The following is a 144,179-nucleotide window of genomic DNA, read 5'->3' as shown; positions in this document are numbered from 1 at the left end:
GTAGAGAAAGCTTTTGACAACGTTAACTGGAATACTCTCTTTCAAATTCTGAAGGTGGCAGGGGTAAAATACAAGGAGCGAAAGGCTATTTACAATTTGTACAGAAACAAGATGGCAGTTATAAGAATCGAGGGGCATGAAAGGAAGCAGTAGTTGGGAAAGGAGTGAGACAGGGTTGTAGCCTCTCCCCGATGTTATTCAATCTGTATATTGAGCAAGCAGTAAAGGAAACAAAAGAAAAATTCGGAGTAGGTATTAAATTTCATGGAGAAAAAGTAAAAACTTTGAGGTTCGCCGATGACATTGTAATTCTGTCAGAGACAGCAAAGGACTTGGAAGAGCAGTTGAACGGAATGGACAGTGTCTGGAAAGGAGGATATAAGATGAACATCAACAAAAGCAAAACGAGGATAATGGAATGTAGTCAAATTAAATCGGGTGATGCTGAGGGGATTAGATTAGGAAATGAGACACTTAAAGTAGTAAAGGAGTTTTGTTATTTAGTGAGTAAAATAACTGATCATGGTCGAATTAGAGAGGATATAAAATGTAGACTGGCAATGGCAAGGAAATCGTTTCTGAAGAAGAGAAATTTGTTAACATCGAGTATAGATTTAAGTGTCAGGAAGTCGTTTCTGAAAGTATTTGTATGGAGTGTAGCCATGTATGGAAGTGAAACATGGACGATAACCAGTTTGGACAAGAAGAGAATAGAAGCTTTCGAAATGTGGTGCTACAGAAGAATGCTGAAGATAAGGTGGGTAGATCACGTAACTAATGAGGAGGTATTGAATAGGATTGGGAGAAGAGAAGTTTGTGGCACAACTTGACTAGAAGAAGGGATCGGTTGGTAGGACATGTTTTGAGGCATCAAGGGATCACAAATTTAGCATTGGAGGGCAGCGTGGAGGGTAAAAATCGTAGAGGGAGACCAAGAGGTCAATACACTAAGCAGATTCAGAAGGATGTAGGTTGCAGTAGGTACTGGGAGATGAAGAAGCTTGCACAGGATAGAGTAGCATGGAGAGCTGCATCAAATCAGTCTCAGGACTGAAGACCACAACAACAACAACTTTAAGACATCCAGATGGAGAGCGCCCAACCATTCTAAAGAATTAAATTTAGTGTTTTTGGCGTCTCCGCTGCATTTTTATTTCTATGGTATGACGATTTGCGATAAGAGCCCTGCAAAGCTATGTAGTTGCGTAAGCAACACGTCGTATCCATGCAGAACAACGCGTTAGAAAGTTGTCTATGTATCTGGTTCGTGTGTAAGTTCGTAGCGTTTTTGTTTTTCATGTTGGTATTCCGGTTGCTACAGGTTTATTTATCGACTGTCGTTTTTTATTTGTAGTTCCCTGTTGCTATTTGGGGTTACGTATTGTTGCTTTGTCATTTGGATATACTGAGTGAAGCTGTGGACGTTAGAAAATGGATGCCAAGTGGTGAAATCAGAACATTTCCGAAATATTCTTTTGTTCGAGATCAATAGAAAGTTGAGAGAAGCGGAGGAAGCCAGAAACATTTGCGCCATATATGAATATAATGCCACTGGACAGAGCACGGCAAGAAAATGGTTTTCTCTTCTTATGGAGCATCGTTTTGACATTAGTGACTCTCCCCGTTCAGGAAGACCTTAGGCTTTTGGATAAGATTGCTTAAATGCATTAAGTCACAATGATCCACGTCACTGTACTTAGAACTGGCCAATGTCATGAACTGTGATCTTTACACCATCGTGCGACATTTGCATGCAACAGGAAAATTTCAAAAATCAGGTGTATGGGTACCGCATGCTCTAAGTCAAAATCACAAAATCAACGGGTGGCCCTATGTGCATGGCTGCTTGCTCGTCACTGATTAGCTCGTGAACGACAGTGACTGGTCCTATCCTGTACCACTATTGGTGACGAGAAATGGTGTCTTTATGCTAACATGAAGGAAACAAAGAAATGGTTGAGCCCAAGAAAAGCAGCAACTCCCCGTAGAAAGACCTTCGCACATCCACAAAAGACAATGTCACGTATCTGGTGGAACATCGATAATGTGATGTGTTACAAATTACTTCCCCGAGGTGTAACCATCACTACTAAAATTTATTGTCAACAACTGCCAATCTTGCAGACGCAGTCCAAGAAGAACGACCAGGAAGACTGCATGAAGGGATGCTGCTCCACGAAAACGATTGCCACCATACTGGTAGACTGACAAACAACACTATAAAGGAGTTAGCTTGGGAAGCCATCCCCCATCCACCTCATTCACCTGCTCTTGCGCCCTCTGATATTCACCTTTTCCACTTTCTATCGGACAGTCTTCAAGGAACTTCCTTCCCGAATGAAAAAGCACTCCGAACGTGGCTCGACGAGTCCTTCACCCCAAAACCGAGTGATTTCTACAGTTGCCGAACCGAAAGTTTACCGCAGAGTTGACAGACTCTTGTTTATAGTGATGGAGAATATATTATTGAAGAATAAGGTCTCTGTTACGTGTATGTGTTGTGTTTATTAAACTTATGGAAGAACGCTGCGAACTTATCCAACTACCCAATAATCCGTTCAAAAGTTCCGAGACTGACTTTATTCCTGGTACATACGGGGCGTCAGAACTGTAACTACGGTGACAGCTTGAACTGACAACTGTAAACTACAGACGTGAGCAGACAACCTCAAGTAGTAGACGTGCGGCCCTAGTGTGTCAACGTTGTCGTGTTTCAAATTGCAGCGGAGCAACGAAGTGATTGTCTCTAAATCAAATGTTCAAGACATTACATTTTTGCTAGTTGGATACCTGCAGTTGTTCTGTAAACTGTTCATGATCGAAAATACTGCTACAACTGCATTAATTTTTGTTACTGACGTTTTTTGCGCAACCAGAACTGAGATCCGGAAATCGGATTATGTAAAGAGTCACAGTAATAAAAGTTAATACAATTGTAGAAATATTTTCAATCATGGACAGTTCAAGACGTTGCCCAGAATGTTATGAGAAGAAAAAAATTTGTGCAAAGTTCTTTGTGCACACCTTGACGCCTGAGCAAAAACAACGACGCATGGACACCTGCCACGATTTGACCGAAATGAAGAACGCGGAGAATTCTGTTCTAGAAAAAAATCACTGTGGGTGATGAGACTTAGTGTTTTTAATACGAACCTCGCACAAAACGACAAAGTGCAGAAGGTGTTCCCATGGCTCGCCAAGACAGAAGAAGGTGCGAATACGAATCGCAACTTGAACAACATTCCAAAGAAGGACTTTTCTGACAGTTTGGCTCAAATGGCTCTGAGCACTATGCGACTTAACTTCTAAGGTCATCAGTCGCCTAGAACTTAGAACTAATTAAACCTAACTAACCTAAGGACATCACACACATCCATGCCCGAGGCAGGATTCGAACCTGCGACCGCAGCGGTCGCGCGGTTCCAGACTGTAGCGCCTTTAACCGCTTGGCCACCACGGCCGGCTTCTGACAGTTTCACAATGTTGTATGAACGTTCTGCGCGTTGTACTCAAGAGGGGGAATGTGGTATCGTCCAAAGTCGGCAACGCGCATCTGTGCCACAGACATTAACAATGTCGCTTCAGTCTGGAACCGCGTGACCGCTACGGTCGGAGGTTCGAATACTGCCTCGGGCATGGATGTGTATGATGTCGTTAGGTTAGTTAGGTTTAAGTAGTTCTAAGTTCTAGGGGACTGATGATCACAGATGTTAAGTCCCATAGTGCTCAGAGCCATTTGCCATTAGCGATGTCCCGCTCCAATCCTCGACGACGAATGGGAGGTGCTCATCAAGACTCCCTCTCACTCAGCACCATAGCGCCATTGCATGGAGATCGTTGTACGACTAGACCCGAGGATGGTCTCACTCTGTTCCAGTTCATGACCTTCGATGAAGCAGTCAGCATCATCTACTTAGGACACCAGTAATTTGGAAATTTTTGGTGAGGCACCATAGCGCCATTGCATGGAGATCGTTGTACGACTAGACCCGAGGATGGTCTCACTCTGTTCCAGTTCATGACCTTCGATGAAGCAGTCAGCATCATCTACTTAGGACACCAGTAATTTGGAAATTTTTGGTGAGTTCTATGGGACGAAACTGCTGAGGTCATCGGTCCCTAGGCTTACACACTTCTTAATCTATCTCAAAGTAACTTACACTAAGGACAACACATACACCCATGCCCAAGGGAGTACTCGAACCTCCGACGGTGGGAGCCGCGCGTGCCGTGGCAAGGCGCCCAAGACCGCACGGCTACCCCGCGCGCTCAGTGCTCTTCGATCCTGAACTTTTGAGAATGTTGAACATGTATTTCAAGAGAAGAATTTGTACCAGTGTGCATCAAGTGATGCTCTACTGTTCAAAGACAGTCCTGCGGAAATGGATTTTGTGAAATCTTTTTATCATTCTTGTAATAAAGTTAACTGACGTTACACATACACTCCTGGAAATGGAAAAAAGAACAAATTGACACCGGTGTGTCAGACCCACCATACTTGCTCCGGACACTGCGAGAGGGCTGTACAAGCAATGATCACACGCACGGCACAGCGGACACACCAGGAACCGCGGTGTTGGCCGTCGAATGGCGCTAGCTGCGCAGCATTTGTGCACCGCCGCCGTCAGTGTCAGCCAGTTTGCCGTGACATACGGAGCTCCATCGCAGTCTTTAACACTGGTAGCATGCCGCGACAGCGTGGACGTGAACCGTATGTGCAGTTGACGGACTTTGAGCGAGGGCGTATAGTGGGCATGCGGGAGGCCGGGTGGACGTACCGCCGAATTGCTCAACACGTGGGGCGTGAGGTCTCCACAGTACATCGATGTTGTCGCCAGTGGTCGGCGGAAGGTGCACGTGCCCGTCGACCTGGGACCGGACCGCAGCGACGCACGGATGCACGCCAAGACCGTAGGATCCTACGCAGTGCCGTAGGGGACCGCACCGCCACTTCCCAGCAAATTAGGGACACTGTTGCTCCTGGGGTATCGGCGAGGACCATTCGCAACCGTCTCCATGAAGCTGGGCTACGGTCCCGCACACCGTTAGGCCGTCTTCCGCTCACGCCCCAACATCGTGCAGCCTGCCTCCAGTGGTGTCGCGACAGGCGTGAATGGAGAGACGTGTCGTCTTCAGCGATCAGAGTCGCTTCTGCCTTGGTGCCAATGATGGTCGTATGCGTGTTTGGCGCCGTGCAGGTGAGCGCCACAATCAGGACTGCATACGACCGAGGCACACAGGGCCAACACCCGGCAACATGGTGTGGGGAGCGATCTCCTACACTGGCCGTACACCACTGGTGATCGTCGAGGGGACACTGAATAGTGCACGGTACATCCAAACCGTCATCGAACCCATCGCTCTTCCATTCCTAGACCGGCAAGGGAGCTTGCTGTTCCAACAGGACAATGCACGTCCGCATGTATCCCGTGCCACCCAACGTGCTCTAGAAGGTGTAAGTCAACTACCCTGGCCAGCAAGATCTCCGGATCTGTCCCCCATTGAGCATGTTTGGGACTGGATGAAGCGTCGTCTCACGCGGTCTGCACGTCCAGCACGAACGCTGGTCCAACTGAGGCGCCAGGTGGAAATGGCATGGCAAGCCGTTCCACAGGACTACATCCAGCATCTCTACGATCGTCTCCATGGGAGAATAGCAGCCTGTATTGCTGCGAAAGGTGGATATACACTGTACTAGTGCCGACATTGTGCATGCTCTGTTGCCTGTGTCTATGTGCCTGTGGTTCTGTCAGTGTGATCATGTGATGTATCTGACCCCAGGAATGTGTCAATAAAGTTTCCCCTTCCTGGGACAATGAATTCACGGTGTTCTTATTTCAATTTCCAGGAGTGTATATTGTTACCGATCAGCCATCTCGCGCAGCAGTCAAAGAACCCACAGTTACGACCGGACGATTGTACTTCCGTCAAGTCATAATAGGGAGAAAATGTAGAACACTTGAATCCTGTTTTATTAATCCAGTCTTGAAACCTTTTGGACAGATTGGGTAGATCTGAATTCCATCAGCACTGACTAAAACTAGTCTTACAACAAAAATAAATTTCAACTGAGACGGCAGAATAAATGATAAATTTTAAGTATCACCACAGTCGATGAATATCTCGCGAGGAATATGTCGCCAAGAGCGATTTGAAAGATTGAGAAAGAAGAAGAAGGAGAAGAAGTAATAGAAAATGTATTTATCAGGTCCGTCTTGATCACACATACTTTTACACTTCCCTGTTACCGTTTCCGGCTACTGCCATCTTCAGATCTGTTACAAACAAAAACGGTGGTGTAACCAACTAAGTTCAATGAGATGGAGCAAAATTTGTAACAGGCCTGGTGATACATAAGAAAAATAAAATATATTTACATGATTAACAGCCATGCATACCAGTCATATACACCATTAAATATTCGGAGGAGGTATCAACGTCGAATTATACAGGGTGATTCAAAAAGAATACCACAACTTTAAAAATGTGTATTTAATGAAAGAAACATAATATAACCTTCTGTTATACATCATTACAAAGAGTATTTAAAAAGGTTTTTTTTTCACTCAAAAACAAGTTCAGAGATGTTCAATATGGCCCCCTCCATACACACGAGCAATATCAACCTGATACTCCAACTCGTTCCACACTCTCTGTAGCATATAAGGCGTAACAGTTTGGATAGCTGCTGTTATTTCTCGTTTCAAATCATCAATGGTGGCTGGGAGAGGTGGCCGAAACACCATATCCTTAACATACCCCCATAAGAAAAAATCGCAGGGGGTAAGATCAGGGCTTCTTGGAGGCCAATGATGAAGTGCTCTGTCACGGGCTGCCTGGCGGCCGATCCATCGCCTCGGGTAGTTGACGTTCAGGTAGTTACGGACAGATAAGAGCCAATGTGGTGGCGCTCCATCCTGCTGAAATATGAATTGTTGTGCTTCTTGTTCGAGCTGAGGGAACAGCCAATTCTCTAACATATCCAGATACTGTAGTCCAGTTACAGTAGCACCTTCGAAGAAAAAGGGACCAAAAACGTTATTGGCTGAAATGGCAGAGAAAACGTTCACCTTAGGCGAGTCACGTTCATACTGAGTTGTTTCCCGCGGATTCTCAGTGCCCCATATACAGACATTGTGACGGTTGACTTTCCCGTTAGTGTGGAAAGTTGCTTCATCACTAAACACAATCTTTGAAACGAAAGATTCATCTGTTTCCATTTGAGCAAGGATAAAATCACAGAAATCGATTCTTTTAATCTTATCAGCTGCAGACAGTGCTTGAACCAATTTCAGACGATAAGGTTTCATAACTAACCTTTTTTGTAGGACTCTCCATACCGCTGATTGTGGAATTTGCAGCTCTCTGCTAGCTCTGCGAGTCGATTTTCCTGGGCTGCGAACAAATGCTTGCTGGATGCGTGCTACATTTTCATCACTCGTTCTCGGCCGTCCAGAACTTTTCCCTTTGCACAAACACCCATTCTCTGTAAACTGTTTATACCAACGTTTAATACACCACCTATCAGGAGGTTTAACACCATACTTCGTTCGAAATGCACGCTGAACAACTGTCGTCGATTCACTTCTGCCGTACTCAATAACACAAAAAGCTTTCTGTTGAGCGGTCGCCATCTTAGCATCAACTGACGCTGACGCCTAGTCAACAGCGCCTCAAGCGAACAAATGTACAACTAAATGAAACTTTATAGCTCCCTTAATTCGCCGACAGATAGTGCTTAGCTCTGCCTTTTGTCGTTGCAGAGTTTTAAATTCCTAAAGTTGTGGTATTCTTTTTGAATCACCCTGTATATGTAGGTTCATAGTAAGCGCTTGTGATGACCTGGATATGTCTGGTATTTATACAAATAACTGAGGCCAGCAGAGGGCACTATAGCTAAGCTACATGACTATCCAGTGTTGGAAATTTAATAGTTAAAATACAGTATGCGTAGCCATTAATTAGAATTACTTCACATGGCAAAATGAGTTTCAGACAATAAAACATGCACTGACATATAATATGTGGAATTATGTCCATACTTAAAATCCACATAAAACACAGAGATAGTAATAATGGGAATCTCCTAGCGAGGCAAAGTAAAACAAACAATTGTGTAAAAGCCAGTATAAAAAGTTTAAAAATAAAATCACATTTATAAATCGAAACCTTCGAGCATGACAGAACAATTAACTATATCCATTAGCGTAAGGTAATTAACAAAACAGTGACTTTTAATTAAAAAGTCGATAATAAATTCGCAGTGCGATCTCAATGGCGCCGCCTCGTGGCTTCTCTACATGAAGTGCTTTTGTTTTCCTGCGGCGGAACTTGTGGAGGGAGGCTCAATCTCCGCGCCGCCAGGCTACGAGATCCCCGTTATTACTATTTGCACCTTTTGTGTGGATTTTAAGTATGGATCTAATTCCACATATTGTACGCCAGTATATGTTATACTATCAGACGTAATTTTTCCATATGAATTATCTTTAATTAATGACTATGCATACTGCATTTTAACTGTTAAATTTGCGATACCAGTTACTCATGTAGCCTAGCTATAGTGGCCACTGCTGGCCTCAGTCATTTAATACCAGAAACATCCAGGTCATCACCAGCACTTACCATGTATCTACATGTATAATTTGACATTGATACCTATATCAGAATATTTTTGGTATGTACGGTTGGTATGCATGGCTGTTGATCATGTAAATATTTTTCATTTCTCTTATGTATCACCAGGCCTGTTACAGATTTTGCTTCAGTAATTGATCTTAGTTTGTTACGCTACTGATTTTGGTTCTAATAAAGCTGAAGATGGCAATAGCTGAAACCGGTAATAGTGAAACGTAAAAATTTGTGTGACCTTTCAAATAAAGTCCCACAATGTGATCACGAACTTTGTCTTCAGTTGATGAAGTAATAGAAGGTCGGTACCGCACATAAAACTGCCTTCTAAAATTGTTGATCAATGTATTGCTTGTACACTACTGGCCATTAAAATTGCTACCCCACGAAGATGTGCTACAGACGCGAAATTTAACCTACAGGAAGGAGATGCTGTGATATGCAAATGATTAGCTTTTCAGAGCATTCACACAAGTTTGGCGCCGGTGGCGACACCTACTACGTGCTGACATGAGGAAATTTTCCAACCGATTTCTCTTACACAAACAGCAGTTGACGGACGTTGACTGGTGAAACGTTGTAGTGATGCCTCGTTTAAGGAGGAGAAAGACGTACCATCACGTTTCCGACTTTGATAAAGGTCGGATTGTATCCTATCGCGATTTCGGTTTATCGTATCGTGACATTGCTGCTCGCTTTGGTCGAGATCCAATGACTGTTAGCAGAATATGGAATCGGTGGGTTCAGGAGGGTAATACGAAACGCCGTAGTGGATCCCAACAGCTTCCTATCACTAGCAGTCGAGATGACAGGCATATTATCCGCATGGCTGTAACGGACCGTGCAGCCACGTCTCGATCCCTGAGTCAACAGATGGGTACGTTTGCAAGACAACAACCAATTGCACGAACAGTTCGATGACGTTTGCAGCAGCATAGACTATCATGTGGAAGACGATGGCTGCGGTTACCCTTGACGCTGAATCACAGACAGGAGCGCCTGCGATGGTGTATTCAACGACGACCCTTGGTGCACGAATGGCAAATCGTCATTTTTTCGGATCAATCCAGGTTCTGTTTACAGCATCATGATGGTCGCATCCGTGTTTGGCGACATCGCGGTGAACTCACATTGGAAGCGTGTATTCGTCATCACCATACTGGCGTATCACCCGCCGAGATGGCATGGGGTGCCGTTGGTTACAGGTCTCGGTCACCTCTTGTTCGCATTGACGGCACTTTGAACAGTGGACGTTACATTTCAGATGTGTTACGACCCGTGGCTCTACCCTTCATTCAATCCCTGCGAAACCCTACATTTCAGCAGGATAATGCACGGCCACATGTTTCAGGTCCTATACGGGCCTTTCTGGATACAGAAATTGTTCGACTGCTGCCCTGGCCAGTGCATTCTCCAGATCTCTCACCAACTGAAAGCGTCTGGTCAATGGTGGCCGAGCAACTGGTTCGTCACAATACGCCAGTCACTACTCTTGACGAACTGTGGCATCGTGTTGACGCTGCATGAGCAGCTGTACCTGTACAAGCCATCCAAGCTCTGTTTGACTCAATGCCCAGGCGTATCAAGGCCGTTATTACGGCCGGAGGTGGTTGTTCTGGATACTGATTTCTCAGGATCTATACACCCAAACTGCGTGAAAATGTAATCACATGTCAGTTCTAGTGTTTTATATTTGTCCAATGAATACCCGTTTATGATCTGCATTTCTTCTTGGTGTAGCAATATTAATGGGCAGTAGTGTATTAGAGAAATTCGGTGGCTTTTCAGTAATAATGATTGCTGGCAGTATTCCGTGCGTGAGGCACATAGCAGAACGCAACGCCGACCTCGAAATCTGGCAGTGGCCCACGGTGGCCCGTGGCTTCCTCCGGGCCTGGGACAGGTGGCGGTGGGTGTCGCCGCTACAGCTGACAGAGCCGTCACGGCGTGGCTAACAATAGGCGCCGGCACGCCCCCCCCCCCCCCCCCCCCCCCCATCGCTGCTGACGCCGCGCAAACACGGGGTGCGTGGGCAGGTGCGAGTCACAGATAGCCGGCTGGCGCAGCCTTCGCACCGACCCACATTCCCAGCAGCACAATGCGCCGCCGGGGATCGTGGGCGCGTGAGGTCTGCGTCTGTGTCGTGTTCTCGCGGATCCTGCGGTCGTACCGGCTAAAAGCCTCGGCCGCTCCGTAAATGGACCCGGCGAGCGTGGTCGACCGAGAGGCTGTGGCCATCAACAAGCCTGCTACCTAACACGGACGGCGCAGCTGGAGTTGTATGCAGATGTGTCTGAGAAGTAGGACGGAGTCCATTCTGTGAACTACGGATGGAAGGCAGCAAAGCGTACAATATTTAATATACACTCGTGTCCTAAAATAAAGCAACAAACCGCTATTTCCTCGTGAAAGAATAACACAATTAAATTCAAGATAAAATATTAGTATTGACTACTATTTCTCACACCACACGATTCTTGTGATCCGAGATTGCTAAGCTTACAGCGGAAGTCCCTGTGCTTTTGATGAAGAAACGACAATTTCGTCAACAGAGACAGCAAAGGACTTGGAAGAGCAGTTCAACGGAATGGACAGTGTCTTGAAAAGGGGATATAAGATGAACATCAACAAAAGCAAAACGAGGATATTGGAATGTAGTCGAATTAAGTCGGGTGATGCTGAGGGAATTAGATTAGGAAATGAAACAGTTAAAGTAATAAAGGAGTTTTGCTATTTGGGGAGCAAAATAACTGGCGATGGTCGAAGTAGAGAGGATATAAAATGTAGACTGGCAATGGCAAGGAAAGCGTTACTGAAGAAGAAAAATTTGTTTACATCGAGTATGGATTTAAATGTCTGGAAGTCGTTCTTGAAAGTATTTGTATGGAGTGTAGCCATGTATGGAAGTGAAACGTGGACGATAAATAGCTTAGACAAGAAGAGAATAGAAGCTTTCGAAATGTGGTGCTACAGAAGAATGCTGAAGATTAGATGGGTAGATCACATAACTAATGAGGAGGTATTGAATAGAATTGGGGAGAAGAGGAGTTTGTGGCACAACTTGACTAGAAGAAGGGACCGGTTGGTAGGACATGTTCTGAGGCATCGAGGGATCACAAATTTAGCACCGGAGGGCAGCGTGGTGGGTAAAAATCGTAGAGGAGACGAAGAGATGAATACACTAAACGGATTCAGAAGGATGCAGGTTGCAGTAAGTACTGGGAGATGAAGAAGCTTGCACAGGATAGAGTAGCATGGAGAGCTGCATCAAACCAGTCTCAGGACTGAAGACCACAACAACAACAACTTCGTATTGCAATTGATAAACATCGGTGGTATTTCAGACGACGTACGACATGGAGTACGACTACCATAGTCCTGTCTCTTTCGAGTACATTGACAATTTTCCATTCTTCTATTTCAGAGTAACAAATTTTATGTAGCTATTTGAGATGGATGAGTATGAGACACGTTGATCACAGAGCATTTAGAGATCTTACACGCCTGCATTGACAAGAAGGTACCAGCAGCTTCTTTAAAATCGAAGGAAAGTTGTAAGCATTGATATTACGTGCAATGGGTTCATAGCTTTAACTGACTCAACCATCTTTCGTAAATCTTGCGGAAAAAAGGCTTTGTTTACATTTTTTCGTTTCACTATAACTGCAAAATCTCTGTCGCAGCTGAAACATATATGTCCACTCACGTAAAATTTGTGTTTTCTCTTCAAACCATCGCACGCTAAATGGAGCATAACCTGTTGCACTGCACTAGGAAATCCATTGCGAAGCGTTGCTTGACACAAAAACGATGCGGTGTCTAGTAATGAATGTTTCAAACATTTATTCTATGATTTGACACTTGGAACAAGTCTAGCGATGCGCGAGAGAGTACCAACAACACAGCAGCACGGAAAATGAGTTTTATGAAAAAATTAAACTTAGGGTTTTGATTCACACTGTTCAATTATCACTTTCTACTGGACCTTGTGCCACATAAATTAAGGAAGCTGACTGTGATGAGAAAAGCAATTACTTTTTCTGAGAGTTTATTGGCTGCTCTAAGATACCTCGTCAGCATCGAAGTCTGTCAAAGTAACAATTCTTTTGGCTTGTAAACATCCTCACTGTCAGCACAAATACTCATCGAGGATTTAACACTTCTTTTTCGGCATTATTGTGAACGCAGAGCTTTGACTTTCTTTTTAATTTTCTTCATTTTTATCAGGTGGCTGCACTCTTTTTACGTACAGAATATTTTATTTAAGAGGACCTTGACGTCATGGTCTGTAGTTTTTACTAGTGTTTTGAAATTTATTAACTCAAAAACTTTATAGTTATTGGAATAAAACTAATTAGCTAATTAGTATTTTGTGATATCTATAAGAAAAATATTAAAAACTGGGAAATACATAGTGGAGCGAATGTTGATTTTTATCTACGTACGGTATTACATGTAATGTTTATTTTAGGTATACTGTGCTACAACGCTACTGAAAATAAAAGGATAAACAAATTTTATTCTTTTAATTATTAACTTGCTGAAACGGTAAACGAGGAATATTTACCAGTCTGTTGCTTTGTGTATTTAAAACAATGTTTTTTAGAGTTCAATTTCTTCTTCTAATAATTTAAGAACATATGAAAATATTTAATACATTGTTGAATAATATGGTTCACTGCGTAGACAAGCACTTTATTATTATTCAAGCAAAATTTTGTTTTTGTAGCTTTAATATTGGATGAGATAGTGTTACCTAAGTACACAAAAACGTTAATTACGGGAAATTGAAAGTAAATATTTTCATATCATTTTCTACTTATAATCGTATTGATTATGAGAGTCTTTTTCATCTTATTTAGTTTTCTTTCCTTTCTTTCTTATTCTGGCCCCCCTTGTCATGCTTGTTTTCACCTTCCGTGAAACATTGCCTGTCCACTTGTAGCAGTGCTCATTGTTTTCAATCTACTTGTTACTCCGTCATGGAAACATATTGTGACGTCCTTCGCACCAATATGAGAAATTGACATACCAACAAAAACCGTTTCTTAAAAGAGTTCCCAAATGCAACTATTAAAGCTTTCATTTGGATTCTGTGTTTAGCCATGTAAACATTTTTCCACCAGTTTAGAATCTGAAAGATTTTTATGTATTGCTGTTGGCTTTAGTTTTGCCCCAACAGCTTCCGGCATGGGGTGCAAATGTGTATGTTTTTGTCCATTTGCTTCACACCTGTTATACTTGCTCCATGAAATGTTTCCTTTTCCGCAGAGGCCATAGTGTAGATGCTCATCTGTGGATAAACGGTCAAAAAAAGTTGCTCAGTTGCTTTTCTCGTCACACCGACATTTCCGCTGTTTCTCTTGATGGTTGGATCGTAATATTCAGTGAGGTTTTCTATTTCTGATTTGGTGAGGCTGCCTTATCCACTAGCTGATTTGCCATTAGAGAGATTTTTCACCTGTCATGCCCCTGCAGAGTTTCCGAAATCTTGCGCTCATTCTCTTCTGCACATGTTCCCTACATCCTATTTTTTAGTTCAGTTTCACTATATGGTTTCGTAGCCACAATACTATTGAAACCTTTAGAGTCATCTTCACCAGAGTGCTGAATTTATCGCACACCACATCTGACAATTATACTACTAAAAGTAGACTACCCCCCTTGCTTTCCATACCACCATTAAAACTTTCAAAAATTTTGTCACATTTGTGTTCATTTACCTTATTGGCACAAACTTGGTAATATTTTGTCAGACATTCATAGTCCAGCACCATGCCTGTACCTACAGAGGTAATTGTGACAACTCCATTCAGCGATGTATGAATGACCTCTCTTCTGCCAGGAACCGTCAAATTCAACAACAATATCAGTGGATTGATGAAGATATAGAGCTTCTTTCACTGCCGTCTGCATTTATGCTTTACTAATTTCTGTTATGGAGTTATATAAACGTTTATAATACCTCCCAAATTTGACAGGTGGTGGTAGGAGATCCATCATGGCACAGAATATCTGGCCTGCTTTTCTTGATGGTGTTAGGGCAGCAACCAGAAGCAAATTTACTTTCAGTTCCTTTATTCAAAGTGTACCGTTACCGGTTTAGAATTGTTGTGCTTCATCCTCAGGCGGTTTACACGCATTCTTTATGACATGTGGTGTGTTTTTTACAGATTAATTGTCCTAAAATATAAATAATACATAATTATAAACACGCCACACACAGATGGTTGCGTTACAGATTTTCGTTGCATGTGACTTACGTGAAACGTCGGTTTGGGGTGTTTCTTTTCTTTCCTTCCATACACCTCATGGCATAAGGAAAGCGAATATTCACTTCACTATATTTTGTGGATGTTACAGGTGATGTCATTGTACATTTCGTTATTTTACAACCTGACATTCCACGAAAATTTTGCAGGATAGGTCTCATCTCTTACCTGTATCCTCACTAAACGTAAGGAATTTTTCACCATTACCGTATTTACATTTGTCAAATGAAAAAAAAAAGAAACTATTCTGAACGCTGGAACTTAATAATTAAAATTTGATCGTTTTTTCACTATTTACAACACCAACATCTTGTTCATTTTCAGTAATGATGTTTCAGTTCGCATTTTGAAGCCCTACGCTTCACATCACTGTGACGTAAGAATTTCATCATGTTAGCGATTTCCAACAACACGCTTGTGTTTATTACAATAAAATTTACGGCTTATATTAAACTTCTTCGTTTTTGAAATTTTACGATGTAAAAAAGGTTGAAACACGCAGTCATAATAAGAAGTTTACAATACGAACGCACGCGAAAAGCATCAGTAAACTCAATCTAATTGTAAATTGTATCGACAGAAAGATCGATTGCAATAAATATCACTGCTCATAGTATACAGTCGATATGTTCTTCGAGGATATTACACAACCGTGTTGCTGTGGTAACAGCGGCACAGAAATTAAATAACGAGTCATTAGACAAGGTTCCATGTTGACATTAGTGTGACAGCTAGGCAATACGCTCCGCGTCTCCTCTAGAAAAGCATTTAAACACGAAAATGTTGAAGTACTATAGATATAGCGTACATGTTTGGAATCAGGGAGAATCACAGAACTTTATTAAATAAAGAACTCCATTTTTTGGCCCTCGTGGCGTCCAGGACCCCTTAATCCACCCTCGAGAGCCGAGGATAGAAATGGATGTCGAGTTGTCCTGGATGTATGTGATGTAGAACATGAGTCCGTTTTGTATACTACGGATTATGCCAACGAAGTACATAATGTATACCGTACAAAACAGTCTAGGTCACAGTTAAATAAGAGTTTTTAACGGTTTCAGCAGAATTTAGCCATCTTCACATTTATCACTAAATGGTTCGCCCGAAGTGTAACTAATTGTTCACTTCCAAAGAGCTAGACTAGTGCAACTTATATATGGAGGCAAATAACGAGTACACTTCAAATGTATCACCTACGAAGACATTTGATATACACTTATACACCTGAGACAAGGACAGTTACATCACAAACTTTTATATATCATGTAGCTATATGTTTTGCCTTTTATTGTAAGACGTTAGACTCCTTTTATCTACAATGTGCAACAAAATTAATGGATCACTTTTTCGAAATCCCTCATTACGACGCATAGGTTTGAAATTTGGCTCAAATGTGCCTCCACACTTCCTATGTAATGGTGCAAAAGCTTGGCGGCCTGCGACGTTACCCTCAGGTTCGACGTCGCTTCAAACAGCAAGGTATTGTCACATGCAGATAAAGGCCACAGTTCTTAAGTTCGTGTGAGCTGTAAGATAGGTTAATGACATCACATTGGTTCCAAATTTCATTACAATTCTGTGAGCGCCACCGTTGGCGTTTTCCACAATGGGGAGGTCGTCACGTCCCTTCTTACCAGCATTTCACCTGTTATTTCGACGCCTGTGCGATGGAGGTCAGAACCACGACGTCACGTGGTTTTGTTATGGGTGACCGAGGAAAACATTTCAGACACGCCGCAGCTCAGAATCGACACGGAAAAGCGTCAAGGGGTGTCATGGAGGCCGTTAGTGAGACCATCTTTTCCCCGGGGCGTTGATTCCCACACATTTCGCGGTTGAAAACGACGGTTCGCAGTGCGGCCAGCAACAGGACGACGTTCACAACGTTTGCGAGTGGTCAGCCCCTGGGCTTTTCAACCCTACTCTAAAGACATCGCGGGGCTGCAACCCCATTGAATGTGACCTGACCCCTTTCGACTGTAGTTCGACCGCAAATTTTCCCCTGGTATACAAGACATGACTACTAAGAACCGTTCAATACAATTCGACGAAACCAAAGGAGATCAAAGGCTACAAAGAGTGTTTAAGCCTTTTCAGACCTGTAATGTCTTATATAGTTCCTTTCACCTCACTGCAGATTGTGCCCATAAAATGAAATGTTAGTCAAAGTCCAGCCTTGAATGTCCTGTATCTCTTCCGTTAGCAGCGCATTATTTGCTCTGAATCTATTCTCGCAGGCAGTCAACATCGCTGCCGGGAACGGATGTGAACGTACACAGTAATCATACAGCCCGTTTATGACGCCGAGGTACACGATTACCATCGCGAACTAATGACTGTGATTGTGTTTGCTCGCAAACAGCGAGACTTTGATGAAGCTGCTCCACTTTGTAATGGCATCATTAAAGCGAACGCTTTCATGGTTCCTCGTTTAATTTTAGTAAAGTTTTTCGGCTTCTCTCGCTGGACATATGCAATACATGTTCTGTGAGACCAGGCGTGTAAATGGCAGGCGTCAGTGCTGCGAATTGCGCCTGAAGCATTTGCTTCTGATCTCAATGTAAATTGGTTAAGTGTTTTTGTTTTACTGAACCTTTACTAACAGTTGAAACACATGAAGAACTACCACTAATTTGACATTTGCTCATACATCGTTGTATGCATATACTTCAGACGAATGCTGTTCTTTAAGCAAAGCCTCAGGCTTTGACATCGAAGGGTTGCTGAACTCCAAATCTCATTCAGTGTTCAAGCAAACTTTCACAACGTGCCCCTGCCGTTCAACATGGAAAATCATCGCAACTAATACAATAATTGTATCTCCAAATAATCATGTACGTGTCCGTGACCATCGTCACTAGTCAATATAGCTGCCACTCTTGATCACTATATCTATTTTTTTAATTATACATCTTAACGCGTTCGGACACAACCATCCTCATAACCTGTCAGATGACAAACAGAACAAACGACAAGTAGTAACTCTACAAGTATTACTGTAGTTCATGTATTCATGTACGGTATATAACGAAAACATACATTTAAAATATCGGTATATTGTCTCTTATTAGCTCAAAATTACACTTGTACCATAGACTAGGGCGCTTCAGTGAGGCAGTCTACCTTTAAAAAAATCTACGGCCGGTATCTGGCGCTAATTCAAATTAACTACAGATTTATTCTAGTATCAAACATGCAGCCTTTTCATAAAAATAACCCATAAAAGTAATAAAATAGACGAGTGTGAAATATTCTCAATTATGTGAAAGCTATTGTGCAAACCCTATTCTTTCTTTTTTTTTTTTTAAATAGGACATTAAACTTGAATACTCTATTATTTGGGAGCAGTAAACCATGGGGCGAGGAAGGTGAGTGAGGGGTGGCTGGTGTAAACACTTAATAAGTTTCAAAGACATATATTAACAGCATAGCTCAGCAAATCTTTGTACATGAACAAAATTAAAACACAAGGAACGAGATAGTTACTCAGTCCAAAAAATGCACATTAACTTAATACCTGAAATAGAAAGCAACATGGTAAAATACCTGCCCCTCAAAGAAATGTAGCTTTATAACAACAACAAGAGCCAAGGGCACAAAACAGTTGTCAGTCCTACCACTAATGACTATATAAGCTGGAAGGAATGAAAAGAAAAATAAAACAGCGGTACTCTAGCTCAGTACACAAATCCAAAATAAGTTAACTAGAGCCGACACAAAATAGCCCCAAACTTATACAAACTTGGCTAATCAACAAGACAGAATAGTAAACAGATAATCAGATCATACAGAACCACGCTACTCAGTGTTGGCAAAGGAATCAAGTAAGTCGGACGAGTAATTACAAAAAAAAAAAAAAAAAAAAAAAAATGGTTCAAATGGCTCTCAGCACTATGGGACTTAACTTCTGAGGTCATCTGGCCCCTAGAACTTAGAACTACTTAAACCTAACTAACCTAAGGACATCACACACATCTATGCCCCAGGCAGGATTCGAACCTGTGACCGTAGCGGTCGCGCGGTTCCAGACTGTAGCGCCTAGAACCGCTCGGCCACCACGGCCGGCTTCAAAACAAGGCCCGTAATTTATATATCAGAAAGATGAATAAGTTAAGCACAGTTGACAACTTAAGGTATAGCCTCAGGGTCTAGTTTGCCTAGAACGTTGGTTTTACAAACAAGATGACGACGCGGTCACATACCCACAAAAATTTCACCGAGGATGGACACTGCACAAGGTACCGCAGTCGTCAGGTTTTGCTTCGTAAACATCTTTCCTAGTGCAGAATAATGACCATAGGATAACCAGACACTCACGTGATGTCAAAAAAATAAAAAAGTTAATTACGAATACTGTACTTTCACGTTAAAAATTGGCTTTTTTATTGCAACTTTCGATATTTAAAACTTCCTGGCAGATTAAAACTGTGTGCCCGACCGAGACTCGAACTCGGGACCATTGCCTTTCGCGGGCAAGTGTTCTACCATCTGAGCTACCGAAACACGACTCACGGCCGGTCCTCACAGCTTTACTTCTGCCAGTACCTCGTCTCCTACCTTCCAAACTTTACAGAAGCTCTCCTGCGAACCATGCAGGGGAAGTTCGGCCGCCGTATTGCAAGTCCTTTTTAGTTGACGCCACTTCGGAGACTTGCGAGTGAAAAGAGTTGTTGATCGCACATGACAGAAATAATGAACAAGAAGCACTCGTAAACAGTAGTCTGCTAATGTTTTGGGCTACTTAAAATGGCGGCTGCCCTCCCCCTCGCCCACCTTGGCTTCAAAACAACGTGCAGCGTAAGTTTGTGGTATCACCTCTCTTCTTTTTTTTTTCCTCCTTGCGATTCTGAGAAGTTAGTTACCTTTGGATCAGTGTATGAAGCATTCAGAAAGTATTCTTTGACTTCCAGTTGTGGCGGCCGATCAACTCACAGCCCGCCTTGCTGAGAGTGTTGGGGCAGGAGTTTGAAGAAGGCACGAGTTATTTTCTGCCGTACTGGAGGCAGATCGTGTGTTAGAGGCTGATGCTGCTGATTGTTGTTTTGCTGTACGGTGATGTCGTGGGTGATATATATCTCGGCTGTGTGCAACATCACATTCGGATTTCAATTTTGCTATTCATTCCCAGCGTACGTAACTATTTTCTTGATTCGCATTTACTGTAACTTCAATCTGTTGGAAGCGTATGTCACATGTGGAGATTCGGTCTTTGTGAGGAGGATATGTTTCGAGGCTCGCTGCAGAATCTGTTTGCTATTAATTCATCCGAATGATAGTACAGTCAGTTTTGTCACACTCCCTATCAATGGACCTTTGTCAATGATTTGCGACTTGTAAGGAGTATACTTTGATTTGTTTACGTGTTGGAACTCTGTGTGCTATGTGTTTTCTGAGGGGGGTTATATTACAAACAGCAATGTGACTGAAATAATCTTATAATCTCTGGAAGCCAGTTTATGGTATTACATTCGAATATACTTTCAACTCATTTCCCTTTCTTCTCATTTTCCTGATTAAACGGTTTACGCCGACTTACACTCAGCGGTCGGAATAAGATAACTTAATGTGAAACTTACCATCTGTTTTCAGCAAATAGTAAAATGTTTAGGGTTTTCTTACTATAGTTAGTGGGAAAAAGAGTAGTAATCGTTACGTATACTATATCTTAAATTTTTCTGCATGCTGTTCAACAGAAGAGCCAATTGTTGGTATTGGCACAGTTGATAGAGACGCAGTGCTTTGTTCTGTCGGAAATGTGCTTATTTGATGCCCTGTAAGTGTGAGTTATTGGAACAGACTGGGTGCACATACCCACTGCACTGCACCGCACGGCGTTATAAGGCAAATATGTGTGCATCTGCACTATGCTGCCACCTACAGGGCATTCTGCACGCTGTTTGTAGTACGCTTACCAACTTACACAGGATAAAGGAGCGTAATTTCGATTTGTTATTACAAATTTAAGGTTTTCATTTGACTCACCCTCGTACTTTACGCGTCATCGTGGCTGGTGACCGATTTAGTGCGATTGTTCATGTTCACTTAAATTCGATTTCATTTCCCTATGTTCACTGTAAATCGTTACGCAGAGAAGTAAGTATTCGCTGTCTACATAATTTTCTGAAAACACTTTTCGGACAGACTGCGTTATAAAATGATTCATGGGCCATAAGGTCGTATTTAATGGGGCATATTTCTTAATTAAGGGCATATCCGAACTTACTTTCATAGCTAATCGTTATTTAAAACGTAGCAGGAATCTTACAGTGGATGTATTTTTAAAATGAAATAATTCAATACATGATATAATACAATAAATATTGAGGAAGGTTTCGTCAGTGGTTTCTAGTAAGAATTTTCGGCATTGCATTTATGTAACAAAAGTCTTAACAAAGACATAGAAAAATATTCACACACACTCTCAAACAGCCTACGTTGTTATTATTAAGTATGAACAAAAATAATATCGCAGATTTTAAACAACGTACTGTCGAAAATACTGAGGAGCTAATGAAATACTGTGAAATCACTGTGTTCACTTACCAATACGTCGTCCAAACTATTTAATGAAGCGAAAGTCAATCAGCTTTAATGCCAAATAGCGTTAATGAAGTTAAAATGACATTAATTAAAATTACTATTTCATGTCAATGAATAATTGATTCAGTCACTGTTTTAGTATTTTAAACAAATATAATTTTATCACGATAGGAAAAATAGTCATTAAAACTCTGAAATCACTCACAACAGTTTAATATGAAAACATCAGTGTTGTTGTGCGAACGCGTTCTCGTAATTTTAATGGTGGACTGTCACCTTCTGCTCTCTCGCAGCGTCTCCATTATAATTTTGTGGCTGATACTGCATGGCACTGAACTGCTTCCTCTGATACAACGCAGAACGACACACAACTCAGTTCAGTGACAAATACTTACACTTACAACATATATACACTTAACATACACAAAATTTATGTTTTGGCTGGGAAAAGTCCTAAACGATGGACGATGTCCCAGGAATAAATTAATGTGGTTCCAGTCCCCTAGCTCCGACTACGGCTTTCGGGGGCGTCCCTTGTTTGTAATACGAATGCTGGAACTAGTAAACCCCTCCGTTGTATTCCCAGTTGGGATCCTCCGCCTACCTCAGTATCATCTTGCCTGATAACTGGTTGAATAGAATCGCGATCCATTTATGGTCCGGGTCTCGAGCTGCTCGCCCAACACCTTGGAATGGAGAATGAAAAGAATTTAAAAAATGACTTCCTCCATACACAAACATTGCGAGTTAGGATTCCCTCTGTCCCACTCCTGGCTTGCTGGAATATTTGGGGTTGGGTTGTTTGGGGAAGGAGACCAGACAGCGAGGTCATCGGTCTCATCGGATTAGGGAAGGAAGTCGGCCGTGCCCTTTCAAAGGAACCATCCCGGCATTTGCCTGGAGCGATTTAGGGAAATCACGGAAAACCTAAATCAGGATGGCCGGACGCGGGATTGAACCGTCGTCCTCCGGAATGCGAGTCCAGTGTCTAACCACTGCGCCACCTCGCTCGGTGGGAATATTTGGCTGACACCACTTGTCACTGACTGAGAGTTTGGCTGCTCAACGACAATCGTCTTTCGTCTACTATTATAGCTCTCTTTCCAGTATTAACAAAATATTTACAAACAAAAACGGTCTTTCGTGCCATACATTCTACTATCTGCATATATTTTTTAAAATCCTTAACAGTATAACACAATGAAATGACTGAATGGCATTATTGGCCGGTGGAGCCCGTCTGTGGTCGTTCGGTCAACTGTCTCTTCGATGTCACTTCGGGGACTTCCCGGTCTTTGTGATGATGGTGAGAGGAAATGATTACGAGATCAAAAGTACCCAGTCCCAGTCTGAAGAAAATCTTCAAAAAATGGTTCAAATGGCTCTGAGCACTATGGGACTCAACTGCTGTGGTCATAAGTCCCCTAGAACTTAGAACTACTTAAACCTAACTAACCTAAGGACAGCACACAACACCCAGCCATCACGAGGTAGAGAAAATCCCTGACCCCGCCGGGAATCGAACCCGGGAACCCGGGCGTGGGAAGCGAGAACGCTACCGCACTACCACGAGATGCGAAAATCTTCACCCGGCCAGGAATCGAATCTGGATCCCGCGAACTAGAGGCAGCACCGCTGACCTCCAAATCGTTTGCTGCGAACTAACAAATTAACAGTAAATGCATCACTGAAAAAGAAAAAAAAAATTACAGTTTCACGCAGACAGAACGAAAATCGAAACATCTCCACGCGCCACTGACTTGCGACTTTGGCTGTATTTTTTATAATACAGGTTCGTTAGAATTAAACTTTCTCTACTTGAGGCAGTGTAAACGGAAAACAATTTACCGTATGGGTACGAAACTCCACAGCAATGATGTTGACATTGTGCACTGCGTCGTTAGTGGTGTTAGTGTCATGACTTGTCGTTAGGCGTCGGTACTGGTACGGTGGCATAGGGTTGAAACACAAACATCATTGTGCGTTACAGTTGCAGACAGTCAACGTGGACCTGTACTAGATGAGCAGGGCCTTACTCGTAAATTTGTTTCATCGAAACAACAGCAATAGTACTACTGCTCTTCTCTTATTCCGCCTCAGTTACACTATGTCGGCGATTAGTGCGCAAACACGGTCTCCACGGTCTCCACGTAGACGTACACCACAATTACTTTAGCACGCAAACATGTTGGGTTACACTTGTCTGATATGAGACGTTCCCGGGGGGCGGAGGTGGGAGGGGGGGGGGTACTGGGGGCCGAACTGCACAATAACCATGAATTCGGTGTGAGGCGACGATGGGGCGGGTGGACGGACTGCTGTGGCCTGTTGTGGGGTTGGGAACCGCTAAGGGCTACGGCGGGACGAAGCCTCTCCGTCGTTTCTAGGTCCCCGGTACAATACACACACACACACAATACACACTACTGCTCTTCCAGAATGCCGACGCGTTACAGGAATACAGAGACGTCCTCTCTGTGCAAGCGGATGAAGAATATAGAATATGATGCGGTAGTTCGAATTAATTGGTGATTTGGAATTGCTCCTGGGAAAAGTCGACGGCCAATTACGCCACATACTGCTGAAGAAGCTGCTGTTGGCATGGTTCAGAATAGTGGACGCTTTGTGCTATATTCAAGCAATGCACCATCTGTGTCACAACTGCGGAACATTCCATGGGCCACCTTTCGAAAAATTGCTTAGAAAAATTGTGAAATGCTATCTATAGCGCTGTTCCAAGCTGTCGTGTATGCAGATGGTTATTTCTCTTTGCATGTCCTCACAAATGTTTCTGCAACGTTTCACTGTCCTGCGATCATTCCATTTTCACGTGGACACTCTCAAGTAGCGATATTTCGATTATAACCTGTAGATTGACGCATAGTGTCTATACAGAGATGCTTCAAAGGAAGTTATACAAGCGACGTTCAATAAGTAATGCAACGCAACTTTTTTTCTGAAAGCTGGATGGTTTTATGCAGGGATTCAGTACACCATATTATTCCCCACTCTTTTGCCCAAAAGATCATTATCTCCATTCAGTGCTACAGCCTTACGCCGTGTTCTTAGGAGGGTCTGTATTCCCGCATTGTACCACTCTTCTGATCGGTGTTGGAGCCAATGTCTTGCTGCATCAATAACCTCCCCATCATCCACGTACTACTTCCCGTGGAGTGCGCCCTTCATTGGGCCAAACAGATGGAAGTCTGAAGCTGCGAGATCCGGGATGTAGGGTGGATCAGGAAGAACAGTCCAACAAAGTTTTGTGAGATCCTCTCGGGTGCGCAGACTTGTCCGAGACCTTGTGTTGTCATGGAGAAGGAAAAGTTCGTCTGCATTTTTGTTCGAACACGCTGAGGATGTTTCTTCAGTTTTCTGTGAGTAGCAGAGTACACTTCAGAGCTGTTCGTTGCACCGTGAGGGAGAACATCAAACTGAATAACACCTTCGGAGTCCTATAAAACCGTCGCCATGCCTGCACCAGCTGAGGTGAAGAGGTGGTGTACCGCCACTCCATGGATTGCCATTTTGTTTCCGGTTCGAAGTGATGAACGCATGTTTGACCACCTGCGATCACGCTCGCCAAAATATTGTCACGATCAGCCTCGTAAAGCGCATGCAGTTCCGCACAGATGGTACTTCGTTGCTTCTTATAGTCTTCCGTCGGCGGCGAGAAATACAGCGGGAACACATATTTGAGTACCCCCAATGGTGAACGAGTGTATCAGCACTACGAACACCGTTTGAGCAACGAGGTGTTTGATTGTGACCAGTCGATCACCTCAAAAGAGAGTGTCCGCACGTTTCAATATTGCTGGAGTCGCAGCTGTGTGCGGCCGGCCGGTACGTGGGAGGTGGGACAGATTTGCGCTGCCTTGTTGCGACGATGACAGACGCCTCGGCCAATGACTCACCGTGCTTTTTTCACTGCCAGGTCTTTGTAAACATTCTGCAAGCGTCTATGAATGTCTGCTATCCTCTGGTTATCGCCAAAAGAAACTCAATGAGAGCTCTCTGCTTGGAACGCACCTCCATCGCAAAAGCCATTTTGAAGGCTACTTGCCGGCCTGGGTAGCCGAGCTGTTCTAGGCGCTACAGTCTGGAACCGCGTGACCGCTGCTGTCGCAGGTTCGAATCCTGCCTCGGGCACGGATGTTTGTGATGTCCTTACGTTAGTTAGGTTTAAGTAGTTCTAAGTTCTAGGGGGCTCATGGCCTCAGAAGTTAAGTTCCATAGCGCTCAGAGCCATTTGAACCATTTATTTTAAGGCTACGTATAGCGCCGCCACCTATCGGAACCTCATGAAACACTAGAGGTTGAAGCAGGAATATTCCACGATGTTCCGCAACAAATTTAGCTTTTTTTTTTGACCGTAATTGGCGGAGAAAAAAATATTTTACAGTACTTACTGAACACCCTTCATATAACATGAGAGCACTCGGAAGAGTAATGCATTCGAATTCTTTGTTTGTGAATTCTTCAGACTTTAAGTAATACAAACGTTAATATCATTCCGCATTTTCATTCTTCATGTCTAGACATTGAAAGGCGTCTGCCGGTAGAGAGCTCCCAATAGCAGCGCGTAATATGATGGTGCGTAACTATATCGTTGTGTAAGCAAGTCTCCAATTCGAAAAGTTCGTCCACGCATGCAGCACCCTCTCCTTACAGATGACAATGACAGACGACAGACGAGCGGTGCCACATCAGCAACAGTCCGACGCCTTGGGTTCACTTTCATCGATCATCCTCCATACAGACCCGACATGACCCCGTCCGATTTTCATCTGTTTCCAAAACTCGAGGTCTTCACTGCGTTACTGATAAAGTGGTGCAAGCAGAGGTGAAGCTGAGGCTCCGTCAACAAACATTTTGCAGTGACGGTATGAACAAACTGGTCTCTCGTTGACAGAAATGCGTTCCTCGCCAGGTAACAATGCAAGTAAGTAGGAAGAATAAATGTGTAGAGCGTTAATAACGTTTGTTTTATTTTAAAAGCTTTAAGAATTTTCACATAAGAAATTCGGAGGCATTAATTTTCAGCACCCCCTCGTAGATTGAGAAAGAAGCGTAATAAAAAGAAACTGGATGTGAGAGCCTCAAATTAACTTTTTCGTTACAAAGTACTTCGGATAATGCCACGATAAGCTTCTGTCAGCGGTCGACACGTGGCACCTGGCTTCTGTACGCTGCCAGGAGAATTTAGTAGGTGGGGTGTTGCTGAGCATATTGTCGGACAGGCGGTGTGTGATAAACAGGGAGGCTGTAATTTCAGACGGGAGGTGTTTGTGTACCGAGCGTCTAGTCGCCAGCCAGCCAGCAGCGATGCCACGCCCACCACCCCCGAGGAGCGGCGGGGCGGTGGCGGTGGCAGCGGCAGCGGCCAGGTCGATACATCGATTGCGGCGGCCTTGAACCGGGGGCGGGCCGGCTGCCAGTTGCCGGGCCTCTGCCGCCTCCCGGGCCGGCGCGGGCCCGGCCGGCCGCTTCCGAGAAACAGCGAAACAGCGCCGCCTCCGATCACTGCGCGGCCGCCCCGCTGCGCCCCCGTGCCCCCAGCCCCCTGCCGTCCCCAGGTCACGGTTTCCTTCTCCAGAGAGGCAGCGCCACACGCTCCTTCCTGGTCGTGGGAGGAGAGCCACTGCAAACGGCGCGTAATTGTTACAATCACACGAGCAGCTGTTATGAAGTTGCAGGGGTAAATACGAGAGATATCCAATAAGCAAAGTAAAAAAATTTTTTATCGGCCAGTTTCGGTTGAAACATGCGGAATTCGTTGTGGGACATCGTGGAATATTCCCTCTTCGGTACCGGTAGGGAATGGCGCTATACGTAACTTTCGAAATGGCATCTGTAACGGGGGTGCTGCGCTCCTAGCAGAGAGCTGACATTGAGTTCCTTTCGGCGGAAAACCAGAACTTGGCAAATATTCATAGGCGCTTGTAGAATGTCTATTGAGAGCTGACAGTGAACAAAAGCACGGCGAGTCGATGGGCGAGGTGTCTGTCATCGTCGCAACAAGGTCGCGCAAACCTGTCAGATCCCCTGCGTGCCAGCCGGCCACACATTGTGACTCCAGCAATGCTGGAACGTGCGGACACTCTCATTCGAGTTGATCGTCAGATCACAATGAAACACCTCGCTGCTCAACTGGACGTCTCTGCTGGTTGTGCTGACACACCTGTCCACTAATTGGAGCACTCAAAGATGGGTTTCTCGCATCCTAACTAAGACCATAAAGAGTAACGAAGGACCATCTGTGCGGAATTGCTTGCGCGTTACGAAGCTGATCGTGATAATTTTATGTCGGACAACGTCAGAGCCAATGAAACATGGGTTCATTACTTCGAACCAGGAACAAAACTTCAATCCACGGACTGGCGCCACAACATTCAAAAGGGCTTTTACAGCCGCTTAAATCACGGCGACATTTTGAGGCTCTGAACGGGGTATTCTGTTCGATGTCCTCCTCATGGTGCAACGAACAACTCTGAAGTGTATTGTGCTACCATCAGGAAATTTGAGAAACGACTTCAGCGTGTTCGTCGTCACAAAAATGCAAACGATCTTCTCCTCCGCTATGACTACAAAAATGGCTCTGAGCACTATGGGACTTAACATCTATGGTCATCAGTCCCCTAGAACTTAGAACTACTTAAACCTAACTAACCTAAGGACATCACACAACACCCAACCATCACGAGGCAGAGAAAATCCCTGACCCCGCTGGGAATCGAACCCGGGAACCCGGGCGTGGGAAGCGAGAACGCTACCGCACGACCACGAGATGCGGGCCGCTATGACTACGCAAGGCCTCATATAAGCCTGCGCGCCCGAGAGGAACTCACAACACTTTATTGGGCTGTTCTTCCTCATCCACCCTACTGCTCGGATCTTGCACCTTCCGACTTTCATCTGTTTGGCTGAATGAATGGTTCACTCAGCGGGAAGCAGTACGTGGACGTTGGGAAGGCTATTGATGCAGCATGGCGTTGGCTCCAACGCTGACCATTATAATGATACACCGCAGGAATACAGGCCCTCCCAGAAAAATTACATAAGGCCATCGCACTGAACGGAGATTTTGTTGCAAAATAGAATTTTGTAGCCCTAAGAGTGTGGAGTAATATTGTGTATTGGAATCCTGAATAAAACAAACCTGTTGTCAGAAAAAAAGAAATATATTGCCTTACTTACTAAACGCCCTCATACTTCTGTCAAACCCCGAGCTGACAGGCCCTGGTCGATAGCAGAGCTATGTCGTTATACACATCTATAGCCCCAGGCGCAGGTCCAGGGTTCGGTTTTGATGCAGTCACTATACTCTGTTCCCCCTATCCCCCCTATCCCTCCTCCCTCCCCCCCTTCCCAGACACCCCTCGAAATGTGAGTGACCGACAATCCTACTTTCTAACGCTCTGCAGATGTCTATGATTTTAATAATAACAAAAATAAAATATATTAAGCGAGCTGATAAGTAATGCCTCCTAATGTTTTATGTGAAAGCTCTTAAGGCTTTTTAACTAAAACAAACGTTGGATCTGCCCGAGATCCCGAGAAAATTCTGGTCCTATGTGAAATCGTTAACCGGATCTAAGGGTTCCATCCAGTCACTCGTTGACCAGTCTCGTATGGCAGAAGAAGATAGCAAAACGAAGTCCGAAGTTTTAAACATCACGTTTAAGGAATCTTTCAAACAGGAGAGTCGTACAAACATACCACCAAACAGATTCTCGTATTGGAGACATAGTAATAAGCATCCCTAGCATGCAGAAACAACTGAAAGAGCTGGAAACAATTAAGTCGCCAGATCCGGATGGAACCCCATTTCGGTTTTACAAAGACTACCCTTCGACACTGGCTCTTTACTTAGCTTGCATGCATAGCGAACCTCTCGCCCAACACAAAGTTCCAAGCGACTGGAAAGAAAGCGCAGGTGATTCCAGTGTACAGATAGGGTAAAAGAACGAACCCGCAAAATTAGAGACCAACGGCCTCAACATCGGTCTGCTGCAGAATTGTTGAAGGTACTCCGTGTTCGAATATAATAAAATTCCATGAGACCGAGAAGCTTATGTCCACGAATCAGCACGATTTCACCAAGTACAGCTCGTGCGAAACTTAGCTTGCCCTTTTCTCTCATGATATCCTGCGAACCATTTTGAAGGGAGCAGGCAGATTCCATATTTCTAAATTTCTGGAAAGAATTTTACACGGTACCACACTGCAGACGGTTAACGCAGTTAGAGCATAAGGAATAGGTTCCCAGTGGCTCGAAAACTTCTTAAGAATTAGAATGGAGTATGTTGTCCTCGACGGCGAGTGTTCATGAGAGACAAGGATATCGTCAGGAGTGCCCCAGTGAAGTATGATAGAACCGCCATTATTTTCTATGTACGTGAATGATCTGCTGGACAGGTTGGCCAGCAGCCTGCGGTTGTTAGCTGATGATGATTTGGTATACGGAAAGGTGTCGAAACTGAATGGCTGTAGGAGGATGTAAGACGACTTAAACAAAATTTCTAGTTAGTGTAATGAGTGGTAGCTAGCTCTAAATGTAGAAAAATATAAATTAATGCGGATGAGTAGGAGAAACAAATCCGCAATGTTTGGATACAGCATTAGTAGTCTCCTGCTTGACACAGTCACGTCATTTAATTATCTGGGAGTACCGTTGCAAAGCAATATGAAAGGGGTGGAGCATGCGATGACTGTGGTAGGGAAGAATGCTCCAATTCGATTTGTAGGGGGAATTTTGTGGATGTGTGGTTCATCTATACAGCAGACCGCTTCTAGGACGCTTTTCTTGAGTATTCCTCGATTGTTTGGGATCCGCACCAGGTCGGATTAAAGGAAGACACCGAAACAATGCAGTGGCGGGGAGCTAGATTTGTTACCAGTAGGTTCAAACGACACACAGACATTACGGAACTGCTTCGAGACTTCAAATTGGAATACCTGGAGGGAAGGGACTTTCTTTTCGAGGAACACTAATGAGAAAACACCGAGGACCGGCATTTGAAACTGACTACAATACGATTCTACCGCAGCCAACATACATTTCACCTAAGTACCACGAAGATACGAGAAATTAGCGCTCATACGGAAGTGTATAGACGGTCGTTTATTTCCATCTGCAAGTGGAATAGGAAAGGAAATGACTAGTAGTGATACTAGTACCCTCCGCCGAGCACCGTACGGTGGCCTGAGTGTGTATGTAGATGCTGTTAAAATTCTACACCTTCATTCTCCATGTCCACATATTTGTAGCCTTCTGTCGCTAGGCAGCTTCGAATTGTGGCATGTAATATCGCGGTGTGCAACGTTACTATGGCGGTGCGTGAGAAACAGCGCACTGTAATCAAGTTTCGAATTCGAAGAGTTCGTCAACATATGCAGAACCTCTCCTTCAGCCTTGCAATGCCAGACCATACATGTGCCCTGCCACATCGGCAACAATCCGACGCCTTCTGTTCATTACCGTCGATCGTCCTCGATACGGTCCCGACTTGACCCATCTAAAAGAACACTTTCGAGGACTTCACTTTGATGGTGATGAAGTGATGAGAGTAAAGCTGACGTTTTGACTGCGTCAAAAAGGTATAACATTCTACAGTTACTGTATCAACAAACTGGTCTCTCACTGGGAGAAAAGTGCACGTGACCAGAGTGACTCTCTTGAGAAACAAATAATGTAGATATGAAGAATGGAGGTGTAGAATGTTGGTTGGTTGGTTTGGGAAAGGAGACCAGACAGCGAGGTCATCGGTCTCATCGGATTAGGGAAGGACTGGGAAGGAAGTCGGCCGTATCCTTTGAAAGGAACCATCCCGGCATTTGCCTGGAGCGATTTAGGGAAATCACGGAAAACCTAAACAGGATGGCCGGACGCGGGATTGAACCGTCGTCCTCCCGAATGCGAGTCCAGTGTCTAACCACTGCGCCACCTCGCTCGGTTGTAGAATGTTAATGACGTTTGTTTTATTTTAAAACTTTAAGGGTTTTCGCATAAAAAATTCAGAGGCATTACTTTTCATCAAGTGCACTACAATAATAATAAATTGTTTAATTATGGTAAAATACGTAAAATAGTATAATGTAATCTCAATAATTTGTTTACGTCAGTGACTAGCACATTGCTTCAACATAACTTCCAAGAAACTCCAATTCAGAAAAAAACCTGTTAAAAGCATACGCTGTATAATCTGAGAAACATACTATTTGATCAAAGGTGTCAGAACACCTATTTGTGCGCATTAATATTGGGCTTGTCGACCTTTTGCCTGAACTCTGCTTGGGATACTTTCAATGAGGTGTTTGGATGTCTGTGGAGGAATGGCAACCTGTTCTTCCTCAAGAATCGAAAGCACAGAGGGTAGTAGTGTGGCGCGCTGGGATCTGGAGGGAAGTTAACGTTCTAAGTCACCCCAGAGGTATTCCACTGGGTTGAGGTCAGTACTCTGGGCAGGCCAGTTCGCTTCAAGAATCTTACTGTCCACAAACCGTTGCCCCATAGATGCTGTTTTCTGAGAGAATGCATTGTCTTGTTCATACGATCAATCATCGACTCTGAACAATAACTGTGCTGTACGCTGTACTCGATGTTGCAAAACGTGATCATATTGGTTTGCGTTTAGCGTTTTCTTAAGCACAGTAAGGGGACCACACCCAAACCACAAAAGCACCCCCCGTACCGTACACCACCTCCTACGTACTTCACTGTAGCCAGTACACATGATACCAGGTAACGTTCTATAGCATTGGCCAAACCCCAATCTATACATGAGATTCCCATTGCGTACTGCGTGATTAATCACTCAAAATCATTCGTTTCTAGTCATCCACTGTCCAGTAGTGTTGCTCTTTATATCACATTAAGCAGTCGCGCGGGGTAGCCACGCGGTCTGGGGTGCCTTGCCACGGAGGTTCGAGTCCTCTCTCGGACATGGGTGTGTTTGTTATCTTTAGCGTAAGTTAGTTAAAGTTAGATTAATTAGTGTGTAAGGCTAGGGACCGATGACCTCAGCAGTTTGGTCCCATAGGAACTTACCACCACCACATTAAGCATCGCTTAGCATCGATTATACACTTATGTGACACTGCTCGACCATTATACTCCATTCTTTTTGACTTCCTATTCGCAGTCTATGAGGAAGCTGGTCTCCTGGTAGTACTTTGTAACCCACGAGTGATTCCTTCCACTGATTTCATGCGATTTTTTACGACCACGCTCCAAAATGCTCGACAGTACCTGTCCGTTAGTACACGAGGTCTGTGTGGTCTTGGTTTTATATCGGGTTGTTTGTTCGCGTTTTCACTTCACAAGTCCCATAGCAACTACACAAAAAAACATAAATAGAGTAAGGCTACTGAAAATACTAAATGGCTGGACATGAAGGTTGCACCTGTCGATCATTCTCCACGCCTGCGATGCCTTCACCTGGCACATTCTCCCATGTCGTTTTTGACTGGATGTTCACTTCATGCCGTTTCTATCACTCTCCTCAAAACCCGAAACGGTCTGCCCTCTGCCTAAGGAACCCGCGTGCTTACCCTCCCTACTTAAATCGTTTACCAGCTCTTCAAATTACCCTGCTTCCTCGTTCTTCCTTTATGCTATACCTACTGTATACAACAGCTACCCCCTTTCTTCCTGTACCATAACACACACACTAAGCCCCAACCTGTACTCTCTCCCAACGGAAATTCAATAGCTTTACCCTACCAGACGAAGGCATCGACCACGTATTAATATTTCCCATCCGACCTAATCTACTCCTTTCACATCAGGGTGCCTCTTCCTTCTTTGTTCCTCTTTGCAATCACAGCAAAATGGTTCAAATGGTTCTGAGCACTATGGGACTCAACTGCTGTGGTCATAAGTCCCCTAGAACTTAGAACTACTTAAACCTAACTAACCTAAGGACAGCACACAACACCCAGCCATCACGAGGCAGAGAAAATCCCTGACCCCGCCGGGAATCGAACCCGGGAACCCGGGCGTGGGAAGCGAGAACGCTACCGCACGACCACGAGATGCGGGCGCAATCACAGCATGTCCACTATTCAAACCATCCCTAACCCATATCCCACTTCCGTAATTTGTCAGCGAAAGGCGCATCCGTCCTTAGTCATTAACAAGTCTGAATATGTAATAGATACGTACTGGACTCTTCACTATCGTTCTCGACATGGGGCTAATGAAGTATCATAGTAAGCAATCAGCAGTCCAGTAGTTAAGCAAGACTTATTTAATTATCATGTGTAAGCGGGTCTGGACCCAAAATCTACACTAAAATACAGAAAATTGTGCAACTCTGCGTTTATTCTGTCGGAAACACGAGCCTCGCTATTGTTTGAATTTAATATATGATAATAAGGTCCATCCATTTCCCCAATTAAATGCCACTAAGATATTAGAGAGTCAATTTTTTTCTATTATCGGAAAAGAGTTATTTCGAATTACCCCACCTGGAGTAATTTCTCAATCAATTAAAAATATTTTACAATATTCGATTTTTAATTGAAAATACAACTGTCAAAACATCAGCGAAGCGTGTCATGGAGGCCATAGTGATCAACAAGTGCATGTACGCATGTCACAAGGGAATCGGCAGCAACAGGGCGATGGCAGAGGGGGTTGGGGGGGGGGAAGGGGGAGGGACCGTATCGCCGATCGATACCTGCGGCCAATTACGCGTTCTGGCCGCCGGCGTGTTCTGCCAGTCACCGGGCGGGCTCTTTGGTTCCCATCGTGTCAGGCGCTAATCACATTTCCGTTTATCATCCTCCAGAGAAAGCCGATGATGACGTATCAACAAAGGTCACAGTGAAGTCAGCATTTTGCTCGTCTGTAAGGGTCCATCATTGGAATGAAATAACAAGGGCGTTACCACCACTTTTGTTGCTCTGTCAAAAACAGTGCGATCCAAATTTCAAGGGTCAGAATAACGTAGACGATGGGGCACCCTAAATTATTTTCTGATTGGGAATCAATGTGTCTTATGTGAACAACATACAGTTTATAACAATAACTTAACCCTTTCAGACCGGAATTTTTTCTGGAGAAAGGAAAATTTTATTTATGTGATAATGCTCTTAGGTGATATTTCAATGATTTTAAATGCAGTATTTAAACTAAAATATGTAGCCGTTTTCAAAACATAATTTGTACACTCGGTTTCATATTATGGACGAAAATAACTAATCACGAAATATGCTCTGTTGTAATAAATAGTAAAATGATCATTGAATAATTACCATGCAAAATAACAATAACAAAAAAAATTCAAATTGCTCTGAGCACTATGGGACTCAACTTCTGAGGTCATTAGTCCCCTAGAACTTAGAACTAGTTAAACCTAACTAACCTAAGGACATCACAAACATCCATGCCCGAGGCAGGATTCGAACCTGCGACCGTTGCGGTCTTGCGGTTCCAGACTGCAGCGCCTTTAACCGCACGGCCACTTCGGCCGGCCTAACAATAACAATATTCAGTTATACAGTGGAACATAGCGAACCAACCTCATCCATGTATTCTGGTGGTCGCAAGCTCCTGTGCACTGCAACATTGACTTGCTGATATTTTCGTAGTGATGCCCAACAGTTGGCAGAACTTGCGCATGATGAGAAGGTTGAACATTCACAAATGTGTACCTCTGGGTGCCGTTGGAAAAAATATTACTGCTGCCGCTAAGACACAGTAAAAGTTAATGTACACAATTGTAGCCAGTGGGTCTGATAGGGTTGAGCTCATTCTAATTGTTTTATGTGACGAACACTAGTTTCACTGCCTGCATTACAATTTCTCATAAACTTCTGCTGCACTCTCCCAAATATCTCTGTTGTCTTATGTACAATAAGACAAACAGAAGCCTAGCAATCAGTTCAGTTTCTACTAAGACTTTATGTAACCCCACAAGAAAAAATTCTTGAGATCCGGCGTTCTCGCTGGTCAAACGTCAAGACTTCCTGCTCTTGTCCAAAGATGAAGATACATCTACATCTACATCCTTATCTATATTCTTAAGTCAGTTTATGGTGTGCGGGGGGGGGGGGGGGTCGCTTATATACCAGTATTACATCCCGCCCCTTCCCTGTTCAAATGGTTCAAATGGCTCTGAGCACTATGGGACTTAACTTCTGAGGTCATCAGTCCCCTAGAACTTAGAACTACTTAAACCTAACTAACCTAAGGACATCACACACATCCATGCCCGAGGCAGGATTCGAACCTGCGACCGGAGCAGTCGCGCGGTTCCAGCCTGTAGCGCCTAGAACCGCTCGGCCACTACGGTCGGCCCTTCCCTGTTCCAGTCGCAAATGGTAAGCGGGTAGAGTGGGTAGAGCGACTGGACGATAAGTATCCGTGTGAGATCGAATCTCACCCCAGTTTTACCTTCTAAACCTACGTGATAACTCTGTAATTCACTATTATGTGGCTGGCAGAGGGTTCAGCGAGCAGCCTTCAAGCTATCTACCGTTTAACTCTCGAAAAGCGCACGGGAAAAACGAACACTTAAATCTTTTAGTGTGAGCTCTGATTTATTTTATTATGATTATGATTTCTTCCCTCGTTGTCACGTGATATACATATGAGGAGACATATTTTGGTTGACACTTCTAGAATCGTATGCTCTAGGAATCTGAGCTGTATGTAAGGCCTGGTCTGTCCGCCCGGCTAGCCACGTGGTCTAACGCGCTGCTTCGCGAGTGGGAAGGCGTGCCGGTCCCTGGCACGAATCCGCCTGGCGGATTAGTGTCTCGGTCCTGTGTGCTGGCCAGCCTGTGGATGGTTTTTAAGGCGGTTTTCCACGCCAACATTTGGAGTTGCACTCGTTTGGTATGAGACGTTCCCGGGAGGGGGGGGAGGGTCCACTGGGAACCGAACTACACAATAATCCTGGGTTCGCGGTGGGGGGGGGGGGGGGGCTGCTGTGGCCTGTTGTGGGGTTCTGAACCACTGAGTCATTTCTAGGTCCCCGGTTTAAATGATACAATACAAAGCCTGGTTTACACCTCGCGTTTTGGGTCTAGTCTTGCATGATGATGCAAGACTGGTGACAAGATTGATACAAATCTAGCGGCTACACTATTCAAACTTTCGCTCAGTCTTTCACTCAGTCGTTCCCAAATAATCGTGGAGGGAGAACTGTTAGTGATGACAGTTGCACTATGTGCTCTTATTCTGATAAGGATGCCAAGTTCCTTTGGACACGCATAACACAGGCACTACAATATCGTTTCGTACTATAAATAATGATTGTTGCCCACGAAAATCAAAAGTGTTTTTTATTACTTAACTCCCTTTCAGAACTTCCATGCGTGACTATGATCTTCGACATTCAAGAAGGAAAGTAAATTAAAGCGTCGCGAAGAAGATTTATAAATTTCTTCTGCTCCACCTCCAGACTGCATGGACACTTTTGTTTCCGCACTCTGTTTGCTGTAGACTGTTCGATATGAGTTCATTTTTTTGGTGACCAACTCTTTTGTTGCTTCACGATCCACGTACTTGAACTTATTAACCAAAGTGGTGTATGCCTGGTTTTTCTCGTATCGGTTCCTATAACTCTTAGATTTTGGTACAGATCTATGAACTCGGTGAAGAATTCGTGAGTCCAGCGTCGCAAATATATCATTTTCTTTCACCACTACACGCGCTAAAATGACTGTTGGAAGCTCTAGCGTCACCGAGAGTAGACTGGCAGCATTCCTAAGTTTTAGCGATGAGACTGACGTGCGTCTACACTCACAGACTTGTCGGCAGTCTACCATCTCAAATCGGGACTCAGTTAACCAAGTCACGGATTTCCAGTTGTCTACTGTCCAGCTAATATGGTCAAGACTCCAGGAGAGGCCCTGCAGGCGATTTACTGTTAGCAAAGACACTCCCGTCCATCGTCTTCTATCATAGCCCATTAACGCCATATTTCGGCTCACTATCCTAATGGGTACGTTCATCGTATGTACCACATTGATTACTGCGGTGGTTTCACACAGTGTAGCTTGTCTGTCAGCACCGACAACTCTAGTAAACACCACTGCCCACGGTCGTTAAATGAAGGCTGTCGGCCACTGGGATGTCCGTAGTGAAAGGTAATGCCTGAAATTTGGTATTCTCGGCACACACTTGACATTATGGATCTCGGGATATTGAATTCCGCAGCGATTTCGGAAATGGAATGTCCCGAGCGTCAAGTTCCAATTATCATTTCCCTTTCAAAGTCTATTAATTCTCGTCGTGCGATCATAATCACGTCTGAAATGTTTACACATGTATCACCAGAGTAGAAATGACAGCTCCATCAATGCACTGCCCTTTTATACCTTGTGGGCGCGATACTACCTTTCATCTCTTGATGAGCATATCGTTATCCCATGACTCTTATAATCTCAGTGCATAAATCTACTTTGCTGAATGAACTCCAACCAATCATTAAATAGTGGAAATTAAGAAACAACTAGTAATCGACGAGGAGATTAGTAATTATCAACAAAGTGAGCAGGCAAGGAGGTCAGAGCCTCTAGTAACCAGTAGTGAACTGAAAACAGTAGTTAACTCGTGGTCTCTGGGGTTGATTATTGAAGTGCTTTTGGATGGCTACCCAGATTGTTGATTCCATTGTATGCACAATACATCGACGGCCGATCTAACCTTCTTCTGCTTGTGCAAGGAACTGTATTCTTTTGGGTACTCAGTGTCTGCGCTCCAACCACAATGTGAAGTATTCTTGATGTCCCGCCGCTGTTTGTCGTAGGGATGGAGAAAAACCTGCCAGTTAAAACCGATACCGTTAATTTAGTTCTGAACAACCGTAATTTTTCGGTATTTGTTTGGTTTCGGTCATAACTGTTTTTTTTTTCATATTTTAGTAACAATTGGGTAAAAACAAGCATAACAATTTTCCATAGCAGCAATGTTAAAATTTTTGGTTTTACATTCATTTTTAATAGAGTATTCCTAAAATCTTCATTGCTTTGAAACACTTCGTTATTATAAAAAAACGAGAAAAGCAATCAATGCTACACACATCAAAAAAAGGTTTGCATCACCCCGGTTGCAAGAAATCCTGAAGACAGACGTTGACTGTGGATATTGTATCACAGACACAGTCCATTTGAGTGTTCATAGATGTCATTAAACCCGGCCAAAGAAGTAAACAAACATGCATGAGCAGCGCCTATTAGACGGAGGGGGTCCGACAGCCGATCAGTTCCAGTCATTCCACCAGTAAGGAGGTACACGGCTCGTGTTGTCTGTAGTTCAACCGTTCCTAGACGGTCAATACCGCGGTTCAATCGCGTCCGCATTGTTACTTTGTGTCAGGAAGGGCTCTCAACAAGGGAAATGTCCAGGCGTCTCAGAGTTAACCAAAGTGATGATGTTCGGACATGAAGGAGATACAGAGAGATAGGAACTGTCTACGACATGCCTTTCTCAGGCCGCCCAAGGGCTACTATTGCAGTAGATGACCGCCACCTACGGCTTGGAGGAACCCTGACAGCTAGGCCACCATCTTGAATAATGCTTTTCGTGCAGCCACATGACGTCATGTTACGACTCAAACTGCGCCCAATAGGTTGCATTACTGGCAACTTCAATCCTGATGTCCATGGCGAGGTCCATATTTGCCACCACGACACCGTGCAGCGTGGGCCCAAGAACATGCCGAATAGACCGCTCAGGATTGGCATCACGTTCTCTTCACTGATGAGTGTCGCATATGCCTTCAACCAGACAATCGTCGGAGACGTTTTTGCTGGCAACCTTGTCAGACTGAACGCCTTAGACACACTGTCCAGTGAGTGCAGCAAGGTCTAGGTTCCCTTCTGTTTTGGTGTGGTATTATGTGGGGTCAACATACGCCGCTGCTGGTCATGGAAGGCGCCATGATGGCTGCACGATACGTGAATGACATCCTCCGAACGATGGTGCAACCATATCGGCAGCATACTGGCCAGGCGTTCGTCTTCATGGACGAAACTTCGGGGCCCCATCGTACACATCTTGTGAATGACTTCCTTCAGGATAACGACATTGCTCGACTAGAGTGGCCAGCATATTCTCCGGACATGAACCCTATCGAAAGTGCCTGGAATAGATTGAAAAGGGGGCTGTTTATGGACGACGTGACCCACCAACCACTCTGGGGGATCTATGCCGAATCGCCGTTGAGGAGTGGGACAATCTGGTCTGACAGTGTCTTGACGAACATGTGGATAGTATTCCACGACGAATACAGGAATGCATCAGCGCAGGAGGACGTGCTACTGGGTATTACAGGTACAGATGTGTACAGCAATGTGGACCACCACCTCTGAAGGTCTCGCTGTATGGTGGTACAACATGCAATGTGTGGTTTTCATGAGCAATAAAAAGGGCGGAAATGATGTTTATATTGATCTCTATTCCAGTCTTCTGTACAGGAACCGAGGTGATGCAAACCTTTTCTTGATGTGTGTATTTTAATAACAACGCCGACAGTTACAAACTAGCAGCAAATACATGACGTAAGATTCAGCAAGACATTGCTGAGAAAATACGAGTACTACTCCTGGTGGCGTGTGGCGTGACCTCCTAGGCGGTACGTGTGTGTATTCAGTGTGCTAGACTTACTCACAGCTGTTCTATGCTGTAGTTCCTCACTGTCGTCGTCGGACATCGGTTATATTACACAACGGCGTCTTCCTTAGTTAGGAAGTATTTTACAAAGTGTGGTAGAGAATTAAGTACAATGCTCCATTTGTTTTAAAAGATGAAAAACGGAGAGAGACACAAAAAACTTGCCATATCATATAAGGAGGAAACGTACACAATATTCCAGAATGAAAATATCTCTCTGCAGCGGAGTGTGCGCTGATATGAAACTTCTGGTAGATTAAAACTTCGTGCGGGACCTAAACTCGAACACGGGACCTTTGACTTCCGCGGGAAAGTGCCCTACCACAATATCCACAATATTCCTCGGAAGCGAGGGTAAATTTGACAGGCGTCCTACACCTATAATTTTATTGACGTACTATCGACTTTGGTTTACAACAAAGCATTCCGTCTTCAGGCTGCAAGTGGCCAATCAGGACCATCCGACCGCCGTGTCGTCCTCAGATTAGGAGGCGTATAGGAGGGGCGTGTGGTCAGCACACCGCTCTCCCAGTCGTTATGATGGTTTTCTTGGACCGGAGCGTCTACCATTCGGTCGAGTAGCCCCTCAATTGGTATCATAAGGCTGGGTTTACAACAGAACCATTAATATTATGCTTGCTTCAGAGTGAAAAATTTATGCCTTTCGAAACTGACGATGCAGGAAAGTCATCAGATTGTGACCTTTCTCCTTGCCATCACAGCGCCCGTCACCTTCATCTTCGCCATCTGTGTTGCAGTCATTGGAGACATTGAGCCCGATTTCTGCCGCAGTGTCAAGTCCATACCCACCGAAATCTCCTAATCCTTCACAGAAACTTATAATGCTGGAAATAACAGCAATAAAAAATGGAACAATCCACTTTTTCAGAAACCGGTTATCTTAAGCGGTTTCTACAGTCAAATCAAACTGGAGACGAAGAAAATTCGTAAAACCGAAAACTTGATATTTCAGCGACAACCGCCATCCCTAATTTATAGCCCAGTTCGACACCCGAAGCCCGCTATGCCCTTTAGTGCAAACAGTTTGTACCTGGGCTAGCGTAATTAAAGTTGTTGTTGTTGTGGTCTTCAGTCCTGAGACTGGTTTGATGCAGCTCTCCATGCTACTCTATCCTGTTCAAGCTTCTTCATCTCCCAGTACCTACTGCAGCCTACATCCTTCTGAATCTGCTTAATGTATTCACCTCTTGGTCTCCCTCTACGGTTTTTACCCTCCACGCTGCCCTCCAGTACCAAATTGGTGATCCCTTGATGCCTCAGAACATGTCCTACCAGCCGATCCCTTCTTCTAGTCAAGTTGTGCAACAAACTCCTCTTCTCCCCAATTCTATTCAATACCTCCTCATTAGTTATGTGATCTACCCATCTAATCTTCAGAATACTTCTGTAGCACCGCATTTCGAAAGCTTCTATTCTCTTCTTGTCTAAACTACTTATCGTCCATGTTTCACTTCCATACATGGCTACACTCCATAGAAATACTTTCAGAAACGACTTCCTGACATTTAAATCAATACTCGATGTTAACAAATTTCTCTTCTTCAGAAACGCTTTCCTTGCCATTGCCAGTCTACATTTTATATCCTCTCTACTTCGACCATCATCAGTTATTTTGCTCTCCAAATAGCAAAACTCGTTTAATACTTTAAGTGTCCCATTTCCTAATCTAATTCCCTCAGAATCACCCGACTTAATTCGACTACATTCCATTATCCTCGTTTTGCTTTTGTTGATGTTCATCTTATACCCTCCTTTCAAGACACTGTCCATTCCGTTCAACTGCTCTTCCAAGTCCTTTGCTGTCTCTGACAGAATTACAATGTCATCGGCGAACCTCAAAGTTTTTATTACTTCTCCGTGGATTTTAATACCTACTCCGAACTTTTCTTTTGTTTCCTTTACTGCTTGCTCAATATACAGATTGAATAGCATCGGGGAGAGGCTACAACCCTGTCTCACTCCCTTCGCAGCCACTGCTTCCCTTTCATGTCCCTCGAATCTTATAACTGCCATCTGCTTTCTGTACAAATTGTAAGTAGCCTTTCGATCCCTGTATTTTACTCCTGCCACCTTCAGAATTTGAAAGAGAGTATTCCAGTCAGCATTGTCAAAAGCTTTATCTAAGTCTACAAATGCTAGAAACGTAGGTTTGCCTTTCCTTAATCTTTCTTCTAAGATATGTCGTACGGTCAGTATTGCCTCACGTGTTCCAACATTTCTACGGAATCCAAACTGATCTTCCCCGAGGTCGGCTTCTACGAGTTTTTCCATTCGTCTGTAAAGAATTCGCGTTAGTATTTTGCATCTGTGACTTATTAAACTGATCGTAATTAAAGAGCGAGTCGAATTAAAGATGTCGGAGAACCTAATAAACACGTAAAAAGGTTTCAATTGAATGAAAGGTTGGGGACCGACTCCCAGTTTATTAAGATCTGCTGGCCTTAGTGGCCGAGCGGTTCTAGGCGCTACAGTTTGGAACCGCTCGACCGCTACGGTCGCAGGTTCGAATCCTGCCTGGGGCATGGTTGTGTGTGATGTCCTTAGGTTAGTGAGGTTTAAGTAGTTCTAAGTTCTAGGGGACTGATGACCGAAGAAGTTAAGTCCCATAGTGCTCAGAGCCATTTGAACCATTTATTAAGATCTGGCTGGCCATTTTGGCCACCACAGTTGGAGAACGATGAGGGTATGCATGTGTCACACGGAATTACAGTGTGGGCACGGAAAAACAGATGAACATCAAAGAGTCTAGGGGGTGCCATGAGTCTACTGTAAATAGCGACGCTGTACTTACGGCACTTCACAGTCTGGTTGGAGACCAGGTTCAAAATGGTTCAAATGGCTCTGAGCACTATGGGATTAACATCTATGGTCATCAGTCCCCTAGAACTACTTAAACCTAACTAGCCTAAGGACATCACACAACACCCAGTCATTACGAGGCAGAGAAAATCCCTGACCCCGCCGGGAATCGAACCCGGGAACCCGGGCGTGGGAAGCGAGAACGCTACCGCACGACCACGAGCTGCGGACAATTGGAGACCAGGCAGCTCGCAACAGCTGAGGAAGACAGTTGGGTCGGTCGTCCAAATATTGCACGTAAAACGGAAGCAATAAGTCGACTGAACACCAGAAAGTGCATTGTTAGTCCATATAGGAAACAAAAGTATATCGTTTTCGAGGTAATGCCATTGCCGTCGGTGCGGATGTTGTTGTTCGTTCAAAAATATAACTTCGCAAACACGTGCGTCGTACCAACTGAAACACTCATTTCTAACTGTTGATTCCTTACCTCACAATACTTAGGTACGCTAGGATCTTGTGCCCCCTGTTTAATTCCCTTTCACAAATTTGGGCACCCCAAATGTCAGCTCACACGCTTGACAGTTTCATTGATTCTACTTTCTGTTCCGTAAGCGTCCACACAGAAAAAACCTGTTTGTACAACAGGAGCGTACACTAACCAGTTATGGACATGTCTTCCATTCTTATGCTCCCGTTTAGGAAAGCTGTCAGGTTATTCACTTTACTAGAGGGCATGCTGAAAAGTAATGTCCCCGAGTCCTTAAAGCTTTTTAAGTAAAACAAACTTTATTAACATTCTACATCTTTATTCTTGAGGTCTACATATTTGCAGCCCTGTGCCGTTACAGGGATCCGAATTGTAGCGTGCAAGATGGTGGTGTGTAACATAACTATGTAGCTACCTGAGAAACAGCGTGCTGCAATCGCATTTCGAGTACAACGTTTTTCCGCAGATGGAGCAACCTCTCCTTCAACACGACAGTGGCCAGGCCACACACGAGCGGTGCGACGTCCGCAACAATCCGACTTCTCGGGTTTTCTCGCAACGATCATCCTCCATACAGTCCCGACTTGGTCCCATAGAGTTCATCTGTTTCCATAGCTTAAAGAACACTTTCGAGGACTTCGCTTCGATAGTGATGAAGCGGGACAACCAAATGTGAGGTTGTGACTCCGTCACCAAAGTCAAAGATTCTACAATGGCGTTCGTCGCCAAGGTGGCTATGTTGAGAAATAAGTGTGTAGACATGAAGAGTAAAGAATTAGTACGCTAACAGCGTTTGTTTTATTTAAAAACCTTTAAGAGTTCTCACGTAAGGAATTCGAAGACATTACTTTTCAGCACGTCTTCGTAGAAAATCATTGTACTAACTCTTGAAAAAAAACTTTATCGCGAAACATTTCACTAGAGGGATAGGCTGCTGTGTATTTTTACATCGTCGCATGCGCTTTCCATGACCGTTTCTCACTCATTCAACAGCTTCTCCGCAGTAACCAAAGTCGTTAACAGCAACATATTTTTCCACCATAAGTTAGTAGGTACAACGATAAAGATTTGAACTTCCGTCATTTTTGTGGTCCTGAGGGAATGAAACGTCATGTGTTCCAACTATCGGTTTGTTGTTCCTCTGTGATACATAAGGAACAGTTTTCTCTTAGGCAAATACACTTCACCAAAAATATCTATAATGAGGTTCTCCGTTAACTCGACAGAAGAAGACACAGGTGGTTTACATAAGAGAGATGACAATATGTCGAAATAAAGTGAACTATTTCGAACGCAGCTTAATTTTTCAGATTTCATGTTAAGAATAGTATCTATAAGAAGATTTTTCTTTCTTCGTTTATTTTCTGCTCATCTCGCTTCAATTCCACAATGTTGTAGGTTCCAATTATTGTATTGCATTTAACTTCATTTTGCGACAGAATCCTGATGCCATTACTTATTATGTTATTATATAATGTCAGTGTTGGTAATCCACGTTATACAGTGTTCAATCATACATTCATGCATAACGTGAATTGTCAACGCAGACATTGTACAATGACATAATAAATGTTACATGCCTCGACGAGACAAAACGACCAATCATATTGAATTTACCTCTCTGGTGGAAATCACATAGTGTGTGAGAGCATTAATAGATGTGGACTCATGTGACATATGAAAGTTTGAGTCCGTTCCGGAGTCGAGCTCGGATAGCCGAACCGGTTGCGATGGCTCGCATGAAGTGGAAAATCTGTGTTCGATTTCCGGACCGGCACAAATTTTCATATGCCACCGATAAATAGTACAGCTGAAGTCACTTTGAATTCGCAATCTGCGAATCAAACGTAATATTTGATGCTATCACTGCCGTCGCATCGGCACGTAACTCGGATTAGAGCGCCACGTGTCGTTGAAACCTGCGTGCTCTGCTCCGATTGCTTCCAAGTTTTAAGTCATTCTGTGTTTCAGAGGCGCAACTGAGTAATCACAATGGCCTTTTCGCAGTGTGTGACAAATTACATGAAAACCACAGTCGACACGGCTGAAATACGAGAACAACGGTCGTTAGTCCGGCGTACAAATTAAACACGTTTCTGGTTCACCCCCTCGTCTCACAAGTGAACTGATTACGAGTTACGCAATACAAGCTGAAAGCTTTCGCCACATTATATTTGAAAATATAGTTTCCAGTACTACCCACGTAAGTCAGTGTTATGTTGAAACTAATATTCGATTCAAAACTGCTTCATTTTATTCTTTATTTCAAGGTTATTTACATTTCTGACGTTGCGTGCGGGGTAAAAACAGCAGAGGTAGTGGTGCTGGTCTTTAAGTTACGTTTTAACAAAGGTACTAATATCTTTAAATGTCAATAAAATGTGAGGGTAACATGCATGAAGAAATGCTGTTGAACTGAAATATCACAGAAAAATTAACGAGGAGGTTTGTAGCGTTTCGTGGTAATATTTTGCACGTTTAGTAGTCGGACGAAGGATTGGACATCATTTCGCGTTATAATGGTGTGACACGTACGTTCAAATGAGAAGAAATAGATAAAGATTAGAGTTTAGAATCTTGTCGTATACAAAATCGTTAGGAGCAAGCACAATTTGGCGCTGGACCAGAATGGGGAAGGAAATCGGCCGTGGCTTTATTGACACTACCTGATCAAAAGTATCCGGACACCTGTTAGTCTACATTAGTGTGTGGTGTGCCCACCCTTCGCCTTTATGACGGCTTGAACTCTGCTGGGGACGCCTTCAGTAACGTGTCTGATTTATTTCGGGTATGTTATTGTCCACAAACCATTGCCCCACACATGCTGCTTTATGGAAGGGTGCATTGCCAATATGATACAGTTATTGTCTCCGAAATGTTGCTGTATTGTCCTCAGTACACATAGCTGTAAAATGTTTTCATATCCTACCGCATTTAGAGTTTTCCTATGAAGACTAATTGGACCGTAATACCAACTCCTCCATACTTCACTGTTGTCACTACACATGACGGCATTCAACGTTCTTCATGCTTTCGCCAAACACAAACCCTTCCGTCGGATTGCCACAGGTTATAGCGTGACTCATCACTCCAGGTCACTCGTTTCCAGCCGTTCAGTATCCAGTGGCATCGCATTCTGCATCATCTCGAGCTCCGCTGACTGCAGAACTGTGTGGCTTATGAGGAGCTGCTCGACCGTTGTACCCCATTGTTTTCAACTCCCTACGCAATTCATTGTGCTAGCTGGACTGCTGGTAGCCCTGTGGAATTTGCGAGTGGTTTCCTATGCCGATTTCATGCGATTTTGTACAACCAGAAACCACAGTGCTCGACATTCCTTGTCTGTCAGAGCGTGAGGTCTGTCTGATATTGGTTTCGCTACGGTCGTTCCGTTGCATTTTCACTCCGTCATCACCAAAAGTCGACTTGCGCGTCTTTAGAATGGTTCAAATGTCGCTGGCGGATATGTTACGCTGGTGACATGACTAGTCCACTTTCGGAGACACAGATCTCTCCTAACAAACCTATCCTGCTGTTACTGCTGCTAACAACACAATACTGCCTGACTCCTTTTATACTGGCAGGGACGCCTCTTACGACACCTAGTCATCAGTTCAGCATTATATATGCGTGCCCGTATACTTTTGATGAACTAGTGTTACAGAGGGCTGAGCGGAGACATCTCTGTGTGAAGGTAGGATAACTGTTCGGAACCTAGGAAGCGTCAACAATGCCAGTAAAAATGGTTCAAATGGCTCTGAGCACTATGCGACTTAACATCTGAGGTCATCAGTCCCCTAGAACTTAGAACTACTTAAACCTAACTAACCTAAGGACATCACACACATCAATGCCTGAGGCAGGATTCGAACCTGCGACCGTAGCGGTCGCGCGGTTCCAGAGTGAAGCGCCTAGAGCCGCTCGGCCACAGAGGCCGGCCAACGCCAGTAAAACATTACTAGAGTTCAGTTATTTGTTCACAATGTTTACAAGCAGTCGTTCACCTGCAGCAGCCTCGGCTGTTGCTGTTTCAGTTGGTTGTTGGATTCTATGCGACGGCCGTCGCGTCAGCTGGGCGTCTGCGCGTACAGCCTGGCGGTGCGGCGGTGCCTGCCCAGCGCGAAGCGGTTCTCGCGCCGGCTGCGGAGTGTACTCGGTCCCACTCCAAATACTACCATGACCCTTGAAGACCCATCCGTGATATACCTGTAGTCGGTATCGGTGTAATCGGTTGATCTCCTCCCTACTCCTGGTTGGCTTCAGCACACGAAGGCACCTGAGATTGAACAGGGAAGTGCACCCCAAGAGGCCCTGTTGGTGGCTTCCGCGTTTAAGTCCGGTTTGGAAGCACTCTGCGATTTGGTGATGTCGGAAGACAGTCAGTTTTCCAGCAGTACACGGTAGGCGGCGAGTGTCATGAAGTCTATCCGGTGAAGGACATCGTCTGGAGTACAACTTCGGCTAGTTCATAGACTGCACTGCAGCACCTAGGACGTAGATTCACTACAGTATCGTAATTATGCAGTCGAGTCCTGTTAATGTGAATGCCATAGATCTCAGTGGTCAACTCATCACAAGAGCTAGAGAGCTGGAGTGTTCAAAGGGAGTTAACGTGGGGCCATGGTGCAAAGGTTAGTTCGTAATGACCGAGTGTGTCCTCCTAATACTGATACATTCGCTTAACGGGCTGTTAACTGCTGTGTCAGTTCCTCGCTTTGTGCTCTTGCGAAATAGATATAGTTTTTTGCAACATGCCTTACGAGTGATTGAAAATGCTTGTCTCGCTTCTTTTGGTTTCCGGTCCTCTTTAATGATGAAAGCTTATTCCTTACTCGGCAGACAGTGTTGTCGACTTGTCCCACTTGCGCGGCATGGTGGCTCGTTTCCTGTCCCCAACTCTGTCTCTCGCATAACTTTCTAAATCTACCCCTTACTCTTCTGTGCCGTAACGGTGTCAGTAATCCTCGTTGACTGTTTGGAAAACCACGTTAAACCTAAATTGGGATTACTGAAGACCGTGTTTAACCATGCTCCTCCCGAATATGTGTGCAGTTACGCAACTACTGCACAAACACATTCGATAAGTGCGGAAAAGGACATTCATGTTTTTTTGAGGGCAGAAAACTGTGAACCAGTGGCATACTTCCGACGGCAGCTCGGAAGCCTAAATAACACGGGACATAATGAGCTGCTGGAACTCAAATTTTGAGTTTGTGTGCCAAAGACGAAAGTGTTATAGCTATTCGAGAAGATACGTGAACATTATGAGTTGCTGCAAGATACGGTTGGATAACGAGGTCGGATACGTGAAACGAGAATCAGTGTACATCACCCTAGATTTGGAGAGAGTGGCAAAACGCAAGAGGAGCAGCCATACATCCAACACCTTCGTAGGTGGAGGAGGTGGGCGGGTGAGGCTTTTTTATGTTTGGATGACTGTCATGGGATTTAGTCCACACGTTCAGGTATTTGCAGTTTCACTATTTTCTACATGTTACGTGCTTTCTCTTTAGTTTTTGATACATGATAGTTTCTAGTTAATTTTCGATATTTCTCATCGATATTTTGCCATTTTAGTTATAGGAAATGTCTGATTGTGCACGTTTAGATGGAGGTCTCGGAGCGGTTTTCCTCTAATTATTGCCTGGAATTCGCGAGAGTTACTCATGGAGGTGCCACTGATTACACCAGAGGACGGCGATTCTACCACATAAATGTTTGCATGATCGTCGTACGTCAGGAAAACAATATCAACGAGTAGCAGGAGAAATGAGTTAAAGCGACAAACTTAACATGAAAATTGGGGACCACGAGGAAGAAGAGACGAAGGAATTCTGCTACCTTGGTAGGAAAATAATGCATGACGGACGAAATAAGGAGGACATAAAAAACACATTAGCACAGCGAAAGCGGTCATTCCTGACCAAAAACGTCTACTATTATCAAATATCCACGTTAGTATGAGTCAGGAATTTCTCAGAATGTACGTTTGGAGCACAGCATTTTATAGAAGTGAATCATGTACTCTGAGAGCACCGGAAAAGAAGAGAGACAAAGCGTTTGAAACGTGTTGCTACAGAAGAATACTGTTACTCGGCAGATTCATTACCATAGCACACTGGACTCGCATTCGCGAGGACGACGGTTCAATCCCGCGTCCGGCCATCCTGATTTAGGTTTTCCGTGATTTCCCTAAATCGCTCCAGGCAAATGCCGGGATGGTTCCTTTGAAAGGGCACGGCCGACTTCGTTCCCCGTCCTGCCCTACTCCAATGAGACCGATGACCTCGCTGTCTGGTCTCCTCCCCCAAAAACAAAAACTCATTACCAGTCGCGGCCCGCCGACTTTTAGCCGCTCGTTGTGCTGCTCCAGTTATCTGGCGCTTGAGGAGCAGAATGTGGTGCGCTGGCGACAGAAGGTGCTTCTCGCCGGGGCAATGGCAACTTGGCGGAGGGTAGCTCTCTCGGCCGGGGCCGAATGGCAGCAGGTAGCAACGACGCAGTGGAAGATTGGGGCATGCTGAGGGTATGTGAGCAGTATCTGGTCCGGGCAGTGCATTCCCTCCTTTCTTTACGAATTGTTGCGTTGATTGCGATACTAGCCATCATTAGCACAGTGCTGCGATAGTTGATTTGGAGTTTTCTTTAAAATATACTGTTTGCTTGTGTTCTTTCAAGATCCTTTCTTGAAAGGAAGTGTTGCTAAGTTTCAAATTTGGCACACATCATTGAGCCCTGGCTATCCTAAGGCAGCTCTAGTCCGGTATATTAGTTGTCACAAAGTCAGTTTAAAAATTGTTTGTGTTTCCAAATTGTTCTGATTGGGAAATTTGTCTTGTAAATACAGTTGTCTGACAATTGACCAAATGGGCATGGTCTCAACTGAACCCATCCTTCCACTCCCCATCCTAAACAGTTGGCTCGTTGCAGTGCAAACAGCACACATATCTTTTAGATAAAATGGCTCTGAGCACTATGGGACTCAACATCTGTGGTCATAAGTCCCCTAGAACTTAGAACTACTTAAACCTACTAACAGGTTCACTGTTCGTCAGATTGTGGAGTCTGGCAGGGCGGCAAGGAGGACGGATCAGACACACCCGATGCCTGACAAGAAACGAAAGCCAAACGAACGCCCGAATCCACCTCCCCCACAGGCTTAACAGGAGAGCGGGACGCCATTAGACAGTTTATATTACGATAGACACTTCAGGCTGGAAGGGGTAACATGGGGGTTCCAGATCGGAAACATCTACAGTCTGGATATGACGTAGCTTACGTTGCAGCTCCTGAACATTGGCAAGAGAAGTAGACGGCGCAGAATCTTTCATCAGTTTCAATGGGGGAAAATTGTCTGCGGATAAACTCAAATCAGGCTGCCACTAGAATTAGCAGCCGGTGGAATGAGGTCTGCCACCGTCAATTTATTTCGCAGTTCAAGGGAATTTTTGAGAACAGAAACCTGCTTCGGAAACCGAAACGTTGGTGACCACTCTCATTACATAAGGAGCATGTCCCCAGCTGACCACCAAAAGTAACATGAATCCGATAACAAGAAACATGTTCTGTTTAACGTACATCTCGTCGAAACGTATACCACAACAACTTTGAAGGCGATGTTGACTTGGCCAGCGTTCCCAGCGAATGCCCTTAACATCATCAAACTTAATCAACACCTTCTTAATATATTTATCACCCACTTTCGGTGTGAATGGAAACCTGCGCGTTGGTATATTCAATATCAGCGTTAGCAAGGAGGATAACACTAACTGACGCATCTCTATGGCAGAAAGAAACGCGATTTCTGTGTTTAGGTGACAACCTTTCTACTTGGAGGGGGTTCATGTATTTTACAAAGATTCCGTAGAGCTCAGAGTCAACACATGTGGTTTGAACCTGACTTGACGTAATACCAAATGTTTCCACTAATCATTTATGGCCGGCCGCTGTTGCCGAGCGGTTCTAGGAGCTGCAGTCCGGAACCGCGCTGCTGCTGCGGTCGCAGGTTCGAATCCTGCCTCGGGCATGGATGTGTGTGATGTCATATTAGTTAGGTTTAAGTAATTCTAAGTTCTAGGGGACTGATGACCTCAGATGTTAAGTCCCATAGTGCTTAGAGCCATTTGAACCATTTGAATCATTCATGAATTTTGAGGGAACTTGGTCGCACACTTCGGGTGGACTTGTCAAAAGCAAAACTGACAGTACCTTCACGTGGGACAAACTTGGACGACATACTGACAACATAGCGCTCGAACCGGTACCAAAAACACACGCAGATTAATAGAAAAGATTACTCAGAGTTCAAAAAAGTCACAACACACCACGAGAACAACCACCTGCTACAACTTGAAACGCTGCGGCGGAGCGGAAGGGTAAGCACGTCCGGAATATTCGGTGCTCCAAGCGGAACTCCCGTTAGTAGACCAGACGTGATACAGACACTTTATCTACAGGTTCATGCCCGCCCGGCTAGCAGCGCGGTCTAACGCGCTGCTTCCCGAGTGGGAAGGCTTGCCTGTCCCAGGCACGAATCCACCCGGCGGATTAGTGTCCAGGTGCGGTGTGCCGGCCAGCCTGTGGATGGTATTTAAGGCGGTTTTCCATCTGCCTTGGCGAATGCGGGGTCGTTTCCCTCATTCCGCCTCAGCAACACTGAGTCGGCGGTTGCTGCGCAAACACTGTTTCTACATACGCGCACACCATAATTATTCTTCCACACAAACAAATGGGGTTTTACTCGTCTGGTATGAGATGTTCCCTGGCGGGGGGGGGGGGGGGGGGGTCCACTTGGGCCGAACCGCACAATAAAGCTGGGTTCGGTGTGGGGCGGCAGTGGGGCGGGTGGACTGTTGCGGCCTGTTGTGGGGTTGTGAAACACTGAGGGCTACTGCGAGACGAAGCCTCTCCATCGTTTCTAGGTCCCCGGTTTAGTACATACATACATCTACAAGTTCTGATTAGTGACTTGGCGGGTATGAAATTATGTGACATAAAGGACCGCATCTTTTGCTTGCATTGACTTAGAAGCTTATATTTCTCACACCACCAAGGCACCGTAAGCCGGCCGAGGTGGCCGAGCGGTTCCAGGCGCTACAGTCTGGAACAGGGCGACCGCTACGGTCGCAGGGTCGAATCCTGCCTCGGGCATGGATGTGTATGATCTCCTTAGGTTAGTTAGGTTTAAGTAGTTCTAATTTCTAGGGGATTGATGACCACAGCAGTTAAGTCCCATAGTGCTCTGAGCCATTTGAACCATTTTTGAAGGCACCGTAGAACTTAGCAAAATGGCTCTGAGCACTATGCGACTCAACTTCTGAGGTCATTAGTCCCCTAGAACTTATAACTAGTTAAACCTAACTAACCTAAGGACATCTTACACCTCCATGCCCGAGGCAGGATTCGAACCTGCGACAGTAGCGGTCTCGCGGTTCCAGACTGCAGCGCCTAGAACCGCACGGCCACTTCGGCCGGCCCTTAGCATGTGACACAGATTTCAACTTAACACCTCTACCTGTTCCTGAGAAAAAGATGAAAAGAGGTCTTAAAAATCATACAGATAAACAGACGGACAATAAGGTTTTTTTTTTTTTTTTTTTTTTTACGAAGCCCTAAACAGATGAAGAAACCGTCAGAGTTCATTTAAAAGAAAGATATGCAGTGGAAGAATTCTCTAAAAGGAGATGTGTTATGAAAACGAGTAAAAGTATAGTACACCGCAAGTATTACGGCAGAAGAACGTGTTGGTGGGAGAGAGGTGACGAGGAAGAGCGAAAAAGAGCCCGGACAGAGCAGACGAGTGTAGCTGCAGCGGCAGCGCGTGAGGTGCGCGGCTGGCGGGACATCGATTGCCCTCCGCATCCACTATTAACGGCACCGCCAGGAATGGAGCGGCCTGTGCCTGGCCTCCGCTGGATTGGCGCGCCGTCGCGTGCGGCGGGGCCCATTTGCATGCCTGATGGACACACCATCGCCTCTCCCTAGCGGTAATTTTATCTTTCGCGCCGCTAAAAGCTAAATTCTGAAACTCTATCTCGCCCGTCGGCAGCCCGCAAAGTATCGAACCGCGGGTAAGAATTAATAACCGTCACTGTCGTGTCCGCGTCACTGCAGGTATTTCTGGACGCGTACCCGCGACCTCGGCGGCTGCACCCGGTGGGCGGTGCTTTCGAACAAACTTGGCGTCCTCCCCAACATTGGAAAGTTCATATTTACAAGTATCCTGAACAATGCGGACAAAACGAGGGAGATTATCCTTTATACGATATGAGATAAATAAGATCCAATGAACATTGTCCAGAAATGCATCGTTTCCAAGCTTTATTTATTTGTTTCTTTTTCATCACTCTTCGAACTGGTTTGATGCGGCCCACCAGAAATTCCTCTAACCTCCTCATCTGAGAGTAACACATGCAGCCTACGTCCTCAGTTGTTTGCTGGCTGTATTCCGATCTCTGTCTTCCTCTACAGTTTTTACCCTCTACAGCTCCACGGAAGTCATTCCTTCATGTCTTAACAGATGTCCTATCATCCTGTCCCTTCTCCTTCTCAGTGTTTTCCGCATATTCTTTTCGTCTCTGATTCTGCCCAGAACCTCCTCATTCCTTACCCTATCAGCCCACCCAATTTTCAACATTCGTCTGTAGCACCACATCTAAAATGCTTTGATTCTCTTCTGTTCCGGTTATCTCACAGTCCATGTTTCACTATCATACAATGCTGTGCTCCAAACGTACATTCTCAGAAATTTCTTTCTCAAATTAAGGCCTATGTTCGATACTTGTAGACTTCTCTTGGCCAGAAATGCCCTTTTTGCCAGTGCTAGCCTGCATTTGATGTCCTCCTTGCACCGTCCGACATTAATTATTTTTCTGCCTAGGTAGCAGATTCACTTAACTTCATTACTTCATGATCAGCAGTTCTCAGGTTTCTCTCTGTTCTCATTTCTGCTGCTTCTCTTTATTTTCTCCTTCCTTCAATTTACTCTCAATCTATATTCTGCACACAATAAACTGTTCATTCCATTCAGCAGATTCTGCAGTTCTTCTTCACTTTAACTGAGGATTAATGTCGTCAGCAAATCTTAACATTGATATCCCTTCACCTTGAATTTTAATTCCACTCTTTCACTTTCATTTTCGAGCTAAATGTCTTTTATTCATACAGACACACAGAAATTATGGACATCTGTAGAGACTGTCTGCAAAGACATTTTAGTGTCCGCAGCGATAAGAAACGATCGCAGTCGCTAAAATTTAACAAGGAACGATGGAGTCTCTGTTAGATTCTATATCAATTTGACACTGGGCGACCTCTTCTTGTAACGAGAGCATACCGTAGATACCTCGAATAAAAAATTGTACACAATAGTTGGAAGAAAACATAGGTTACTCCCATCTATACAGATTTGAACATTTTAATAATCACAGTGAAAACGTACTTAAAAAGTTTCAAGAAACGCTCACATGGGCTCACGATGCAAGACAACACCCTCAGGTAGATAGAAGGCAAAGCTGCTTTATTTTCAAGAGCATGAAACAAACAATTCTCAACTAAAGTCTAAGGATGTGTGAAGATAACTTGAACACAATGAACGGATCTCCGTGATCGACACTGGACATTGATTAATAGTCTCTTAGAGATTGTGACAAAGATCCAAAATCCTGATATAAATATATCTGGTGCCGACCACACATACTACAGAGTATAAGTAGTACGAGTCTAAATGCAGACGGATCACTATGAGGACAATGTCCTTGAACACAGTCACCAAAATCAGTAAACACCGGCAGATACCAACTGCTGGTGCCCAGAGTCTACGGTGGACAATATCGGAAAAGCTGAGCCTCCAAACTAATGGCTGGTGGCTCATTGTGGCTCCGGAGGTATGATGTCCAGGTTGGTTTGGTGGTCTGCCTAAATATTGCTCGGGATGATGGATACGGTGCGGCTTATTTGTCTCGGGCGCTAATGACCATAGCAGTTTTGCGCCCTAAAACCAAAACAAAAAAAAAAAAAAAACGGTTTACTTGCTGGCATATAACGTGGCACATGCAAGTAATGCTGTCTTCGTCACGCTTTCTTGTGACAGGGCGGGCTCCAGCTGTAGGCGAGTCATGTGCTCCTCATCATGGTGACGGCCGGTGAAGTTGCACATGAAAACAACCTGGGCTTGTCATCATCTGGGATTATTTGTGTGAAAATCCCAAATATTTTTCGCCTGCACGCTGATGCTTCTGCAACCCGCTGGACATGCCCATTATGTTGGTGGACTAAATGTCCCGATACAGCAAGGCAAGCAACTTCACAATATACTACAGCACCCAACATATCTGTTCCATAGAGACCGTGAAGACACAGTTGGTTTAATTATAGTGTGTACAAAGACGATAAGAATTCTTACGGCGCTCTATACATCACTGACATCGGAAGAAATCCTAATATGTGAAACAATGGGAAGTACCTTCCGCCTTACACTTCACAGTTGTTTCGAAACTGTGATGGAGGTTTACTTGCCTACTCTATGCAAGTCGATTTATGTTTTATACTTCCCACTTGGTTTTCCAGAAAGATCTTAACGCTAATAGTAGAATTTCCAGCTTGAATGAATAATAAAATACCCTGAAGCAGGAACGGAAGGGCGTCCTTAATGGGACAATTTTAAGCCAGTGAGACTACTTGCCTGCTGCTGTCAGTAACTCTGATAATGAGGAGGAGCCCACATAAAAAGTAGGAAATCCTCTTTATTTAAGCGCTAACTTCCAATTGGTAACCTGCTCTATAGGCAAATGTTGAGCGTTTGCAATGCAACGTGATGTCCACTTTGAGGTGTGGCAGTGACATGTTTTATTTCCTGTCCAGGCTCATTACCGGAAATGGTATTATGTAATACCTGAAGTTGAAAGAAAGCATAAATTACTGTATAATACGTTGTAAAATATGCCATATGAAAATTGAGATTTATTGATGTATTCCGCATACAGATCCAACTTTTGCTTTGATTGTTAAGGAATTTTCGATCTGTCAGAACAGCAGATTTCAGGGACGTGAAGGCAGCGGTGTTTGGCCATCGTTAGGCTGTGAGCCGAGGAACAGCTGTGCGAGGAACTAGAACGGTAAAGTGGTTGGAAACCGTGTCAGCGAGAGCGTCAAAAGTGGCGTCTCGAATGCTATAGAATATTGGCTTGGGATACTTCCAGCGAAACCAAAAAGTAAGACGCAGTAGGAGGAGCGATACCCCTTAGTGCCAGAGGAATGGACTCGTTCCTGTCCCTGAAGAAGGGAGACACTAAATAGTCCACCAGGAAAAGTAGCGTTACTATGAAGAATAAAATTCTGCATGAGTATAAGCTCTAGTCACCATTGCAGCTAAAAAAGTTTTTCACTTACTTGTGTTATGAAAAGCAACTAACTGATGTCACAGGTGGGAGAAATGTTTACAGATAGGTGTAGCATTCCCTGGTCTGGGGCAGGTTTTGACGACTGTTGGCCGAGAGTAAATCATGTCGCTGCAGGCAGTCCAATATCAGTGGTGCAATAATCTGAAATTGCTGTTTATTTTACGTTGCAAATTAAAACTGTATGCAATCGCGTACGAAGTACTTTGATTGGTGCACAGCAGTTTCATTTTGAGTAGTGACGGGAAATACAGACTTAGACGTGATTAGCTCAGACCGTATGCCCGTCCACTACATCGTGGCTCTCCATTGCAATGGTATCTGGCTACGCTCACTGTTTTGTTGCGTATATTCTCGTTGTTGTCGCATTAAATCGCGGATGGCCTTATGATCGCGATGAGCTCGAAAACGTAATAGTAGTGGAGGAACTTTTGTGAATTGTGTCAAGCTGTATTTCAATATCCTTGCGTTTAGTCTGCAAAGCGCATGGCAGATTATTTCGTAGAAGCGTTGTTGAATGTGTGTGTGTAAAGCTTGCCTGGTGATGCTGTTTCGTAGAGAACACAACAGGAAAACGATTAGTCGAGTTTAGTGGCTCCAGTGCAAGGTCGTTGAATTCTGGTGTGATGGACATACTAAATTAGCGGGGGGGGGGGGGGGGGGGGCACAGGGCCTCAAGAATATAGCCTGTTTGTTTTTTCGGTTTTTTTAATGTTAAAATGTATGCGAATTCCTAAGGGACCAAACTGCCGTAGTCATCGGTCCCTAGACTTACACACTACTTAAACTAACTCTTGGTAAGAACAACACGGAGTACTCGAACCCCTGGCGGGAGCAGCCTCGCAGTCCATGACATGGCGCCCTAAACCGCGCGGCGACTCCGCGTGGCAGCCTGTTTTTACCAGACGAGTTTGATACTTATTTGCTGGCCAATCAACATCTTCTATGGCCTGACATTTCATTCAGAGTGTGCATATGAGCCACCAGCGTCAGATCGTGCGCAGTGAGTGCGAGATAGGTCAGTTTTTCAGGCTACAGCTTCGCTGAATGCGTCGACTCACTGAACTAGACAGCTGTGCCTCCTTTAGAGCGTGACTGTGCGTGACTGTAACCTCAGCTAGCAGCCACTACAGTGAGCTCTTTTTGGTAGAGACGTTGCGGTTTGTACTTTCTACCTAACTGGTAGAAACCGTTTCAGAATTATAGAACAGGTGAATAAGTTACAACGTTATACCAGGCAACCCCAGATTAACTAGTGCCTGTTACATAAGAGTGGAGCCTCCAACAGGTATCTTTGTTGAAGACGACAGCGTAGCGTTCGTGACCCGTGGTTACGTTGTGTGCTCAACTGGATACGTGTTTGATGTTTATTGTTTTGTTAATCATAGTTACCCATTCACATTATAAATGTGGGTGTATGTATGTATATGTGTATGTTCCACATCTCCTCATAAACCACAGGACAGATTCCATCCAAACTTAGTACATACATTCCTTACTGTCAGCCAACAATCGCTGTTGGGGTGCAAACGACGTACCTATGATAGTTCAGGAGATATGAGGTCATAAACGAAAGTGTGAAATAATGCCGCAGCTTGCGTGACGTTCAAATTTATTACTCCTGTGCTACTGACTCCATTCCCAATAAATTTCGCAGGCAGTATCCACGTATGCTGCTAAATGCACCTACAAAATTCCTTCACGGTACCACAAATATTTTATGAGATATGTTGTAATAAGCAGGGAGATGCGTGAAAGACTGCCGCACTGTGCGTGACCTTTAAATTTATTACTTCTTTCCACTAACTTTATTCGCAACACATTTAGCAGACAGTATCTATATATCCCACCGAATGAAGGCATTCTCTACAGCTCTCTCTACTACCATGGAAGTTGGCCCCTGATGTCTTAACAGACGTTCTATCATCCTGTCCCTTCTTCTTGTCAGTGTTTCCCATATACTCATTTGTTCGCCGCTTCTGCGGAGATCTTTCTCATTCCTTACCTTATCAGTCCACCTAATTCTTAACATTCGTCTGCAGCATCTCATCTCAGAAGCTTCAATTCTCTTCTGTTCTGGTTTTCCTACAGTCCACGTTTCACTACTATACAATGCTGTGCTGCAAACGTACGTTCTCAGAAATTTATTCTTCAAATTAAAGCCTATGTTTGATACTATTCTACATCTCCTGGCCAGAAATTCCCTTTTTGCCAGTGCTAGTCAGTTGTACCTACAAAACTATATTATTGTATGATCAGTAGATATGAAGACATAAGCACTGAGATTCGTGAAAATGTGTCGCAACATGCACGACGTTTAAATTTATTACTTCTTTGCTGCTAACTCAATTCATGGTAGCTCCTGGACATGTAACTAGAAATATTTTTTATAATCAAATTGTGTGTTAAATAAACATTACATAGAATTTTTATTTTGCATACTATGTTTCTCAATTTGGATACTGTGTTATACATTTGTGTATTATGCACATTTGTCTGTACGACTGTCTCGTAGTTTCAGAGGTGTTTTCACGATTACATGGAAATGAAATTTCTTCGAGATTGTATTACTGACACAGTTATTTTTTTCCGTTTCTAATAGAAAATTAGCAAAAGGAATACCTTCGCAGTGCCAGTTTGTCAGCTATTATTAAGTAAATCATTATCTAACAGCTTATTTCTGCAGTAATTTGGTGGCGACTCTTAACGAGTTCGTAAGAAGGGAGGAGGCCATAAGACCATTTCGGTCATAGCAGAATCCAGTGGTTGTTTCGCTAGCTCTCAAAAGACTCGGGGAACCCGTTATATTCTTCATAGACCACAAAAATAAGCAGACCTCATTTGTACATTTGTATGCAGGAATGACTGTTCTTCTGTTTACATTCCGACCACAGAGTGAATACTCGATAATAGGTTTCATCAAAACAACTGCAATTGTACCGCCACATTAGTAAGCCCATACATTTTTCAGAAATTGTGTGTATGAATTTGGTAAGTAACTACATGGAAAAACTCCCAGTATTTTGAGAATCGTCACTAATGAGCAGTATTGCAGTTCTTCTGTTTGAGGTGTATCCATATTCAGTATGGGTCTTACGGAGGAAAATTATAAAAGTCACTTTTAAATGACGGCAATGGACGTTAATTTTCAAGATTCCTCAATATTTGTAACGTTCACATCAGATTTGAGCTATGAAATGCCGGAAACCTGTATTTTTTACTCCCTTCACTAATGAACATAAAGCGTATTTTCGTTCGGTTGGTACCATTCGGCTGATAGCGAAACCATGTAACGGAAGCCCGGAGTTTTTCTTGGAACTCTAATTGAAGCTTCATTCAACTTACCAAAGTTCGTACATCTGTTGTTCTGTGCTAGCATTCCGTCTCACGCGACGAATAAGCTAATTTCTTCCTTATTTTCGTACAAATTCACTTCCAAAGCTGAAGTTTTACGATTCCAGACACTGAAATTTTACGAAGGTCAATCCACCAATAAAATGTATGAGCGCTAATTAGCTCGAATGTTCTAAATTATTCAGTGAAGTAATAATTACTATTTACACTGCTTCACAATTTTTTAAAATTTAATTTATATTTGTCAGTTTCCCTTATTTTAATTTTAAATTTTGCGTAGATTTACGCAAGCACTGTTCATATCGACAACTTTTGAATTTCGCAAACGTTTAGGCAATATAATCACTGAACTGCACCACACACAAGTATTTGCGGGACTGGGTCACTACAACTGCCTCTGACTGCAGAGAGATATTTTATACAAGACTTGCTTCTCAATATTTTGCAGTGCTACTGGAGAACCTGTGATAAAGATCGAAGAATATCGAAATAATAACGGAAGTAAATAACAATAACAATGATGATTCACTTTTTCAAAGAACAGAATGCTATGTGAAACTTAAACACCATAGACGAAATTTGTAAGTAAAACGATTTTACAGCAGACGCAGCCTTCGACGAAGTAATCATCTTGTATTTGGCCCCAATGAAAAATAAAATAGTTTCCCTTTTCAATAAGGATCATCGGACACCTTTATATATTTATAAGCCAATATTTCAGACTTCAATCTGTTATAGAATTAGGGAGCGCGTTTTGTGGTGGTGTAGTACGATTCTCTTGAAGACAAAAATCTCCTCTATAAGAATCGACATGGGCTCCACAAACAGAAATGCTGTTACACTTGGCCGGCCGGAGTGGCCGTGCGGTTGTAAGCGCTACAGTCTGGAGCCGAGCGACCGCTACGGTCGCAGATTCGAATCCTGTCTCGGGCATGGATGTGTGTGATGTCCTTAGGTTAATCAGGTTTAATTAGTTCTAAGTTCTAGGCGACTGATGACCTCACAAGTTAAGTCGCATAGTGCTCAGAGCACACTTTTGTTACACTTGGCTCGCTCTGTTCCTCCACACTGTCTGGAGGGCCATGGAAACCGCGACAGTGATGGTGCCGTTTCCTTGACTTCCGAATGGCATTCGATGCAGTTCTGCTGTGTCGCCTAATAAGCAAAGTAAGAGTTTAGTGAACATTGTGAGGTGCCAAAGAGACACATACCCACGTTAGTCACTACTGAAGCAACAATATTTTCTCCCTTTGTCCTTGTATACGTACGTTTCCCAGTTACATCCTTCTCTCCAACCAGATCTTCATTACCCGGTGCTATTAGCTGGTGCAGTCTATGTATATTTCCCTGTCTCAGAACTCACAATATCAGGAAATAGCAATTTTGTACACCTCTAAATACGTCCGGTATCTGCCGCTATCACCGTTATTATTTTTGTTGTTATTATTGCTATTATTAGCGGCAGGAGCAAAAAATGGTTCAAATGGCTCTGAGCACTATGGGACTTAACATCTATGGTCATCAGTCCCCTAGAACTTAGAACTACTTAAACCTAACTAACCTAAGGACATCACACAACACCCAGTCATCACGAGGCAGGCAGGAGCAGCACTAGGATAAATACCGCTGGTATTAATTTTATTAGTTCTTGCTATACTTTATTCACATTGTCTGTACATATAGTGACTCATTTTTAATTCTATTACTACAATTTAATACCATTTTTCATATTAAAATTATTGCTATTTCTTAGTGGACTATGACGCAAAAAAAAAAAAAAACTGTCTGTTTAAATCCTGGTTCGATGTAAGAGAGAGCCTGAAGGCCCTAATCTGATCAAGTTAGATGAATAAATAAAATATTTATCTGTTTCTATATGCGCTGTGGGATCTCAAGTATAGCTTCTCTGTGTATCACTGCTTTGCTTTGTCTGCTGGCTTTTGCGAGAAATTTTGAAATTTAAGTCGACAGACTTCGTGGCATCTTGCCAAAGGCTAATCTTCCACCACTTGAAGACTTATGTCTGTGTCTTTCCCTCTCCACTTGGTGTTTGGAATAGCCGTTAAACAAAGCCATCTTAAAACTTCCTGGCAGATTAAAACTGTGTGCCCGACCGAGACTCGAACTCGGGACCTATTGCCTTTCGCGGGCAAGTGCTCTACTATCTGAGCTACCGAAGCATGACTCACGCCCGGTCCTCACAGCTTTACTTCTGCCAGTATCTCTTTTCCTACCTTCCAAACTTTACAGAAGCTCTCCTGCGAACCTTGCAGAACTAGCACTCCTGAAAGAAAGGATACTGCGGAGACATGGCTTAGCCACAGACTGGGGGATGTTTCCAGAATGAGATTTTCACTCTGCAGCGGAGTGTGCGCTGATATGAAACTTCCTGGCAGATTAAAACTGTGTGCCCGATCGATACTCGAACTCGGGACCGAGTTCGAGTCTCGGTCGGGCACACAGTTTTAATCTGCCAGGAAGTTTCATATCAGCACACACTCCACTGCAGAGTGAAAATCTCATTCTGAAAGCCATCTTAGGTCGGCATTCTTAGAGGAACGAAGTTGGTCTGCCGGAGGCACACATATTTCTGCAATGTATTCAGTCAGCGTTGTGCTCCGATTTACAGTAAATTTTCCAGTCAGAACTGTTACCTGTGAGATGAGACACCACAAATAGTTAATACTTCAGTTAGTAGTTAGTTCAAAAATGGCTCTGAGCACTATGGGACTCAGCTGCTGAGGTCATTAGTCCCCTAGAACTTAGAACTAGTTAAACCTAACTAACCTAAGGACATCACAAACATCCATGCCCGAGGCAGGATTCGAACCTGCGACCGTAGCGGTTAGTAGTTAGTACTTATTAACAAAAACGAGTTACAAACATTTGTCAAATACGTTTTTGTTCATTGTCATGTGTTTCATTTACGTCTTAGTTTAGGCTTTTCGTTTTGTTGTTTAAGGCTTCCATGAACTAAGTTGCTTTATCAACGTTTTAGTCCAACTATTGCTCAGATAATTTTATTCAAACCAGTGTGTAATCGTATTACGCTCTCCCCCCACCCTCCCTTCCACCACCACCACCACTTTTTACTTGATGCAAAAAGGCTTTAAATAAATGTCACTAAAATTTATCCTTTCACTTTACTGAAGATAATGCCAGAACAAAATCCAGCTTCCCAAATAATTACTATTTTATTCGGTTTTTATTTACACAGGTCACAAAACCGAAGTGTTACAAAATTAATAATTTATTTGATATCTAACTTTTAACTCAAGTGCCTCATCTCAGGTATATATGTAATTAAGTTATTCTGTTATGCCAGCATCTACAGAGGTGTGTGTCTAGACCCCCCACCTCACTCCTACAACACTAGACTAGTTTTCCGACAATATGCATGATTTCGCAAAAGATAGAACTCCACATGTTGTTACAGGGCGAAATTATCAGGTGTAAAAGTAACTTCCTGAGTAGTCAGAATGAGTATTACTGTTCATAACATATGCAAATGATCTCACGAATAACATCTGAAGCTCCACAGAGCAGTTCGCGGATGATGCTGTATATAGGAAAGTTGAAAGCAGAGTACCACAAAAGAATCGATTGGCAGTTGACGCTCAATGCAAATCAATGTAACGTATTCCTCGTAAATGACCGCAAAGATCCATTAGTGTTCGATCACACTACAAGCATAAAAACTCTGGAATCAGTAACAACTGCACACAAAAACGGCCACAAAAGACAAACTACAGGAAAAGTAAGTGCCACTGTGAGTTTCATTGCAAGATCCATAGCTGACGTAAGAAAACAGTTGTTTATAAAGCCCTTGTGTGACCACCCGTTTCTGAGTATTGCTCGCCATTACTAGATAGGATTAACAGAGGAGATAGAGAAGATGCAAAGAAGGACGCCGCATTTCATCACAGGATAGTTTACTAAGAGACAGAGAATTGTGGCTACATTCATCACACAGTGGCAGGCGCTACAATGAGGCGTCGTCACAAAGAAGGTTACCTATAAATTTTCGAAAGTGTGCGTATCAAGAAGTGTCAATAACATATTTCTTCCCTTTACAGAGGTTGGTCAGAAACAGTCTGAAAAGCTTGTAAAGGTATAGCATGGTAATTTGTGCTTTGAAATACTTGTTGAGAAAAAATTTTACATTGCTCCGTTTCTGAGTTAATTAACACTGAAGTTAGCCACTCGGGCTGTTGCACGTGCAAATTCAAGCGGCCCGCCAGAGACGGTGTTGCAAAACGTGTTCTTCGTTTGGTTTCCTTAAACCGAACAAGAGACCGATACAAATATTCATCTTTCTTCAACTATTATCTGTATGCTATGCCGTGAATTAGCTACGCACAGCATGATCTGTTTCCTTGCCTAGCGGCGACACAGTTGGTGCTCGTGTTTCCCTGCCACCGTTGGATATACCGGCGAGTTTTGCAGGCTTAGCGCCACGCCACGGAGACCTGTGGCCATGCAGCACAGCAGGCTGAGGCCGATTGTGGCTTGCTGTCAGCAGGTGGCGTTTGCCTTTCTGCATCCAAGCTCAGTATGATTCAAGGATGGGGAAGGATATGAACTGTGCCGTTTCAAAGGAGTCATCCTGGCATTAATCTGGAAAACCTAAATCTGAACGGTATGATTCCTGCACCCTCATGTGTAAATAATTAAGTGTTACTTGTCCTATATGATTATCAAAAAAAGAGAGAAGATGGACTTATCGTAATAATGGCGACGAATTTTCTTTGAATCAGCGCAATCTCTAATTGTTGGTCAGCTACTAATAAAGTGATGCACGACCCTAGTGTGCTGAACACTGTGTCACCACGCTCGGTCATTTAAGATAGAAAGGGCAAGAAGAGGTTCCAGTAACATCCCCAAGTACATAAGTCATTAGCCTAAATTATTTAATTGCAACCTACAAGTCGCCGACTAATAGTAAGTGACCTATGCCATGGCCGCTTCGTTAATAACCCCCCAACCCCACGTTCTTGCGAAGTTTGAACGCAGCTAGTTCGTTAGAAGCTCCCCTCCACCATGCAAGGGAGGGGCCAACTGTATGCCTTTACGACGACCCCTTATGGTCTTACCGGGTGATACAGTTCAAACCGATCTGATAAAACTCTGAACACACCTCGCTTCATTCTCACTCGGTGCTTTGTCTCATGCTGATGAGGTTATGGTAGATACGAGTCGTCCTGTAGAGGACAAAGGTGACAGACCGTTAGGCCGAAGTCTTAGCATAGGGCGTCAATCTTTCTTTCATACAGATGTCGGCCGGAAACGTTGGTGACCTGAAGAAATTTAAAATTCTTCAGCGCATTAAGCCATTTGGTACAGAACATTAATTTTCACCAACAACGCCGAGAGGTTGTTCACGATCCACCACCGCCAACGCTGCAGCAGTGCCGGGTGCCGCCGCTTTCCCTCGACAACTCGCAGCCAAGCCAGGTAACGGTCGTGTGTCGGGAGTGCAGTTTCCAGCAGTCCTCATCCTCGCGAAGCTACCTCCCTCTTTCCAATCTTTTTTCCTATGTTTCGGCCTTGAGTATTAATCTTACAGGCCATTAAAGTGTTTTCTTCAAATTTATATCTGACTAGGGTCAGAACAGTGATTCTTGTGCTCGTTACTTTACCTGCAATATTGACAGACCCTATTCTAAATTCTTAATCAAAATTTTTATAGGTGATTCGCAAGAATCATTCTGAGACAGTACCTGTTCTGCACAGAGGACAGTACTGTTATCTATCAGTGATTTACTTTCTGTGTAATTCTCACCGTTTTTGGACAATACAACTGTGTTGTTTTCCTACAGTTTATCTTCTAACTATGTTTGTTGAACCCACTACCCGGGTGTTTTCTGCTGTAAAATTAATGCAGCCACGGTCATATACTGGAACGAAACCCCATGCGTACAAATACATGTTACCGCTTGTCCAGTGCCTGAAGTTTTAGCAGGTAAGCACAGCTGCTAGCTGACCGAGGACATAAGGAATCATAGCGTCTGTCATTCAACCTAGACGTCTGCTCAACAACATTCTCAAGTCACTTTCCACTTCCATCGTTTGCTGTAGGACAATGCAGTTTTTCGTCATAAACAGATGCTTCTAATTCTAGGTATGTCAGTGACATGTTATGAGAAGTCATCGCAGAAAAATTGTTTCCGGTCTGCCTTACAGGGTGAGCACAAAGTCTTACCCTGATTATAACAATTTATTACAGAATAACCGTTTGACGTAATAATTTACATTTAATGCCGTTGCATAGTTTAGTGTTACTAGTTTTTTTAAGACCGCTTACGTTAGTAAACCTCAACGTGTGCTCCCTTGGTAGCACGGAGAATATCTAGGTGGTATTCCAGTACCCACCAAGAGTTTCGTAACACGTGTTCTGTCACAGTACCCACATCAGCTTGTATCCTAGCCTTCAGTTCGCCGACGTCAGCAACTGGTGTGACGAAGACTCTATTTTGACATAGCCCCAGAAAAAAAAGTCAAGGGGCGTAATGTCTGGAGAGTGGGCTGGCCAGGGTGTTGGGCCGTTCCATCCAATCCACCAATCTGGAAATGTTTCATCCAGGAAATTGCGCACTACCAAATCGCAGGGGGGGGGGGGAGGGAGGGGGTGCTCCATCTTGCTGGAAAAGTATCCATGGTTGATATTCTTCTAACTGTGGGGCAATGAGCTATTGCAAAACGTCTAAGTAAATGTTAGCGGTAATGCATTTTTCCGCGGAGAAAAACAGCCCAAAAACCTTGTTACGCATGAGGCCGCACCAAACATTCACTTTTTCAGTGTCTCGCTGTAACTGTACAGTAGCAGCTGGAGACTGAACCAAATATACGGACATTATGCCTATATACCATTCCACTGACATGAAAGGTGGATTCATCGTTAAAGCACATGCGATTTAAGTAATCGTTAGCGCCATCAATTCTGTTGAGAATCTCAGTTGCAAATTCAGCACGTGTCAGCAAATCATTCGGTTGTAAGGCCTGCACGATTTGCACTTTGTAAGCATGCAACCTAAGCCATTCATGAAGAATCTTCACCACACTTGCTTGCGGTATTTGAAGTTCACGTGATGCTTGACGAGTTGATTTACACGGACTCCGTTGAAACGATTGCCGAACACTGTCAACAGTCACACGAGGCCTGCCGCTTCGAGGACGATCTTCAACGCTGCCTGTTTCGTTAAACTTTGCATACCATCGCTTTATTGATTTAACGTCAGAAGGGATACGTCCATAACAAGCCCGAAATTTACGCTGAACACTGATGGGCGATTTCGTTTAGTGAAACCAAAGCACAGACTGTGCTTTCTCCAGCTTCGACACCACTTCGACAGCAACTAACGTGACGTAACAGACCGCGTCGATATTGCGGAGTACTAGCGCCATCTTTTGGTCACAACAACTAGTAACACTAACCTATGTAACGGCATCAAATGTAACTTATTAGGTCAAACGGTTATTCTGTTATAAATTTTTATAATCAGGGCAAGACTTTGTGCTAACCTTGTATTTCAAACTCTGCATCGTGGTTCTTCGCACACTAGAGTAGGAAAGTAAAGCGTACCCATGCAATGACAACGCATACCTTGAACAAGATGTTCGTGTGCTTAATCTTAATCACTCGACACTGAGTATACAACAGTGGCCAGAACGTTGTGTTGGGCCAGTGCTGATACTAATGACTTGCACGAAAAGAGCGAAACTTTCTGCAGAACAACAAACAGTTAGTTGGAAGTATATTCGACAGCGATATAGTGTCGTCTTTGCGAATTAGTAGAAGAACTTTATTGGAAATCTATCCCTTTCTTGATGTAGCATTGTGCGAAAGTCAGGAAGAATCGTAGCTGCCAGTTGTCGGGTTGCGATTCACCAAAAAATGGCTCTGAGCACTATGCGACTTAACTTCTGAGGTCATCAGTCGCCTAGAACTTAGAACTAATTAAACCTAACTAACCTAAGGACAGCACACACATCCATGCCCGAGGCAGGATTCGAACCTGCGACCGTAGCGGCCACTCGGCTCCAGACTGCAGCGCCTAGAACCGCACGGCCACTCCGGCCGGCTGCGATTCATCCTCCGAAATGCATCCACATCTGGAGATTTCTTTGGTTGTCTATGGCGTGGGATATTTTTATGTGCGAGAGATTCACCCAACAGATCAGTTCTATGGGGCGGACTTCATCGACAATAAAAAGGTATCTCAGACCAACTGGTCCTCTCAAGAGTCGGACACACAGCTGCAGTACCTCATCTCTGTGCCTGTGATCGCTAAGAGTATTTCTCTGACAACCAGTGAAGATATATTTTTTATTCACGTCCGACACACCACCATCAATTCGGTCCCTTTTAACGATATTTCTTTGACGGACATTACAACCACATTTTCTTTGGACGAATGTACGTGGAGAATCATTCTACAAATTGAAGCACATTTCTCCAGTAATTCATGGTCCAATCTTGACGTTCTAACTCTACGAGAACTAGGCTCCTCTCTGCATTTTCCGAAGCCCCGCTGTCGACCGTCTGGAACACAGGCTAACTTCTCCCAGCTTCTAATATACAGCTTATCGGATAACTGCAACTCCTGAAACAGCTGTAAGCTCTCTAGACAGTTGGAGACGACACTGTATTTCGTACTGCAATTTAGCCTAGATGTCTGCCGTGCTATGGAGAGATTACTGTTGGCCGAAGTAGTACTGACCTACCACACCATTTCATCTCTCGAATTCGCCGACCACTCCTCGAACCCCTCACATTTTTACATATTTATTGTCAATAACAGAATTTTATCCATCTTCGGTAACTATATTTCTGTTGGTTGCACAAAAGAAATTATATTCTTTAATAATTTTTTTAAAAATCTTCTGTGCAACTTATTTCTGATTATGTCAACAGATTGTTAGTGACAGGGCGGTCAGTGTATAATCAGCTTCGAAGATTTCGAGGATTATCCTCAGAAAAACACGATGTAAAGGAATTTTTGTGCCATTACATTGTAAAGTTCATCTTTGTTCAATTTCATCTTTGTTCAATTTCCCAGATTTAGGTCTTCCTTGGTACTGCGCAGGCGATTTCCCTCACTCTCCTAGTGATATCCAAGCCTGTACTACAACTCATTGTCGACAGGGTGCTATTTCTAATCCCCTTTCCTTCTTTGTTTCCCGTAGGTGTACCACAATTACGGTTTTTGAAAAAATATTGTCAGATGTTTACAATGACTGCCTGTATTTGCCCTTCCACTTCCTTCTCTCGCATATGGATTACTTTTGCACACTCGTGCACTGACGTAAGAAACTTATGTTAAAATGAAACACTTCATCTTGTTCAGTGTGCTTCTATCGTCTACCATTGAGACGTGATGTTTTTCATAAATTAAATTAATAACCCCCACAAAGACTGCCGACCGCTGTTTTACTCAGAGGATAACGGGATAGGAAATAGTGTAACGTCCACCGCCGGTCATTAGAGACGGAGCACCATACCGAGGTTGTGGGCGAATGTGGAAGGAATACGGCTGCGTCAATGGAACTATCTCGGTGTGTGCATTAATTGAATTACGAGAATTTTTTTTAAATATAGACACATGCGCTTGTTCTTGTCAGTATGATGGCTGAGTTTTCATTCCGAACAAACTCGTTTTTTATTATTTTGCTGTAGGGTTTATAAGGGGCATTCAGAATACTAATTCCCCTGTCGTTAGTTGTGTTAATTCTGTCTCCGTTTTCAGTCAGTGAAATGACTTTAGCATATGTCCATTCTTCTAATGTTTCACCTGTACGCCAACACATGTTACAGGCATGGAGCATTCTGAATTCTGCAAATTTCCACCTTATCTTAACAGTCTGAGTTAATTCCATGTAATCCATTTTCTTCCCTATTTTTTGTAGCCTTGAACGCATATTTTAATCCTGTCATATCTATTAGGCCTGTCCTTTCGTCAGTTTTTTCTTCCGTTGGCTCTTCTACATCCGGGTTATGAAATAATTCTTTATGGTGATTCATCCAGCCTTCTGTAGGAATTATATACATATTTGCAGTATCTCTGTCGGATCCTTTTAGATGTCCGATCAGTTCATAAGCTATTTCCAGTCTACTGCGAATTCCATATTCGACTCTGCTTAAAAATGTACCTCATGAGAGTTTATGAGCGTATCTTGCTAATTTATTGGTTTGATTTCTCATTTCATTATATTTTTCTTTAGCTTCCTCAGCCTATTTCTGCAAAAACTTCCTACATACATTTTTTTCCATGGCTTCTAACTCCTCGTTCCAAATTTGAAGCCACTGTTTTCGATTCTTTTTGGGTGTTCCATCTAGTATTTCTTAGCGACCTGTATTTCAATATTTTTAATGTTTGTCCATTCTTCAGTTACTTCTTCACTTCAAGGCATTTTTTGAAATATATAATTTAACTTACATTGATACAGATTCCTTAAACTCTCTTCTTTGAATAAATGCACCTTTAAAGTTTTGTTTTGGCCCCTTTCCTTTTCTTTCTTATTCAGTTTTTCCTGTCGTTCCCATAGTGGAACTTCGATTTAACAAAAAAACTGGCTTGGATTCATGTTTCTTCCCATATATCCTTGTGTATCTATCTCCTTTGAATCTAGAATGTAATCAAGAAGAGGTCTTTGGCCTCGTGCAGTTCGTTAGTATTTAGATATATATCTTTCCCTTTTAAAAAATTATTGTGTGTTTTCAGTTCATTAAAGACTCAGAAACATCTCTGGTTCTGTTTTATTAGAACAGCAAGTAGGCTTCCGAAAAAGGAAGATCCTTTAAGATCGGCAGGCTGCTCGAGAAACATCAAATAAAATGTGTCTTCCGCCCTCCAGCGCGACTGGAAACGATGCTGGGTTCTACTAGAGACAACCTAGGTCTAAGGAGGGTAGGGATACAGAAGATCCCACGCCCGAGTGGGAAATCATACATTGGCCAGGCTGTCGACTGTTAAGGACAGATGTTCTGAACACGGACGCCACACCATACTGGGTCAACCAGAAAAGTCTGCTGTTGCTAAACACTGTCTTGACACGCCACACAGCACGAACTACGGAGAGATAAAAATCCTTCCGTCCGCTTCCACGTGCTAGGACTCCATCACCAAAGAAACAGTCGAAATACGTGTAAGTAACTACCTGATTAATAGAGGTACGGGATTACAGCTGATCAAGGCATGGGAACCAGCATTGGCGGTACTAAGACATCGACAGCCGCAGATGAACGAGTCCGAGTCATCAAAGAGGTGGAATGGAGTCCGCACACTTAAACTGGCACACTTCAACTGGGCGCCAACATTCTTCATGCGCTCGCTCTGTACTGCGACACTCGGCGCATGCGTATGCGAAAAACCGAGCCCGTTTCTCCAACAGTGGGCACTGGATGTCACCGTGCTCTGTGATTCGTCTACGATGACGTTATATGACCACCCATTGGCACCTGCGCTTTTCCAGCGAACAAGCGTACTTGTTGTGAGCGAATGCAGCAACACGTCAGTAAGCGCCTGAAGATGTCGAGCAACTGTCTCGTTGAAATGTTGTGCAGCTTCCTCAACATGGAAATGGAAATGCCGTGTGGCGAGGGCCTCCAGTCGGGTAGACCGTTCGCCTGGTGCAAGTCTTTCAAGTTGACGCCACTTCGGCGACTTGCGCGTCGATGTGGATGAAATGATGATGATAAGGACAATACAACAACCAGTCCCTGAGCGGAGAAAATCTCCGACCCATCCGGGAATCGAACCCGGGCCGTTAGGTACGACATGCAGTCGCGCTGACCACTCAGCTACCTGGGGCGGACTTTCACAACATTATGTGACGTGACACCCGTGAACCAATGAAGCAGTTATTACGTCGGGAAAGTCTCAAAGATCACAAGGAAGATCGTATCTGATGACGTTTTCACTCTGAGATAAAGTATACAAAAGAAGCGAGAATTCAATTCGGGAACGTATCTAGCATCTACCGACTATGAAAAAGCATTTGAGTGCATCGATTAAAAAAAGCTCTGTTCAATAACGGAGAAAATAGATTCCCCAGACACGTCATAAATGTATGATTAGGTTAATAACAAAACACCACACTAAGAATACATACTGGCAAAGAGCTGATACCATAAACAGAGATACACGAGGGGAGTAAGGCAAAGCTGCAGCACGTCACCAACACTGTTCGACATCTACAGCGACGACCTGTTCAGGGAAAGGATGACTTACAGAATACCTAAAGGTATAGTAACTGGGACAAACAAATTTCAAAATGCAGCCATTTTACCGACGACCAGGTTAGTGTACAGGACAGTGTAGACAAATTGGAAATAGCGATACATAGATTAAACCATTTAAGGCTGAGCACTAACCGTAAAACACGAACAGCAAAAACCGAGCAATGGACTTCTTTGGAAAATATTCTTAAGGACTAAGATAATAATCAGTAATACAATAATAGAAAGATGTCCCATTTCCACCATCTAGGATGGACATAATTTTTGAAGAAGAGAAAGACAGAAGCAAGAATATTAACAGTTATCAACATATATGTCGCACGATGAGAAGAACATTAAACAGTAAAACGAGAAGAGAAACGCAAATGAAATTTTACCAGGTCATGGCTCTGCCCACAGTGCCGTATGGAGCAGAAACCTGGACTTTAAGATCAAAAGACCTATGACAGTTTGAAACAACAAAAATGAAGTTCCTTAGATCAGTGAGAGACTACCATAAAGAAAGATAAAATAAGGAAAGAAAAAAAAATAAAGAAAGAACTGGGGATGCAGCCATCAAGTGAAAAAGTAATCTAGCGAAAGCAAGACTGGAAAGATTATGTGTTATTATGTCACCTCAGACAATCCCAAGACAGACGATGAAATAACATCCTGTTAGAGTGTGAGAAAGTCGAGGAAGAGAAAGGTGAACCCGGAACAGGCCGTAAGACCTAATACTGGACTGGCAGAAGAAAAAGAAGAAGACGAAGGCGTTTTTCTGTCGGTTACAATACTCAGACCTGGCCTAAGTATTCGTGTGTTATGACTCATAAGGGAAAATTTTAATATTTGGAGCAGCTGCAGTTCAGGCTAAACTATAAAAAATGAAAAATCATTCCCAGTTCTGTTTGGTTACTACTTCTTCGATATCTGACGTGTTTCAGGACATCAACTACATCGATAAGGATTTTGATTTTATGTGAAATATCTGTTTTATTTATGTTTCTATCTCGAAATTATCGATAAGTAACAGCTTCTAACTTTACAAGAATGGCGTGCCAAATGAAATTTACGCAAAAATAAATGAAAATAATTGTATGAAGCTATGATACTCAATTTCTTCCACTCATTGAATATTTCCAACTGCATTATCGCAAGGCCTTGTGAACAACCATTCCTTTCGAAACTAGACATGATAATCCGCGCGGCTAACAGGCAAGACGCCCTAGACCGCGCGGCTACCAACATAGACGTCCAGTTGTGCAGCGAGGTGTTTGTTTGTGATCCGTCGATCATCTGGAATGAGAGCGTCCGCATGTTCCAATACTGCAAGAGTCACAGCTTTGTGTGGCCGGCCGGCACGCAGGAGATCCGATAGGTTTGAGTGACATTGTTGCGATTATGACAGACGCCTCGCCGAACGACTCACCGTGCTTTTGTTTACTGCCTGGTGGCCGTAAACGTTCTTCAAGAGGTTATAAATATCTGCGATGCTCTGGTTTCCCGCTAAAAGAAACTCAGTGCCAGCCATTTCGAATGCTACGTATAGCGCCACCACCTATCGGAAATTCATTAGACTATGGGGACTGAAGCGGGAAAACTCCACGATATCCCACAACAAATACCGCATTTTTTCAACCGAAATTGGCTCAGACAAAAATTTGTTGCATCACTTACTGAATGCCGCTCATACTTTATAGGATTCCAACATGAAGGCATGTGCACGTGGCAAAAATTGGCAGTGCGAGGAAAAAGGCGTGAGATAATAAATTTGCGATGTCACAACGTATCAGAGAATCAATATACTCTACTGGCCATTAAAATTGCTACACCAAGAACAAATGCAGGTGATAAACGGGTATTCATGGAAATCATATATTATAGCAGAACTGACATGTGATTACATTTTAATGCAATTTGGGTGCATAGATCCTGAGAAATCAGTACCCAGAACAACCAACTCTGGCCGTAATAACGGCCTTGATACGCCTGGGCATTGAGTCAAACACAGCTTGGGTGGTGTGTATAGGCACAGCTGCCCATGCAGCTTCAACACGATACCACAGTTCATCAAGAGTAGTGACTGACGTATTATGACGAGCCAGTTGCTCGGCCACCATTGACCAGACGTTTTCAGTTGGTGAGAGATCTGGAGAATCTGCTGGCCAGGGCAGCAGTCTAACATTTTCTGTATCCAGAAAGGCCCGTACAGGACCTGCAACATGCGGACGTGCATTATCCTACTGAAATGTAGGGTTTCGCAGGGATCGAATGAAGGGTAGAGCCACGGCTCGTAACACATCTGAAATGTAACGTGGACTGTTCAAAGTGCTGTCAATGCGAACAAGAGGTGACCGAGACGTGTAACCAATGGCACCCCATACCATCACGCCAGGTGATACGCCAGTATGGCACTGACGAATACACGCTTCCAATGTGCGTTCACCACGATGTCGCCAAACACGGATGCGACCATCATGATGCTGTAAACAGAACCTGGACTCATCCGAAAAAATTACGTTTTGCCCTGTACCCAGGTTCGTCGTTGAGTACACCATCACAGGCGCTCCTGTCTGTGATTCAGCGTCAAGGGTAACAGGAGACATGGTCTCCGAGCTGATAGTCCATGCTGCTGCAAACGTCGTCGAACTGTTCGTGCAGATGGTTGTTGTCTTGCAAACGTCCCAATCTGTTGGCTCAGGGACCGAGACGTGACTGCACGATCCGTTGCAGCCATGCGGATAAAATTCCTGTCATCTCGACTGATAGTGATACGAGGCCGTTGGGATCCAGCTCGGCGTTCCGTATTACCCTCCTGAACCCACCGATTCCATATTCTGCTAACAGTCATTGGATCTCGACCAACGCGAGCAGCAATGTCGCGATACGATAAACTGCAATCGCGATAGGCTACAATCCCACCTTTATCAAAGTCGGAAACGTGATGGTACGCATTTCTCCTCCTTACACGAGGCATCACAACGTTTCACCAGACAACGGCGGTCAACTGCCGTTTGTGTATGAGAAATAGGTTGGAAACTTTCCTCATGTCAGCACGTTGTAGGTGTCGACACCGGCGCCAAACTTGTGTGAATGCTCTGAAAAGCTAATCATTTGCATATCACAGCATCTTCTTCCTGTCGGTTAAATTTCGCGTCCGTAGCACGTCATCTTCGTGGTGTAGCAATTTTAATGGTCAGTAGTGTAATTTAGAAGCAGCTTTTGTACACAATATCGCCATGGTGGCTGCAAAAAACATCGGAGTCTCTGACATCCCTTCCAAACAATAACTAGCAACGGAACGACGTCAACGATGGCTCTGTGTCAAAGGGATCAAAGGTGGGGAAAGTAGTAAGTTGTGCTTGTATTGGTAGACTCACACTTACACACACACTCACACACTCTGGCTCTCAAGTGAAGTGCTTTAAATTTCGTTAGTCGGGCGGGTAATTGATTCTGCTCCTGCCAATGCAAATCCAGTCCGTTAACAAGATACAACGCTCGGGTGGCCAGACGGTGGAAAGATAGAATTCCGAAAAGGTGAGACATGTCGTTCTGCCCAACTGTTTGACGGAGAGTTCGGGAGAAGACTTATTTAAATGCATCTTTACAAATGCTCACTCGTTTCGTGAGGACGAGCTGCGGCCGAAGTCCTACAACACGCTTCATACATTATGGATGTGCCTCCCGGGAGTTTTCTGCGGCGCCGCTGCAGCGGCCGCCGCGCTGCCTGCAATTTCCGGCCAGCGTCCACCTGCCAGCGTGCGGAGCTGCGATAGCGGCTCGTCTGCCGCGCGACGGCGCCGCCGCCTGCGCCCGTATCGCCCGTCCACCGCCCCCTCCTGTCTCTGCTAAGCCCGTCGGGCTCTCGCCGTCAGAGTCACTTTAGGGCCAGAGGGGAATTACTCTCTGGAGGCATCTCGTACCGTAAACAACAGCAGCGCTGTTAACAAAATGACTGTAGTATACACAATATTTTAATTTATGTGTGACGATGCTGAGCTGATTCCGAGGTTATCTTTTGACGATGCCATTATGGCTCCATTACATTAGGACATGTTTTAAAAACAGATCTGAAAATCGTCGTTGTTAACCTACACTGGTAGTCTGAGAAACTAACAAATTTGCGATCATAGACGGAAATAGAGAAATTTATTCTACATCTTCTGGATCACTGTCGATTCGCGACTATGTTGCAGCTTGTGATAAATAAATGAACCGTCTAGAAAATGCTGTCTAATACATCTTCAGGTCTGCAAAATGAAATAAGTATGAAAAGGCAATACGACAGTGCAGACGGAACACGGCTGAGGCGCATGCCATTTATTTATTTATTTTATTTTTTTATTTTTATTTATTTATTTATTTATTTATTTATTTTTTTTTTTTTTTTTTTGTGGTAGGTTGAAGTACACGGTCACGGTGGGTCACGTTCTTACTGTCTTGGTGTAAGGTAAAAGTGACCGATCCTACAATGATGTCATATCAAGGACATCATTGCAGTGAACTTTGAAGGTGTAGCGATGGGACGTGAAGTCCCATACCACCTTCTGACGGTGTGAAACGTCCCCTTTGAACAATTATACACGACTGTCCTTAAACTGACACACAATATTTTTAGCGCAACGCAATCTGACTTTCAAAATTCCCTACAAAAGAATGGCCCTGACTAACATTAAACTATACCTTTCACAAATCACTTACCTCACAAAAATCTTGGTTACTCGAACTACTGCAATACAGCTAGCGCCACTACCGGCAGCTAAATAAAAGATTCAAACTACTGAAGGCACTAACTACTGATAGGCATAGTTAGCAAATGAAAGATTTTAATAGAGAACAAACAATGTATTTACCTTAATAATGTTGAAAACTCATAATATACATAACAGATCATTGTATATCTTACAAATTTCCAAACTCCGTCATCTCTCTCCCCACATCCACCACTGCTGGCGGCTCACCTCCAACTGCGCAACGCTACGCGCTGTTCACAGCCAGCTGCCTAACACTACAATGGCAGACAACAATGCAAACTACCCACAGACTGCACACAGCACAGCCAGTGATTTTTCATATAGAGCGCTACGTGGCGTTACCAATAAGAAAACATAAACAGCCTACTTACAGGTGGAAGTTCGAGCCGAAGGCAACAGGTAACACAACTACATTAGGTACTGACACTGGTTTCTTGTGATGGTTGACGCACGCTGAGTGGTCGTATCAACACCGACGCTTCATTAGTGGCCTTAGCCATGGTTGGAATCTGATGCCTCAAGGGTGGTGAGAGGAACAGGGTGGCCGTGCCAGTGCCGGGGAGTCGTGCTGCTAAAGCTGCAAAGTTTTGTAAGCCAGCGACAGTGTCGCGCAGGGCATGCACACGCCTTGCCTTCTCTCGAACGGACGTCTTCAGAGTGACCATGTTCGTTTCCTCGTGGAGAGTAGCTACCATCGTGACGGGAGGTGCATGCAGCCTCCACCGAAGCACCGAACGTAAACGCCTGAGAGAAGGGTCAGGGGCAAAGAGGGCAGGGGTCGTCTACCGCCATCACAAGCTTCCGAGTCGTCTTCGCGTAATGAATGTAAGGAGGACTCCCTCTAACACGTTTGCTCTGAGGATCAATCGTGTGCCGTGAATCATTATCATTTTTAAGTGTATCTTCTAGTACTCGGAACTCCCCAATGGGCAGGAAGATCCTCGAATAATGCGCCTAAATAATTTGATAGTCGTGTGCGGTACAATGCATGATGGCGGAACGCCTCATGAGTAGTCATCAGGTGGACGCACAAGCCCAGAGCGTTTTCGGGAACGGCTTGCAAAAGGCGCTGGAGGGTCTGCATCCGGGAGGCACTAATCGTGGTCCACGCATTGGAGTTATAGATGAGGGAAGAGTCGACAACCATCCGGTACAGTCGGAGCTTCGTTTCGAGGTTCAGTTCCCTGCTATTGAACATTGGGTACAACGCTTTTATTACTTTCTGTCCTTTGTGTGTGAGTGACGTATTCTGCATGCCGATGGAAGAGCAGTTCTTTATCCATTCAGACACCTAGAAATTTGGTATCAGGGGACCATGGGACCTGGACGCCTGCAATAATGATGCTGCGGCGAAGGATTGGGCACCGTTTGGTGAAGTAGACTGCCGCAGTTTTGGTGGCATTGAGGGCGATCTGGTTTGAACGACACCAGGTGCCTGTCGCGTCCGCCTGCCTCTGGAGACGAGCTACGAGCTGGTCGGTGTTACGGCCGGTCGTATAGAGCGCCGTATCATCGGCGTATTGCGCCAGGTGGCAGTGTGGGATGACTGACATATCATTAACTGCTGCTAGCTTTATACGCGACCTCGAGCGCCGACAGGCTGGCAGGGGGGAGGGGGTCATGGCCTGCCTCATAGCGCTGAGGTGGCGACAGCAATTCGAAGAGCGCCGCCTAGTAGCCATAGTCTAGATCCACGCGTTCTGGCGGGCTTTCAAGCTCGTCGGGCCAGGATAGCAGAAATACCACCTAGCATTTCGAATTCACAAAAGCCCAAAAATAGATTACTGAGCTCCCATAATTTGTTGTGGAATAACTATTTTATTTTCTGCTTCCAAAATAGTTGCGTCTGAAGGGATTCAAGATCGTTCACGAACATCATTTTGGCCTCTTCTTCTTTGGTTCTGGAATACATGACTGGTAATATTCCTCATCAGGATCCTAATTGTCATCTTGAGTTTCTAGTTCTACTTCAAGATACAGGATGTGCCTTTATTCCTCTTTGCAGCAGGTCCTGACATTTAAAAAAAAAATCTGTTTTGTTGTTGTGTCATCCCAGTAGGAAACACTGCACAGGAATACTCAATGGGTTCATTTTCTTTGCGAAAGACGGGGTGCCCAAATTCATTTTCATCAATGTCTATTTTTCAATCTACTCTACCTTTGTAGCGTACTTTGTTAGCGCTACTATTCTTGAAGACATTTAGCGAGAATTTGTATTCGTAGCAACTTCACCTTTTCCATTTGCAGCGGAACAACAGAGTTAACAAGTGTTGTAGGTGTAGGTTTTTGTTGCTGCAGTTACATCAGGTGCCAGCAGGCATTTTAGAGCTACTAATTGCAAATTGGTAACATTAGTAGGCATTTCTAACTTTCATATAATTAGGGACCACTTACTTGTTTGGCATACTTGTATTTAAAGAATGTTCTTCTTTTAAACAAAGCTACTCTGAGCTCCTTAAAATGCGTATAAAATGAAGAATACACTATTTTGTGAAGCACTGCATATGTAGCTCCGAGATTTGGACAAAGAGCCTCTTGTCACGCCAGTGTTATTTCCCCATAACGACAAGAGATCCTTTTTCAGAAGACTGATATTGGTAGCTTTTAATGATATTATTAACACCTGTTGGGTTAAAACAACGTTGCCGCGCGTATTAGTTGCGCGCTCTGAGACGCCTTGCCACGGTTCGCGGGGCACCCCCCGTCGGAGTTTCGAGTCCTCTCTCGGGCATGGATGTGTGTGTTGTCCCTAGCATAAGTTAGTTTAAGTTAGATTAAGTAGTGTTTAAGCCTACGGACCGATGACCTCAGCAGTTTGGTCCCATAGGAACTTACCATCACAAAAAAACGAAACAACGTTCAAACCGATACGAGCGTGAACAGAATGAAGTAAAATAAACAACATAGAAAAAAATGAAAATAGATATTTTAGACATTATCGAACGTTTTTGTTTGAACTGAAAACTTTAATTCTCTGACAAGAGGTCCCTTTTCGCTTTTCCATCTCACAACTTATTTCTCTGGCTGTACCTGTAATATCCCCATATCTCTAGGTTAATGTACTGTTTCTGATCCGGAATTAATCATTCTTGGATTTTAGCAAAATTGTCAACTACTCTTTTTACACTATTATCAGCCTTTATTCCTCCAATGCTAATAGTCACTGTTACGAGAGCACACCGAAGAAAAGGGTTTATTCTGTTCACGTAAAGGTAGGCTATTAGAACGATGTCAACCACACTTTTCGCATCCCTTCTGATGCTTCCCAAGATCCACATGATCAGATTCCATCTTATATCATTCATAGCCATTCAAGGATATTCCATCTATGTGTCTCACCTGAGAGTTTTAATATATAAAAATATATTTCAATGGTTTGTTTTTTCCCTACTTTGCTTACAGCAGTTTTTGTCTTTCGAGTGCTTGCTGTGGAGGTGAGCAACGTGTAATGTGAGCTCGATTATACAATTGATGGTTGTTGGTACGGACAAATTTTGAAATAGTCAATAGTAATCACTGAAATAAACTCGTCACCAAACTGCAGCTCTGTGAATCCGATCCCTAAACTGTCAATCTCCGTCACACCATCTAAATACTCTTTGATGAAAAAATAAATCATTCAATATGGAAATAACTGCTCGAACACGTATGTAGAGTGATGGAGACATTCATCAGTTTCTTCCTCAACAACGCACAAACATCGCTGCAGTATTCATATAAGTCAAAACCGCTATCCCATTTCCGTAATTATGTACATGTCTCGCTTTTTGATATAACCAGAACAGAGTATATCATAATTGATTCATTAATACCATAATGAACTCCGAACAAATGACCTCCAGCAGAGACAACAATACGCGTTTAGCGCTAAGGATCGCTAAGTGCAGACAATAGCTACTCTGGAAAACAGAAAACTCTTAACCCAAGTACGATATATTGTATAGTTGATATCCTGGGAGGACAGCTGATCTCTCACTGTGACATACCCTTGTACCTGGAGGTAAAACTTGATTTTACTCTCTCCTTCATAGCTCACTGAGAAGACACAAAACTTAAAGCGTGTACTCGTAATAGTAAGCCAAAAGCTTTCTCGTCCTCTTTCTGTACCAACCCTTACACTATACTTCTCCACAGATAATATTCAGAACCCGTCTGGATGAACTATGCTCGTGACAGACAGGTTGACAATGCTCTCACTAAGAGAGCACAATTTCAAGGGCTTGCCTGCGTCCAACTCCAGTCAGCATGACACAATCCAGTCAGACAAAGGACAGATGTACATCTGGAGGAATAAGAAAGAAAGTGTCACTCAGAGAGCCCTAGTACGGCCATGACAGCCGCCTAGAGTCAGATTTAAAAAGGCCAACCTGTGGTCGACAGAGTTCTACGTATCAGTGGATAAGCTCTGCGGAGTTAAGTAGCTGCACAGCAAAGAGCAACTTGCTTCTGACAACGACATGATCTGTATGAGATGAGATGGAACAGACTGACGACTGAAGACGGGAGTGCTGCGGTGCAAAGAGAACGTGATGCGATGGCGGTGCATCACCCGGGAGACACACGGTCAAAGTGGCAGTCTGCAAGATGCTCAGCACCTTGCCTGCCGAAAGCTGTGGGAACCAACTACTATCGACGATATGGTCAAAGTTAATTTAAGAAAGTATTCAAGCAACACTATTATGGACTATGTGGGCATTTCAATAGTTTATATATCGCATCTCCTTTGTTGATATCGTTTGGCTATTTTTTCTATGTTGTTGTTGTGGTCTTCAGTCCTGAGACTGGTTTGATGCAGCTCTCCATGCTACTCTATCCTGTGCAAGCTTCTTCATCTCCCAGTACCTACTGCAACCTACATCCTTCTGAATCTGCTTAGTGTATTCATCTCTTGGTCTCCCTCTACGATTTTTACCCTCCACGCTGCCCTCCAATGCTAAATTTGTGATCCCTTGATGCCTCAAAACATGTCCTACCAACCGATCCCTTCTTCTAGTCAAGTTGTGCCACAAACTTCTCTTCTCCCCAATCCTGTTCAACACCTCCTCATTAGTTACGTGATCTACCCACCTTATCTTCAGCATTCTTCTGTAGCACCACATTTCGAAAGCTTCTATTCTCTTTTTGTCCAAACTGGTTATCGTCCATGTTTCACTTCCATACATGGCTACACTCCATACAAATACTTTCAGAAACGACTTCCTGACACTTAAATCTATACTCGATGTTAACAAATTTCTCTTCTTCAGAAACGATTTCCTTGCCATTGCCAGTCTACATTTTATATCCTCTCTACTTCGACCATCATCAGTTATTTTACTCCCTAAATAGCAAAACTCCTTTACTACTTTAAGTGTCTCATTTCCTAATCTAATTCCCTCAGCATCACCCGATTTAATTTGACTACATTCCATTATCCTCGTTTTGCTTTTGTTGATGTTCATCTTATATTCTCCATTCAAGACACTGTCCATTCCGTTCAACTGCTGTTCCAAGTCCTTTGCTGTCTCTGACAGAATTACAATGTCATCGGCGAACCTCAAAGTTTTTAATTCTTCTCCATGAATTTTAATACCTACTCCGAATTTTTCTTTTGTTTCCTTTACTGCTTGCTCAATATACAGATTGAATAACATCGGGGAGAGGCTACAACCCTGCCTCACTCCTTTCCCAACCACTTCTTCCCTTTCATGCCCCTCGACTCTTATAACTGCCATCTGGTTTCTGTACAAATTGTAAATAGCCTTTCGCTCCCTGTATTTTACCCCTGCCACCTTTAGAATTTGAAAGAGAGTATTCCAGTTAACGTTGTCAAAAGCTTTCTCTAAGTCTACAAATGCTAGAAACGTAGGTTTGCCTTTTCTTAATCTTTCTTCTAAGATAAGTCGTAAGGTTAGTATTGCCTCACGTGTTCCAACATTTCTACGGAATCCAAACTGATCTTCCCCGAGGTCCGCTTCTACCAGTTTTTCCATTCATCTGTAAAGAACCAGATGGTAGAGTTTTGTCATGACTGGCTCTCCCAAGGCCATCAGTAGTTGTAATGGAATGTTGTCTACTCCCGGGGCCTTGTTTCGACTCAGGTCTTTAAGTGCTCTGTCAAACTCTTCACGCAGTATCTTATCTCCCATTTCATCTTCATCTACATCCTCTTCCATTTCCATAATACTGTCCTCAAGTACATCGTCCTTGTATAAACCCTCTATATACTCCTTCCACCTTTCTGCCTTCCCTTCTTTGCTTAGAACTGGGTTGCCATCTGAGCTCTTGATATTCATACAAGTGGTTCTCTTCTCTCCAAAGGTCTCTTTAATTTTCCTGTAGGCAGTATCTATCTTACCCCTAGTGAGACAAGCCTCTACATCCTTACATTTGTCCTCTAGCCATCGCTGCTTAGCCATTTTGCACTTTCTGTCGATCTCATTTTTGAGACTTTTGTATTCCCTTTTGCCTGCTTCATTTACTGCATTTTTATATTTTCTCCTTTCATCAATTAAATTCAATATTTCTTCTGTTACCCAAGGATTTCTATTAGCCCTCGTCTTTTTACCTACTTGATCCTCTGCTGCCTTCACTACTTCATCCCTCAGAGCTACCCATTCTTCTTCTACTGTATTTCTTTCCCCCATTCCTGTCAATTGTTCCCTTATGCTCTCCCTGAAACTCTCTACAACCTCTGGTACTTTCAGTTTATCCAGGTCCCATCTCCTTAAATTCCCACCTTTTTGCAGTTTCTTCAGTTTCAATCTGCAGTTCATAACCAACAGATTGTGGTCAGAATCCACATCTGCCCCTGGAAATGTCTTACAATTTAAAACCTGGTTCCTAAATCTCTGTCTTACCATTATATAATCTATCTGATACCTATTAGTATCTCCAGGATTCTTCCATGTGTACAGCCGTCTTTTACGATTCTTGAACCAAGTGTTAGCTATGATTAAGTTATGCTCTGTGCAAAATTCTACAAGGCGGCTTCCTCTTTCATTTCTTCCCCCAAATCCATATTCACCTACTATGTTTCCTTCTCTCCCTTTTCCTACTGACGAATTCCAGTCACCCATGACTATTAAATTTTCGTCTCCCTTCACTACCTGAATAATTTCTTTTATCTTTTCTATGTCAATGCCTAATTTCGTAACCAGATTTCCTGAAAATGATCGTAATAGTGCTAATAGTGAAAAAATTAAAATCTAAAATAATAGGAAATTGTAATTACTCTCCAGAGCAAAAAGCTTCGGAAAACTACGTTTCTAGAGTTAGTATGGAACAAAATTATGTTGTTAATAAAGTATCGTATTTCTCGCCTTACAATATACTGCGATATTTGTTCACGCACTTTTAACATATAAGGGAGAGCAAGTGTAGCATTGTTCGTGTTCTTGCCGCAATAACTTTTTGTCTTTTATTTGTCTTCTTTACGACATAAATTTAAAAAAATGAGATTAATTTGAGTCATTTGCGGCCATCGTCAGGTCCTAACGATGTGAACAGACAGCTGCTCGAGGCGTCGGCCTCAAATTTGAAACAACTTCTATGTCGATATGTTCAACTAATTATTTATTTATTGTAATTAAACTTTCAGTAGTATAATGACCGGGGAATAATTTGGTTAATTGTCAAAAATCATTGGAACATTTCCAGCGGTGCTTCTTAACAAATCCTATGTGCGTGTCACCAGGCGACACAACGACGAGGCAAACTGGAATATTTGTAAACCTTCGGAATCAGCTGTCTTCCATTTGTCACTTGTAGACCTGCAAAAGGCTGCAGCTCATGGTTAACACTTATCAACAAGGTAAAGAGCCACGGGTAATGGCTCTGCACCACACTTCCAAATCTTGACCAGTAGACGGAAAATTAAGACAATCTTGTGGGACGAAATGTTCCAGAAAGATAATGAAACAGGTCGTGTGCAACCAGATCGGAATGAAAAAAGGCGCTTGAGAAGAGTGTAAAGGGACGGCCATGGGCGGTACCGAATCAGTAATGGAGTAGTAGAGTATCGAGCAGAAGAGGAGAGCAGTACAACAACAGAGTGACTGAATACCCAGGAGGACCAGCAAGAATGCCTCACGGCAGCCGGTACTGTTGGAGCCGTAAGACTTCGCCCAAGAGAAGACAGTGTTACTCGGGCGGCGCAACTGCAACTGACAAATGAGTAGAAATTTTACAAGTGTCTTATACGCGGTGTCCCAGAGATGTTGCGACAAACTTCGAGGGGCTGTAAAGGATGTCTTGGAGAACAAATCGAGGGAAGGAACCCGTGTCCAACAGTGATGGTGTCGAAATGGTAGCCTAAAGCCAGGCGCAGGCGCCTATAAATTTAAGGCTCTGTAGCGTCGTTGAATAACATTTTTGACACGGGTTCGTTCACTCGATTTGTTCAAAACACCCTCCTCAACGCTTCGAAGTTTGTCGCAACATTACTGTGAGACTCTGCGTACGTTTCATATTGCTGAATAGAAATTTGAAAATTTGTGATAAGGTCTATGGGACCAAATTGCTGAGGTCATCGGTCGCTAGGCTTACGCACTACTTAATGTAACTTAAACTAACTTACGCTAAGGAAAACACACACACGCATACCCGAGGGAGCCGATGCTGAACAGAGTCCGCCTGTTTTTGTCTCAAACACCTATTAGGAACAAGTATCTGTCCTGTGAATTAGGCCAAGGAGTCACTGATTTAGTAGTGATGCCAAGTGGCCACTGATTCAATAGGCTGCAAAACAAGTGGCAAAGTTTGCACTTGTCTCCGAGCTAGGCACCCTAGGTAGTGCATTTAATGGTGCTTAGAACAAAAAGCCAGGTACCTCTGGTCTCTTGATATTGGAAACCCATGTGTAATAAGACGGAATCAGAGTGAAAGAGATTTCGATAGTAAAGTGTTGGGGTCAATTGTAACTTGTGTATGTACGTGTGAAGGGATTTGTTGGTCAGACATCTCGCATACAGATATTTCTAGTGTTAAATAAATTTATTGAAAGAGTTCGCATCATCTTGGTACTTGGGAGATCAGCATCCCAGTCAAAGGAACCTTCTCTGTTCTTCAGCATCAACCGCAAACGACCACAAAGGATCTGCTCCCTCTCGACTCCGTTATAAAGGTTAATTAGAGGAAACAACGGAACAATAATGTCGTGAACGTCAGCTTGGGCCTGTGCAAAGACGCGACAGTAGTGTTACGGAATCTCGTCCGGCTTATGAGCTCCTGTGTGCCGGAATAACTGCCACTAAAAATAAAGTCAGAGTGTGTCAAGTTAGGACATTAATTAACTAAAGTACTTTATGAGTAAAATTTGGAGCAATCAATAGATTTTAGGTAGTTAAAAATAAAAGAAATTCTTTTTCTTAGCTGCTACCCGTAGTCACCCTTTCTCTTGCTCCGGAAAATTAGAGCCGACCGAGGAATCTCTCGGCATGAATCTGTCCAATTCAGTAAACGTATCAGATTCTCTATGGATGTCGGAACAGTTGCTGCGCTGACATATTAACTCCGTTTGCCGGACATGGAAGGGGCTGTTTTTTCCATTCGCAAAGAACGCTGTACGAGTTTATTTTGGTCGTAGAATGTTTTGTGTTTGTAAGGCAGCAGCAAATCTTTCCAAAAATTCTTTGTAAGAAGAATCTAGAAAGAATTCACGAATACTCCAACAGAATGTCCCTCTAACAGCTTGGTATCTCCATTCTCTATTGTGCAAGGCAGAGCACGCATAAGATAGTTCTTATAAATTGTATTCACCAAATCTAAAAAAGAAGACTTTTTTTATAAAACACAACCAAAAGCTGATATTAAATAAAACAGTATTTTGCGGTAACTATATTCGGCCTTCCCTCATCATCTGGCAGTCTTTACGGCTCAAAGTAGACCATGACTACAATGTATGAGTATACACTGAGGTGACAAAAGTCATGGGATACTTCCTAATATCGTGTCGGACCTCCTTTTGCTCAGCATAGTGCAGCAACTCGACGTGGCATGGACTCAAAAAGGTGTTGGAAGTGCCCTGCAGAAATATTAGGCTATGCACCATCTATAGCCATCCATAATAACGAAAGTGTTGCCGGTGTAGGATTTTGTGCACGAACCAACCTCTCTATTACGTCCCATAAATGTTCGATTGGATTCATGTCGATCGATCTGAGTGGCTAAATTATTCTCTCGAAATGTCCAGAATTTCCTTCAAACCAATTGCGAATAGATGTGATCCAATGATATGGTGCATTGTCATCCATAAAAATGCCATCGTTGTTTGGAAACATGAAGTCCAATACGACTGCAAATAGTTTCCAGGTAGTGCGTACATAATCATTTCCAGTGAATGATCGGACCAGAGGACCCATTCCATTCCATGTAAACACGGCCCAAACCGTTACGGAGCCACCACCTGCTTGCACAGTGCCTTGTTGACAACTTGGGCCATGGCTTCCTGGTGTCTGCGCCACTCTCGAACCCTGCCATCAGCTCTTAGCAACGGAAGTCGGGACAATTTGACCAGGTCACGGTTGACAGCCATCTAGCGTCAAACAGATACGATCGTGAGCCCAGGAGAGGCGCTGCAGGCGATGTCGTGTTGTTAGAAAAGGCACTCCCGTCGGCCATCCGCTGCCGTAGTCCAATGTCGCCACATCTCGCCGCACTGCCCTAACGGACACGTTCGTCGTACCTCCTAAATTGATTCCTGCGGTTATTTCACGCCGCGTTGCTTGTCTGTTAGCACTGACAACTCTACGTTGTTCTCGGTTCTTAAGTGAAGGCCGTCGGCCACTGATTTGCCCGTGGTGAAAGGTAATGCCTGAAATTTGGTGTTATTGGTCCACTCTTGATACTGTACACCTCGGAATACTGAATTCGCTAACAATTTCCGAAAAGGAATGTCCTATGCATCTAGCTACAATTCCCATTACGCATTCAAAGTTTATTAATTACCTCTGTGTAGGCATAATGTCGTCTGAAGCCTTTTCACGTGAATCATCCGAGTAAAAATGACAGCTCCGCCAATACACTGCCCTTTTATATTTTGCGCACACGATACTACCGCCGTCTGTAAATGTGCATACCGCTCTCCCATAACTTTTGTCACCTCAGTGTAATATAGTCACAGACACATGGCTTATACCGCTTTGAGCTGTAAAACCTGCAGGTAGATGACGGAAATCTGAGACTAGATACAACATAATAAAATCTTATTTCATAGCTACTTGTGCTGTTAAAATAATTACTCACCCCCAGGAGATATCAGGCAATTGGTTAATCTACTAAATAAAAAACTCCTCCCGAATAGGCCATGAAAGCCTAGTGGTACTGACCAGCCGCCGTGTCATCCTCAGCCCACCGGCGTCACGGATACACACCGCTCTCCCAGCCGTATGTCGCTTTACGAGACGGTAATTTACTAAATAGACTACACTAAATCTACCCGCCCTCTTCTGGAGTATTGCTGCACGTTATGGGATCCCTGCCAGATCGAATTGATGGAGCACATCAAGTGAGTTCATACAAAACAGAGGTGAAAGTGACACAAATATGATAAGCCAGCTGGGCTGACAGTTATTAAAACAAAAGGAATTTCTCTTTGGAATGAAATCTTTTCACGAAATTACATCACCGACGTTCTCCTAAGAATACCAAAAAAAATTTTTTTTACTCACACCTCCTTAGAAAAAACTGATCATCGTGATAAAATAATAGAAATTAGAGCTCAGACGGAAATATTTAGATGTTGTCATGTGCTATTCGAGCATGGAAGTAGTCCTACGAAACCTGTTCCAAATACATATCATATTTCTTGGTCCTTAACGAGGTGCAAGGTCAATGTAATACCGTTGGTCTACAGCCTGCAACGAAAGAAACGCACTCACAGTTATGACATGAAACAAGCAATACTAGTAATTTCCACTTTCGATACAACGGTAATGGCTCCAACTGTTGAAGTCTCTCATGGTTGTCCAGCTGGGTGTGCTTGGTAGGTGTCTGGTTGATGTCCAGTCGATGTCCTACATACTAGTCCGGCCGGTGTCTGGGTTGGTGTTCGGCTCGGCCGGTTGCAGGCTGGTCGGTGTCTTGGTTGGAGTCTTCGACTGGACTGGGTCGACGTTGGGTCGGCGATCTGGGCGGCGCTAAAGATTGCTGCTGAAGATCCTGCTGACATGAATTATGGAGAGCAGCCAGCGTTGAGCCCAGAGTGTGAGTGCTGTCTTCCAGTAGTCATGCAGTGTCTCAATCAATCCGCAGAAGGCTTTCTGTAGCGTGTCATGAGACATGCAGACACATTTCACGTGGCGTGCACTCTCAGTTTAGTGCCGTGTTCGCAGCGCTGCGATCGGATGCACGCGCTGTTGGCGGACGATGCTGGCACCTCTCGTGGTGCCTGCTGGAGTCTGGCATGTACACGGAGCGGTGACGTCTGCCACGGCTTGCAACGATGCGGTGTGTAAGACCTGAATTGTAATTGCCACGTGTATCTGGCTTCAGAGCAAGACGCCTACGGTTCTGGCAACCTGCCGGCCGCCGACGTGTTGCGAGGTGGTATTAGCGAGGGGATGTCGCAGTACTGCTACAGAAGTGTAGGGTGCAGACTTATCGTGTAGAAGCAGCTGAAGATGTAACAAACCCTCTCGCCATCGTCATGGCCTCAATTCGCGATGAAAAGAGTACAAAAGTTTGTTCAGGTATCTATTCATGATTAGATCCCATAGTGCTACCAAAATACTGTGATCTTGTTTGCTACATTTGACTAACATTACAAAATATTTCCAAACTTAAGTGTATTCTACGTATGTACTCCCTCTACACTAAACGACAGTCACTTCAATAAGTTTCTTAAATTATGTTTCATAATAGTTACGATAGCCACCGTGCAGAAGTTTCTATTAAGGTAGACTGCACCATTCGTACACTTGTAATTAAATGTGCACCAAACTCTGTTATTAATTATAATCAGTAAGGGCCATAATAAAATATCCTTGTTCTGGATGATACTTCCACGTAAGGAAGTCTTTCTCGGATAATAAAATGTTTTTACAAGTATTGGCTGATTTAGTCTGTTAGGCTGTTAGATGGTGACCCGTGGTCTAGGGATAGCGTCTTGATTAGTAATCAAAACGTCATCGGTCTCGGTTGCCAAACAAGCCACCACTTAAATTGTGATTAATAAATGGCAGTGACGGCCGAAGACTTCCGACATAAGGCCTTGACAAAGAGGCGGGAGGAGCGGACAGAGGTTCAAGGCACTCCCTTGTCCTTCGGATGGGAAACTTCTCTTACAGGCGGAAGAATCAGCAATGATCAACGGTATGAGGATGCAGAAGGCAATGGAAACCACTGCATTAAAGACACAACGTGCATTCACAGGAAATGTGGCCTGAAAAAGTGTAGTGATGATCTCTCCATTGGCAAAAGATTCCGGAATAGTCCACTGTTCGGATCTCCGGGAGGGGACTGCCAAGGGGGAGGTGAACATGAGAAAAAGAATGAACAACCAACGAAAGGATAACGTTCCACTAGGCGGGGCGTGCAACGTCAGATGCATGAACGTGGCAGGGAAGCTAGGAAGTCTGAAATGTGAAATGCAAAGGTTCAAGTTAGGTATAGTAGTGGTCAGTGAAGTGAAATGCAAAGAAGACGAGGATTTCTGGTCAGACGAGTATAGGGTGACATCAACAGCAGCAGAAAATGGTACAAAGGGTTAGGATTCGTTATGAATAGAAAGGTAGGGAAGAGAGTATGTTACTATGAACAGTTCAGTGGTAGGGTCGTTCTTATCAGAATCGACAGCAAACCAACACCGACAACGATATTTCAGGTACACTAGCCGACGTCGCAAGCTGAAGATCAGGAGTGAGAGAAAGTATATGAGGATGTTTAAAGAGTAATACAGTACATATAAAGGGATGAAAATTTAACAGTTAAGGGAGACTGGAATGTATTTGTAGAGGAAAGTAAAAGAAAAGGTTACAGGAGAATACGGACTTGGCCCAAGGATGAGAGAGGAGAAAGACTGATTGAGTTCTGTAATAAATTTCAACTAGTAATAGCGATTTCTCTGTTCAAGAATGACAAGAAAAGGAGATATATTTGTGAAAGACCGGCTGATATGGGAAGATTTCAGTTAGATTACATCATGGTCAGACAGAGATTCCGAAATCACATACTGGATTGTAAGGCGTACCCGGGAGCTGATATAGACTCAGATCTCCATGTAGTAGTGATGAAGAGTAGGCCGAAGTTTAAGAGATTAGTCAGGCAGAATCAATACTCAAAGAAGTGGGATACGGAAGTACGAAGGAATGATGAGATACGCTACACGTTCTCTAAGGCTATAGATATGACAGTAAGGAATAGCTCGGTAGGCAGAACGGTTGAAGAGGAATAGACATCTCTAAAAAGAGTCAAATCACAGAAGTTGGAAAGAAAACTATAGGTACAAAGAAGGTAATTGCGAAGACCATGGATGACAGAAGAAAACTTCAGTTGATTGATGAAGGAAGAAAGTACAAAATTGCTCAGGGAAATTAAGGAATACAGAAATACAAGTCGCTGAGGAATGAAATAAATAGGAAGTTTAGGGAAGTTAAAACGAAATGACTGCATGAAAAATGTGAAGAAATAGAAAAAGAAATTATTCGCGGAAGGACTGATTCAACATATAGGAAACATATAGGAAAGTCGCAACAACCTTCGGTGAAATTAAAAGTTAGGGAGGTAACAATAAGAGTGCAACAAAAATTACACTGTTACATGCAAAGGAAAGGGCGGATAGATGGAAAGAATACATTTAAGACCTCTATGAGGGTAAAATTTGTCTGATGTGATAGAAGAAGAAACATGAGTCGATTTAGAGGAAACAGGGAATCCTGTATTACAATGAGAATTTAAGGCGGGTTTGGAGGACTTAAGCTCAAATAAGACAGAAGGGATAGATAACATTCCATCAGAATTTCCAACAACACTGAGGAAAGTGGCAATAAACCGATTATACGAGTTGGTGTGTAGAATTCATGCATCTGGCGGCATATCTTCTGACTATCGAAAAAATATCATTTATACAATTCCTAAGAGTGCAAGAGCTGACAAGTGCGAGAATTATCACACAATCAGCTTAACAGCTCATGCATCCAAGTTCCTGACAAGTGCAGTATACAGAAGAATGGAAGACAAAATTGAGGATGTGTTAGATGACGATCAGTTTGACTTTAGGAAAGGTAAAGGCACCGGGGAACGAATTCTGACGTTGCGGTAGATAATGGAAGCAAGACTATTGAAAAACCAAGATATGTTCATAGGGTTTGTCGACGTGGAAAAGGCGTTCGACAATGTAAAATGGTGCAAGATGTTCGAAATTCTGAGAGAAATAGGGGTAGGTTGTAGGGAGAGACGGGTAATGTACAATATGTACAAGAGCCAAGTGGGACTAATAAGAGTGGTCGACCAAGAACAAAGTGCTCGGATAAAAAAGGGTGTGAGTTAGGGATGTAGTCTTTCGCCCGTACTGTTCAATCTCTACATCGAAGAGACAGTGCTGGAAATAAAAGAAAGGTTCAGGAGCGGAATTAAAATTCTAGGTGTAAGGATATTAAAGACATGATTCGCTGATGCTATTGTTATCCTGAGTGAAAGTGAAGAAGAATTGTATGATTTGCTGAGTGGAATGTGCAGTCTAATAAATACAGAAATGGATTGTGAGTAAATCGAAGAAAGACGAAAATAATGAGTAGGAGCAGAAATGAGAACAACGAGAAACTGAACATCAGGAGTGATGGACACGAAGTAGACGAAATTATGAATTTCTACTACCTAGGCAGCAAAATAACTAGTGACGGACGGAGTAAGGAGGATATCAAAAACAGACGAGCACTCGCAAGAAGGGCATTCCTGGCCAAGAGAAGCCTACTAGCAGCAAACTTAGGCCTTGATTTGAGGATTTCTGAGAATGTACGTTTGGAGCGCAGCACAGCATTGTATGGATGTGAAACAAGGACTGTTGGAAAACCAGAAGAGAATCGAAGCATTTGAGATGTGGCGCTACGGATGAATGTTGAAAATTAGGTGGACTGATAAGGTAAGGCATGAGGAGATTCTCCGCAGAATCGGAAAGGAAAGTAGTATGTGGAAAATACTGACAAGGAGAAGGGGCGGGATTGTAGGACTTTTGTTAAGACATCAGGGAATAACTTTCAAGCTACTAGAGGGATCTGTAAAGGGAAAAAACTGTAGAGGAAGACAGAGATTGGAATACGTCCAGCAAATAATTGAGGAAATAGGTTGCAAGTGCTATTTTGAGATAAAAAGGTTGGTACAGGAGAGGAATTCGTGACAAGCCGCATCAAACCAGTCAGGAAACTGAAAAAAAAGTTGCTAGAAAGGCTTCATCATAAATTATTCTTAATTGTGACCGTACGAATTTCGTAAAGCACCTTCATAAAGATTCGTGGATGCCTGTACGGTATTCTCAACGAAGGATGGATGGTAGCTGTTGTTGTTATATTATAATAAAAATGAAAACCTCGAATAAAAGGTTTTCCCCAAGTAGGGCTATTTAGAGACTGCAGGCCCTACTTACACAGCCACCATTCTCTAATCCTTGCGATCCAGAAATAAACCTACGATTAGTGATAATTGTTAAAATTCATAAAAGATGTGCAATATGTACCTTAAATGAAATTTGATCTATATTTGCATATAGTATGAACACAAGTCCCTAGTTTTACTATTGGGAACATGAAGAATGTGTCTACAGTACAGACTTATTTTACGTTTTCGTCAGCATTCTCATTATGATGGCCTTTAACAACTAGTGCTGAAGTTAGTAAAAATTTCCATCAACGTTATGTTCTAAATAAGCACTCGAGAGAGTCAAAAATGGTTCAAATGGCTCTGAGCACTATGGGACTTAACATCTATGGTCGTCAGTCCCCTAGAACTTAGAACTACTTCAACCTAACTAACGTAAGGACAGCACACAACACCCAGTCATCACGAGGCAGAGAAAATCCCTGACCCCGCCGGGAATCGAACCCGGGAACCCGGGCGTGGGAAGCGATAACGCTACCGCACGACCACGGGCTGCGGACTCGAGGGAGTCAAAGAATCACATGTTTGTAAAGAATATTTTTTCAAAGAATAATTATATTGTTCTTTCACAGAGCGTCTAACGCTCGCAGGCGTTTTACACTACGTCAATTATACGGCACACGTTTATCATACGATAATTCAGTAACGTAGTCGTGGTACCTAAGCATGCCTGCGCACCTTTGTATAATCCTGGATGCGGCTTGAGCAAAGTCACGAAGTGAAATGAACGTCAGCCGGCCGAAGTGGCCGTGCGGTTAAAGGCGCTGCAGTCTGGAACCGCAAGACCGCTACGGTCGCAGGTTCGAATCCTGCCTCGGGCATGGATGTTTGTGATGTCCTTAGGTTAGTTAGGTTTAACTAGTTCTAAGTTCTAGGGGACTAATGACCTCAGCAGTTGAGTCCCATAGTGCTCAGAGCCATTTGAACCATTTTTTTTTTTAAATGAACGTCCTGGTTCATGTACACGGTAGCCTGAATAAATGGGTCTACATTGTGATAGTGTCAGGATAATTCTACGACCGTCGTTCTTACGCCGCGGTACATTGCTGCTACTAGAACACCATTCTTTGTTAAGTTCTTGTGCGGTACTACGCCTGAATTGACTGCTACTGTTTTCGTATCCCAGGTGGCTTGAATGAAAAGAGCTTGCCCCAATTAGCGAGCCAGACGAACATCGATAGACCATCGGGATCTCATGTTACTATTTTACCCAGTACCAGACCGTGGGAAGGCATGGACTAAGATCCTACTTGCGGGGAACCACTGATTTGAATGGTTACTCTAGGGAAGGTGCTAGAAGTCGCAACACGAATAAAATATTTAGAAACTTAACACAAAGAGATACATTCTGAAGTTAGCATAGGCCAACGTACTCTTAACCGAGGGACGACTTATAGAAATAGCATTCATCTAAAACTACACAAGTTTATCTGTGAACACTTCGGAGAGAGAATACTGAACCATGAGAACTAACTTTCGTCAACAAAAGGAGGGTGGTAGACTACGGTGAACCTTATCACATGGCTGGCGCTGCTGTTCTCCCGTAGTGGGCGAAATACTTGCCACCGTCAGACGACCAAAACGAAGATCGTTACTGGACTGTGGTCGAATGAATGAGCCGTTGAACTTTTCGTAGCATGGCGAAGCGTATCTCTAGGCATGATGCGGTCGCGAGCGAGACGGCAGCTGGTGGATCTTCCAAGAACATGTTTCAGAACGTGCACCGGAGCAGCGACGCTCAGGTGTTTTTTAGCTGGTCGGCATCTCACATTAGTGTGCCTACGGCTGAAAAAAGTAGTTCCGGTGCCAACGGGCCGGGTAGCGAAGTGGCTAGCTGTCGCCTATTGGACCATAGAACTCGCCACTTCCTTTCTGCGATTTCATAACCTGAAGCAGCCTTGGCCTTTCTACATCTACATCTATACTCCGCGAGCCACCTTACGGTGTGTGGCGGAGGGTACTTATTGTACCACTATCTGATCCCCCCTTCCCTGTTCCATTCACGAATTGTGCGTGGGAAGAACGACTGCTTGTAAGTCTCCGTATTTGCTCTAATTTCTCGGATCTTTTCGTTGTGATCATTACGCGAGATATATGTGGGCGGTAGTAATATGTTGCCCATCTCTTCCCGGAATGTGCTCTCTCGTAATTTCGATAATAAACCTCTCCGTATTGCGTAACGCCTTTCTTGAAGTGTCCGCCACTGGAGCTTGTTCAGCATCTCCGTAACGCTCTCGCGCTGACTAAATGTCCCCATGACGAATCGCGCTGCTTTTCGCTGGATCATGTCTATCTCTTCTATTAATCCAACCTGGTAAGGGTCCCATACTGATGAGCAATACTCAAGAATCGGACGAACAAGCGTTTTGTAAGCTACTTCTTTCGTCGATGAGTCACATTTTCTTAGAATTCTTCCTATGAATCTCAACCTGGCGCCTGCTTTTCCCACTATTTGTTTTATGTGATCATTCCACTTCAGATCGCTCCGGATAGTAACTCCTAAGTATTTTACGGTCGTTACCGCTTCCAATGATTTACCACCTATGGCATAATCGTACTGGAATGGATTTCTGCCTTTGGGACGGAGAGTTTTTCTGTGTTCGTGCACTCCCCCAGACCAAGAAGACGCTATGTTTAAACTTGAAGCTTCTGAACGGGCGCCGCCATGTTGAACAATTTAGTAACACCTTTCTAAACAGCGGCAACCGAAATCTGTTTACAGATTTCTCTGTATGTAGGGAATTATTATTACACATTTTTTCGTTTGTATAGTTTTATAGGTGCTTTAATTCGCGGTTGAGTCCTTAGATACTTCGAAATAAAACTGATATACGAAATGTGGATAGAGCAGATGTTTATTCCTCATCAATAAGTCCCGAATCTGTCACCTAATTTCATGTCAATTAATGACTTATCCTCGACCCATCCTTTGTTTCAGGCCTTGAGTGCCCACCCACACGCTCGTCAATGCATATGGTGATCTCGGAGGATTCGTAACAAGATGTTTTATAATTGAACGGCCTGTGTCGATACAACAGCAAATCCGACAACTTCCTTCATGGCTCTGTCTTTAACACGTGTAAACATGAAGTCTCTTTTCTGCCATCTTTTCAGCTCTCCACCTTGATCCATTTTGCTGTGTTGTATGAGTTAACGAGTATTGCGCTCTCATTTAAATATATGGCCGAAAGAGTCAGCCTATAGGAATTGTGAAACGAACCCTGTCGTCGAGGACCGTGTTCCACTAAGGGCGCAGAGTCACCACGAGATGGGGAAATTCACAGGCGTCTATTGTCTATTGAGGCCTAAGCGCTGTAGTGTACGAGTGAGACAGACGAGAACCTACGTCATAGGGAAACCCAGTAGAAGCCTTTGTGGCCAAGGAGACGTAGCATTGTTAAATATGGCGGATCTAAGATGGTCCATAAAGGGAAACATTTATGAAAACTATTTAACTCTATAGTAATGCAGGGAATGAAGCCACAGTAATTTTAATCTAGTATCTTCCATAAATTTTCAAGGTGATCCCAATAAAACCTGAATATTGCTCATATCTATAATAGTTTAGGATATACTGTTAAAGTGAAATTCACAAGTTTTGTAATAAAGACCTGAATGCTTAAATCTGAACGCTCTAGTCGATCTTACCGATCGACATTTATATAGAAGCGCATCATTAAAATGACAAACGTTGTAAATATGAAATCTGTAACTTTATTTGTTTAAAAGATATAGTAAATTTAAATTATCAGTATTGTCAGGTAAGCATCAGATTATCATTTCCTTCACACAAATCACATTGAACGATGACAGAATGACACCTTATTGAATCATTAGGTGGTGGTGGTGGTGGTTAGTGTTTAACGTCCCGTCGACAACGAGGTCATTAGAGACGGAGCGCAAGCTCGGGTTAGGCAAGGATTGGGAAGGAAATCGGCCGTGCCCTTTCAAAGGAACCATCCCGGCATTTGCCTGAAACGATTTAGGGAAATCACGGAAAACCTAAATCAGGATGGCCGGAGACGGGATTGAACCGTCGTCCTCCCGAATGCGAGTCCAGGAATCATTAGGTAATAGAATATTTGTTGTAAAGCTTAGTGCATAATAATTACTTTTGTTCTTTATTTATTCATCAGAAAGCACATTGGTGCAAGGCTACTGGACATGACATTCAAAGTTAAGAAGGAAAATGCATTGGTTTTTTTGTAAAAGAATTTAGCCCTAACGTTTATTATGTAATGGATATTATTGTTACTTTATTTAGAACGTGAAAGAGGTCAAGCTTTGATTATTTAAATATGTTAAAATGTAGAGTAATGTAGAATAAGCTGTAGCCAATCAGATGGACGGCTCCAGGGAAGGGAACTGCGCTAGTCAGTTGGGCGAAGACGTTCGGCGCGCGGGAAACGCGGTCGGAGACGGGCAGAGGGCAGTTCTGCTCTAGACACCAAAGAGGACAGTTCGGTTGGAAACACCAAAGGGTTCAGTTCGGATTGAGATGCGAAAGCTGACAGTCGGTCGTTAGGCAGCTAGGAAGTGAAACGACTTAGAATATTTCGCATTGTGTGGTATCGTGGGACTTAGTCTCTGAGCGGCGAGCAGCCGCGCGCCTGATGTGAACTCTAACTTTTCGCGTAGATAACTTGTATTTCGCGATGAGATTGTGGAGGATCGAACTGTGTCAAATGGATATGCGCTCGAGTGTAATAGTAATTCTAAATACAACCACTTTCGCTATTAGTTTGCTTTGTGAATAGACATTATTCTAACCAAATCGCAACTGTATGGCCTACATAATTTATGGGTCGTTAATTTAGTTCCCGATATTATTATTACTATTATTATATGTTATTTTGTATTTCGCAAACTTGCCATCAGCCAGACAATTTGACCAAACGGTCACAAGTGTCTAATTTAGGGCGTGTAATGTGGCACGTGCGGTTCAACCCTAGACGAGCTTGAGCCAAGACATTTCGACGAAGAGGAACCGCATGTGAGCCGGAACATCTTTGGGATGTTAGCTCGCAGTTTTTTCCAACTGGCATACATCACTTCGTTGGCATGACTCACGTCAGCAGTGGATGGTCACGTGAGCGCCTGGAACCTGTTAAACTCTACCTACAGCGCTCCAAAGCGTCCATTGCGCTATTTTAAGGTGTGATTGATGTCCAGACAGTTGATAAAAATGCGAAAGGTATTTGCTTCTCACCAGTAATCCTCAGCATCTTTTGGAATATTGTTCCTGGGAACACAACGGTCAAAATTAAGATAAAAGTTCTTTAATAGAAAGAGTCTAATATCGCATGCAAGTTGATAAAATTTTAAATTTATTAATCAGGTGTCCGGTTTCGATCGTGGTACAATGGTCCGAAGATGATCGTACCACTACCGGTACGGGTCACCTGATCAATAAAATTAAATTTTAACAGCTTGCACGGGATGTTAGACTGTTTTTATTTAAATCATTCGCATTTCTTCACATCTCTTTAGACGGTTGTCGGAGTGGTTCCTTAAACCCAGCATGGCCATTTCCTTCCCAACTTTGCCCGGGCGAGCTAGTCTCACTGATGACCTCGACGTCGGAGGTGCGTTAAATAATTATTTTCATTTCAAGCGATAAAGATCGGTTTTTGTGCTCTTAATGTTGTGCTTTTCTGTTGCATGGACTCTAATACACGGACGGAAAAAAATTGCAGCAACAACAAGGTGTTGTGCATACTAAACGGAAGTTGGTAGGCGTGTTTCTACATCTGAAAGATGATGTCTGTTCAAATCTCTGGCCAGTTGCATAAGAGTGGCGCTAGTAACGCCATTATGAGGATGCAAATCGGGTCGCTTTGAACACAATCTGTAGCGGTCGTGAGCGTTAGTTAATTCGATATTGGGCACGATGAGTTGATGTTAGTCGAGAACCCTTTTAAGGTGACAAAGACGTCATTGTCATCACCACACTGAGTCTGAACGAGGTCGCGTAATAGGGCGAGGAGAAGCTGGATGTCCCTTCTCCGATACTGCAGAAATACTTGACAGAAATGTAGCCAACTTTCATGATGGTTCAAATGGCTCTGAGCACTATGGGACTTAACATCTGAGTTCATCAGTCCCCAACTTACATGATGGCTGGAAGAGGTGGTCACTGGTATATACGGTCGAAAGGAAACCGGGCTCCGGACGGCTACGTTGCACTACTGCGAGGGAAGACCATCGTCTTGGGCGTATGGCTCCGGCGCATCGTATTGCATCTACAGCAGCCATTTGAGCAGCAGTTGGCACCAAAGTGATGTAACGAACTGTTACAGATCGGTTTCTTCAAAGGCAGCTGCGAGCCAGACGCCCTGTACGCGTATTCCACTGATCCCAATCCACCGCATTTTGTGACTCCAGGTTTGTCAAGCGAGAACTCGGTGAAGGGCAAGGATGGAGGTCTGTTGTGTTTTCTAATGAAATCTGGTTCTGCGTCGGTGCCAGTGATAGCCATGTGTTGCTAACAAGAGGCCAGTTAGAGCCAGCAACCAACCTGTCTGTTTGCTAGACACATTGGACCTACACTTGGATCACTCGTACCTCACGCAACCTGACTGAAAATTTGTACATCGATCTGGTGATTCGGTTGTGCTGACATTCATGAACAGCATTCCATGGTGTGTTCTCCAACAGTATAACGCTCGCCCACATACTGCTGTTGTCACCCAGCATGCTCTACAGAGTGTCGACATGTTGACTTAGCCTGCTCCATCACTAGATCTGCCTCCAATCGAGTACATTTGGGGCATCATCGTACGACAACTCCAGCGTCATCCAGAACCAGTACCAACCGTCCCTGTATTGACCGGCCAAGTGCGAAGGTTCGAAATGGTTCAAATGGCTCTGAGAACTATGGGACTTAACTTCTGAGGTCATCAGTCCCCTAGAACTTAGAACTACTTAAACCTAACTAACCTAAGGACACCACACAAATCCATGCGCGAGGCAGGATTCGAACCTGCAACCGTAGCGGTCGCGCGGTTCCAGACTGCAGCGCCTAGAACCGCTTGGCCACCCCGGTCGGCCAAGTGCGAAGGGCATAGAACTCCATCCCATAAACCGACATCCGGCACTTGTACAATAGAATGCCTGCATGTTTGCGTGCTTTCAACGTAAATCATTTAAATACGTTACCTAGACAGAACTACTCCCGAAATTTCATTACATTACATCAATTATTTTTTGGTGTTGCGATTTTTTTCAGTCGGTGTATATCCATCGAAGTGCTCCCGGCACCATCTCAACCCTCCTTCTGCAATACAGAAGAGACTTTTTTTCTGGTCGTATACGTATAAAGGCAAAGCATTAGCGCTTCATAACGTCCTCTGGCACGCTGAAATGGATTTTCATAAAGTTTTCGTTTGTTCCCCAGAGCGCAGCAGTGTTCGCCTCGAGTGCTGCAATAACGGGCGCTTTTAATTACATAAAGCGTCTCGTAATTACAGACGAAACGAGGAACGCAGCAGGGCGGATGCCTGCGCCGCTCTACTTTGCGCACACCTCGCCCCGCGCCGTGACAGATGTCGCCTCGCGTCTTCCCCCCCCCCCCTTCCGTGCCGTCCCCCCCCCCCCATCCTTCCGCGGGCCCGGGGCTCGGACGCGCGTCCCATCGATCCCGCGGCCACAATGGCCGCCTATTATGGCTGCCCCCTTTGTCTGCGCGGCGCCATCATCCACTTGTCGTGCCATCCCTCGAGGACCGGACCGCCGGGATGTTCACGCCACCGCCGCCGCCGCCGCCGCTGACGTCACGCCGGTCCCAAACCGGCCGACCCTGCGCGGCTTGCGGTGTGCTCATCGGCCGGCCTCGCCTCCGGCAGAAGTCTGCAAAAGAAATAGCCTCCCCACTCTCGTCCCGCACAGAACAGAGCACTGCGTAAAAGAAAAGGAAGACCCATTTTTTGCGTTTGTTCGTGCGAACAGAGCTTTCATTAAAAAAAAAAAAGACTGCTCCCAGCAGGAGACGTTGCGGGAAAAGATGGTACCCACAACATTAGATTAAAGCTAACCAATGTATGTGTACTTATACAAGTTTTCCTATAAATATTGGAATAATAAAAATGGCTCTGAGCACTACGGGACTTAACATCTATGGTCATCAGTCCCCTAGAACTTAGAACTACTTAAACCTAACTAACCTAAGGACATCACACAACACCCAGCCATCACGAGGCAGAGAAAATCCCTGACCCCGCGGGGAATCGAACCCGGGTACCCGGGCGTGGGAAGCGAGAACGCTACCGCACGACCACGAGCTGCGGGCATTGGAATAATAACTAACTTTAATTTATACATCGATGTTGAAGACGGCATCTCGAGCCACACAGGCACAGTGGTTTTTTTTTTTTTTTTAAATATGAAAGATTATATACTTCCTCAGACTGCGCTTTACTAATGTCGATTACTCATCTATACAATATGCTAAAAAAGTATTTGCTAATTTTGAGAGGTGATAATATGGAGCATAACAAGCAAATGTCCTGCATGTGCTCTAAAGTACATACCTTAAGAGCTATGCACGTTCATCTTCGCCACTGTGAAACACATATCTTCTACCGCAAACTCTTTGCTATTACAAACGACCTACAGAATGCAGTAAACAAACGAAGAAACGTTCCGCTGTTACTGTCGATGGATACAGCAAGGTTCGCAGGAGAGCTTCTGTGAAGTTTGGAAGGTAGGAGACGAGGTACTGGCAGAAGTAAAGCTGCGAGGACGGGGCGTGAGTCGTTCTTGGGTAGCTCAGTTGGTAGAGCACTTGCCCGCGGAAGGCAAAGGTCCCGAGTTCGAGTCTCGGTCCGGCACACAGTTTTAATCTGCCAGGAAGTTTCATATCAGCGCACACTCCACTGCAGAGTGAAAATCTCATTCTGAAAACATCCCCCAGGCTGTGGCTAAGCCATGCCTCCGCAATATCCTTTCTTTCAGGAGAGCTAGTTCTGTAAGGTTCGCAGGAGAGCTTCTGTAAAGTTTGGAAGGTAGGAGGCGAGGTACTGGCAGAAGTAATGCTGCGAGGACGGGGCGTGAGTCGTGCTTGAGTAGCTCAGATGGGCAGTCTGCCGCCGGCAGTGCTGCGAGGCGGTCACGCGCCAGAGCGCTGCGGGCGAGGCGCGCACGGTGTGTTTGTGTTTACTTCGCCCGCTGTAAGTGCCGTTTTCCCTTCTAGATCACCATGGCGCACAACTATCGGAAGAAGACATTACGTTTCAACTTTTGTTCTGACTTCGCCCGACCCAAGGCCCTGGAGGTAGAACGATTTATTCTCGATGAAGTTAACATACCACCAACGGATCTAATTGTATCCACTTGTCCATAGTTAGCAGTACCGTCTATGTCAAAATGAACAACGATGCGGCGTGCGACAAGGTGCTTCAAGAGGCAAAACATGGACTGCGCTTCTGTCATTCCGACGGCAACGTCGGACCCGTTACCGTCGATCACGCAGGTCTCGGCACACGGACGATAAGGATCTTCGAATTGCTGTTCGAACTACCTGCAGACGTCGTCATCGAGACGCTCCGTCCCTATGGCAACGTTCTGGAACATGTTGCCGAACGATGGGTACAATTTCAAACATATCTCGTTTTAAACGGTGTTAGACAGGTCCGCATCGAGTTGCAGAAACACGTGCCTTCCTATCTACGTATCGGAGGCTGCCGTGCCATTATAATGTACGACGGCCAACCTCGGACCTGTTCCGGTTGCGGGAAAGAAGGTCACCTACGGTCTGAATGCATTCATCGACGTGTCGCGCAGCTCCCGTTGTCGGAAGCGTCCGTCACACCCTACCGGTCACTTACGCAGCGGCTCTTGCCACGTCTACAGTTTCGTCCAGTCCGTCGCCCGGTCCTTCCGATCGGCACGTCCCACCGTCCCAGTCACCTATGGACGGTGCGGACGTCCCACCTGACGACCTTGCCGTCGAACAGGCTCCCGCACCGGACGCTGAGGAGTACTTCTTCACAACACCTGTTTGACAATTTCATTGTACCCACCGACGCCTTCGAACCAGGTCGACGCTCCTCCTTGCCGTCGTCCGACACTGAGGAACACGTGCGCAAACAACGCTCGCCACGTAGGCGCAAACGCCGCCGCCGTTCAGCCACGGGCTCTCAAAGCGTCGCCACCCGCGACGACGAAGACGACACCCAACCAGCCGAAATTTCAACGCAGAGGTCGGCGGACAACTTTCACGATGAACAAGACGTTTCGCAGGACGGGACCACCATGGAGGTCACCACGCACAATGTAACGATCGATGCGCCGGTTGGGACGCCTGTCTCCCCGCCGACAACTCCAGATCTCTCTCACCACGACGCAATTCCCATGGACATTGGACAGACCCACGGCAGAGGAGCATGGGCCGACGACATTGAGGAAGATACGCCCTCTCCTCCAGATGAGTTGCCTCTGCCGGACAAGGCTGCCTGTTAACATCAAAAGCGAGGCACTGCAGCTGATGGGACGGGACTTCCTGTCGGTGCCCCCTCTTACTTCCCTTGATGATGGTAGATGCGCGTCCACCACCACTGAAACAAACGTACCGGTTTGCCACACTGAACCTCAACATGATCGGCACTGCACCCAAGCTGCAACTCCTATGTGACATGCTTCGGGCCTCTGACGTCGACGTCGCCCTTCTTCAGGAAGTACGCGTTGCCACACTACCACCAGTCTACGGCTACGACTCATACACGTCCACATGTGATCAATCAGAGCGTGGAGTGGCTTTCTACATACGTGAAGGAATCCCACTCAAGGACACGACAATCCTTCCCTGTGGAAGAGGCATGGCTGTTACCATATTCGACACACGCGTCATCAATATCGACGCTCCGTCTGGCTCCACGAACCGTCGGCAGCGGTCCACTTTCTTCGAACATGACGTGGCGCCCCTGTTTTCTGGACGCTATGATCGCCTTATTATGGGAGGCGATTTCAACTGTGTCCTCCATCCGCAGGACCAAATGCCTGATTATTCGCCATGCCCGGTGCTACTCACCTTAATCGAAGATTTTCATATAGTGGACGTTTGGGAGAAAATTCATGGCAATACCCCCGGTTTTACCCATTATACAGCACATTCTGCGAGCAGACTGGACCGGTTTTATGTCTCTGCCCACCTTGGCAATGAAGTCGCCCAAGCTGAACGATGGCCCCTTGCATTTTCGGACTACTGCGCCGTCATTTGCTCCCTGGCTTTGCCACCTCAGTCAGTGTGGCGCAGCAGAGGTTAATGGAAGCTTAATACCTCCCTCCTTAATGATCCACACTGCCGACACTGTATTGCCACTACATGCGCGTCTTGCGAAAGACGCCCTCCGCAATACACATCCACGTTCCATTGGTGGCTCAAATGTGCCAAACCTGCGATCAGAAAGGCCTTCATACAATGTGGCAAGGAAGCAGCAGCATGGCATCGAGACACCACAAATTTTCACTACGCCGTCCTCCGTGAGCTCGATGTGCTCCCTCCATCACCTGACACCCATAGGGAACGACAGCGTACTAAAGCTCGTCTCCTCTCTCTTCAACGTGCACGACTGCATGGTGTCGTGGTGCGTTCCCGACGACAAGACCTCCTCCACGACGAAACCCCATCCACAATCCATGCCGCATCCGACCATAGTCGTCGACGTCGACTTTTTGTCCCCAACATCACAACCTCCGATGGTGTTCACCACACAACACAGGCGGCAGTGGTGTCTGCCTTTGCTGAACATTATCGCCAATTCTGTGATGATGAACCGATGACGACGCCCATTCCTGATGATCTCCGTCCTTCCCCTGATCGGACCCTCACCGTAGCGGAGTCAACGTCCATGATGTCTGCAATCACCGCAGAAGAGGTGGTAGATGCGATGAACAAAGGGGCCAAGAACAAATCACCCGGACCAGATGGTCTCCCAGTGGAGTTTTACCGGGCGTTCACCACGTTAATGCTTCCTCGCTGGACGGAAATGATTCAGGAACTCTTTACTCCGTCCTTCCCAATTCCACCTGAATTCGTCACTGACATTCTTCTACCTGTGCCTAAACCGAAGGGAGGGTCTCATGTCTCTGCATATCGCCCCCTTACACTACTGAATGCAGACTATAAAATCTATGCACGCCTCTTAGCAGCGCGCATACGCACCGTCTTACCTACGGTGCTTTCACCTGAGCAGACTGCACGTGGTTGTGGGGCCACCTTACAAACAGCCCTAGGAGAATGCCGTGACCTCATTGCACTGGCGTCGATTTGTCGCCTTCGTGCAGTACTGGTATCCGTCGATTTCACGAGTGCCTTTGATCGCGTTCGACACCCACCCATTCCTCCTCATGGTGGCGACACGTATGGGGTTCCCATTACATTTTGTCCATGCCATTCGCCGGTTACTACTTCCCGCGGTCTCGGTGGTACAAGTCAATGGGAGGCTTGTAGGACCGATTCCTATACGCCGCTCTGTGCGTCAAGGATGCCCTATGTCTACTTTATTATATGCCATTGCACTTGAGCCCCTCGTCACTGGACTTACCTCTAGACTGCAGGGCCTCACTTTGCGTGACTACACCTTTCACTGTAGGGCTTATGCGGACGATCTCCTCTTTCTCACCTGCTCCTCCACGGAACTCAATGACGCCATCCAATGGATCCACCAGTATGGACGTCTTTCTGGTAGCATTCTTAATGTCCGTAAATCGACTATGATGCACATTGGGCGCGGCCTCCCGGCTATGGTGCCGACCCCACTCCCTGTCAGTGCCACCCTTCGTTACTTGGGTATCGAATTTACGAGCTCCACACACCGCATAGTGGCCCTGGTTTACCGGCGGCTTTTGCAGTCGATTCGGCACCATGTCCCTGGTCAAGTGCACCGTAGCTTAAACCAACTCCAACGTGTGTCCTATGTCAACATGTATGTCGCCCCTAAACTGGTACACGTCGCCCAGATCCTCCCAATGCCGTTACTCCTTGGCCGCCGCATCCAATCGGCCTTTGGATATTTCGTGTCAGCAGGGGCACTTTTCAAAGTCCCCTACAACACTCTAACACTGCCTCCTGCAAAAGGTGGCCTCGGACTCGTCAACGTGCGGGCACGATCTTCTGCACTCTTTGTCCACACTCTGTTGCGGCACTGGCAGGGGCCGGTCCCGTCCTTAACACGCAGTCTCTTAGATATCCTCCGACCAGCTTCTCTCGATCCACCGATCAATGTGGCACCTATTTCTCCATTATTGTACCACGTCGACAATTGTTTCATAGAACTCAGCTACGTTCGGGCCGATCTTCCAGTCACCCGTCCTCCCCGTACAAAAGATTATTATCGTTTGTTTATGCTGTCCAACCCTTGCGACCCCATGGTGCTACAGCATCCTGACATTAACTGGCGCACGGTTTGGGGCTGTGTGCATGCACCCTTTTTACCGTCGTCTGTGTCTGCACTCTGTTATGTTTTAGTCTATGGAAAATTCCCGACTAATAGTCGACTTCATCGCATAGGACTGGCCACCTCCCCACTCTGCCCTGACTGTCAGCTCGAAGACACCGACGAGCACCGTCTTACGTGCCCCCTGAAACAAAACGTATGGCTCCTCATCCAACGAATCGTGGGCTTTTACCTCCGTGCCCCGCCAACGACGGTAACCCCGGATTTCCTGTTATTGCCCCAGACATTTCACTACCCTCTTGCTAAGCACCATACCCTAATCTGGTTTCGATGACAGGCTTTAGAATACCTCTTTCAGAGTGGTCCGCATACAGTCCTTGATTTCTGGTACAAAGTTGTGACCGCGCATAGCACCCTCACCCGAAAACCATCTTAACGACAAACTTTTGCCGGTTATCTCCGCAGCGTCTTCCTTGACCCCCTCAAAGTTGGGGTGTACCATGCCTACCTGTCACATGATGCAACACCCTTATCCACGTTCTCATGCATCGACCAAAATAAAAAAAAAAAAAATTTAAAAAATGGAAGAAGACAGAATATGTTATATTTGTTGTATTTAATGTTTTTTAAACTAACAGTCATTTGTATATGTTTAAATGGTATCTTAAAGAACTCTTGCATAGTGAATATATATATGTACTTTTAGTTTGTTCAATACAAATTATTAAAAAAAAAAGATGGTGGAGCACTTGCCCGCGTAGGCAAAGGTCCCGAGTTCGAGTCTCGGTGCGGCACACAATTTTAATCTGCCAGGAAGTTTCATATCAGCGCACAATCCGCTGCAGAGTGAAAATCTCATTCTGGATACAGTAATCATCTGTTTATGTTGTGGCAGTAAACCGTATTCACAGCTCTAGGTAAGTGTGCCGCACACATTAGTTCTTATGGAACCAGTTTGTGTTTTGATAAGTTCAAAAAATGTTCAGATGTGTGTGAAATCTTATGAGACTTAACTGCTAAGGTCATCAGTCCCTAAGCTTATACACTACTTAACCTAAATTATCCTAAGGACAAACATACACACCCGTGCCCGAGGGAGGACTCGAACCTCCGCCGGGAACAGCCGTTTTGATAAGTTTGTGAAATGATTGTACATTGCAGTTTTACGTTTGCATTTACCAACACAATGAAAGCCTATTACGCCACATGGTAAATGTCACAAATGTCCTCTTATGGGCTAGCAAATGGAAGCAGCTGTCAGCCCATCTTTTGTGTAGTAAGCTCTTCTGTTTCACAGTAACAGAATATGTTCTCATTTGTTTACTACACTCTGCAGGTCGTTCGTAGTAGCAAATAGCTTGCAGTAGAAGAGAAGTGTTCAACAGTGGTGTATGAGAGCGAGTGTTCATAACTCCTAGGATATACATTTTAGAGCTCATGTATACTAAACCTGGAAATCAGTTTAAACCAGTTTTGGTTCGTTATTTCTTCTAGTCCGATGGAGCATAAAACGTGATTCATCTGAAAAGGTCACCAGCCGCCACTCAGTGGACGTTCTGTTGTGGTATTGACGTGCAAATAAGCCTGAATAGCATAGTTCCATTTGGAATAAGTGAAAAATGATTATGTTTGTTACGCCGTTACAAGTGGGTGTCGGTTTGGAGAAAACTGAGGGTCCAGTATTATAGAGACGACTCTGAAAGTTTTTCTATCAAACAAGGAGGAAGCAGTTTTATTGAGGAAAGTGGTTGCTAACGATAATTCAAGTTAGAGTGTAGAATTTACTCCGCCCAGTCACATGAATATGACCACCCGTCAAAAGCCGGAATAACCACCTTTTGTAGCGCGAACCTCTGCGACACCTGCAGGAAGAGAGTTAGTGAGGCACAGGAAGGTACCGACAGGGATGTGGAGCGATGCCGACACCAGCGTCGCGGCCTGCTGCGCTAAGTTTCTCGGTTGAGGATCACTGGCGGAAATAGCTTGATCGAGAAGGCCCCATAGATTCGGCTAAAATCCATGGAGTTTGGTGGACAGTGGAGTACGGTAACCATGGTGTTCTTCGAACCACGCGCGTACACTGCGAGCTGAGTGGCACGTTGCATTGTCCTGCCGGTGGATGCCATCGTACTGACGAAATACAAACTGCATGCAGGGGTGGACGGTGGACGAGGTCCCTATGGATAGATGCATACTTTTGTTGATCCACTGCACCTTCCAGAACGACGAGATCACCCAGGGAATGCCACAAAAAATTCCCCAGACCATGACACTCCCTCCTCTAGCCTGGGCCCTTACGACGATTGTTGCTTTCAGGCGTTTAGATCTGTACACGCAACCACCATCTGTCCGATGGAGCATAAAACGTGATTCATCTGAAAAGGTCACCAGCCGCCACTCAGTGGACGTTCTGTTGTGATATTGACGTGCAAATTTCAGCACGTGTGCATGGACCACGCGCCTACTGCAGATGCCCAAACGCAACAACGTTCCCTGAACGGTTATCGAGAAGACACTGTTGGTAGCCTCTTGGCTCATTTGGGCAGTGAGTTTGTCAACAGTCTCACGGCCATTCGCCCGTACACATATCCGCTGCCATCATTCACCCCTGTCATATGTGGCCTGTGGTGCACCACAGTTGCAACGGCTGCGGTTTTGATAGCGCCATTTTTCCATGCCCGGTATACCGTGACCACGACGCTATACCAAAAGTTTACAAACTTTGCCGTTTCGGAAATGCTTTCACCCTTGGCTCGAAAGCCAATGATCTTTCCCTTTTGGAAGTATGATAAATCGCTCCATTTCCGCATTACAACGACTGCACTGTTGTCCACATCCCCTGGACATGCTTTATTACCCTCCACTGCTAGTGTTGCCACCTGCCTTGTTTGAGTGGTTATTGCATATTGATGTCGAACATAGGCGGTGGTCACGTTAACGTGATTGGACCGTGTAAATGTCTCCAGACAACAGAGGGGGCCTATTAGGTAGTGCCGTAGTGACTTCTGGCTCCTCCTGCTGTCGTACATTCTGTAAATTGCAATTCCTTTTTTTCTTGAAACTTCCTGGCAGATTAAAACTGTGTGCCGGACCGAGACTCGAACTCGGGACCTTTGCCTTTCGCGGGCAAGTGCTCTACCAACTGAGCTACCCAAGCAGCTTCAATTCCGCTAGTACCTCGTCTCCTACATTCCAAACTTGGTAGAGCACTTGCCCGCGAAAGGCAAAGTTCCCGAGTTCGAGTCTCGGTCCGGCACACAGTTTTAATCTGCCAGGAAGTTTCATATCAGCGCACACTCCGCTGTAGAGTGAAAATTTCATTCTAGAAACATCCCCCAGGCAGTGGCTAAGCCATGTCTCCGCAATATCCTTTCTCTCAGGAGTGCTAGTTCTGCAAGGTTCGCAGGAGAGCTTCTGTGAAGTTTGGAATATAGGAGACGAGGTACTGGCGGAATTAAAGCTGTGAGGACGGGGCGTGAGTCGTGATTGGGTAGCTCAGAGCACTTGCCCGCGAAAGGCAAAGTTCCCGAGTTCGAGTCTCGGTCCGGCACACGGTCTCAATCTGCCAGGAAGTTTCATATCAGCGCACACTCCGCTGTAGAGTGAAAATCTCATTCCTTTTTTTCTTCTTTTTCTTTCGTTTGGGTCATCAGTCTTCTGACTAGTATGATGCGGCCCGCCACGAAGTCCTCTCCTGTGCCAACCTCTTCATCTCAGAGTAGCGCTTGCATCTTACGTCCTCAATCATCTGCTGGATGTGTTCCAAACTCTATCTTCCTCTGCAAGTTTTACCCTCTACAGCTCCCTCTAGTACCAAGGAAGTCATCCCTTGATGGCTCAACAGATGTTATATCATGCTGTCCCTTGTGTTTTCCATATATTCATTTCCTCTCCGACTCTGAACAGAATCGCCTAATTCCTTACCTTACGAGTTCACCTAATTCTCAACATTCGTCTGTAGCACCACATCTCAAATTCCTCGATTCTCTTCTGTTCCTGTTTTCCCACGGTCCATGTTTCACTACCATACTATGCTGGGCTCCACACGTACATTCTCAGAAGTTTCTTCCTCAAATTAAGGCTGTGCTTGATACTAGTAGATTTATCTTGGCCAGGAGTGCCCTTTTTGCCAGTGCTATTCTGCTTCTGTTGTCCTCCTTGCTCGGTTCGTCATTGGTTATTTTGCTGTCTAGGTAGTGGAATTCCATACCTTCATCTACCTCCTGACCATCAATCCCGGTGTTAACTTTCTCGCTGCTGTCATTTCTGCTAATTCTCATTACTTTCATCTTCCTTCTATTTACACTCAGTCCATAATCTGTACTCATTAGACTCTCCGTTCCATTCAGCAGACATGTAATTCTTCTTCACTTTCACTCAGCATAGTAATATCATCGGCGAATCTTATCATTGATATCCATCCATCTTGGATTTTAATTCTGCTCATGAGCCTTTCTTTTACGAGTACTTCCATCATTGCTTCTTCGATGTACAGATTGAACAGTAGGGGCGAAAGACTACATCCCTGTCTTACACCCTGTTTGATTCGAGCACTTCGTCCTTGGTCGTCCACTCTTATTATTCCCTCTTGGTCCATGTGCATATTATATATCACACGTCACTCCCTATAGGTTACCCCTATTTTTCCCAGAATTTCGAGCATTTTGCGCCATTTTACATTGTCGATCGCTTTTTCCAGGTGGACAAATCCTATTGATTTTTGTTTAATCTTGCTTCTTTTATTAACCGCAACGTCAGAATTGCCTCTCTTTCCTAAAGCCAAACTGATCATCTAACACAGCCTCAATTTTGTATTCCATTCTTCTGTTCTAGGCGCTACAGTCTGGAGCCGAGCGACCGCTACGGTCGCAGGTTCGAATCCTGCCTCGGGCATGGATGTGTGTGATGTCCTTAGGTTAGTTAGGTTTAATTAAAGTTCTAGGCGACTGATGACCTCAGAAGTTAAGTCGCATAGTGCTCAGAGCCATTTGAACCATTCTACTGTATACTGCTCTTGTCAGCAACTCGGATGATCTCTTAAGCTGATTGTGTGATAATTCTCGCACTTGTTAGTTCTTGCAGTCTTCGGAATTGCATGGATGACAGTTTTCCGAAAGTTAGATAGCATGTCGCCAGACTCATGCATTCTACACACTAATGTGAATGGTCGTCTTGGTGCCACTTCCCAGAATGATTTTAGAAATTCTCATGGAATGTTATCTATCCAATCTGCCTTATTCGATTGTGAGTCCTCCAGAGCTCTCTTAAATTCTGATTCTAATACTGGATCCGCTATCTCTTCTCAATCAACTCCTGTTTCTTCCTCTATCAACTCAGACAAATCTTCCCCCTCATAGAGGGGAATTCCCGTTGCACTCTAGTGTTGCCACCCTTGCTTTGAATTTCACCGAAGGTTGTTTTGACTTTCCTCTATGTTGAATCAGTCCTTCCGAGAATCATTCCTTTTTCGATTTCTTCACATTTTTCATGCAGCCATTTCGTTTTAGCTTCCCTGTTGTTGTTGTTGTGGTCTTCAGTCCTGAGACTGGTTTGATGCAGCTCTCCATGCTACTCTATCCTGTGCAAGCTTCTTCATCTCCCAGTACCTACTGCAACCTACATCCTTCTGAATCTGCTTAGTGTATTCATCTCTTGGTCTCCCTCTATGATTTTTATCCTCCACGCTGCCCTCCAATGCTAAATTTGTGATCCCTTGATGCCTCAAAACATGTCCTACCAACCGATCCCTTCTTCTAGTCAAGTCGTGCCACAAACTTCTATTCTCCCCAATCCTATTCAATACCTCCTCATTAGTTACGTGATCTACCCACCTTATCTTCAGCATTCTTCCTATTTATTTCATTCTTCAGCGACGTGTATTTCTGTATTCCTTAATTTCCCTGAACGATTTTGTACTTTCTTCCTTCATCAATCAAGTGAAGTTTTCTTCTGTCACCCATGGTTTCTTCGCAATTACCTTCTTTGTACCTATTGTTTTGTTTCCAACTTCTGCGATTGCCTTGTTTTAGAGATGTCCATTCCTCTTCAACTGTACTGCCTACTAAACTATTCCTTACTGCTAAATCTATAGTCTTAGACAACTTCAACCGTATCTCGTCATTCCTTAGTACTTCCGTATCCCACTTCTTTGTTTATTGATTCCTACTGACTAATATCTTAATCTTCAGCCTACTCTTCATCTCTGTTATATTGTGATCTGAGTCTGTATCTGGTTCTGGGTACGCCTTACAATCCAGAATCTGATTTCGGAATCTCTGTCTGACCATGATGCAATCTAACTGAAATCTTCCCGTATCACCAGGCCTTTTCCAAGTATACCTCCTTCTCTTGTGATTCTTGAACAGAGTATTCGCTATTACTAGCGGACACCTTCCGTAATCCAAGGTTATCAGTAACAACATGCTGAGCACTGCCGTAGCTTACGCCAAGCACACTAGCAATTTCAGCAACTATTATTCGGCGATCGTCTTCTGTAAACTGGCTAACAATGTGAATATTCTCCTCAGTCACGCTGGTCCTCGAGCAACGTCACTAAACAGCATTCTCAGCTGTTTCCTCGTAAAAACTGTTTCTGAAATGCGTACTCCTGAGTCTTTCTCGGGCTGTTGTCCCCGAACTGTGCCGTAAGTCTCTTCAAAATTTCGGACGGTTTGAAGCCCTCTGTTGTGAGAAACTTGATTATAATGCGTTTCGCAACAGATGATAAGCACATCTTGCTCTGACATCGCGATTCTGAATAAAGAAACGGCGCAACAACATTCTAGCCGTGGAGAACGATCACTGCAAACGGAAGCAACAATGAGCAGAGATCGTGGCACTCTCCGTTTACAAAAAGGCGAGTAAAGCAAAAATTCCGGTTTATACTCGTATGTGACTCGCCCTCGTAGATGGTACATTACATGTGTTCTCTAACATACTGCACAGCATTTCTCGGCAGTTCCTACACAGCTCGTATACGTACATCGTACGTTAACGCATATGACATAACACACACACCACATCCGTCCGCCTCGACAGCTCATGACCCACTTGCCTTAAAAATGGCGCTTCCTCTAGAGCGAGACAGTGACCCATACCAAACCGCAGTCTGATCCAACACGAAGATCGAGTTGTTCCCACAAAGGTTCAGTTAGGTTAAGGTCCATGGTATTTTGCTGGCAGGGAAGTAGTTTGAAGTGTTGATTGTATCATTCCAGCCTAAAGGACACTTCTAACCAGACTACGTGGTGCGTTATCTTGCTGATGTAATATCGTTCACCTCAGAGAAGGCAGCCACCATGAGTGCTGGTCCGATCCTTACATCTGGATTCGTACCCAGACCGGTCAGATAGGCTATCTACTTCGAGTAACAGCGCAATGACTTATAACGTCAACTCAGGCAGGTGGCTTCCTCTTGCCTTTCTGTAGCAGTGCTCAGTGTGTGTTTTACTCCAGAGAAACAATGTCCTTAAAAAAAATGTGTCTCCCGCAGCAACGAGATCACAGACGATACAAAAAATCATAGTTTGTCAGAATTCTGCGATTGGAAAGTTGGATGATACCTGAAGAAGAATTCTCTGATGGCCACACAGGTGGTGGACTGTTTGGATCTCTGTAAAGTCTTATTTCTTGTTGCACAACTTTAATGAAAGACATTTTGTTGTAAAATCACCAAAAGTTGCTAAAAACGTAAATAAATCTGCAACTAGTTTCAACACTGAAATGATCATCTAGTTGGCTAATACTTTTTTGTGGTGTATACGGTAAAAAATTAAGTCTGGCATCGATCCCAGGTTACAGTAATCACTTTTAAGGAGCCTTTTTTGTTTTTTAAATATAAATGAATGGATTGATGTTTAGTATATGATGTGACTTGTGACATTCATGTTTCATGCCCGGTGACACTACGACGAAGAAATTCGTCACCTTTCGCTTGTTACCGCTAGAGTTTTACGAATGTTGGTACCAGCTGCTTCGTTTCATACTCATCTGTCAGCTGACTTAGCACAAATCTTGCATATTCATTGTGACGTACTGACCTTCAGATGGTGATTTCGTGCAGTAATGAGGGAGAGATGTAGTGGAAAATCTACAAGTTATTTACGAAATTATGTAGCCGTTTCTGCGAAATATTTAGTGCACACATTCCATCAGTGCTGTAGTCACCAGGAGTCGTCGGCCAATACGGCCTTCAAAATTTATATTGGTTCAGCCTTCAGTGAATTGCCTGCATCAACGACTGACTACACTGTCGCTCATAATCTCTATTCATACAAGTGGCACAATTGAAGGTGGATCTCTATGAATTTACTTCTCAACGAACGGAAAGTTGTATGAGCAAGGAGCACACAGTAGACGGAAGATAATACTGATGCTGCAGTTTTCTGCTTGCAATGTATTACACAAATTGGTGACTCGTTCTTAATGTTTAGACAGGTATAGTTTTTTCACAAAACGAAAAACGCAGTATCGTACGAGCACAATATCAATGAGTCATAGTTAGCACTAATGGTCACAGGTTCACACGAATGCGTGGTGCCTATTCTTTCGGACATGTCCGAAAGAACTGACACATCACGGAAACCGCAGCTGTGATACATATTATGTAAACTGAAGGTAGAGGGGAGAGAAAGGAAAGGGAAAGACATGAGCTGTGGATGTCAGCTGCGTGGGGTCTTTATGCGGGATCATCGGTCACGAGGGAAAATGCGTGCCGGACCGGGACCCGAACCCGGGATTTCCTGCTTACTAGGCAGGAGCCTTAACCACTGCGCCACCTGGGCACAGAGTTTATCGTAACTGCATGGATTATCTCGGCACGCCTCCCAGCCTACAAACACTCCCATCCATCGCCATCTCTCCGTAATCCTCGTCCGTGTCTCGCTAATTTGAGATTCCCTCCGGAGCTCGAATGTACTGAAGGTAGTGGATTCATTGCCAATCGAGGCGATTAGGGACCCGCTCCGGCACGCATTTTCTCTCGCCGCTGCTGATCATGCACAGTTCTCATTCAGCTGACATCCACTGTTCCTTCCCTTTCCTTTCATTTCTTCCCCCCTCCCCTCTACCGTCAATTTACATAGTACTTATCGCAGACGCGGATACCGGTAGGTATCTGTCCTTACCTATATGTCCGAGACAACAGACCCCAAGCATTCATATAACAGATTCGCCTCGATGGGTAATGAATCCAGCACCTTCAGTGCCGAAGCGCAAATACATTCGAGCTCCTGAGGGAATCTTAAATTAGCGAGCATGGAAGACATGGACGGAGTTGGGGATAGGGGGCGCTGCGTGGAAGGGTGCGCCAGTCGGGCGGCGTGCCGAGATACTCCGCGCAGTTGGGATAACTATCGTGTCCGGAAGGCACAGTGATTACCGTATATGCCTCGTGAGCAGGACATTCCGGGCTCTGGTCGCGGTCCTCCACGGATTTTCGCTCGTCGCCGCTGATTCCGCATAAAGACCCGATGTAGCTGACATCCATACTTCTTTCCTTTTTCTTTCCTTCCTCACCCCTCTGCTTTCAATTTACATAGTAGGTCATAGGTTTGTCTGAAACACGAGAGTGTCACGGAGATGCTAAAAGAACTGAGCAGGCAGATTGTTGAAGATAGACTGAAACCGTCCCTTGAGAGCATACTTAGAAAGTTTCTAGAACCAACTGTAGCCGATGAATCTAGAAATATGCTAGAACAGCTATATTATCGCCCACATGAGGATCGTGAAGACAAGTGCTCACAGAGTACAGGAAAAAATCCCTAACAACTCGGACAATGGAACGTACTCTCTGCAACGTACTTCTTAGTGCTTTGCACAATATAGATAGACACTGAAGCGCCAAAGAAACTGATATAGGCCTGCGTATTCAAATACAGACATATGTAAACAGGCAGAATACGGCTCTGCGTTCAGCAACACCTGTATAAGACAACATGTGTCTGTCGCAGTTGTTAGATCGGTTACTGCTGCTACAATGGCACGTTATCAAGATTTAAGTGAGTTTGAACGTGGTGTTATAGTCGGCGCACGAGCGATGGGACACATCATCTACGAGGTAGAGATGAAGTGGGGATTTTCCCGTACGACCATTTTACGAGTGTACCATGAATATCAGGAATCCGGTAAAACATCAAATGTCCGACATCGCTGCGGCCAGAAAATGATCCTGCAAGAAGGGGACCAACGACAACCGAAGAAAATCGTTCAACGTGACAGAACTACAACCATTGCGAAAATTGCTGCAGATTTCAATGATGGGCCATCAAGAACTGTAAGTGTGCGAACCATTCAACGACACACCATCGATATGGGTTTCCGGAGCCGAAGGCCCACTCGTGTACCTTTGATGACTGCATGACACAAAGCCTTACGCCTCACCTGGGCCAGTCAACACCGGAATTGCACTGTTGATGACTGGAAACTTGTTGCCTGGTCGGACGAGTCTCTTTTCAAATTGTATCGAGCAGACGGACGTGTTCGGGTATGGAGATAACCTCATGCATTCATGGACCCTGCATATCAGCAGGGGACTGTTCAAGCTGGTGAAGGTTCTGTAATGGTGTGGGGCGTGTGCAGTTGGAGTGATTTGGACCCCTAATACGTCTAGATACGAATCTGACAGATGGCACGTACGTACGCATCCTGTCTGATCACCTGCATCCATTAATGTCCATTTGGCAATTCCAGCAGGACAATGCGACACCCCACACGTCCAGAATTGCTAGAGAGTGGCTCCAGGAACACGTTTCTGACATTAAACACTTCCGCTAGCCACCAAACTCCCCATACATGAACATTATTGAGAAGATCTGGGATGCTTTGCAACATGCTATTTAGACGAGATCTCGACTCCCTCGTACTCTTACGGGTCTGTGGACAGCCCTGAAGAATTCATGATGTCAATTCCCTCCAGCACTACTTCAGACATTAGTCGAGTACATCAGACGTCGTGTTGCGGAACTTCTGCGAATTCGCGGGGGTGCTACACGAAATTGACAGATGTACAAGTTTCTTTGGCTTCTCAGTGTAGTATGAAGAAATTCATAATCCCTTTGTTACTATAAACTGCAAATTCCATTCCGAATACGTGTAATATCCGCGACTGAAATTCAACTTCTGGATGACGACGATCTTACCCTGACAACAGTAGAAGAGAATTAAGCTGTCTCTCCTAAAAGCCGTCCACCACATATTCATTGGTATTTCGGTAGATATTTGAATTTCGTTGCTCAGTCAGCCAACACAAATAGTGCTCATCATATCCTTCATGCTACACCCAGTGTCGATGGAAAGCGTCGTTTTGGTTCCCGTTACAAAAAAGATGGTTTTTTTAAGGCGGAATATTACGTGCCCATTCGAAAGAGCTGTCCGAAGTTAGTCTAGTCCGATATTCGGTTTACCAATACCCGAAGAACAAACAACATTTCAACAGCGAAAGCACTTCCATGGCCCTCGTTGACTGCTACTGCCATGCAGGAGTGCTACTTTGTTGCTACTGGAGTGCTGGGTACTCTTCGTGTTTTGCTTTTACCGTTAGTACATATAGTTAAGACGAACATCGGACCAGACTGATTTGGGACCGGTCCGTCGAATTAGTTTGTCCCGGGAAACAAACCGACGCTTTGCGTCGACACTGGGCGTAGCATGAAAGACCTGATGAGCAGTATTTTTTTTTTTTTCGTCTGACTCCAACTAAACATTTCAAAAATCAAATCACGAAATACATGCCGAAACTCCAGTGTAAATGCACCCGACGACTCTTAGGAGATACACCGTGTGTGTATACACCTGCTTGATACTGCCGTTGTCCACTTCTGCTATGGTCTTCTGCAGCAATTCTGCATGACATGGATTCGACAAGTCGTTAATATGTTTTCTGACGTCACCTATCCATAAATTACGGGCTGGTGGAATGTGTGCCCTTAGCTGACGCCCGATAGCGTCTCAAATGCATTCTCGGATTCAGAATAGGCGAATGTGGTGGCCAAGACATCAACGTGAGAGCGACACAAGGACAGTTGTCCTGCTGGATGATTCCGTCGCCGTCGGGGAACACATAAAGGGGATACCGGTGGTCTGAAATAATGTTCATGTAATTCACGTCCGACATTGTGTCTTCGACTTCTACCACAGGCCCACGGAAGCCCATATGAGAGTCCCTATAGCATAACACTGCCCCCACCGACCTGCATCCCCGATGTTCCGCTAGCTTCGAGCAGTTGATGACAACGTATCTAGACACGACCATCGATCTGGTGTAACAGCAAACATAATTAACCCGTGCTCACTGCGGTAGTGCTTTTCACCAGTGCACCGTACCAGTAGGTTCCAAAAAGCCGTTCCCAAAATTTGATTTTTCTAAGGTTCATATATCGGTTTCTATTGATCACAGAGATAAAGGGTGGAATGTTTTGAATAGCCCTTGGCCAAGCGACCATATGTATACCTTCTGGAAGAACAGGCATATGTCGCTATCCTGCAGTACAGTGACCAAATCCTCTTCCAGCCCAGGCAAATTGAGCATATCAGTTTGGTTGTTTTGCATTAGCTGTTGTCTAGGGTGGACCTTAGGTATCCTGAGAAAACCCGGAGAAACCATAATTTTTGGGTTCGAACAGTACCAATCTTGGGGGGGGGGGGGGGGACACTTCTATAACTTCTGTTCATCGCGGGTCGTCGAAATTTTTGACATAATTTCTTAAGATGATATTCTTGGGGAAATTCGAAACTTTTTACGATATCATTATCCGTTGCTTAAATCCAGAGTTCCAAAGTTACCGTACATATGCAGTAAACCGCAAAAAACGGTTTTTAGCCGTTTTTGTACTGTGGACCGCAATTATTAAATACTTAACCATAGAAAATGGCCCAATTTTAACTTTACATTCTTTAAACATCCATGTAGAAACACAATTTTCCTGTTTTCAGAAATTTGTACCCGTATCAATATACACCCGAAAAACCAATTTCTGGGTACCAAAAATACCAGTTGTGGAGATGGCCACTTCTATAATTTCTGTTCATGGCAAATCGTCGAAATTTTTACGGTTTTTACGGTATATTCTCGGGGAATTTCGAAACTTTTTTCGACACCATTACCAGTTAGGAGGATCTAAAGATTCGAAGTTACCGCACCTATGAAGGTAAAATATGTACACAATTTTCGGTCTGAGGCGTAAATGTAGTTTTAAATGAAACAGTGAACACATGGCACTGGTTCTCCGGTCATCGCAAGGGAACTGAGGTCACTAAATTATGTTTTTAGTGGTCATTTTTTCACCAAAACAAATTATGACGCGCTGGCTCTATATAGTGGGCACTTTACTCTTATACAAATATGCTCAAAATGGTACAGCAGTGACAAAGAAATGGACTAACATGTCTGAAAAGAACTTAAAATGGGCTGACGAAATATACGTAAAAGTGGAAAGACAGCAAATTCAATAAAATATTTCTTATAACGTTTTTACTGTTTTAAGATACAAATCATAAGCCGGGCGTTTTCGATGAATTGCGATCGACAAGCATAGTATTCAGGAAAAATGTAAAGTAAACGCTTTTTTGTTAACTTTATTTTATGCGTGCTTATTTGTTGTTTATATCTGTCGAAGTTTGTACATGCGTCAGAGTATATAAATAAACACTCTTCCGTAGCAGGGAAAAGAAGGGAACCAGCGGAGAAATCCTCCTCTCGGAGCACAAAACAGGCGAAAATGTTCCTCTTTAAAAGACAGACAGAAAAGTGAGGAACCAGCAGCCCTAATCCTCATTCCGCGTTCTTCGTGAAAAATTTTAGCTAGATAACATATTCGCGCTTTTTTCTGCTGAAAGAGAGCAGCGAGACAGTGACGGCGAAAGAAAGAGGAGACAATGCAGTGGGAAAGAAAGAGAGAAGATATGCGACGCTCGGCGCGAGTGTGGATCGGCCGTGAGGGGCATCGAGATGGTGATGCGCAGCGGATATTGCACCTGCCTAGTCTGGTGATGGTGGGAGAGAATCAGTGGCAATGAAGGAGAAAGAGAGACGGAGAAGACAGCAGCAGTGGGAGCCACAGAAAGAGGAGATATTGATGCTCAGTGACAGATAATGGCATTAAAAGAGAAAGAAAGATGGACAGAAGCAGTGGGAACGAAAGATAGAAGAGACAGTGGAAATGAAAAATAGAGATGAGTCTAAACCATACATAGACTTGTTGAGTCTGGATCCTCCCAGACCGGCGAGCTTTGACACGTTTTTGCGCAGGAGGGGACATTTGACCGAAATTTTAGACGCATAGGTGTAGAGCAAAAAGATATTCGAACCCCCCCCCCCCCCCCCTGCGGCCACAATTTTGACTGCCGAGGTATGGTGGAGACAGTGGCAGTGAAAAAGAAAGATAAGAGAAGAAACTGTAAGTGAGAGAGAAGACAGTGACAGAGGGATACACTGTAAATCAATGGGAGGAAAAGGAAACAGTTTGGAGAGAGATATGTATAGACAATAACAGTAAGAGGGAGACGTTGAGTATGGAGCATTAATTACAAGATGAGACTGGGTAAAAGTATTTAGTATGTTGATAGACTGCGAGTATTTTCGCGTGCCAAAATTTATTGTGGGGAAGGTGGTATGAAGACTGAGGCGGGTGATAACTCGCTTTCTTGTCCGAGTCAGTGACAAAGTTTATTTGAATGAATAGTGTCTGTTCGTTCTAAAGACCTCACACCACGCAGATCCTGCAGCTGGGAAATACCATATGTAAATTGACGGGGAATTACTGCTGTCAGCTGCAGCGGGACATTAAGCGAAATCAGCGGCGCCACGCGAAAATGTGTGTCGGATCAGGATTCGAACCCGGGATCTCCTGCTCACTAGGCAGATGCGATAACGACTGCTCCATCCGAGACACAGCGTATCGCAACTTCGCGGACTACCTCTGTGCGCCTCACAGCCGATCCACGTTTCCAGCGAGCGCCACCTATCGTATACCGAACAGGAGTATAAAGGACAGGGATTGTGGATAGGTGGCGCGCGGTGGAAGTGTGGATCGGCCGTGAAGCGCACAGAGATAGTCCGTAAACTTGCATACGCTGTCTCTCGGATGGCTCAATGATTATCGCACCTGCCTAGCCAGCAGGAGATCCGGGGTTCGAATCGCGATCCGGTACACATTTTCTCTCGGCGCCGCTGATTCCGCTTAATGTCCCACTGCACCTGATAGCAGTGATCTCCCTTCAGTTTACGTATTGTTACAAAATCATTACAAATGGATCAGGCAACCCACTACAAAAATATCATACTACCACCAAAAATATCATGCATTTTTATTTTTCAGACAAGCAAGAGGGACGGTTACACTCTCCTGGAATCTGGGATACAGACTTTTTATTCGTTTCAGAATTCTCGAAAATTTCTAGATACTATTATCTAGATTACCACAACGTAATCTAGCATTGCTAATTGTGTCGGCAAATACTATGGCTTTAGCGTTGACTACACTGAGGTGAGAAGTCATGGGATAGCGATACGCACATGTACAGATGACGGTAGCATCGCGTGCACAAGGCATAAAAGTGCAGTGCATTGGTGGAGCCGTCATTTGTACTAAGGTGATTCATGTGGAAAGGTTTCCGACGTGATTATAGCCGCACGAAGGAAACTAACAGACTCCGAACGCGTAATGGTAGTTGGAGCTAGACGCATAAGACTTTCCATTTCGGAAATCGTTAGAGAATTCAGTATTCCGAGGTCCACAGCGTCAAGAGTGGGCAGAGCATATCAAATCCCGGCCGGCCGGAGTGGCCAAGCGGTTCTAGGCGCTACAGTCTGGAGCCGCGTGACCGCTACGGTCGCAGGTTCGAATCCTGCCTCGGGCATGGATGTGTGTGATGTCCTTAGGTTAGTTAGGTTTAAGTACTTCTAAGTACTAGGGGACTGATGACCTCAGAAGTTAAGTCCCATAGTGCTCAGAGCCATTTATCAAATCCCAGGCATTACCTCTCACCATGGTCAGAGCAGCGGCTGACGGCTTTCACTTAACGACCGAGAACAGCAGCATTTGCGTAGAGTGATCAGTGCTAACAGACAAGCAACACTGCATGAAATAACCGCAGAAACCAATGTAGGAAGTATGACGAACGTATCCGTTGCGACAGAGCGGCGAAATTTGACGTTGACGGCAGCAGACGGCCGACACGAGTGCTTTTCCTAACAGCCTGCATCGTCTTTCCTGGGCTCTTCACCATATCGGTTTGACCCTAGGCGACTGGAAAACCGTGGTCTGGGCAAATGAGTCCCAGTTACAGTTGATGAAAGCTGATGGTAGTGTTAGAGTGTGGCGCAGGCCCCACGAAGCCATGGACCCAAGTTGTGAACAAGGCACTGTGCAAGCTGGCGGTGGCTCCATAACGGTGTAAGCTGTGCTTACATGGAATGGACTGAGTCCTCTGAATGTTCGGCCACTTGGAGACCATTTTCTGCCAATCATGGACTTCCCAAACAACGATGGACGTTTTATGGACGACAATGCGACATATCACGGCGACACAAGTGCTCGCGATTGGTTTGAAGACCATTCTGGACAATTCGAGCGAATGATTTAGGCACCCAGTTCGCCCGACGTGGGATGTAATCGAGAGGTCATTACGTTCAAAAAATCCTGCATCTGAAACACTTTCGCAATTATGGATAGCTATAGAGGCAGTATGGCACAGTATTTCTGCAGGGGTCCTCTACAACTTGTTGCGTCCATACCACGTCGAGTTGCTGGACTGCGCCGGGAGAAAGGAGGTCCTACTCGATTGACTTGGATTTGTTCGTTTGTTAGGTATGTTAGGTATGTTCGATTACCGGCGGGGTCAGGGATTTTCTCTGCCTCGTGATGACTGGGTGTTGTGTGCTGTCCTTAGGTTAGTTAGGTTTAAGTAGTTCTAAGTTCTAGGGGACTGATGACCATAGATGTTAAGTCCCATAGTGCTCAGAGCCATTTGAACCATTTTTGAGCCCTTATTGAGGTGCATAAAGGGACCGTTTCCACACGTTGGCGCGCGGATTTCTGCGTCTGTTACCAGCACAAAATAAACGTGTCTGCAGTGTAACTGCCCAGAATCCGTCCCCAATTTCCACAAGGAAACCCGCTCCTGTTCTGCACAGTTTAATCACAACAGTCGCTTACCATTCGTCTGTGGCCCAAGAAGACCTGTGACGACTTGTTGAAATCATATTCTGTTTCACAGTCGCAGAGTAGGTGTAGTAGACTCCGAAAAACATGGTTTTGTAGTACAGTTTGTGATTTCATCTGAACTTCATCTATAGACGCCAATACCGCAATCGAAAAAAGAAACTATCAATTTTTTGCCGTGAAGAACAGGAAAACGTGAGCAATTTAGAAATGTACATCTCTGAGGAATCGCGACCTACTCGAACACCATTTAGTGCAACAAGATGACCGTCCACTGTGACCGAGCGGTTCTAGGCACTTCAGTCCGGAACCGCGCTGCTGCTACGGTCGCAGGTTCGAATCCTGCCTCGGGGATGGATATGTGTGATGTCCTTAGTTAAGTTTGAGTAGTTCTAAGTCTAGGGGACTGATGACCTCAGATGTTAAGTCCCATAGTGCTTAGAGCCATTTGAACCATTTTTTTGCAACAAGATGCACTTATAGTATTACGAATTGAGCAGTAACGCTTTCGTCGCTGCGAATAATGTGTCAAAAGGGGAAGACGAGGACCATCTATGTTCATTCCTAGGCTGTTAAGGGTTAGTTGTACTGCCCAATTTGAGACTGTCTTAGGACCTTTCGCATATTCACTCCTTTCAATGCCGGCCCGAGTTACATTTCAAACAAACAACCAAAAACAGAATTTTCAAACCGATTTTATTAAACTTTTATTAAGCCAGTCAGCTTTTAAAAATAGAAGGCATCAAAATAACTCTATAAATCCATTAACTTGGTGTGATGTGAAGTTTTGTAAGCAAACGAAGTGTTATAGTTGGCGCCAAAATTGAATAACGGTAAGTGAAGTTTATATCCTATTTCTTCGAAGAGTATTAATCAGTGATATCTGTGCTTTTTTGTTAACAATAATACGACTTTCTCAAATTTTCAGATATTTTTTTATTGATGATTTTTTTTTTAATTTTCAAGATCAAACTAACATTTTTGAAACATGAAGAAAAATATATTTTGTGAATAATTCTAGCTTTACTTCTGTAACTCGTTGGATGTGCTGAATTTAATCATAAGGTAATGTAATTTTATTTTTAATCGAAAAGGGGAAGTCTATATAAATACTGGCCATACAAAGAGATGTACTTTGCATATGCAAATGTTGTATGCCTACCTTCTTTGTATCAACGTAATCTTTCTTCAAAAAATATTGATTATAAACTATCAGTCGTTTGACATACAAATGTTTAGCATTCTCCTTGTGAAATTTGATTCTGATAATTAATCGGTTAATTCAAAAATTCCAATTTTGGAACCTTGCCCCCTCTTGGATAAATTTACGCGCACATCCATAACATAAAATAAAGCAACGAAACATACATTCGCAAATAATATTACATTCCATCAAATACAAGCTTCATTTTCTATGATTTCTGTAAAACAACGAGTAAAACATTACAACGGTACACATCATAAGAAAAAGATGCTATTCCAATCGATTTCATAGAGAAGAAAGCTCATCGTCATTAAGTTTCATGGAAAGAAGCTAAATGTGGAATTCTGCTAATGCGCATCTCCCAGCCGTGTTAGCAATTGCAACTACGTCCTCAGTTATTTGCTGTATGTATTCCAATTTCTGTCTTCCCCTAGTTTTTACCTTCTGCAGCTCCCTCTAGTACCTCGGTTGTTACTCCCTGACGTCTTACTACATGCCCTATCAATCCGTCTCTTCTTCTTGTCAGAATTGTCCTTATGTGCCTTTTTTGCTGATTTTGAGTAGACCCCCGCATCCCGTACCTTATCAGTCCACCTAATTTCAACATTTGTTCTACAGCAGCACCTCTCAAATATTTCGATTCTCTTCTGTTCTGATTTTCCTGCAGTCCATGATTCACTAACACACAATGTCGTGCTCCGAACGAACATTCTCAGAAATTTCTTCCTCAAATTGAATCCTATGTTGCATACTACGAGGATCGTTCAGTAAGTAATACAACACATTTTTGTTTTGAGAGCAGGCTGTTCATTTTTTTCAGCATTCCAGTACACCATCATCATATTTTTCCCCTTTCTTTTGGCTACAAAACCTTGTTTTTCAGTATAATCTCGGTTCAGTGCGGAACTTCTTCCTTCATCAATAGCCACTCCACCACCTATGCACTTATTCGCGCGGAGAGCGATCTTCATTGAGCTACAGAGATGGAATTTGGAAGGCGTGATATCCAAACGATAGGGTGGATGAGAAAGAACAGTCCAATGAAGTTAGGTGAGCTCCAATCGTGTGCGCAGAATTGTGTGAGGCCTTGCCTTGTTATAAACGGAAGTTCGCTTGCGTTTTTATGGCGACGAACTCGTTGAAGTAGTTTTTTCAATTTCTTGAGGGTAATAGATTGCAGGACAGGAGCCACAGCTGTGTCAGGCCAGCCAGCACGCGGGAATTAGGACAGCTTTGTGCGGCCCTGTTGCCATGACGACAGACGCCTCGCCCAACGACTCACCGTGCTTTTCTTCACTGCCATGTCTCCGTAAACTATTCTACAAGGATCTATGAATATGTGCGATACTCCGGTTTTCCTCCAAAAGAAACACAATAACAGATCTCTTGTTGGACAGAATCTCCGTTTCAGAAGCCATTCAAAGGCTACCTATCGGAACTTCATGAAACTGTAGAGGCTGAAGAGAGAATATTCCACGATGTCCCACAACAAATTCTGCACTTTTTAACCGAAATTGGCCGAGAAAATAGTGTTGTTTTACTTAATGCATGCCCTTCGTAATATACGGGGTGTTCAAAAAGTCTCTCCGCAGTGCCGTATGATTGTTAGCCGCGAGTGCCGTATGATTGTTCGCTTGCCTGGGTTACTTACCTTCAAGTGGACTCTCCCAACATTCCACTGTTTCGTTTATTCAGCCAGCGTCAGTTGTATCATTGGTGTGTGTCGTTACGAGTTGACGTGAACATTTAAGTTTAGTTCCTTTGTTCGTTTGTTTCATTTTTGGCACTGTTAAAATGCTATCCATTGAAGAATGTGTGTTTGTAGTAGAACAAGTGTTCAAAGCCGGCGGTAAATACACAGTTTCAGTCCGTCAAACATTTAATTCAGTTTTCCGGGAGACAACACTCCCAAATCGCGATACTGTGTGAGATTTGATTAACAAATTTCGAAGTACGGGTTCAGTGACAGATGCACCGAGAAGTGGTCGCCCTAGCGTTTTGTCTGGGGATAAACTACTCGATATTTCCGATAAAATGTCCATGAGTCCGAACAAGTCAGTAAGAAAAGTCGCCCAAGAAATCGATGTTGATGTCGGAACGGCCCACACAGCTGTGAGGAAAAAATTAGAACTTTTCCCATACAAAATGACAGTTGTGCAAGAACTGAAAAATACTGATCATGGCAAGAGACTGCATTATTGTCAATGGTTCAAAAATTTCGCTCAACAAAATGGAAGGATATTCTTAATGAAACGTTTTTCACTGATGAGGCGTGGTTTCATTTATCCAGGTACATAAACTCGCAAAATTCTCGTATGTGGAGTACTGCAAATACATTGCGTATTCATGAGGAACCACTTCATTCTGTGCAAATAGGAGTTTGGATTGCAATTTCTAGACGTCGGATTGTGAATCCCATATTTTTCAACGAAACAATAAACGCACAACGATACTGAGCGATATTCTGTACCCATTCATAGGAGAACCTGTATTAAGCGAAATACTGAACAGTTATTTTCAACAAGATGGTGCAACCGCGCATACAGCTCGCGTTTCAATGTCACTGCTTGCTGATGTTTTTGGTGATCGCATAATTTCACGGGGACTTTGGCCTCCACGATCACCTGATCTAACACAACCTGACTAGTCTTCTGGGGTGCAGCGAAAGCAGCTGTCTATAAAAACCATCCAAAATCCATATATGAACTGAAAACTGCAATATCCACTTTCACTGCTTCTGTTACAGAAGAAATGTTACAGCTTGTGTTTGGAAACTTGATTAGACGAATTGAATTGCGTATTCAACAACAGGGGGGACACTTTCAACATTTAATGTGAAAATTTGTAAGTAAAAATGAATATTCAATAAATTAATAACTTGTATTTCACTGAGTTTCATTCCAGTTTATTCACTGCGGCATACGGCACGCGCGACTAATAATCATACGGTACTGCGGAGAGACTTTTTGAAAACCATGTACTTTTTTGGCGAAGAACGCATCCTTGCCTCTACTCGTCTGGTTTTTATGTCTTTCTTGCTTCGTCTGTTATCGGTTATGTTGCTTCCACGGCACAGAATTCCTTAACTTCGTCTACTTCGTGATCACCAATTCTGATGTTAAGTTCCTCGGCTATCTCATTTCTGCTGCCTCTCATTACCTTGGTCTTTCTTCGGTTTACTCTCAACCCATATTCTGTACTCATTAGACCGTTTTTCAGTTCTAAAGAACTTGTTCTTTACGGTCACTGAGCATAGCAATGTTATTAACGAATCTTATTATTGGTATCCTTTCATCCTGAATTTCAATCCCACGCTTGAATCTCTCCTTCATTTCCGTCATTGGTCCTTCAACGGTATAGACTGAACAACAGTGGCGAAAGTCTGCATCCCTGACTTATACCCACTGCGTACCATGTTCCAAGTGTGCTACGATCCGCCTGGGTGCCGTATGAGGCGGGCACACGTGGCCGTAATGAGTGTGGGCCGCCGTGTGGGTACGCCGGCCGCGGGCGAGCAGGCGAAGGCGGCAGGAAGGGAAAGCTCCGGCTCTTCCGATTACGCCCGGCCACGCCGCGCCGCGTCGGCACGCGTGACCGATTTCACTGGCCGTTACACAATGCACCCCGACCGGCTATTGCTCTCGTGGTGAAATACGTGCAGTGGGCGGCGGAAATACGCGGTTACGCATGCAGATCGATGGTTGCGGGTGTAATTGTACTCGCGGCCAACCACTTATTACCGCCCAGTCAGCTGTGAGCCGATTCTATGCAAGGAGTACGTTGGACGTGTGTGAGTTATGGTGGAACAGAGACATCGCGTAATTTTGAGGGCAGTGGAAGTTATGAATCCAATCAGGGATAAAACAACTGATCGCACTAATTGGTGACAAAACTGGAAAAGAGATTAGGGTTCCGCGTCCCGTCGGCGTATAAGATATTTTAGAAACATCGCGCAAGCTTGGAGTGAGAAAAGGACGGAAAGAAAAGTCAGCCACGACATTTTCAACTGTCCCAAGAGATTTAGGGAATCCATGGAGATTCTAAATCTGGATAGCTAAGCACAGTTTTGAACCGCAATCTTCCCAAATGTGAGTCAGCGTCCTACTTTGAGCCACTTAGCTCTGTACTAAAAGAAAGGATAGGTTGATAGGATGCATCCCGAGGCATGAAGGAATACATAATTACGCAACGAAAGGAAGTGTGGGTGTGTGTGGGAGGGGGGGAGGGGGGGAGGAGGGGGGCTGGAAGTGTCAAAATTTATACGGGGTGAAAATTATTTAAACCAAGAAATTCTTGGTGGTTGTACGGGACATCAAAAATATTTTCCTGTACCTCGTAATTTCCTGTGAACGTTATTATTCCCGTATAGAGCGTATTCAGTTTTGAATTGTAACGACTTATTTGACGTTCTAACAGTTCCAGTTGCATCGAAAGGGGGCACTTTTTAGCTGTAGTAGCCTCTGACATTCACATTTAGTTGTACGTCTTAACCCACCACAGCACTTATTTACCAGTGGAGCGATACATATGGAATGAGTACGCAGATGTGGTTGATGCTTGCTATATCCAGTGTTCACACGTCTGGAGTGAGTTTCATCCACTTGTCACATTTCCTCGCACTCATCAACTGCGGTTCTAGTCGAATGTGTGGGCATGTGGTTTATTCTGCCGTATCTCCTACCTAGGTCTTTAGATTGCATTCATTTTTACAATTTCCTCGCCAGAGTATTGCCAGAATTGCTGAATGACGTACTACAAAGCAACGCATGTGGTTCCAACATGATGGGGCCCCCACACGTTTCAGTCGTCCTGTGTGTCGATTCTTGAACCGACAGTTTCCAGAAAAGAGGGATGGCAGAGGTGATCCTGTGCCCTGACTTACTCTGGACTTCTCTTGTGTGGGGTGAGATGTGCAACCTCGTTTACAAAACCGCTGTTGACTGATAAGAGGATCTGGTTGCCAGGGTAGCAGCAGCAGCGGAAGAGATTAAGGACACTCCTGAAGTCTTTGACTCTGCTGTAACTGAAGTAATTGGGTTGTGTTAATGGTGTTGTCTTTTGGTAATAAAGAATTCAGAACTGTTTATGTTTGTTTGTGTCTGCTTTAGGTAAGATTTGATGTCCTCATAATATGTTGCCTCACAGGAAACCACATTAGAAAAGGAGTTTTCAATGTCCCACGCAATTCCCCAGAGTTTTCTGGTTTAATTAATTTCCAGGGAAAACTCTTTCTACAGTTTTAAAAAAATCCTCACAAAAAATAGGACATTAGAGAAAAATATTTGTTTTGATGTCCCTTATAGCCTCCCAGAGTTTGTCGATTTAAATCATTTTCACCCTGTAGAAGGGCACAAAGAACTGAGTGTAGTAAGAGTAAGAGGTTTCAAGTAGCTATACGTCGTAGTAGGTATGCAGAGATGAAAACTCTTCCACAATGTAGACTAACGTGAAACTCTAGGTCAACACAGTATTCGTGCTGATGAGTACAAGATCATCAACTTTTAACACAAGATCAAACCTCTTAATGAGTGGATTATGAGAGCATTTTAAAATTCGGTCTCTACTTATGCGAAATACTGGATATCGAAATTATCTTTCCTTACGCTGCAACAGTTGCAGGGTTCCCGGTTCCGGAATAACGTTCAACTAACATAGACAGCGTCATTACTGGTTTCAGACCGACGGCCGTTTGATGATGACTGTCGGTTCGAAACCGGTAACTGCGCTACTTGCTCTTAATACAGAGTATTATTAACAGAGGCTGACTGCTGTTTTTACTTTATTGTAACAACTAACTGTAAGGAAGAATAAGTCTGACGTGCTGTTGACGAGGTCATTAGAAGCCGAGCTCAAATTCGGACAGCGCACGTGGCCGGCCATCACCTTTCTAAACGAATCTGTCTGGTATTCGAATTGAGTTTGTCACAATCGCGTGGAGTAAGACTTGTCCAGAAATGGAATGCATTGACATTTCCGTGGAGCACGAGACACTTGAGGTAAATTTTTTGCTTTCACATTCGATGGCTTCGCCAGCTCACAACCAAATTGCCACATTCCAACCTAACATAGACCTCGGTCTGTCACCACAACCAGGTTTTTGCTTTCACATTTACTGGTTTCGACAAACAACTCACAACCAAATTACCACATTCCAATATAACCTAGACTTCGTCTGAAGATGAGCAAACCAGCCAGAAACTTGTTAAGGCAAATAAAAAAGTGACAGGTTGCAGTTTTCTCAATCTTTCAAAGTATGATAAAGCTATTTTGTAGTAAACCGTGTTGTAGACTGCAGCATGCTGTGCTACGCTGCTGTACCGGAATCAGTTCTTAGTGTTCCCAATCGCCACTTATCCCAGCAGGAGCTCCAGGCTACGCAGAAATTCCTCTCCCCATAAATGTCACTCCGTATAAGTCTTCCAACCCCTTCGACTCAGTTCAGTGAAGCCACGAAGAACTGATATCTGAATAACCGAACTGGGATCTGAACCCTACTACCCGCGAATCTGAGTCATGTGCATTAGCCATTGCTCTACGTCGCGATACTAAAGACTTCTCTTACTTTAGGTTATTTACTAGCTAGTCTGTCATCACCAGGGAAGGAGTATTTCGTCTCCACAGCTGATTACAGCGAACGTGCGACAGTTCATATTTAAGTCCAAGTGCATAGTCACCACGAAGACTTATGGTAAATTTCTAGGCAAGATTCTTCGGTGATATCTTGCTTGAAACTTTCATTATGCCTCTTTCATTAAACAATAAAGTTATTTACTGTTTGCTTCTAGACTTTTACTCTACATAAGCGAGCAACATAAGATGTAGAAATGTTGGAACACGTGAGGCAATACTGACCCTACGACTTACCTTGGAAGATAGATTAAGGAAAGGCAAACCTACGTTTCTAGCATTTGTCGACTTTGAGAAGGCTTTTGACAATGTTGACTGGAATACTCTCTATCAAATTCTGAAGGTCGAAAGGCTACTTACAATTTGTACAGAAACCAGATGGCAGTTATAAGAGCCGAGGGGCATGAAAGGGAAGCAGTGGTTGGGAAGGGAGTGAGACAGGGTTGTAGCTTATTCGTCAATGTTATTCAATCTATATATTGAGCAAGACGCAAAGTAAACATAAGAAAAATTCGGAGCAGGAATTAAAATCCATGGACAAGAAATAAAAACTTAAAGGTTTGCCGATGACATTGTAATTCTGTCAGAGACAGAGGACCTGAAAGAGCAGTTGAACGGAATGGACAGTGTCTTGGAAGGAGGATATAAGACGAACATCAACAAAAGCAAAAAGGGGATAATGGAATATAGTCGAATTAAATCGGGCGATGCTGAGGGAATTAGATTAGGAAATAAGACACTTACAGTAGTAGATGAGTTTTGCTATTTGGGGAGAAAAATAACTGATGATGGTCGAAGTAGAGAGGATATAAAATGTAGACTGGCAATGGCAAGGAAAGCGTTTCTGAAGAAGAGAAACTTGTTAACATCGAGTATAGATGTAAGTGTTAGGAAGTCATTTCAGAAAGTCTTTGTATGGAGTGTAGCCATGTATGGAAGTGAAACATGGACGATAAGTAGTTTAGACAAGAAGATAATAGAAGCTTTCGAAATGTGGGGTCACAGAAGAATGCTGAAGATTAAATGAGTAGATTACATAACTAATGAGTAGTACTGAATATAATTTGGGGAGAAGAGAAATTTGTGGCACATCTTGACTGGAAGAAGGGATCGGTTGGTAGGACATGTTATAAGGCAACAAGGGATCACAAATTTAGTATTGGAGGGCATCGTGGAGGGCAAATATCGTAGAGGGAAACCAAGAGATGAATACACTAAGCAGATTCAGAAGGATGTAGGTTGCAGTAGGTACTGGGAGTTTAGGAAGCTCGCACAGGATAGAGTAGCGTGGAGAGCTGCATCAAACCAGTCTCTGGACTAAAGACCGCAACAACAAACAAGCACAAGGAAAGATGATTAAGTTGTAACATCCCGTCGCTGAAGAGGTCATTAGAGGTTGAGTACAAACTCAGATTGCCGAAGGATGGGAAATAAATCGGCCAAGTCGCTCTCATAAAAACAATCCCAGCATGTGCCTGAAGCGATATAGGAAACCACGGAGAGCCTAAATACGGAGGGCCGAAAGCGGATTTGAAGTTCGATCGTCAGTAATGGACATTCACTACCAAGCCACTGCGCCAGCACGCTCGGTCCGAAGTAGTTGTACTGGGAAGATAGTAATCCGTTGCACTGCTCTTTGACTGTTCGGCGACATCTGAATGGAGTGTTCTTGAGCCTGGTGACTGGGTGCTGTGCTCTGTGACAGTGACTTCACAGATCGATCCACTGAAGCCCACCGCGTTTACCAATTATGAGACAGCTGTTGAGACATTTAGCATACGCCTGTGTTGATAACATGACCTGAACGCGGTGACCTATACAGTTGACCTATACAGTATGCCGCTCCCCATAAGAACACGTCAAATGTTACGACAAAGTCACACAACGGAAACTATTGAAAATCTGAATTTGTCAGGAGTGGCCATATTAAACGTGAGATATTGGTACTGTAGCTCACATAGCCGTAATGAAATATAGTTCCATCAAACTGTGGACTGAAACTGAAGATAACAATAAAGTCCTGTTGTAACTTTTGCACCGTAACGTTTCGGTGTTTAATTTTGTGAGCTGAAACTGGAGTAAAGTGAACTGCTATTGTGTACCTGTGTACCTATGTTTTTGTCCCGAACAATGCAAGAGGTATAATTGAGGAAAGTCTGTCTCATTAAATAAGTCGCCAAAACTCGAGCTGTATAAATGTATTTTTAATTAACTTTACGTAAATGTATATTAAATAAGTTTTTCTGTGAAATCCTATTGCACAGTAAAGTGAAGTGCTACAATAAGAGACGTCACAATACGTGAACTGCGATTCCAATACTCCAAGGTAACACAATAAAAATGATACGTACGTTTTCATAGAATGAAGGCTTTCACGGTCGGAACTGCTGGTAAACCTTTCGGGATGTGAGGTCGTGGTCCAAGAAACTCTTCTGTTCCTGAAGTTTCGTCCTGGACTGCGCTGGACATCCTCAGAGGCGCTCCTCCGCTGAGTCTTGCTGATTGATTGGTCGGATGTCCGTGAGCGACATAAATACTGTAGGAAAGGGGGCGTGGTCAAAGTGACACGTAATGAGCAGAGATAATCTTTGTCACATATAAAACTAAACTATCTGTTGTCGTTTTGACAACGATAAAACTGTCTTGCGATTCTGCAGAGCTACTGTCCATATGTCGCTAAGTTCCACTGCCTCCTCTTTCCTATTAAAATTATATTGATGCTTGTAAATTTAAATGGCTTCTGTACATAGACGTGGATAAAAATTTGTTGTTGTAGAAAAAATTTCTGTTTCAGAAAACTTCACTTCGTGGTTTCCTGACGGAAAAGCATGCTCTGCTACAGCTGATTTCTCTATTTTTGCCTAGTCAGCAAAGACTTTTGTACTCTTTTAGCCGTGTATTTACGAACCTCTTGGTAGTTCCAATATAAACTTTAACACACGTACACGGAATTTTGTATACACCACATGATGATAGAGGAGGGCGTTTATCCTTCACACATCGGAGTACCTGACTTATTTTCTTTGTTGGTTGCAAGGCCGGTCTGATGTCATGTTTCTGTAAAATCTTACTAATTCGATCTGTTACTTTTTTAATAAAAGCTTTGTTGAAGTGTGAAGGTATGTGTCCTAGACTGTATGGTGTACCCAAAATTCATAAAATAGCTTTTCATTTGCGATCGACAGTTAGTGCCATCAATTTTCCCACGTATGAAACAGCAAGATATCTGGCAACTCGTTTACAACCATATATTGGGAAAACTGACTCATATACAAAAACTTGTGTCATTTTATTGAGAAACTTGAAGGGCAAATTCTGGCCCCTAAAGATATTCTCGTAAGTTTTAACATAGTGTCCTTATTCACTATGATTCCTGTTAACGAAGTTATGATTTTTGTAACGGATATTTTTCCAGGAGATTTGACTGCTCTTTTTAGACACTGCCTTACTTCAAGTCAGTTCCAGTGGAACGATGAATTTTATGAGCAACTTGATGGTGTAGCAATGGGTAACCCACTAGTTCCTGCGATTGCCAACTTCTATGTGGAGAAATTCGAACAATCGGCTCTGGACAAAGCAAATAAGAAACCACCTCGCTATATACAAAATTCCGTGTACGTATGGTAAAGCTTATATTCGAACTACCAAGAGGAGCGTAAATACACGGCTAAAACAGTACAAAAGTCTTTCCTGACTAGGAAAAATAGAGAAATCAGCTGTAGCAAATCATGCTCTTCAGTCAGGAAACCACGAAGTGAAGTTTTCTGAAACAGAAATTTTATCTACAGAGTCAAATTATTATCAACGTCTATCAAGACAAGCCATTTAAATTAACAAGCATCATGATAAATTTAAAAGGAAAGAGGAGGCAATGAAACTTAACGACGTATGGACAGTAGCTCTGCAGAATCTATACAGTTTTATCGTTGACAAGACGACAATCGATAGTTAAGTTTTATCTCTGACAAGGATTATCTCTGCTCGTCACGTGTTACTTTCACCACGCGCCCTTTCCTACAGTATTTATGTCGCTCTCGGACGTCCGACCCAAGGTCCGTAAAACCGACCGGTCAGTCGGCAAGACTCAGCGGAGGAGCGCCTCTGAGGATGTCCAGCGCAGTCAGGAACAGAAGAGTTTCTTGGATCACGTTCTCACATCCCGAAAGGTTTACCTGCAGATACGTACGTTTACCAACCGAATTTTGAAATACTAAATAACCAAAATTGTTTCGACTAAAATGCCCTGTGAATTTCGTGCGCATATTGGCTAAGTAAATTTCCAAATGCTTAGTAATACACTCTCAAATGCAATACTGCACTGTGAGAATAAGACTGTCTGCATATGGAATGAAATCTGAAATGATCTTTACCTACACTGGCGTGATAATAAGTTTCGAGAAGCAAAGCTAACTGAATGACCGTATACCCTGACTGTAATGTAAATCTGACCTTAACAGTTATTCTTGGCTTACCTGTGGCTAGGGAAACACAGTACTGCTCGAAGTGATGAGCATAAATACATGCAGCTTAGCAGCAAGCAGGCTAAAAAGGAAAGAAGAAGCCCTGTGCAGTGCAATGCAAGGACATGCAACTATTCTAAGCACCTTATGCTTCAGTCTTACTGTATTCTGTATGCCGCAGAGTGCAATGCGGCGACACACACAGCCAAAATATATGAAATTCTTCTGTGAGGAGATTGTGGCGGAATTTTAACTTGCTAAATAACATAAAGTATTACGAAAAATGATAGTCATTCCTCAACAACCACAATGATCTTTGCAAAAATTACTCTTTTATAACAGATATTACTGTGCCATAAATTTAATTATTAAATTGATAAAGGAGTGGTAAAACTGTAACTTCCGAGTGCGAGCTATGTGAACTGAAAACTTTACTTAATCACGTCTGAACAATGAATTACTGTAACTAACGCAAACTAATAAAGCAAAAATTCCACGAAAACTTTCGGTTTTTCAAGCGCGCAAGAAAGCAATGTAGCATCAACTTTACCTCGTAATCTTCACTGGTACGATTAATCTTTACCAAATCATACACTAAAGTTCATCATCCTCTCTACCTTTCTCTCTGTACTCTGAAAGCTATTACAGACCGCCCAGTAGCATAGTCGGCACCCGCTTCTCACACTAGCCTCACTTAAAATGCCTACTGCAACGACAGTTCCACTAGCGACCAAAGATCACAGCGCTTGTACCACGAACATGCTTGGTGTTACATATCGACTATTGAAAAGTGCTGTGTGACAAATGTTTAGCGTACAAATGTATGACACATTTAATGAAAATATAAAGCTCACATCATCTTCTTCGAATACCAAAAATTAACTAAAAATCTTACACTGTTTATGACAAAAGTGCGTTAACTTGATTCCAGTCATTGAATAAGCAATAAAGTAAAGTGCACAAAGCTGCAGCTAAATACCTGAGGAAATACGGTAATACTTGGACACAGGTGGGTGGTGTGGGAATTGGACTGATACAATTAGTTGTGTCCATGTGAACAGCCAAAGACTGCTGATTTAGTTAACAAATAAAGGGGAAGACCCAGAAAAGTACACACAGGCACCTGTTCTCTTGCCTAAGTGCATGTTGAGTTCAACTAGCTGACTGCACGAATTAATACAGAAAAGCAAAGCTCTAACTCGAAACAAACGACTTCGCGACCCCCTCGTCACAACGCACGCAAACGGGGCGCATGCTTACCATCGTCCTAAAACACTGGTGCAGATTATGGCTACAATGATAGCTGAGAGCGTAAGCTGAGCCCCGTCATCTATGACCAGCTTTAGGACGAAATCCTCCCTCTCTGTAACTCTAAGGTGAAGACATCTAACCCCCTGTCGATCCAAGGCGAGGTGTCTATCCGCTATTTTCAAAATCTTGCTGGCCCTACCAGCATCAGATTCTTGTCAGCCAGACGCTGCAGACCTTCTGAATAATTCCGCCCAATGCAAAATTTACAAAAAAATAACAAGACTCCTCCTGCTTCTAAAAAGAATCTGCTGTGATTAACTGCAACAGTAATACATATTTCTCTGTTAGAGGGGCAAGAAAGCACCCGCTATGAGGATGGTTTCACTCAGATACTGGCTGCATCTACGCGTTCGTGAGTCTCCACCCCGGCTACAAAAATAATTTTGATGAACCAATCTTGGGATCCCTCAAAAACTTTAAACATAAATTACTGCTGGCCTCCTTCGTGTCCAACAGATTTTTCTCGCTCTGTGTGCTTTACTGTATAGAAATGAAATGAAGACGTACTTATTAAATTCGCAATCATTGGTGTTAGTTTCAATTACACTCATACTTTAATGCAACACTACTAATTTGATTTGTTGGAAATAATTATGACATGGCACAAACATCTGACAGAAGTCATTAAGAGATTACCACTAGAATTTTAAGGACCACAGGAATCGTCCATAACAAGCCAGGAACGTTTTGAGATGGTGTAGCATTCTTTTCATAGATACTGACAGCTTATTAGTGAAGTTTGTGGTATACATTTCGAACAATTACTGCTAAAAATGTGGTGTGAATAAACAAGAAAACTTGGTCTTTACTCTCTTCCCTTTCACACGCTTGTTTGTTAACAGTATTGTCAGAATAAACTTTGCTCTCCGTATCCATATATTGGCGAAGTTTAAAACATTTCACCGTTTCAGAGTTCATTAACAACAACACTGTACCTTACACTAGGCCACTGCTGTGATGTTTCCTGTAGTTCATCTGATTACCTTGCCTGGTTAGTAACGTTGCGGCACTCATAGTAGCCCCTTAGCTTAACCAAATTGATAAGCAAGATCTTCCAAGCGAAAAATCTCGTCTAATCTAATTAGCCTTCTGTATAAACCTAAAGTTTGTTTGTCTTTGCTCAGAGCAAGCGATTAACTTCGGCTAATTTAATTAGCATAATGTAACAAGCAGGAGTTACACTTACATGCATTTCCGCTGACGGAACTTCGTTTTAAACCCTTAGTTGAACAGCGGCCCGTTTTTGACGAATGATTATTTCAGAACCATTCTTCATTCCGACGGGTCATATCCTATTCTTGCCACAATAATTAGCTTTCCTCTTCTGCGCGCCGGCCGGTGTGGCCGAGTGGTTCTAGGCGCTTCAGTCTGGAACCGCGCGACCGCTACGGTCGCAGGTTCGAATCCTGCCTCGTCCTTAGCTTAGTTAGGTTTAAGTAGTTCTAAGCTCTAGGGAACTGATGACCTCAGATGTTAAGTCCCATAGAGCTCAGAGCCATTTGAACCATTTTTTCTGCGCCCTGCAAATAAGCAATTGCGGACGGAAATTTTGCCTTTCAGGTTATAGTAACGCTGATGGGAAACACATCGCAACACGAAAAAATAATTAATGTAGTGTAATGAAATGTCAGGAATACATTTGTCTAGGTAGCATATTTAAATGAGTAATATTACAAGCTCCTAGGTTAGTGTAAGCGCGAGTTAAGGCATTGGAAATGAGAAATGCTGGTACATTAATGACCGGTGTAACCGCCAGAATGTTGAATGCAAGCATGCAGACGTGTATGCATTGTGTTGCACAGGTGTCGGATGTCCGTTTGTGGGATGGAGTTCTATGCTTGTTGCACTTGGTCGGTCAGTACAGGGACGGTTAATGTTGTTTATGAATTACACTGGAGTTGTCGTTCGATGATGTGCCATATGTGCTCGATTAGAGACGGGTCTGGTGATCGAGGAGACCAAGGAAGCATGTCGACACTCTGTAGAGGACGATGGGTTACAACAGCGGTATGTGGGCTACCGTTATTCCGTTGGAAAACACTTCTTGGAATGCTGTTCGGTCCCGGCGGAGGTTCGAGTCCTCCCTCGGGCATGAGTGTGTGTGTTTGTCCTTAGGATAATTTCGGTTAAGTAGTGTGTAAGCTTAGGGACTGATGATCTTAGCAGTTAAGTCCCATAAGATTTCACACACATATGAACATTTTTTGAATGCTGTTCATGAATGGCAGCACGAGTCGAATCACTAGACTGACGTACAATAATGTAGTGAGGATGCGAGGAATAACCTTGAGAGTGCTTCTTCCGTTATACGAAATCGCACACCAGACCATAACTCCAGGTGTAGGTCGACTGCAGACAGGTTGGTTGCAGGCGTTCGTGTGGCCCCTTCTGACCAGCACACGGTCATCACTGGTACCGAGGGAGAACCGGTTTTCATCGCAAAAAGAACACATGTCCACCCAGCCTTCCAATGAGCTCTCGTTTGATACCACTGAAGCCAGAAATGACAAGGTTTGGGTCATTGAAATGGACGCTACGGGGCATCTGACTCAGAGATGTCCTTCAAGTAATGGATTTTTAACAGTTCTTTGTGTCACTGTAGTGCCAACTGCTGCTCAAATTATTGCTGTAGATGCAGAACAATACGCCAGAGTCATACGCCGAATACAATGGCTCTCCCCCACGGTAGTGCCACGTGGCCGTCCAGAGCCCGGTCTTCTTGCGACAGTACTTTCCCGTGACGACCGCTGCCAGCAGTTACGTGCAGTGGCTACATTCCTGCCAAGCCTTTCTGCAATGTCGCGGAAGGAACATCCAGCCCCTCTTAGCCCTATTACACGACCTCGTTCAAAACCAGTGAGGTGTTAATAATGGCGTCTTTGTCGCCTTAAAGGCATTCTTGATTAACATCGGCTCACCAGTCCAATCTCAAAGTTAACTAACGCTCACGAACGTACAATGTGTTTTTAAAGCAGACCTGATTTCCATCTTCATAGTGGTGTTACAATCGCCACTCTTTTGCGACTGCCTCTACATTTAATAATTTTCGTCCGTCGTATAAGAGTGGCAGGACGTCCAAGGGAAGCAGCGGTTGGGGAAATAGGAAGGGTTGTAATCAACCCTTGCGCCCACGTTATTCTATCTTAGGAAACGAGGGATAAATTTGGAGAGGTAATTAAAATTCTGGAAAGGAAGACTTTGAAATTTGCTTATGAAATTGTAATTATGGCGGAAACGGTAAAGGACCTGGAGGAGTAATTGAACGGAATCGATGTCTTGGAAAGAGGACATAAGATGCACATCAACAAAAGCAAAATAAGGTTGTTGGAATGTAACCGAATTAAATCAGGCAATGCTGAGAGTGTTAGTTAAAGAAAGAAGACACGAAAAACGGTAGACAAATTTTGCTTTTCCGCAGGAAAATAACTGACGATGGCTGAAGTATCTATATCCACATTTACGTCGAAACTCCTCAATCCACGTTGTGGCGCGCGGCGGAGGGTATCCTGTACCACTACTAATCATTTCCATTCCTGTTCCACTAGCAAATAGAAAGAGGGAAAAACGACTGTCTGTATGCCTCCGCGTGAGCCTTAATTTCTCGTATCTTTTCTTCGCAGTCCTTACGCGCAATGTATGTTGGAGGTAGCGGAATCGTTCTGCAGCCAGCTTCAAATACTGGTTCTCGAAATTTTCTCAATAGTTTTCCTCGAAAATGTGAATGTCACCTTCTCGCCAGGAATTGGCTCTGAGCACTATGCGACTTAATTTCTGAGGTCATCAGTCGCCTAGAACTTAGAACTAATTAAACCTAACTAACCTAAGGACATCACACGCATCCATGCCCGAGGCAGGATTCGAACCTGCGACCGAAGCGGTCGCTCAGCTCCAGATTGTAGAGCCTAGAACCGCACAGTCTCCAGGAATTCCCATTTGAGTTTTCGAAGCATCTCCGTAACACTTGCGTGATGTTCGAAGCTACCGGTAACAAAGCTAGCAGCCTGCCTCCGCATTGCTTCGGTGTCTTCCTTTAATCCGGTCTGCTACGGACCCCAAACACTCGAGCAGTACTCAAGAACTGTTCGCACTAGCGTCCTGTGTGTGGTCCCGTTTCCAGGTGAACCACACTTTCCTTGAATTCTCCCAAAAACCCAAGTCGACCATTCGCCTTTCCTACCACATTTCTCACATGCTCGTTCCATTTCATATCGCTTTATAACAGTACGCCCAGATATTTAAACGACGTGACTGTGTCAGGCAAGATTCTACTAATGCTGTCTCGGAACTTTGCAGGTTTGCTTTTCCTACTCATCCTCATTAATTACTTTTCTACGTTTAAAGCATGCTGACATTCATCACACCAACTATAAATTTTGTCTAATCTATCCTTCTACAGTCACTCGACACCTTACTGTACACCACAGCATCATCAGCAAACAACCACAGACCGTTGCCCACCGTCTACGCCAGATCATTTATGTATATAGAGAATAACAGCTATCCTATCACACTGCCCTGGAGCACTCCTGACGATACCCTTGTTTCTGGTCAACACTCTCCGTCGAAGGCAACATATTGGGTTCTATAACTTAAGAAGTCTTCTAGATAGAGAGAGAATGTGAAAAAGAGCAAGAAAGAGAAATTTGAAAGTATCGAATACAAGTTTTAGCGTAAGACGTCTTTCCGGAAGGTATTTGCCTGGAGTGTATCTTTGTATGAAAGCGACAGGTGGAAGATAAACAGTCCAGAGGAGGACAGCAGAAAAGCTTTCGGAATTTGGTGTTATAGGAGAATGCTGAAGTTTAGATGGGTAGGTAGGATACCTAATGAAGAGCAACTGATTGTAACTTCGGAGAAGAGAAATTTATGACACAATTTGACTAAAAGAAATGATCGGTCACTAGGAAAAATCCTGAGGCTCCAAGAATTCGTGAATTTGGTAACAGGTGGGAAGAGTGTGGTGTAAAAATAATAGGGAGAGACAAAGGCTCGAACACAATAAGCAAGTCGAAATGTACATAGGTTGTAGTACAGACGCGGAGATGAGGTGAACTGCTGAGGACAGAGCAATGTGCAGAGCTGAATTAGATTGGGCTTCATACTAAAGGCCACAACAAACACCCAAATACACTCTGAAACAAAACAAGAACCATGCATCTTGCACGATAACAAATACAAGCCGAAGCGATGGATTAACGTTTGTACCAAGGTTGAGATTCGAGCCTAGGACTGCAGCTCACCAGGCAGATGCTCTAACCACTGCACCACTGTCTAACTTAGGTGCGTGGATTGTCCTAGTGAGTCTTCTTCCATAATACAAACTCCAGTTCTCGCCTGAGTTCATCTTGATGTTTCCCTTCTTAACTCATATCAGTATTGCAGATTATTATTATTATTTTCATAAATAATGTTGATACTTAATACGTCGCTGGAACATGTAGTTTCATCTGAATAATATATTGCCTATGACTGAGGTGCAGGCAGGATTATCCCCATTTCTTTCAATGCTATGATGCTATTCCAATATTGGAGAGAATTTGCTATACGAATACGTGTTAAGACGAAGAACATCAAGATGGACTGAGGCGTGAACTGGAGTTTGCTTTAAGGAGGGAGGCGTACTACGGTAATCCGTACAGCTGTGTTAGCCGCAGTGCCAGGGTAGCGCAGAAGTTAGGTCATCTGCCTAGTGAACAGAAGATCTGGGTTCGAATCCCGATCTTGGTACAAATTTCAATACATTTCTTTCATAGACAATAATTAATATGTATCTGGCAGATATAATTTCATTCATCTTGTGGTGCAGTTCTTCTTGTTGTCTCCGTGCTTGCTAAGAAAATGGGATGAGAAGTTCCGCCTTATGCAAGACACCTTTTTTCTCTTGTTTCACCCATTTACAACAAGAGAAAAAAGGTGTCTTGCATAAGGCGGAACTTCTCATCCCATAATTTCATTCGATTAATACATCAAGAAGGAATTGTCCGAATGGGACGGGAATGGCTAGATATGATGTACATGTGCAAACAAATGATTATAATTTGAGAAAAAATGACTGATTTATTCAAGAGAAGATCTTCATAAACTGAGCAAGTCAACAACGCATTGGTCCACCTCTGGCCCTTATGCAAGCAGTTTTTCCGCTTGGCACCGATTGGCAGAGTTGTTGGTAGTTACAGAAGGATACCACGACAAATTCTGCCCGGATGGCGACCGTTGCACGTATACTCCGAACTTTCTGAACAGGGAAGAGATCCGGCGATCTTGCTGGACAAGGTAGGGCTTGGAAAGCACGAAGACGAGCAGCAGAAATTCGGGTCGTGTGCAGATGGGTTATTATCTTACTGAAATG

This window comes from Schistocerca nitens, chromosome 2, assembly GCF_023898315.1.
Source record: "Schistocerca nitens isolate TAMUIC-IGC-003100 chromosome 2, iqSchNite1.1, whole genome shotgun sequence".
Taxonomy (NCBI): Eukaryota; Metazoa; Arthropoda; class Insecta; order Orthoptera; family Acrididae; genus Schistocerca; species Schistocerca nitens.
The sequence above is the reverse complement of the archived record's forward strand: the minus strand, read 5'-3'. Positions refer to the sequence as shown.